Below are 139,238 nucleotides of genomic sequence, written 5' to 3'. Positions count from 1 at the left end.
GTGTCAGTGATGAGAAGTCAGGTCACAGAATCCTGCAGCCAGAGGCACCTGCCACCCTCAGCCTGGGCACCACCCTGCCCTATAAATGGCCAGTCCTCTGCACAACATCCAGGTAGTGCCAGTCCACTGTCACCCTCCGCTCCTCTGTGCCATCTGCCAGGACTGGCTCTCTGCCTCTCCCCGGCCATCGTCAGCCTGATATAGGCAGCAGGACCGAGCGACCCCCTGCCCCCTCCCCTGGGCACGCCTCTGTGCCCGCTCCCTCCTCGGCTCACATGTGCTGCAACAAGTGCTGAGAAGAAGGGAAGCAGTCAGGATGTGGATTTGTGGACTCATGTGACACAGGGACCTGCTCCTACCGCTGAGATCACCCTATAAAGACCCCAATTGTTCTCTGTTATCAGGGTGCAGACAATCTCTCATTAACCCCCCTGAAACTTTTTTTTTTTTTTTACTTTTTTTAAAACTTTTTTTTTTAAAGGTATTTAGTATTTTTTTCATCATCCAAACCGGAGGGTTATATCAGGGATCTTTTATCATGGCGAAATCAGCCCGGAGGACGCACCGCAAGACGCGGTAATTTACGCACCGGATCTGTACAACCCCATGTGGAATTAAACATGGTTTCAATCTGTAGGCAATTCCGCCTCAAAATCTGCAATGAGACTTGCAGATTTTGGCTAGGTCACACGGCCGTAAGCGTAAAATGCTGTTGGGGTCGCACTGCGTTTATACAGCTATGGAGCTAGCAGTGACCCTGCGTAAGTCTGCGTATGATGCCGAAATTGTACTGCGCCTGACAATGTACTCACGCACGCTGTAATGCGCAGTACGCCTGTTTTTTTCATTGCTGTTTATATGTCCTGTGCTGTTGCGAAGTGACAATACGTACGCACGCCGCCCATATGCCATGGGCTCTATCTCGCACATATCTGTAGCAAAATAGAACATGCTGCGTTCTTTTATGTGCCTGCGTATTACGCAATTCTGATACACTAATGTGATCGCAAATGCAGAAGACAATATAATTGATTGCCTGCGCGTTACCATGTATCGCGCGGGCGTACAGAGCCTGCGTAATATGTAGTAAACATACGCCCATGTGAGCCCGGCCTTTAGTATAGAATTCAAAGCGATGTATTATGGTACGGCTTTGGCTGCGTAATTCCAACCCGTGTAAAACCACCCTAAGGGCTTATTCAGACGACCATATTTACGCAGCTATTTCGTCGCATTAAAAAACGCCTATAAAACGCATTCATTCATTCAGATGACTGATTATTTGCTGCGTAAAATAATCACGGACAAATAACACCTGCGTGACCGTTTTCGGACGCCTTTTTTATATGCTGCATAAAAAGATAGGTCTTGCCCTATCTTTTAGCATGATACACAGCAAGCTCCCATAGACTTCTATGGTAGCAGAAAAAAAAGGGAGGGGGAGGGAGTTAATTATCATTCCGAGCATTTTCTTCGGATCGTTGATTTCCATCGCTTCTGCGTATTTTTTTAACATACACGCAGCAGCGCCCCGTGTGAATGGCCTGAAATACGTGAATAATGATTGGGACTTGATTGTGTCAAATCTTCACTCATGCGATTATATGGCGCGTACAGGCTACCGTAAATATAACGCGTATGGTCGTGTTCACAAGTCCGCGATCCTGACAGCCCTAGTGGATTATTGCAACTTCCCTGAAATGATGCGAGAGAAAAACGCCTCGCATCTGCAAGGAAAATGCATGTTGGCGCGGAGTTTGAAAAGCTGGGCAAGGGGAAGGGATTCCCCTCGTTCAGGCGCAACTATGCTCCGTACCGCTGAGTGTGGTTGCGCCTACGGCTGTCTGAATAGATTCACGTGAGTGGATGTATATTTGCACATGCATGAGTGTTGTGTTTATTGCGGAACAAACAATGCTTTTTTGCATGTGTATCGGCGTATTTTATTTGTCTGTAGGTTCATTTGCGTTGCCGCAAGCAAGACGCGCCACTTGAAATGGCTAATTAATGTGAGATGTGTTCTTTTTCCAGCGAATTGCGTAGTGTTTCGTAGGCTCATTTTGTGCTGTACGTCCTGTCGTTTCCGTTTGTACCATTCTTGAATACATGTGACTTTTTGATTGCTTTTTTTAAAATTTGTTCTTAGCTACAGGGTAACCAAAAAAGCACATTTCTGGCGTTCTTTTAATTTTTTTCCGGACGACGTTCACCACGCGCAATAAATAATGCATTACTTTGATAGATTGTATTTTTACGGATGCAGCGATACCAAATATGAATTTTTTTTTAATTTACATTTTTTTTTATTGTAAATATGGCAAAAGTTTTTTTTTTGGAACTTTTATAACTTTTTCTTTTCTTTAAATAATTAATAAAACTTTATTGTTCTTTTTTTTTTAAATTTCTTTTAGCCCCCCTAGGGGACCACAACATGCGATGCTTTGATCGCTCCTGCAGTATGATGTAATGCCTTAGTATTACATCATACTGCGATCTGACAGGCAGTTTATCAAATACGCTTACGCCCCGTGAAGCCAGCCTAAGGGCTTAGTCAGACGGGTGTTTTTTTGTCACTTTTTTTGCGTGAAGCGAACGCAACACGCATGTGTCAAAAATTTGCATGACTGAAGCGGGCGACCTGTTCCAAAAAAAATTGCACCATAAAATTCCAAATTCACACATAAAGTGCGGTGCCATCGCTATTCCCTGCTGCGGCTGTGACCATTGAAAGCATTGAGATAATGGCAAACCCCGCAGTGATTTTCAGGGAAGGGCTTAAAATACAAGCCCTTCCCTGAAAATAAGCTCTTGGTGAAAAAAAATTAACAATCCCCGCCAGAAGAAAACTCTGCCTCTGATTGGCTGAGCGCTGTGACCAATCAGAGGCAGCGCTCAGCCATTGAATGACAGCTGAGCGCTGCCTGTGATCGGTCCCTGTGCTCAGCCAATTTTTTTTTCTTTCACCTAGTGCTTTTTTTCAGGCTTGTATTTCAAGCCCTTCCCCGAAAATCACTACAGGGGTTGCCAGCATCTTACTGCTTGAAATGGAGCTGGCTGTAGTGCCAAGTCCATTGAATTAAATGGGATAGCATTGCGATCCTCTGCCACAGCTGGTGACAGCTAGGGAAGGGGAATTCTTCATCCCTGCGGGGAGTCTTCTTGTTACTGAACACTGTGACAATGCTGTCACAGTGTTCAGTGATGAGGGGACTCCCCGTGGAGATGAAGAAATCCTCTGCCACAGCTGCAGCAGAGGATAGCGATCTTCTCTGTATGTTTTCAGTGGGGTTGGTGCTGCTGCCACCGGTCCCATTGACCACAAGGTGAAACCCCTGGATTTGACAGCATCCAAGGGTTTCACATCCAAAGAATCCTTATGCCACTGTTAGTTGAGTTTTGCAATTCGCTGTCCTATTTTTTACTGGTGCAATTTTTTTGCGCAGGTAAAAATCGGACATGTGACCACTGCCATTGAAAAGCATTGGTTCTAATAGAAAACGCAAAAAACATGCGCAGCAAAAACGCCCATCTGACTGAGCCCTAAGGATGAATTTACACAAAGCTGATTTGCTGCAGATTTCACCCATTCCGCTTGAATTTAATTGAGGGCTTATTCACACAAACGCATTTGTGCAGCATATTGCGCTCAACATGCGCAGTGAATAGAATGTGTTGATTTCAGTGGGTTCATTCGCATGAGTTTATTTTGCGCGCATTTCGTTTCTGCAAAAAATACACAGCAAATCAATGGGAACATGCTTGCGTGTTCTTTTGTACACACAGACGCATGACATGCACATGCAAGAAATACAATAAAACACGCACAGGCACGAGCTAAAAGCAATGCCCAAAATTCTTACCTTTTTTACGTTTTTGTCGTAAAATAAAAGCCCTCTTTTGTTTGTTTGTTTTTTTACATCGTTGCATTCAAAGTCCCATAACCCTTTTATTTTTCCATGGACGAAGCTCTGTGGAGGCTTGTTTTTTGTGTTAAGAGTTGCCGTTTTTATAGGTATCATTTTGGGGTACATAAGGCTTTTTGGATCACTTTATTGCATTTTTTCTTTGGAGGCAAAATGAAAGCATTCTGTCTCCGTTTTTTAAAAATGTTTTTTGCCGTGCATGATAAATAGCAGGAAGGTAAGTATATGGGGGACTCTGATACTACTGGGGTCGATATAGGAGACACTATTAGTAATAGTGTCCCCAATATCAGCCCCAGTAGTAATAATATTAGTACTGAGGCCACTATGGGGGTCACTATTACTACTGGTGCCACTTTGGGGGGGGGGGGTCACTATTACTACGGAGGCCACTGTAGCAGTCACTATTACTAATGAGGGCCACTGTGGGGGTCCCTATTACTACTGAGGCCACTGTGGGGGACAGTATTACTACTGGGGCCACTGTGGGGATCACTATTACTACTGGGGCCCCCGTGGGGGTCAATATTACTACTGAGACCACTCTGGTGGTCATTATTACTACTTGGGCCACTGTGGGGGTCACTATTACTACTGATGCCACTGTGGCGGTCATTATTACTAATGAGGGCCACTGTTGGGGGTCACTATTACTACTGAGGCCACTGTGGGGGGGGTCACTATTACTAATGAAGCCACTGTGGGGGGTCACTATTACTAAGGAGGACCACTGTGGGGGGTCACTATTTCTACTGAGGCCACTGTGGGGGGTCTCTATTACTGCTGAGGCCACTTTGGGGTTTACTACTCCGTTTCCCTGAAAATAAGACCTAGCAAGCTTTTTCAGGATTTTTTGCACATAAAAATAAACATTTACACCCCAAAATGGATACTCCTGTTTGTGCCGTGTTCAGAAACATACCTATTGTGGCCCTAATCTTATGTCTGTATGCACAACAGGGCCAAAACCGAAAGGAGCAGCCGGTGGCTTTCAGAACAGACATTTTGCTTGAAGGTATTCCAGGCCCCATTGCCCACTTGTAGAGCCCTTGAGCGGTCAAAACGATAAAGAACCCCCACAAATGATCTAATTTGGAAAACTAGACCCCTTAACGAATTCATGCAGGGGTGTACTGCGTATTTTGACCCCACAGTTTTTGAATAAATCTAAACAAAGAAGGAAAAAATTACCTTTTTCATTTTTTGGTAATTGTGTCAATTTAAAAACAGTTTTTTTCATACAACACACATATGAATGAAGACTTTCCCCCCAAAATGGATACTCCTGTTTTCCCGTGTTCACCAACATACCCATTGTAGCCCCAATCTACTTATAGGACCCATGGCTAGGCCTATAATGGAGGGAACACCGGTTGGATTTCAGGGCACAACTGAATAAATTCCAGGCCCCATTGCTCACTTGTGCAGAAAAAAATTGACTCCCTAGAAATAATCCGCCCCCCTACCCTTTTTGGCATTCCCTAAATCTTAAATAAAAGTAATAATGTAAACTGTGTGTATATCCGAAGACAGGGGTAATTACAGGTGCCTGATTGGGATGGGCATATGGGGCAATAAAACCGGGTATCCCACCTCAGAGGCACTATTCTGGGGGGTATTTCTAGACCTCAGCAGCGGGGATGGGGTGTAGAAAGTGGCGCTCTGTGAGGCTCCGTAAGCTCTCTGCGGCATGGAGGTCTCACACAAAAGCCGCTCAACAAGCTGCTCCTAGAACTGCAGGAAGGCGAGCGTTCCCGGGGACTTTTCGTAAATTACGTATTACAGGTAGCGGTCTGAATAACGACGGGCTCATGCGGTCATATGTGGAATCCACTGCAGCGGATCCCAGTCAATATAGTCCCATTGACTATAATAGAATCTGTTTGGTTCCTGCACCTGTCCGGACACAAAAAAGTGCTACCCTGTTTCCCCGAAAATAAGACGCATCTTATATTAATTTTTGCTCCCAAATATGCGCTATGTCTTATTTTCAGGGGGTGTCTTATTTTGCCGCGGCAAATTCGTTTGTGGCCGCTAATCCCTCAATTGGCCAGCTTTGTGGACGAAATTTCTCAGAAATCTCGTCCACATGGGACAACGAATCTGTCACGGCAAAGCTGGGAGAAGCCGGTGTTGTGGTGCGGATTCACCGGCCACAGAAACGGAAAAGCATGCAGCCAGGTCGCTTCAAAACAAGCGGCTGAGTACCGTGGGTTTTGAAGCAGCGCTTTCCCGGCGGAAATCTCGCTGTTTATCTCTGTGGCCAAACTGCGAGATTTCCGCTGGAAATACGCTCTGTGAGAACCCAGCCTTAAGAATCACACAGGGTGCCTGACTCACACACAGAGCCATAAAAAAATAAGGGCTGTAAAGTAACGTACCTGTCTGCAGACAGAAGTTCCTCTACCACTTGTAAGCAGGGATGGTATTGCAGCTTCCGGCCACCAGGGGGAGCTCATCACAGCAGACGTGTACAGCAGGAACAGAACGTACAGTATGGACTTTTCCAGCCAGCAAGGGGAGCTCACAGCAGCACACTCGTACAGCACAGCAGGGACAGGATAACAGCAGACTGTCTGCAGATCTACCTATACATCTGGAGGTAGGAGACAACGGGGATGGCAGCAGGGGACGGGCCTCTTGACTTGCCTGCACACTTTACTATGCCTTACTATCGGGAGGTGCCTTATATTTGGGACTTCTGCAAATTTCAGGGGGTGCCTTATTTTCAGGGGATGCCTTATTTTCGGGGAAACACGGTACATGCACAACTTTTTTCACCAGGATATTATGCCGGATCTGGACCGGAGCCTCAGGTGCAGATGTGAATAGAGCTTTAGTTGACTGAAGGGCCATGGCACTCCGGCACAAGGGCATAGCTACCGGCTCATGGGCCTGAGTGCAAAAGTTCAGCTTGGGCCCCCTACATTAACTCCCCTCCCCCAGTAAGCAGCACAATGTCTCCCTCAGAGGCCATAGCATCACCGTCCCGAAGTCTTGCATCATAGCACCCAGGATGTGCGGCGTCTGATTGGCTGCAGCATCACCTGTTTTCCGCTGTAAACAAACTGGGAGCTGATGCCCTGCTTACCCGGTGAAGAAGACAGGTGAGTATTTTTTTTATAATAGGAAAACTTTTTTGCCGCTTACAGGAGGAAAGTACTTTATTTTAATTTAAAAAGATGCTAGATGGAAACAGGCGGTAACCCTTTCACTGCTGGAAAGGTGACCCGTGCTTCTCACCTGCAGTGAAGACAATTCAGAACTTAAAGTGACCCACCAGGCTTGGAGAAACAAAGATGGCCGCACTACTTCTCCGACTACCTGATGCACACAGTATAGTAGGCATGGGTAGTCTAAGACGTTACATGTGGCTCTGACTGGTCAGCACCGCTCATGTGGACAGCACTGGTTAATCCAAGCAGGTGCAGCGTCTTATACTAATGATACATGCTAATACAAAGTGTACATCAGGTAGTCAGGGAAGCTGGTGATTCAGGCCTGGAGGGTTGCTTTAAAGTCATTCTCCAGGCAGCAGCTGCTGGGATACACCAGGGTCGGAGCAGAAGCACTACTCCGACTCCTGTGTAACGGCTGGCGCTCATAATTGCAAGTGCAGCTCTCATTAAAATTAATGGGACCCCAGCCTGCCATTACAAGCCCAGCTCATGTTGATTTCAATGAGCGCTATTCTTGCAATTGCAAGCACTGGCCACTATACAGGGGTCGGAGCAGTGCTTCCCCTCTGACTCCAGTGTATTCCAGCGGCCGCTGCCTGGATAACCCCTTTAAGGCCGGTATCATATGGCTGAGAAACTCGCTCGAGATTTATGCATTGCGAGACGTGCGCATAGGAAGCAGATTCTTTTGAATGAACTCATACGCATGAGCGATGTTTTGTGGGAAAAAATAGCTGCATGTCCTATCTTTTCGTGTTCCTCGGAACGCATCGCCCATTGTTTTCAATGGGACAGTAAATCACATCACACAACGTGCGCTCAAGTACGATGCAAGATTTCCCGTTGTTCCTCGAACGCGCCTGAAAGCTGAATCGCTACTTCACAGAAGTGATGGGAGGCGTATTGGCAGATATCACGTTTCCCTGTGTATAGATAGCTCAAAGGTTATTTAGTGTAAATATTCAATGGCCACTGAGTGCCTTAGCAGGTATAGCACATACAGCAGGGCTGGGGGCACATTACACGCTGAGCCCACTGAGGGATCTTCATCAGATTGCAGCTCAGGGCCTTCAGCAGTGAAAGGAAGAAGGCAGCATGTTATCTGTCATTTTTAGGTTCATGTTAGTGGTGAGGCGGCCCTTTGGCTCCCAAAGCTTATGGACCCTGTCGCAATTGAGACCCCTGCAACCACTATTGCTATGCCACTGCTCCAGCACTCCCTTTATTGTTTACCAGACACTGCTCCCCATGTTTGGCAGGGGCTGCGCTTAGTATTACAGTTCACTGCAGCTCAGTACCATTCAAGTAGATGGGACTGTGTTGCAATACGAGGTGCAGCAGCTACTAAATGTAAGGCGTTGTGTCTGGTAAACAATGAAGGTGATGGCATGCTCGTTTGACTGCCACAGTCCCTTCAGTCAACTGATCAGATTCAGTCCCAGAAAGTCTTTTTAACCCCTCAGTGATGGCCAATAATAGACTTTTTACCTGCACATACATCTATTTTTGGTATGTATTCTCTATTTTTTCATTTAAAGTATGGGGGAGGGGACACAAAAGAAAAAAGGGATCATGGTAGGGAGATAACACATACATCTTTTTAAAGGCTTAGCTGACTACTGACAGCCAGGATCCTACTTTAATTGCCAGATGCAGAGAAACCTCAGGTCATAGAAGTTTAACCTCTTACATGCCACAATCAATAGCAACTACAACATTTAAGCAGATGTCAGGTAGAGGAGGGTTCCTTCTTACACCCATCAGCTTCCTGCAGTGTGATTGCAAGGTAACAATAGGTTCCCATGGCAGCCGAAAGCCCGACAAAGGCCTCCATGTCTGCCATGTAAAGGCCCATTTACATGCAATGATTATCGCTCAAAATTTGTTCAAATGACCGCAAATAAGCGATAATTGTTGCATTTTTCATTTGATTGATGATTTTAAAGTAAATTTAAAATCCATCGTGCAGCCGCAGATAGATAAGGTATCTCTCAACAAACCGCATGCTGTGTTCTCAGCGGAAGTCGGAAGATTACATTGTATTCTGCCTACGAGAACAATGCAGCTGTGTGCAGAGCACAACCCACATGCTGGGTTCTGTAAACAGCTCCCAGATGCCCTTTTGCATGCAAACAAAGATGATAAAGTGTTAATGGACATTAGTGTCCATTAACACTTTGCGCAAAATCATTGCTAAAATTTTCAATCTTTCAAATCCTTTGAAAGATTGCCGTTGTGTGTAAATGGGCCTTAACTCTGCCTATTATGCCACGCCTCCGGCAGAGTCTAATAGGCTGCTGTCATAGGCTTAGTAGAATGCACTACATAAGTAATGTACTGTGTACTATCCTAGCAATTGAACTATCGCAACTTTAGGTCTCTGAAGGATTAAAAAATGGCATTAAAAAAAATTCAATAAAGTTTGATAGAAGATAAAAAAATTAAATAAAAAAAAAACAGCCCATAATAGATATTACAGTGTTCATAATGGCCCAGGCAACAAAAATATTTTGTTACTTATCACACATGAACGCTGTAAAATTAATGTAAAAAACGAACGCCAGAGTTGCTATTTTTCTTTTGTTCGCCTCCCAAATCGCACAATTAAGCCTCAAAATGGTACCAATAAAAACCAGAACTTTTCATGCAAAGAACAAGACCTCACGGAGCTCCGTCGCCAGAAAAAATAACAATGCTACTAATCTTAGAATGCAGATTCACTTGTTTTTCTTTAAAAATATGTTTTTAGTGTGCAAAAGTAGTAAAAAATACAGAAATCTACATAAAACTTGGTATCGCAGTTATCGTGCCGATCAGATAAGAAAGTTATCATTAGAGATGAGCGAGTATACTGGCTAAGGCACATTACTCGAGTGAGTAGTGCCTTAGCCGAGTAGCTCCCCGCTTGTCTCTAAAGATTCGGGGGCCGGGGCGGGTGACAGGTGAGTTGCGGCGGGGAGCGGGGGGAAGAGAGGGAGAGAGAGATCTCCCCTCCGTTCCTCCCCGCTCTCCCCCACCGCCCCCGCCAGCCCCTGAATCTTTAGAGACGAGCAGGGAGATACTCGGCTAAGGCACTACTCGCTCATCTCTACTTATCATGTTATTTTTACCAAATGGTGAACAAAACCCAGAAACAATGCAGGATTTTCTGTTGGTTTTTTCATCTCCTTCCCAAAATTGTAATAAAAGTCATACAATATACGTACCCCAGAGTGGGGCGAATAAGAGATACAACTTTAATATGGCTTTGTCAACCAGTTATGGCTCTTCGAATGCAACAATGATAATCACTTGGTCCTTAAAGGGGTTGTCTCGCGAAATCAAGTGGGTCTATACACTTCTGTATGGCCATATTAATGCACTTTGTAATGTACATTGTGCATTAATTATGAGCCATACAGAAGTTATTCACTTACCTGCTCCGTTGCTGGCGCCCTCGTCTCCATGGTTCCGTCTAAATTCGCGGGCGGCTTGCTTTTTTAGACGCGCTTGCGCAGTCCGGTCTTCTGCCCTGAGCACGAGCCGCTTCAGCCTGCTAGCCGCTACAGCTCTTCTGCGCATGCGCAGACGAGCTGTCACTTCTCGGGAGCGCGCTGGAGCGGCCATTCTGTACCATCCTCTCTTAGAGGAAGGTGCAGAAACTTGAGCCGCCCAGCTGTCCCGAGAAGCCGCCCAGCTGTCCCGCCGTCCTGCCGCCCAGGTAAGTGATGGGCCGGGGGGGGGGGTCTGCCGCTGTGCCGGGGGGTCTGCCGCTCTGCCGGGGGGTCTGCCGCTCTGCCGGGGGGTCTGCCGCTGTGCCGGGGGGGGGGGCTGCCGCTCTGCCGCTGGGCCGGGGGGGGCTGCCGCTCTGCCGGGGGGTCTGCCGCTGGGCCGGGGGGGGCTTCGTCTGTTGTCAGGGGTCTAGCGCCGGTTACCTGCTGCCTGGCGGTGGGTGACTGTGTGCCGTGGTCGGCGGCTGCGGTGGGTCCGGTCAGCGGCTGCGGGGCGTCTGGTTGTCAGGGAGACACAGCTGGTAGCGTCTCGGGAGCGCGCACTTCGGGCTACAGCAAGCGACGGGAAAAAAGCCGGCGGCCATCTTGGGAAAGTTTTTATGAGTTGCTAAAACGCTGGAACTGTAAGTACAAACCAGCTAGAAAAGTCATTTACAGGGGGGCTTAGTAATGTATGCTTAATTAGGGGGACTGGGCAAAAAAAAAAATTCACTGCTTCCTCGAGACAACCCCTTTAAAGCAAAAATAGGCTCATCAGTAAGGGGTAAGGATGAGCGAGTATACTCGCTAAGGCACTACTCGTCCGAGGGGAGATCTCTCCCTCTCTCCCGCCCGCTCTCCCCCGCTCCCCGCCGCGACTCACCTGTCAGACACAGCGGTCCCCGAATCTTTATGGACGAGCAGGGAGATACTCGGCTAAGGCACATTACTCGGACGAGTAGTGCTTTAGCGAGTATACTCGCTCATCCTTAGTAAGGGGTTAAAGAAACACTCTGGATGAATGTATAGAATGTTATGCCCAATGCTGAGCCTGAGGACGAATCCTTGTGTCACGCACCGCCCCCTCGGTCCGGCACCAGACAGAACATAGTGAATGTCATTTGTACATTGTTTCTTTAAAGGGAAGCCAACCATAAACTAAGTTATAGCGCTGTGACAGGGAGCCGGGTGATGTAATGTCTATACTCACCTGCTCACTGATTCCAGCACTGTCACCCGGTGAACATCGTACGGCGTGGGAAAATCTAACTCTTTTCAGAGTCCCGTGCATGCGCTCTTCAATCACATATAGGGATGATTATTTCTCCATGTAAATGAAGCTAAATGAGCGCTGATTGGCTGGCTATATTGACGATTAGCGCTTGTTACTGTTACAGAAACTCATCCCTATACGCCGGTTGACAACAACAACTGTTACAGAAAAGGCCCATGTTGGTGTTGTTGTTAGCTGTTTAGTCGTTCACGACCCTCGGCGACCCTAAAGGCAAGTTCCCTCCATGTTTTTCGATTTTGCATGGCTTCTTTCAGTTGTGTGACACCCATGCCAGTATCAGCTCTGACAGTATCGGCCATCGTGTTCTTTGGCTCCGGGTCTTCTTTTGCCACTGATCTGTCCAAGCATTATAGATATTTCTAGCGACTCTGCTCACATTATATGGCCAAAATATGTGAGTCTAAGTCCGGTGATCTTGCCCTCCAGTGATATATCAGGTCTTATATGATTCAGGACTTCTCTTTTTAGTCTCGCCATCCAGGTCATACTCAGCAGTTTTCGCCAGCACCACAGCTCAAACGCATCAACCCTCCTTCTACCTGTATAGAACTACAATACGGGGATCTCTCCAATCATCTATTTATACCCAGGACTGCAACTGTAGCAAGGGGGCGTCCTCTATATCTAGAGGAAAGAAGGTTTCTACACAACATAGAAGGGGGTTCTTTACTGTAAGAGCAGTGAGACTATGGAACTCTCTACCTGAGGATATGGTGATGGCGAACTCACTAAAAGAGTACAAGAGGGGCCTGGACGCCTTTCTTGAGTGTTACACTATTACATGTTATAGTCACTGATTACTTCAGAAGGGTCATTGGTCCAGGGAGTATTCTGATTTCCAGATTGGATTCGCAAAGGAAGGTTTTTTCCTTAAATGGTGAAAATTGGCTTCTACCTCATTGGAGTTTTTTTGGTTTCTTCTGGATCAACATTGGGGGGTAATAAACTGAACTGGATGGACACGTCTTTTTTCGGCCAAACATACTGTGTTACTATGTTACTTTTTAATGCATTTCCACGGAGGATGAACTGGCTTCTACCTTATTGAGTTTTTTGGCCCTCCTTGGGATCAACTTTGCAGGGAAAGGGAGGGGGGGGGGGGGGGAGGGTAATAAACTGAACTAGATGGATATGTTTTTTTTTACCTAACATACTATGTTACTATGACCTTTAACATTAAGACCAACTGGATCATTTGGATTCAAACACTTTGCTGTTCGGCCATTAGTGGATATCTTTATGTTCTATCTTTTGCTCCAGAATGTAATATAGAATTGCTATGGACGTACAGCACTTAGTAGGAAAGAGGCAGAACCGTTCATGAGACAAGTGTTTAATGTGTTTTATTTTTATATATGTGACTTATGGCGCTCAGGCGTTTTATTCTATCTCTAGGCTTGTTATCAGCTCCCAGAGACAGATCCCAATACAAGTCAAAAAGACAAAGGTGATTTGGGTGCTTTAGAGGAGGACAGTTAATAGATTATGGGGGTCAGAGCTTAAAAGAATCCCAAGTTGGTAAACAAATGCCCATTGAATAAAGAGACAGAGACGAGGCGGAGAGATAAGGGACGGAATCAGGGGGTGTCGTAAAGTGAATTTTTCGTATCCTGTTCCATTCTACAGTCAGTAACACGTAATTGTCACATCGGTTGCCTTCTCTGTCTGAGGTTACTGGCAGAGCACTGAATTCCCGGGGTTGGCTTGTTTTCAGTAGCTCCAGTAACAGGAATGGCTCACAAAGTCTGTTATGTAACCTTCCCTGCTATACGTTGCCATAGAGTGTGGTCTGCAGGCTTCACATGCCTCCTTCATTCTCAGAGAACAATTGGAAAGCTGTTTGCATTCCTTCACTCTATCAGTGTAAGACCACGCCACACTACATGTCAACGCCGCCACTCAACGGACACGACTTTTCTTGCTCTGCTTCTTGTCTCTGTTTTTGAAAGCTGGAAGGGATTGATAGAAATTGCGCACTACAAAAATGACAACGTTGTATACATATACCGATATTGCAGAGCTTTAGGCCGGTCTCACACGGACGGATTTGAATTGCGTATTCCGTGATCACCGTCCGCGCGGATAATCCGTGGGCATTTAAAGGCATGTATTTTCACATTTTCCTTCACACTTACCGGTAAAAAATGCATATTTTGTGAGCAGAAAAAAAATCTCAGCATGCCCTATTTTAATGCGGATTCTACACGGATGGCCTCTATTGATGTCAATGGAGGTGAGCGACCCGCAGCCCATATGCAATTAACATGGGGTATGGCCCGCAAGAACCCGCGTCCTCACTAAGTACCCCACGGAATGGGAAAAACAAAGAAAAAAAACCCCTGTACTGCGCACGACCACTTGCGTGCTTCGTGGTCATACGCAATACAGTTACTTGCCTTATGCAGGGTCACCAGCCGGGCTCACAGCCAGAATTTGCTTCTGGCCTCTGGCATGCGGATTCTGACCCGGTCGTGTGAGCCCGGCCTTACACTCATCTTTCTCATTGCAATAACAAAAATGTACAGATTTTTACAAGGATCTGACCAGGAATCCTGGATCTTGGAGGCGATTGCTATCAGTAATCATTCATTATGTAACTAGCCTCTGGTATATATAAGTGAGCTAGTGTTACCTTGGTTAGTCATTTCTTTCTATCTCAAACACCTGGCCTCCTTTTTCCTCAGCTGGTCATGTGATCTCAGTTCTGACCAGCTCTGATTTACTTGGGGTTATGATGTCTGAAACTAGTCAATTTCACAGCCTGTGTGATGCTGTTACATGATCCCTGCCACAGAAACCATCTAGAGGGAGACACAGACACTCCTATCCACAGTTACTGATGATGCTCACACAGCTCCTGTCACACAGTTATAATAGAGGAGATCACAGCTAATCCTCCTGACTGAATAGTTACGGTCTGTAGCTTATTTAGGTGAATATAGAAGGTAAAGGTAATTAAACTATCCCCCAGCAGACAAAAATAGTATAGCCTCTAAAGGCCCATTTACATTGGACGAGTGTCGGGCAAACGATGCTCGACACTCGTCCCTGTATCCCCGCGCTCCCGTGTATCCCCACTTCATCGCTCATGTAGAAGCTCGAGAGCGCGGGGATACAGGGACGAGTGTCAGGCATCGTTTGCCCGACACTCGTCCAATGTAAATGGGCCTTAATTAATGCCTGAGGTGGTGCCTGATAAGCATCAGATAGGACCGTGGTGGTGAACCTATGTATTAGTAGTGTCCCCTATATTGGCCCCAGTAATAATATTACTACTAAGGCCACTGTGGGGTCACTATTACTACTGAGGCCACTGCGAGGGTCACTATTACTGGGGCCAATATAGGGGTCAGTATTACTACTGAGACCACTGTAGGGGACACTATTACTACTTAGGCCACTGCGGAGGACACTATTACTACTTAAGCCACTCTGGGGTACACTATCACTACTGAGACCACTGTGAAGGTTACTATTACTACTGAGGCCAATATAGGGGACACTATTACTACTGAGACCACTGTAGGAGACACTATTACTACTGAGGCCACTGTAGGAGACACTGTTACTACTTAAGCCACTGTGGGGGTCACTGTTACTACTTAAGCCACTGTGGGGATACTGTTACTACTTAAGTCACAGTGGGGGTCACTATTACTACTGGTGCCGATATAGGGGTCACTATTCCTACTGAGGCCACTGTAGGTGACACTATTACTACTGAGGCCACTCTGCACATGGTAACATACCTCAAACTGACTTAGGGTATGTTTATATGTGGTGGAAATACTGCAGAATATCCACAGCGGAAATTTCTGTGGCAAATTCTGCACTATTTCCGCATCTAAAAAATTAGACGCATATCCGCAGCTGATTTTATACTATGTAGCGCTCCCAGTCACCTACTCTGAGGGCTTCCTGATGTCAGCTCCCCGGCTTCCAGGTCCCAGCGACCTGGTCAGGTGCGGCGCCGCTGGTCAGCTGAAGCCACTACAGACCGCTGTGAACTGGAAGCTGGGGAGTGCTGACAGCAGGAAACCTTTGGAGAAGGTGAGGGGGAGCGCTGCATAGTATAATGTCAGCTGCGGGTATGGGGCTGATTTCCAGTCAAAATCTGCACCAATGGTTCTCCAGGTAGGAAAAAAAAGGGTGTTCCTCCCTGTTTGTTTCGAAGCAGCCCTGTCCTTTTTATAATGACGGAGATAAAAATCATACGTCGTGATAAGCCCCGGCCCCTGAGGTGTTGACACTATGTGATAAATAAGTGGGGTTTAGGTTGCAGTTTCCGGACTCGGTCCCCAAGAGGTTCGTCATTACTGAGATAGGAGGCTGCACTGCATGTGGTGACTGCAATACACAGAGGACACCACCAGAGTGTAACAGGACACGGATGTCCTGTTACGGATGTAAAAATGTGTTTTTGCTGGAGTGGCCCTTTAAGTTTTTACTGGCTGTAGGTTGTCAATATTTTTGCAGTTTGGCTAAAACCATGCAACCATTAAAATGAGCATCCAGTAAGCAGTAGCACCTAAAGGGCTTGTCCAGTTGTAAATGATGGTCTATGATCAGAATAGGTCGTCTATAATAGATCGATGGGGATCCATTACCAGGGATCCCCACGTTCAGCTGTTCTCTGATGCTGATGCGCTCGGGTACTGAGTAGCTTTCAGCTGGAAACGGACAGCTCTGTTCTCACTGCAGTGGCCAGGCTTAGTATTGCAGGCACTGAAATGAATGGGAACTTGGTCTGTAATATAAAGCCTGGCCACTGCAGTGGGAACAGAGCTGGCCACCTCCTGCAGTTATCAGCTCAGTGAACGAGCGCACCGGCCCATTGAACAGCTGATCAGTGGTATTCCTGGGCTATGGAACCCCACCGATCTAATACTGATGCCCTAACCTGAGGTTAAGCTATCAATAGTTTGCAACTGAACAAACCATTTAATTCATTAGGAAACCCCATGGACTTGCATAACAGTGGGGCGGGGCATTGCATTGCTGTAGTGACCTGACCGCATGGACTACAACACTACATTGGAATATAACCTTTAGCCACTTTCAAATTAGTTTATTTTGCCTCCGTATTTAGTCTGCGTCTTACTAATGTACATCTATGTATCTATTCATATGGCTTTATTTATATTGCTCAGGAACATTTTTTTTTAAGATGCAGCATGACCTATTTTTTTTATTTTTTGCCCCGGTATTGGTATTTTTTTTTCTATATTGGACAAATGTGAATCAGTATTTGTCCAGTAGAAAATAATACCAATGACAGTAAATACTGGCGACATACGGTTGTAATGGCATCTGTAACATGTCCATAATACATATCCTTATTATGGACATGTACAATATGCTTGTCTGAAACGGCCTTAGCATGTAAATTGTGATCAATCCTGGCTTCACCACCAGGGCAGAAGGTGTTTTCAGTTGACTCTCTAAGAAACAGTTGGCTTTACATGAATATATACCACTATAGTATTTATTAACAGGAGCTATATAGCTTTACTTGCAGAGAGCTCCCTCTAGTGGTGGTTGCAGGCAGGGCAAATTTTGTTATTGAACTGTGAAGGGAAACAGAGGATTTTATGCTTTATCAGAAAAAGGGAGCTCCAAGGCCTACAAAGACATACTGCTAGATTCTTCCTTGTGTTGGATAGGAGGGCTTGGCTTTCAAGTCATGCTTCATGGAATTCATTTCTGCAAGATTTTAGTTTAGTAAGATTGTAGCATTATTGTTCCAAATTTCTGTCACTTTCTGGACCCCTGTTTCCCAACTTTTTTAGCCTTTGGGCAACAATAGGAAAAAAAGTGTGGCTTATCACAATGTGCACTCGGCGACCTCTAGTGAAGACAGCGCTGGTGGCCACTTCACCATCAGCTGAGCAGCGGCGCAGCGCTCACTAGAGGCTGCCAGGTGCCTGGCGAAGGAGGCACCGAGAGCTCAAAGACTTTGGAGGTGAGAGGGAGCACAGTGTTTTTTGAAATCATCTGGGGAGGCCCAGCTGATTTTGAGTCAAAATCTGCACAGATGCTGCGTATTTTGGCTCTTTGTATGAACATTTTCAGCGTAAGTCTGACTGCACACCACTGGGTCGGATTCCGCATGCAGGAGCCCGCACAGAATCTGATCCTGTGCCCAGCTGGCATCCACACATACTTGTCTTTTCTTCTTTCCTGTACTGCGGATGGTCCGCACAGCGAGCCGTCGGACATGTGTAGTACAGCTTTTTTTTTTTAATCCCGTTTTTTCCCACGCCATCACTAGACCTAAAGGGGCTTTACAGTCAGGGATACCCCATGGTCGGAGCGGAAGCGCTGCTCCGACCCCTGTGTACTGTCTAACCCTCATAATTACAGGTGCAGCTCTCATTGAAATCAGTGGGACCCCAGCAGCTGTCATTAAGTTCAGTGACAGCTGCACCTGCAATTACAAGTGCCAGCCAGAACACAGGGGTCGGAGCAGCGCTTCCACTCCGACCATCAGGTATCTGGTAGGCGCTGCCTGGAAAACCCATTTAATGTTGGCTGAGTGATTCCCAGCCTGGAGACGCAGCACTTCAGTTGGGAATCACTGCTCTAGACACTGGAATTACAGTCTGGTTGCAAAAGTTGTTAGCAGCCTATCAATCCTGTAATAAGGCAGCGTCACTTCTATATAAATGGCACTGAAACAAATCTGTACCTATATAGTTGACCTGTTTCTGCTATCATGTGATTGAAAAGGATACTTTTGATTAGCTGTTTGGATCCACTGCTGTTGTTTGACCAGCAATTACCTTCTCACACAAGACAGTAGGATAAACTACTCAGGATACTGCTCTATAGATTTTAGGTACTAGTGTCTCTTGTCTCCACCAGAAATATGGGTGGAGACCTGCACAGTGACAGGTAGCATATTATTATATTCCACAAGACTTCTGCTCGATTCGCAACCTGATTGGTTGTTTGGGTTGGCTGATTCACAACTCCAGCAACCTGATTTGAGTTGGCTGATTCACAGTGATTGGTTGTTTGGGTTGGCTGATTCACCAAACAACCAATCAGGTTGCGAATCGAGCAGAAATCTTATGGAATATAAAAATATGCTGACAGGTAAGGCCTCGTTAACGCTCCCCGCAGCTTCCAGCTTTGTGTGCGCTCCGCTTCTGTGCTGCAGCTGACGAGGCGGTCACTGTCCTCCCCGCTGCGGTAACGCTCTAACAGCTCTGCTTTCCTACTGCTGTCGCTTTTGATTCCCACTGTGATCCTCCATGATGCTGGTGTGTATCTTTATGGTGCACACGCCGCTGCCGACACTTTCCTCTCCGCTGTAGCGGCGCTCGCCGCAACTTCTCCCCGCCGGCTAGGCAGCTTGTCCCTAGCAGATAAAAGAGAGAGGGCACATGGTGCACACCTCGCTCCCGAAACTCTCCCCTCCACTGTAGCCGCACTCGCCGCAGCTTCTCCCCACCGCCTCGTAGCTTGTCCGTGGCGGATGGAAGAGAGAGGGCACATGGTGCATTCCCCGCTGCCGACACTCCCCTCCCCGCTCTAGCGGCGTTTGCCGCAGCTTCTCCCTGCCGCCTCGGCAGCTTGTTCCTGGCGGATGGAAGAGAGAGGGCACATGGTGCACACCCTGCTCCCGACTCTCTCCTCCCTGCTGTAGTGGCGCTCACTAACTCCTCTAACTCCTGACTCCCAACTCATGTCTCCACCCATTCGTCCAGTGGAGACAAGATACACCAGTACCTAAGGGGTGCCTTTACATATTTAGCTCATCTTTTTACTTTAGCTATAGGATGCAGGAACTTTGCATAATCTCCAATAAGTGGATTTTCTCTGTCTAGGGCTAATTTCACACAGGCGAGTGCGATATTGGGCTGTGAAACCTGAGGATAGGTAATCAAAAGTGTTTGCCTGGAAAATCCTTAAACTTTATTAAAAATTATAATGCAAAAACAATTCCAATAAGGTCCGCTGCACACAATCTGGTCGCAGCCCGCAGCGGAATCCAAAGCTGTGCCCGGCCAACGACCATGCATACCTGTTATTTATCTTCTTTTACTGCATTGCAGATGTCTGTGGAGAGCTGCCATCGGACATGCACAGTACAGATTTTTTAAAAATGTTTCTTGCGAATGTCAATTGCGGACAGGCCGCGACGGTTTCTATTGACTTCAATGGAAACCATCTGTGCGAACATCGCACAAACATAGAGCATTCTGTGATTTTTTTTTTCTCTGTTCACGGAAATCACAATTCCTTGCCGTGAGTGCACAGGGAGAAGCGCTTTTCCATAGCATGCTATGAACAGTATTTGCTACGGAACCTGGAGGCGGATGCTGACTGCAAATTCCGCAATGCAAATCCGTTTGTGTACAGGCGGCTTAAATACATTTTAATACATTGTATTAACTACAGATCACAAACCGTAAAAAAAAGGGTGCATTCACACAAGCGTGTGGTGCGCATAAAACAGTGCACCTACGTACGTGCACAAACACGGGTGAATGCAGGTCCGTGCAGCATTGCTTTCAATGGAACGCAATAGGATGCCAGCAACCCCTGCAGGGATTTTTGGGGAAGGGCTTTAAATATAAGGCCTTCCCTGAAAATCCTTCCTAGAATGTGTTAAAAATAAAAAAATATATATACTCACTTCTCCTCATCTGCCGGGGCTCAGACGTGTCCAGCCAGTCTTCTCCCTGCACTGCTCTGAAGCTCTTTCAGCAGGCAGGGATTTAAAATCCCTGTCTGCTGAAAGAGCTGTACCTGATTGGCTGAGTGCTCAGCCATTAACCCTTTGCAATACAATTTTGGATTCAGGGTTTCCTAGGGGGCTTTCTCTTTCTGCCATTATACAATAGTGCCATCTGCTGGCTAGAGCCAGTACTGCGGTATGGGACATGCTAGAGAGGCCCCTGACAACAGAGCGGCCAGTAATATACAGTAAGAATACCCTGCCGGACGTCTTCCGACATCAGAGCTGTACAGCCTTCAATCAGAATGTCTTTAGACGTCAGACAGTGGATTGGAAAGGGTTAATTGAATGACAGCTTAGTGCAGCCTGTGATTGGTCACAGCACTCAGCCAATCCCAGGCAGCTGTTGGCCATTCATTGAATTCGATGGGGTTTAAAAAAATATTTTTAACTCACCCAGGGACAGTGCAGGAAATAGTGCAGGGGATAGTGCCGGGTGACGGAGCAGAAGGAGCTGCAGAGGTCTGAAATCCCGGAGCTCCGTGTCACAGTGGCGCTTGTTCGGCAGCAGGAAGGGAAGAAGCCGATTGGTAGAGGCAGGGGAAGCAGCAGCAGTTCCCGCTGGCAATCACCACCAGTCAGCGGCATGTATGGGTGGCAGTGAGGAGGAGAGAGAACTGGTAACTAGAGATGAGCGAACGTACTCGGATAGGCACTACTCGTCCGAGTAATGTGCTTTATCCGAGTACCGCTGTACTCGTGCTCAAAGATTCGGGGCGCTCCGCTGCTGACAGGTGAGTCGGAGCGGGGCAGAGCGGCCGGGAGAGAAGGAGAGAAAGATCTCCCCTCTGTTCCTCCCCGCTCTCCCCTGCAGCTCCCCGCTCCGCAGCGCGTCCCGAATCTTTGAGCACGAGCACAGCGGTACTCGGATAAGGCACATTACTCGGACGAGTAGTGCCTATCTGAGTACGTTCGCTCATCTCTACTGGTAACTGATTGCACATTTGTTCGTGAGATTGTGATTTTTTTTTTGCGCAAACAAATGGCGATACGGTGAATTTCGGCACATTCGCTTTATAACACGCAGCGATACAGTGGGGGGTGAAAGAAAAGTGCAGCTTATAAAGCAAAAAATACGGTAAATATCCCAAACAGTAAATAACAGACTTGGGGCTCATCCTCACGAGCGGATATTTGCTGCGGAATCCGTGGTTGACGTCCACATGAGCGGAGGAAAAAATGCAGCATACTCCATTTTTGTGTGACTTGAAGTCAATGGAAGTCGTCCGATCTGTGGCCAGTCTGTGATAAACATTGTGGACAGGTTGTGGATTCCGCATCATTGCCTAGCAATGGCGTGGGAAGCAAAAATGTGAAACAAAAAATCTGTGCGGCGGCGAGCCACCGGGTCCATCCGCAGTACAGATTCTCTGGCGACAGAGCGGATACGCGTGGACCCCGCTGTTGGCAGAGACAGATTCCACTGCAGGGGGCCACATGTGGTGCCTCCATACCCATAACAACCCATACGATACAGCAAACACATTGATGATAAATCTTCAACTAGCGTAAATAAAAATGATGGAACAGGTTTTTATTCTGCATTTAACTCGTAATTTTATATACAAAACGCAAACATTTATTTCGTATGCACATCCACAGTTCGGGTCCGATTTGAGTGAAATTTTGCATGATGGTTCTTCAGCACCCGGCGGCGAATACCGGCGTAATTAAAAATCGAAAACTATTAAAAATCGAAAACTCACCGGCTCCCCTGTCATTTTTGTTGCCAATAGCAACCAATCACAGCTCAGCTTTCATTTCTTATACTGCGGAGGTAAAATGAAACGACTGCCTGTTGACACGGAACGATGCGTTGTTCAGTTTTCTAAGTGCAGGGACAGCTATGTGGGGATGTCTGGAGAAGTTAAAACCTCCAGACACATTGAGATCCCTGGTGAAAGCCAGAGAGAGAGGCTGCTGAGGCAGCAACAGGAGCTGCGACGCCTGAGGTCCGGCGTGGACCAGACTGTGTCCATCATGAGTCTCACAGGGGAGGACGCCCCCTGCATGCCCTTGCTGGGTAAAGTGATGAGGACACTGCGGGTTGTGAACCCTTAAGTTGTTATATGTTTCAGTGCATATGCAGTGATAACTGTGATAAGTTTGCTGTGTGCAATAAAGCTGGCAGAAGCCATAGTGTCAAGCGGCTATCTGAAGAGTGGTGCCAACCATCTTGGGAGAGGAAGATGGCGATCCCTGAGTCAGAGTCTTCGTAATTTTACGTTGAGGAACATTTTTCTGAAATTCTTCTACAATTTTTTGACGCAGTTTTTACAGATTGGTTAACCTCTCCCCATCTTTGCTTCTGAGAGACTCTGCCTCTCTAACATGCTCTATTTATACACAATCATGTGACTTACAAAAAATAGCTAGAGGTTCAATTTTCTACTTAGTACCACTTGCATTTCCAGCCTTTTGTTACCCCTGTTCCAACGTTTGTGAGATGTGTTGCTGCCATCAATTTCAAAGGAGTTATTTTTTTTTTTAATGAAATGGAAAAATTTCTCAATTTCACCTTCTGAAATGTGTTCTATGTTCTACTGGGGATAAAATTTGGTTATATAAGATTTCCTAATCATAGCATAGAACAGAGCTATCCGTAGGGATCCTGAGCGGCATTGATGGCATATCCTGCAGACGGACAACTGGACCACCCCTTTAACTAAAGTCCCAAAAAGCTACATTGACAATTCTACTGGCAACTACTTGCAATATGAGAACACTATGATGATAATTTAGCTAAAAAACACATCAGCTGATAAATTCTACTATCACCTGTCGGGGGCGGAACTGTTGAAAAAAAATGCTCCTGCAGAAAAATGGCGCCGTATGGTACTATAAAGGTCATGTTCCCAAGTTTCAGAAATACTGAGGATTTTCCTCAGACCTCATCCACATGGTGCAAAAACATTCAGCATGAAATCCGCAACTTGTCAATTTGTGCTGCATATTTTCAGTACGGATTCCGCCTCTTCAAAGAGGAGGGGAACTTCTCACCAATTGGTGCAGATTTGGTGCAAATTCTCCACTGCAGATGGTGCACAGCCTCATGGGAAAATACCTTCAGGAAACAAATGAAGCTTAAGTGTTACAAGTTTTTTCTTCTTCAGTGAACTGAATCCGAATAATGAATAGAAACTTCCTAAACAAAGCCCTCGTCTGTAGATGCCTATGTCTGTATATCACTATGTCCGTGATGGTCCTGGGTACACAGGGACACATTTACAAACATGGTAGAAAGTTCCGCCTGTTTTCATTCTTCCTCTTCTCGCCACCTCCTATGTTTAGAGAAGGGCAACTGCAGGTCTGCTATTTCCTTACATATAATTTTGCTTCCTGCTTTTCATGATTACGGGAGGCGCACAGCGAAGCATGCTTGGGTGTAAGGAGATTTTATTCATTTAGTGGGGCGGGATGGAGCAGTCACAGTGAATGAATGAAGGATAAAATCCCAAGTCTCTTTAACTCCTTTTGGTTTGACCTAAGGAATATAGGATATATAACGAAGATCACCCCTTCATGTCAATTTAGTTGTTGATCCGGGGATTATTCAGTTTGTGAGAGTGGAGGCAGGAGGGATTTTTCCCCCATAAATGAGGAAAAATTGGCTTCTATCTCATTGTTTGTTTTTTTTTCCTCTGGATCAACATTGGAGGGTAATAGGTTGAACCAGCTGAACATGTGCCTTTTTTCGGCCTTCCATACTATGTTACCTGCTTTCTGCTATGTTTCTAACTGAAGACACGAGACTGTGACTGATCCATCGTCCAGTGGATCCAAATCATTTTCATTATTTTTGCCTCATGTTATAGTTGGCATAGTCTGGCAGAATGTGTTACACGAAAAAAAATACTTGCTTGCATCATGGAAGCCAAGGCCAAGGAGGTTGTTGAATTGGAGGCCAAGTTCAATCAACTCAGAAATGCCTTAATCCTGATTGACAGGCATAATGTTTTCAGAAATAAGAGTGCAGACGATAAATTGTAAATGTTTAAAAACATCCCAATTGCTTACTGTGAGCGGTTTATACCTTATAGGAACACAAGGGGTAGGGATGGGAAAACCAATATGGCTCAAATCAATATGCAAAAGGGACAATAACCAGTAAAATAAAGTATTTAAACTACTAAAACGAGAAGGCTATGAAGAAGCATTAAAAAACAAAAAAAAAAAATTACATTATGTACAAAGCAGATAAAAGCAGCAAAGATGGAGAAAGAGAGACTAATTGGCAAAGAGAGTAAACCTAAATGTAAACTGTTCTTCAACTATATAAATAGCAAAAAGATTAAACTGGAAAGTGTTGGCCCTTTAAAAAAAATAATGTAGGTAAAATTGAAGAGATTGATGTGGAGAAAGCAAGTCTATTAAATAGTTTTTTCTCCAGTGTATTCACTCAAGAAAATGAAATGTCAAATGAAATGCAAAGTGATAAAGTAAACTCTCTATTAAATATCACTAGTATAATCCAGAGAGAAGTACTGAGCTGCTTTAAAATGATTAAAATAGACAAACCGCCATGTTCCGATGGCATACACCCCCAGGTTCTAAGAGAATTAAGTAATGTAATAGACCGTTGTTTCTTACATTTAACCCTTTAGCGTTATATGACATAAGTTCATATCCTGGGCAGCTGATACTTGCCACAGGAAGACGTAAACGAATGTCCTGTGCATGGCACGGGATCAGAAATCTGTTCCACAGCATTAGCGCATAGCAAACGTGGTGCCAATATTCAAAATGGGTCAAAAAATAAGCCTGGAAACTATAGCTAGGTAAGTCTTACTTCTATTGTGGGTAAAATGTTTGAAAGGTTTCTAAGAGGTGCTGTCCTGGAGGACCTCAAGGAAAATGGCTGTATAACTCCGTACCAGCATGGGTTTATGAGGGGTCACTTCTATCAAACTAACCCGATCAGCTTCTATGAGGAGGTAAGTTCCAGAATGGACAGGGGAGAGTCACTAGATTTTGTATAGCTGTATTCTTCCAAAGTGTTTGATACTGTGCCGCATAAAAGGTTGGTATGTAAAATGAGAATGCTTGGTCTGGGCGAGAATGTGTGTAAGTGGGTAAGTAACTGGTCAGTGATAGAAAGCAGAGGGGGGTTATAAATGGTAATACTCTGATTGGGTTACTGTTACTACTGGGGTACCACAGAGGGCAGTATTGGAAGGGTCACTGTTACTAGTGGAGTACCACAGGGGTTAGTATTGGAATGGTCACTGTTAACAGTGAGGTACCACAGGGGGCAGTACTGGACCCTATTCTTTTTAATATATTTATTAATGACTGGTAGAAGGAATGTACAGTAAAATATCAATATTTGCAGATGATACAAAACTATGTAAAGAAATTACCACAAGAGGACAGAATGTGGTTGCAAATGGATCTGGATAAGTTGGGGGCAGAAAAGTTTCAAACGAGATTTAACACTGATAAATGTAAGGTTCTGCACATGGGCAGAGGAAATACATGTCACCAATACACACTGAATGGGAAACCACTGGGTAACACTGACGCGGAAAAAAAGGGGATTTTAGTTAACTGTAAAATTAGTTGGAGCAACCAGTGTCAGGCAGCTGCTATCAAGGCAAATAGGATGTATTGAAAAAGGTTCTGGAGTACATGATCAGAACCTTGTTCTTCCTCTTTACAAGTCACTGATCAGACCCCACATGGGATATTCTACACAGTTTTGGACACCTCAGTTAATTATGTGATCTTAGTTCTGACCAGCTCACATCTACAGCTGTTGGTTTCTGCACCAATATAGAAGAGGGTTCTTTACTGTAAGGGCAGTGAGACTGTGGAACTCTCTGCCTGAGGATGCGGTGATGGCGAACTCACTCAAAGAGTAGAAGAGGGGCCTAGATGACTTTCTCAAGTGATACAATATTACATGTTATAATTACTGATTACTTCAGAAGGGTCAGTGAGTCGAGGATTATTCTGATTGCCAGATTGAAGGCGGGAAGGAATTTTTTGTCCTCTGTAAAATTGGTTTCTACCTCCTTCATACACAATTTATTACATTATACACAATTTAGTGGGTTAGAGGCCCTACTGAATGAACCTGGAACATTTCAGTGATGCAGTGTATGTGGGGAGCCCAACTGCTCCTTCCATAAGGTAAGTCTTGATCAATTAGTGCACATGTGCTTACATCTTACATCTCCAGGCTGCTGGTATGAGTGCCAGTCAGACATTAGCAAATCGCTGCAGAGGTGTAATGCAGGTCTCAAGGTTTCTTGACTCGTGCCAAGGGCTGCCAGGCGGATGGACAAAGTTGTCAGTGCTGCACACCGCACCCTCCGTAGACAATGTAATCAGTGGCAGGAAATATATGGAGTACCCCCCCAAATCCCAGAGACTGTAGGACATAAAGGACTAGGAAACAATCACTTATGGATTTCCACTTCAGAGGAACTTCAGTGACCTAGAGACACATGTACAAATGGCAAACATGAAATAAGGAAACTTACAAAGTAAAAGTGCAACCAAATAATGTAATCAAGGGTATTGTTTTTGTAGAAGGTCGCAGGATAAAGTCACTTGACTCAGGACCTCACCTTCATATTTCCACAGTAGTATTTGATGAGGTGTTAGTGATGGAATTCTTTGGAGAAGACCTGCAGAATAGCAAGCAGCAATTTTTTTTTTGTAGATCCATATGGAAATCGGCATGGAAAATAATTTTATAAAAACACGGGTATCATATAGTAGAGACTAGAGATGAGCGAGTATACTCGCTAAAGCACATTACTCGAGCGAGTAGTGCCTTAGCCGAGTATCTCCCCGCTCGTCTCTAAAGATTTGGGGGCCAGCAGCGGCCGGGGAGAGCGGGGAGGAACGGAGGGGAGATCTCTCTCTCCCTTTCTCCCCCCCCCCCCCTGCTCCCCGCCGCAACTCACCTGTCACCCGCGCCAGCCCCAGAATCTTTAGAGACGAGCAGGGAGATAATCGGCTAAGGCACTACTCGCTCGAGTAATGTGCCTTATCGAGTATACTGGCTCATCTCTAGTAGAGACCCATAGCAAGCTTTGGTGGTCATATTACAACTTACAAAGACAATCCTTTTCCTATTAGGGTATATGGATGTCTATTGCAGAGGAAATGTTGCGGAATACATAATGAAATTACGCCCGTGTGAGCCTGTCCTAAGGAAGGTTTCATACCCGAGTTGGAACCTCCGGTCGGAGATTCGGGAGAAAATATGCCCTACTAGTGGAAACTGAATGGACCCCATTAAAGTCAATGGAGTCAGTTTGGCGCTCTTCGGTTCCATCATAAGACAAAGCCATTCGGCTGTAGGGATTCCCTTTAACTGCTACCTAAATGGAGCAGGAAACCGGAACTCCCGACTCAGGTGTGAAAACACCCTAAAATAGGTCAAATACTTCTTTCTAATGGCAGGCAGATCAAAATGTACTAAGCTCATTGGTTCAACTCACTATAGAGCTACCGGTAGAGATACAGTATCTTTCATCACACCTCCAATAATATAGCTTCCCGCAGACTAGCATAATGTAGAATAGAAGGTATATTCGAATATGCAAAAAGTCTCCTAGTAAAATGAAGCAGAAGCATACTGATTGTTTCCAGTTTCTGGTCTGGCTGTATTGCTGCAGCCTAAATTTATCCAAGTTGGAATCTCTGTTACAGGAAAAGTGAACAAACGCTGGTGCCAGTCAGTGAGGGGGATGCGGCTGGCATTTATAATTATTACAACTGGTGAACAAACGAGCGCACCCTGCCAGGAGATTTCCACCAGAGGGAGGAATAAGGCACAAGGTCTGAGAGCGAGGCAAGACATTTTTCCCATTACATAGAGTGCATGCAGCCAGGAAGGGGTGTAAGTGATGCCGAGTACAATACAGCATCACTACTGGGGATTAATCACATACTCCTTTTTCCTAAGCTGTGCCACATGACCAATTTTACTTATTTATTTTCTTCCACCCTCCAGGACACGGCAAGGTTTTTTTTTTTCATCCATACATTCCAAGCTATAGCATTTTATTGTTTTCGGCACCAAAGTTGTATGATGGATTGTTTTTAATGCCGGCCAAGTTGTAATTTTTATTGCCATCACTTTGTGGTACTTCTAAATGGACTGATTAACCTTTATTTCCATTCCTTTCCCCCCAAAAAATTAATAAACTGCAATTCTGCTACTGTTCTTTGTTTTTAGTTTTTTTCTTTACCCATGTGTGATATAAAAAAATATGCTACAAGCGCCAAGAAATGTGCCAACATGGAATGTGACTTTTGAATTGCATTACTACTAATTGGTTATGTATCTACTGTAAATGGGAGATTCTTTGCACACATTTTGATCAAATTATGGGGGCCCATCTGCTCCGGCAACTCAACATCTACAGATAGGACCCTACACTATGGATACACTAACAGTTAGGATAAAGGATACAGATCTTCAGCACAGAAATTCCGCAGCATTTACAGCACAAGCCGCATGAATGTGAGACTCACAATTCTCATCCACATGATGTGGGGGAATCAGCGTGGAATCCACAGCGGAATTGGAACATGGTGCGGATTCTAAATCCACAGCATGTCAATTTAGGCTTCAGCCTTTCAGTTTGTACTTCTCTTTAAATGACGAGGTTGAAATTCATGTGTAAGGCCGGCGGCATAGGGGCATATGTAAACGTGCAAAAATTACACGTGCAATATGCAGAGAATAGAACCCATTGATTAACATGAACGTGTTTTTAATGCATATTTCGATCGCACAAAAAAAAACCAAAAACGCAGCATGCTCTATTTTTCTGCGCATTTGTGCATCAAAGGTCCCCATAGAAGTCAATGGGGGTGCGCAAAACATAAGAAGATGCATAATATGCCGAGTTATTCCGCTGGAAAAAGAGCCCATCTGGAACTCAGACGAATTAGTCAGTCAATTAAGGAGTCTTTGTTTGCCGCACGCAAATGCATATGCCTTGCGGGGGCCAAAAGTATAGTTAAATACGCTGATGCAGGTGCAAAAATGCTGCGCTCATGTAAGAACGCGTACGCTCATGTGACGGGGCCCTTACATACAGATTTGGACTTAGAGCATAAACTAGGGTATGTTGGATCCACGCTTCTAATTAAAATCAGCCTTGGACAAACAGGTAGGAGTGCAGGTCCAGATTATAGCAAGCGACAACTCCAGATGTACAATGCAAAAAACAAGATTAGATAGGACATCCACAATGAAATCTATGCAGGTGCATACTGTGGCTGCAATACACTGAAAAGAACCAGGAATGGTGTAACTGCTACAAGCAGCAAGAAATAGTCCAGCACGGAATATGGCAATTGTGAATTGCAATACTGCCAATTTGCTATGTTTAGAAATTTGAGGTACTTAGCGCACTTCATCAAAATGGGCACCAAAGGTTTCTTATTTATACAAATACTAGCTGATATACCCGGCTTCGCCAGAGTTAATTTGGTACTGGTGTTTATCTGGTGTTCACACGGAAAATCTTATGAAGTCGTGGTTACTTTAGAGATACCGAGGAAAAACATATGTTCACTATTTTACATGGTTCTTTGCGTTACCCAGGAAACACAATGTGGAGGTAACCATGCAACGTTTCCTTTATATAAAATGACATCGGGAAGTGAGAGAATTGGATTACGTACGTAAAATTTGGACGCTAATTCTTTTTCGCTTAGAATTGAATAATCGAGTTGGGACCCATTAACTTCTGCAATTTATGACAATCAATGCTCGTGCCAAATTTCAAGTTTCTATGACACCGGGAAGTGAAAGAATTAGATTCCGTACATAAAATTTGGACACTAATCGTTTTGCGCTTAGAATTGAATAATCGAGTTGGGACCCATTAGCTTTTCCTATTTATGACATAATCAATGCCCGTGCCAAATTTCCAGTTTCTATGACATCGGGAAGTAAGAGAATTAGATTCCGTACGTAAAATTTGGACACTAATTCTTTTGCGCTTAGAATTGAACAATCGAGTTGGGACCCATTAGCTTTTCCTATTTATGATATAAATCAATGCTCGTGCCAAATTTCAAGTTTTTATGACATTGGGAAGTGAGAGAATTAGATTAAGTCCGTAAAATTTGGACGCTAATTCTTTTGAGCTTAGAATTGAATAATCGAGTTGGGACCCATTAACTTTTCCTATGTATGACATAATAATCAATGCTCATGCCAAATTTCAAGTGAGAGAATTAGATTACGTATGTAAAATTTGGACGCTAATTCTTTTACACATACAATTGAATAATCGAGTTGGGACCCAATAACTTTCCCTATTTATGACACAATCAATGCTTGTGCCAAATTTCACGTTTCTATGACACCGGAAAGTGAGAGAATTACATTCCGTACGTAAAATTTGGGCGCTAATTCTTTTGCGCTTAGAATTGAATAATCGAGTTGGGACCCTTTAACTTTTCCTATTTATGACAATCAATGCGCGTGCAAAATTTCAAATTTCTATGACATTGGGAAGTTGGAGAATTAGATTCCCTACGTAAAATTTTGACGCTAATTCTTTTGCGCTTAGAGTTGGGACCCATTAGCTTTTCCTATTTTGGACATAATCTATGCTCTTACCAAATTTCATGTTTCTACGACATCGGGAAGTTGGAAAATTAGTGGCGAGTCAGTCAGTGAGGGCTTTCGTCATATATATACACATATATATATTACACACACACACACACACACACACACACACACACACACAAATTAGGGAAAGGGACTTGTTATTTGTGTAGTGCCAACTTATTCTGCAGCACTTTCAGGCAATTTATTTATTAACCCCCAGCAAACTCTGTACTCATTTTACCGATCTCGGAAGGATGGAAGGCTGAGTTAACCTTGAGCCGGCTACCTGAAGCATGCAGGGATTAAACCTGCAATTCAAAATTCTTAAAAAATATAAATATAAAGGGGGGGGGGACTATTTCTTGGTGTACGTAGTGTGCCGTTACACAGTTTATATGTTTTGTGTAGTGCAGCCACAGTTTTCATACCTGAACCATGGATCTACCGTCTAACCTTGTTTTTTAGCTAGTTTGAACCGGTCTATTTATTACATGGATCGGTACTAGAGATGAGCGAGCACCCAAATGCTCGGGTCCGCGTTATTCGAGTCAAGCTTTTTGTAAAATTCGAGAGCTCAACTCGAGTAACGAAGCCAGCCAGCCAGCCATGTGTGGTGTCGCGGCGGGGAGGGGCCAAAAACTGGGGCGGGGTCGAACACGGTTTGATGCTCGTTCGAGTAACAAGCACCATCGAGTACGCTAATACTCGAACGACCATCAAGCTCGGCAGAGTATGTTTGCTCAACTCTAGTTGCTACAGTTACAGCAAAGCCGAATTTATATATTTTTTTCCCCTTAGATTTCAGCATTTATGTAGAATAAAAGTTGTATAGAAAAAAAACAATTTTGTGTTGCAATATTCCAAGACGTAGGGTCCCCCCCCACATTTTGGGGTGCATATAATTGTTTGACCTTGATACAATATAAAGAATAGGGCAAAAGAAAGCAATTTTATATATTTTTTTAAACATAATTTAAACCATAATGTGCCATTTTTGTTTATAGAGGTCACTACTAGAGATGAGCGAACGTGCTCGGCGCCGCCCCTTTTTCGCCCGAATACCGCGATTTTCGAGTACTTCCGTACTCGGGCGAAAAAATTCGGGGGTCGCTGTGGCGGCGCGGGGGGTTGCAGCGGGGAGTGGGGGGGAGAGGGAGAGAGAGAGAGAGAGAGAGGGCTCCCCCCTGTTCCCCGCTGCTACCCCCCACGCCGCCACGCCTCTCCCCGCCCCCCGGCGCACCCGAGTACTTTTCACCCGAGTAGTGAAGTACTCAAAAATTGCGTTATTCGGGCGAAAAAGGGGCGGGGCCGAGCACGTTCGCTCATCTCTAGTCACTACAGTTGCAGCGATACTATATTGCTTATTTTATTTTTTAAAGGGCCACTGTCCCCCTCCCGATTGGCTGTCACACTGTGAAGGTCTCTTCTATGTGCTGTAACCAATCCCTCAGGCCCCCTTCGGACGAGCGCCGCTTGAACGCACAATAGCTGCGAGAAAAGTTCACATGAATGGGCTACTTCCAGCTACTTCCACAAGCTGAGGTGCGTGCTTTCAAGGCTCGCCCGGCTGTTCACCTATACCTAACCTTTTTTTTTTTTCTACAGTGTGCCTTTTGTTTTAGGGCCCATTCACACTTGTTTTTTGGGTTTTCCAGCCCAATTTCATCTCCGTTTAGTCTTTGGAACAGAAAACCAGAAATAAACGTTTCCCATGTTCCCCAATGCTTCTGCTCCGTTGGGTTTCCATCTTTTTGCTGGAACAAACATAGCTGCGGGCTGTTCGGTTTCCGTCCCTTTATTGGAACAAATATCACAAACGGAAACAGTCAGCAATCAATTTTTTTAAAATGCTATTGAAATCAAATCGGGGAGGGGGGGGGGGGGAGGGGGGGAAGCAAAGCAAAAAAAAAAAAGTTTGTTCCATTCTTGGAGCAGAACTACTGAATTAGGGTTAATTCACATGAGCATCACGCACAAAACCTGCGCGGATGCGAAATCCATGCTTTTCAAGGGATTTATTCATACAAGCTATTGCTTTTCTTCTAGGAAAAAAAACTAAAACCAGCAGCATGTTCTATCTTTGATTGTTCCTTCAGAACGCATTGCCCATGGTTTTCAATGGGACCTGGAAAGACATCACATGAAACGCGCATGCTATGTGATGCTCCCATTGAAGTCAGTGGGAAACACTTGTGATACTTCACACGCATGAAGATCGCAAACATGATTTTTAATCAAAACTTCATCGCCGTGAAGATTGCACATAAGGAAGCTCCATATTGCGCCAAGTATCTCAGCTCATTATTGCTCTGCCCGTGTGAATGTAGTCGGAAAGCCCCAATGTGAGCGTGAATAGAGACAGAATCAGTTTTGTCTATAGCCAACATCCAACCAGACTCTGTGGCCTAACATAGCGGCCGGGTCATTACTAGGAAACGCCATGGAGGTCAGAGAGGACAATAAATCAGCAACACATCCAAGTACAAAACAAGAGGAGATTTTAATAGGTTGAAAATAGTGTTTTATGCAAAAACAAAAATATACATCAGCAATACACATCCATACTGTTCATAGTATCTCCTTCCTTATCTCCCTACATCATACCGGGCTCCTGGTGGCTACAAATCCCAGCAGGCCTTCCATATTACTTGCTTGTAGAACTGTATGGGTGTGAACCTTTAGGGCGCCCACCCACTGGCGTTTTTTTCCCTGCGAAATTCGCAGCATTTTTTTCTCTGCAGGGGTCTATGGGACTTGTAATGTTAAAATCGCGATCGCGCAAAATCGCGATTTCGCGGTAAATTGCGATTTTGCGCGATCGCGATTTTAACATTACAAGTCCCATAGACCCCTGCAGAGAAAAAAATGCTGCGAATTTCGCAGGGAAAAAAAACGCCAGTGGGTGGGCGTCCTTAGGGTGCAGCCAAAGAGCGAGAGCGACACAAATCTGCAGCAAACTGTAGGATGTGCCGATCTGGTAATTTGTCAGTGGCGTAGAAGTATGCCATATGTCTAAAACACACTTAAAAAGAGGGTTTCTAGGTAAAAGCTATTGATAACCTATTCGAAGAATAGGCCATCAATAGCAAATCACCAAGGATCTGCCACTTGGGATCCCTGGAGGGGTTGATGGCCCGGCCTGCTGTCAGTGAAGCGGGCTGGACTGAATCAAAGGAGACGGCAGCGGTCGTCAGTTGGAGCTGAACCTGGCTAATATACTTCCGCACGTGTTGGCTTCAACTCCCATTGATTTCAATGGGAGTGAAGACTGCACGGCACATCCGCTGCCGCTTCCTATGACGCACTTCTGGCTTACTGCACTGACAGCGGGCTGGGGATCCCGAGTGGCTGGTCCCCGGTGATTAGTTATGGATGACCTATCCTGGGGTTAGGTTAATAGTTTTTGTCTGGAAACACCTTTTATTCTATCTTCATAGTTTATTTCTATTCATTGCAACTTACTGCATCATCGATGGAATTCTCAGCATCTGCCTCTGGGATATCTGTAGCAGAGGTATGGCTATTAATGCATTCTAGAAAGCCCCAATCATAGGTCAGGGGGCAGCACTGAAAACCCATCCAAGGACATGGAAGGTCTGGTACTATGCAGTGCATACACAACACCTTCCAGGAGCCGTATAACAGTCCGCTGACAGAGCTGGGGGTAGATCTGCAGGACGGTTTACCATTTAAATGCTCTATAGGCAAAAACTTCTGCCCTGAAGTGCAAGTCTTGCTTTAAGAACTCATTTTTTTCCTAAATTTAGAGCATAAAAAGGATCCAAACCTGGATGTACCCCAAATCCGCAGCGGAGTCATGTCTTCTACTGCTAGCAATCATTCTTTACCTTTTCCATAGATGGGACATTTCACTGTATAGAAATCTACATTCCCATTCATTACTACCTTACATCATCAGATATAACAGACCTCCATCAAGCTCAGCACTACGGCCGGCGTCACACAAGCGTGTTTGTATTTAGACACGCACTTGCTGAATGGGAGTTGCGTATTCACGTGCAAGTGCAGTTTTTTTACTGTACTTTGCAAAAAACCGCAGTCTACTCTCAGCCATTGAGATGTCCAATTAGTTTGAGTTCAATAGGAGTTCTACCCCTGCGCAGGATAATAGAGCCCACTGTAATTTGTGTGCGACCGAAATGCACGCGCAAAAGACACGCATTTGAAGGACCCATTGAATTCAATGGGTTCTATTCTCTGCGTATCGCGTGCACAAATACACCCGTGTGACGCAGGCCTGAACGGAGAAACTCGCTGGGAGAGGCAACGCTGCATTCACTTGGCTGATAACAGAGATTTCTTCTTTCTAGTCAAAATAATACATTTATGTACAAATAAAAGCAAAAGGTAAAAAAATAAAAACAGTTAATAAGTCCAGAGACGTGTCAAACAATCATTTATCCAATCACAGAGATGAACACGCAGCGCAGCGGTATATGCCGGGCAGAAGTGGGGAAATACACGAAGCTCAGAGACTTCCAAATATTACATGGGCAGAAGTTATACCAACAAGGACGGCAGTGCGGCTGGAGATCACATGACTCGTCGCACAATCACAGTAATACTGGATGTATTCTAGAGCTCCGGCTGATTGTAAGGGGTCACCCCAGTAAAAAAAAAAAAACTAAAAAACTTTTTAAAAAAATAACATTTTAGCGCACACCGCCTGAGGGTACTGTTACACATAGTGAACTCTGCTGCACACTTTACCGCATGGAGACCTTGTGCTGCACCTGTCCTCGCATGTAGCTCCGCCGCCTTGGCCACAAATAACAGCAGCACCCTAAGGGCTTATTCAGACGACCGTATATTGGCTGCGTTTTCACGCCGAGCCGATATACGGTGTCCTTGTCTGCAGGAAGGGGGGGGGGGGGGGGGTGGAAACGATGGAAGAGCCAGGAGCAGAATCCTGCTGAAATCAATGGTTTTGTTTCGTCCCCTTTTGTGGCTGTGATTTTGGGACACAATTACGGTCGTCTGAAGAAGCCCTTATACAACGAGGATTTGGCAATTTATTGCACTTAATTGGGGATTGATCATACTAGTGACAGCACCTGACAGTGGTTAGTTTATGCTACTGCTTACAATAAGCTAAAACCACCACTAGGGGGCAGTAAGTAGTCTTCAATGCCAAAGTGCATTGCTGCTTGGATTCACGCAATATACTGCATGCATCCCAATGATTAAAGGGGTTTTCCAGAGCTTACAAATGGTTATCATAGTTGTGGAATAGGTCATCCATAGCTGATCAGGGGGCAACGCCACTGCCCGGGACCCCAGCTTAATCACTGGGATGCTGTAAAAGTGCATGGAGCAAAAAGCAATTAGCACATCACACCACTGCAATGTTAATTGCAGGCACAGCTTCTACTGGAGTAAAATATGGGAGCTGTGCCTGCAACAGACTGACCAGGGTCCTGAGCGGCAGCTTCCCATCATCAACTATTGATTGCCTATCCTTGGCCAAGTCATCAATTCTTAAGAGCAGAAAATGCCGCAACGGCCATCCATATGAATGGGCTTGTTGCTGCAGCATGTGCATGGATTTCCACAAGGCCCATGCAGATCAATGCGACAGAGGCAAAAACGTCTGCAGTGAATCTGCCGTGTGTGAACAGACTTAAGGGGAGTGTTTTCAATATAGATTTGCAGCAGAAGGCTCCAACTACAGTGTGAGCAGAGAATCAGATGTGCCATTTCTGCTTCCTACAATTATTTTTGGGGCACTTTTCCAGATCAGTGTACAGGGACCACATTTATTGGGATTTACCATTCTATTCCTATTTATATACTAAAACTACAACTTAAGTAAACCAGGGAAAAAAATTTAATTACACCAAAACAAAAAAAAAAAGTTATAATTTGCAAGAAATCATTGTTGTGTAAACAAGTGAAATACATGTATCTCATCCAGTTTGCTGCCACCTAGTGGTGACCTGTGCAATAGCCTTATAACGGAGTAATTTTAAATGTATGTATTTTTTACAGCTTAGGCCGTGTTCACACAGGACGGATACGCTGCAGAATGTCCGTGAAATGTCTGTTGATAAACAGTCCTGAAATCCGCAGGAGAAAGTTGCAGTTTGTTGCATTTTTCTCAGCTACTGATGCGTTTTTTTGGTGCTACTTTAATTTCCGTCTGTTTCTGCAGATTTGTTTCTAGATTACCTCCACGTTTAATTTTGGTGTAAAAATTTGCAGAAAAGTCCGCTAATATGTAGCTTCTTCGAAAATCCAAAAAATCCCTGAAACTTATGTAGTTGGGATTACAACACGCTGCAGACTGTACGCCGGATGTTGCGCAGCGTGTCTGTCCCCTGTGACCATAGCTTTAGTTGAACTATAAGCCTAATCCTATAGGTTATGCTTGCTGAAAAGTGGATCCATGAATAACATGAAATACTACATTGTTTTGGCTAATGAAGAGTTGCCTTGGGACATTCTCAAAGGTTTCAACTCCGAGTGGCTCACAATTAACTTTGTACATTAACTTTCATAACGCTTAGGTTTTATCCATAAGGCAACTTTTATTTAAGCTTTGTTTAGTTTTTTCCAGTAAACATTCATAAATCGTAAACTTAGAAATCTGACCTGAAAAGGCAGACTCAAGTCCTCTAAATAAACGGCTAATATCAGGTTTACGACACCCATAAAGCAATGTGTCCATATTGTGGCAATGCCCATACTAATAGAATATGCTACAATTTACTTTAGTTAAAATATATATATATTTTTTTATAGGTGAAATGTGATGGGTATACACTTCACAGGGTGAACTACAGTCACTGGGTGTAGGCAAAAAGACAGATCCGCGCTATATCTCAATATTGAGGTCCTATACTGTAGTAACAATAACGCATCTGAATAGGAAGGCATGATGTGCTACAAGATAGTATGCTGCACAGGCCTCAGAACATGGATTTCAATTTTGTGCTGTGGCCCCTTTAAGAGAGAGAGCAAAACCCAACTGTAAAGTTTAAGAGTAGCATGTGAGAAGCAGAAATCCAAGTACTGTAGGACGGCTGCTATGACTAAGGCAATGCAAGCTCCGGTAGTAGAGTATTTGAAAGAGTACTCAAAAGGAGGCCCAACACAGATCAGTACCTGAATCTGCTGCAGATGACAGTGGGTGACTTCCTGGATGATCGCCCCCTATCATAGCAGGAGGCGCACACTTTTGAGTACACTTTTTCCTTCAGTCATAGCAGTGGTCCCGCAGGACTTAGAGAGACGTGGAAAGCGTATTTTAGCTCCCCACATGCTACTCTTCAACTTTACAATTGGGTTTACCCTCTTTGTCACCGGAGCCACAACACATGATTGAAATCAATGTTCCGGAGCCCCCGTATGCCATACCATCATGTAGCGCATCCATGCCTCCCAATATTCAAGCACGTCATTGTTATGTCAATCAAGGACACCAGTTTAGAGACATAGAGCTGTAACAATCTTTTTAACGACACCCTGTATTAACACCCGTGTGTGCAGCTATAGAAAGTGAATCTCTGTTGGGACGGTGACCTATATCTCTATGATCATGGAACTAAATTGTGGCAAAAAAACAAAATAAATTAGATGAGGGTGAGAGGTGGAGGACAGTGATTTTAGGTCATGTTTGTGTGATCGTCACTGTGCATTAAGTACTTAGCAAGTTCCTCCTTAAACATAAGACACAAAATACTGTAAGTCTAGAACATCTTCTGAAAGGCATTGTGGAAGTAATAAAGACACAGCATGAGAAATCTTCACAGCTGCAGACTAATGCTGCTCTACTTATGAGAGGGGAGCGGATTACACACATTTAGGAACAGACGAGTCCCAGGTACAAACACATAAAAATCACATGAAATGAGTAGAAAAGACAGAAAGGAGCCAGACCCTCATCATAGGAGGGCCGGGAGAGGCTTTGTTCATGGGCTTTATAATAACTGGTGAACTCTTATTAGCGAATGGCACCAGCGGTTGATGAGATGATAAGACGACGCCTGTATGGGCTGGAGTGGAGTTCATGTAAACAAGCACAAGTAGAGCTAAGGAGACTAAAAAAAAAAGTCTTCCGACTTCCAGCAGTTTCATCCATTGAAGATGGTGTCATCGTGACAAAGACAATCCAGGATTATTAACCTCCTAGAATAAACCTTCCAAGTCTCTTGCTACAAACAACAAGGGTGGTCCATGGAGTAATGCCGGGGTTGCATGAATCCCCATCAATGAACAAACCCTTATAAAAAAACAATTAGATAACTACTAAAAAAAATAAAGAAAAACCACAACAAGTCTATCTCTACTCCTTCCCTACTCTTTAGCAGCAGAAATTATATTCAAGCAATGTAATAGGGGGAAAAAAATAATTCACCCCTGCAAGAACTGGCTCAGATTAATTCGGAACATTAGATCTTCATCCCGGTCAAGAGCTAGCAAAGACGATGCTAACCACTTCATCCTGATAAATCCACCACACAGCAGATAGCGTTTGATCTAATGCTCCTGTCCCATGAAGTCAGGTCACGGGACGTCATCACTCAGGTCTGTCGGGCTAGAACCACCATCTGAGCAGATCGTCTGATCCGTGGATTCAAGAACCTGGATACCAGGTGCCCATCAGATTGAAAGACAACTCCTTGCGGGTAAGTCAGGCCTTTCCTTGACTACGAATTCTGTTCACAGGCAGGGATAATCTGTCTAGTCCTAAAAAGGGGACAACAACCAAAAAAAAAAAAAAGTGATCAGACAACTTACAACTTTATGTATAAATAGGCAAGGATGAATAAAAAAAACAAAAAAAAAAGCAAAAAAAACCCCAAAACACACAAAAACACACACCCAGAAACTTAGTGGTATGTTAACAAGGGGCGGAAATGCTCCGGAATTGTCCGCAGTGGAAACTCCGCTGTAAATTCTGCAGCATTTCCATAGCAAAAACAGAGTCAAAATCAGCACCATTGGTGCAGTTTGACTGAAAATCAGCTGCGTATCCACAGAGGATTTCCAAAGATACAGTGCTCACCCCTGAAGTCTTGGGTGGTCAGGGCTTCCTTCACCCGGTAGCCTGTACTGAGCGCAGCACCGCAGGTCAGGTGATGCGGAAGTGCCATCACCTGACCAGCAGCACTGCGCTCTCTATAGGCAGGTTCTCTTAAAAATAAATTAAAAGGGATCATCTCACAACAGGGTTTGCCTATCCTACAGACATCCCAGCCGTGGCCCAGACCCAAAGTGTATGGCGGTGGGTAGCTGCACATGCGCACCAGCACTCCTCTCACTTCAGTCAGACTGTCCGTAAATAGCGGAGTGGTGGTGCCCATGTGCAGCGCCCTTTCTGCCATACGTGTCGTGAGAGAGCAGCTGATCAGATTACTGTCATAAGGAACTCTTCCTTTGACTCTGCAGAAAGAACCTGCAAGCCATTCCAGGTAATTTCACCCATAACTGCAATTATTTTGACTTTAGGGAATCGGTGTTTACTCAGTTCTCCATTAGTCTCTGTTCACATTCCGAATGTAGAGGCATAGACGTTGTATGTCAGGAATATTCCCTAATATATCCAACATGTCCATAACCCCCAGTGTATGCCTTCACACGTGGTGAAATCGCTGCGGGCAATCTCCGACAGAAATCTGCCGCCACGTTTTAATGTGCAGATCAGCTGAGAATTTAACCCTTGTATTTCCACGGTTAAATTCTGCAGCGTAATTACAGCGGAATGTTTCCATACCATGTGATTTTGGAAATCCCATCCACATGGCTTGTATTGTAAACACGGAATTTCCACTGCGATTCCGCCAGACTTCCCTAAAAGCAGTGAGATGTGAACAGAGTCTTAGGGAATATTTACACATGGCCGATTTGTTGCATACATTTCTGGTACTGACAACCAGTCCCGTTCCTCTGAACAGGGTAGTTTTAGTGCCAAGTATGTGGATTTCTGCAAGCCCCATAGAGACGAATGGGACAGTTGCAGAAATTGCTGCAACGAAGCAGCTGCATGTGACTATACCTGTACCTAGACATCGCTTCTCTGTAGGCGACACCACTAGAGAGGAGCGAGCGTACTCGGAAAAGCACTACTCGCTCGAGTAATTTGCTTTATCCGAGTATCGCTGTGCTCGGGTCTGAAGAATCGGGTGCCGGCACGGGGCGGGGAGCTGCAGGGGAGAGCGGGGAGGAACGGAGGGGAGATCTTTCTCTCCCTCTCTCCCGCTCCCCCCGCTCCCCGCTGCGACTCACCTGTCAGCCGCAGCGGCACCCGAATCTTCAGGGACGAGCACAGCGATACTCGGATAAAGCAAATTACTTGAGCGAGTAGTGCTTTTCCGAGTACGCTCGCTCATCTCTAGACACTACGCTTACACCTCTCAGTGACAAGTTAAAAGAATAATGGTGTTCGTCTACAAACTTTCTGCATAGAAGATGGGTGGATAACGCGCACAGGTAGTGCGGCACAAGCTAGGCGCCGCTGTCATCACCTTGACTCAGATCACTTCATAGTGTGCTGCATTGTAAGGCTGGAAGCCATAAATTATAAACTGAGTCGAAACACAGAACCAGCCTCCAGTGTAAGTAAATGTGACAGACTTCTGCTTCCCTGTGGCATGTACTTAATCGCTACCCAGCCCACGTACGCCCCATGTATGTGTCTGATCAAGTGACTGCCTAAGAATATTGGAGCAGTAAAGACCTTAAGCAGTCGCAGAGTGATTAGGCCGGAGCGGGCATTGCACAGAACGTGCTTTGTAAGAAATCATAATCTTTACATAATTCCAATACCAACAGGAGGTGAAAATAACATTTAATCTCTTACTCCCCTGCAGGAAAGAAAGACTACGGTATTGTACTCCACAGCCAGCCGACAGTATATGGATGCTGGGCATGTATATAAACCATCGCCTTTCCCGCTCCTAAGATATAGGCTATCAAAAAAGTTAACAAAAGCAGATCAGAACTTAAAAATGCTCACATTTAAGATCTCTTATTAGGTCGCCTTCACACAGCCTAAATGCTGCAGCAGAATTTCTGCTTGTGGAATCGCAACGCAATCGCAAGTCATATGGAGGGGGATTTAAAAAAAAAAAACAAAAAACCAAAAAGTCTTTAACATAATGGTAAATTTTCCGCACTAGGTCTGCAGTGTTTTTGAAAAAGTGCTATAGATTCTAAATCTACAGCAAGTCTATCTACGCTGCGGAATTCAACCCCTGCAATACAAGTGTTAAATGTCGCAGCAGATCCGCATTTTAAAAAAAAACGTCCAAATCCGCACAATTTAGGTGCAGATTTGGCCACCGTGGATTTCCAGCACAATTGCTGTGGGTATTCCGTTACGGAACGCCCGCAGCAAATTTTCCACGTATGATGCCGGCTGAGAAATGCTTGAGCAATGTAATCTGTAAATGTTAATAAGCAGCAATCTTGATATCACACGGGCGTATATGCTGCATTTTTGTGCATCAGGTGTTGCGTTTTTTTGCACACCCTTTTGCATTTTCTACTGTACTTTTTGCAAAAAAAACACACAGCCGCGGCCCGTCCTTTGACGCGCCCGATTAGTTCCATATGGTTAATTTCCCTGCGCAAACGTGCCAGAAAAAAAAAAAAAGAGCATGCTGCGTACTTTTTTTTTTTGTGCAACTGAATGGTGCACGCAAGATATGCACATGTGAACAAGCCCTATTCACTGTGTATTGCGCGCTCAAACTTTCTGCAATACACAGCGCAAATACGCCCGTGCGACACAGGCATAAGGGAAGCTCGGAAGAATTCTGGGCAGTTACCTGCCCCACGTACGACAGCCCTTTTGTGGTTGGCCATTGAAAAGCCTAGCGATTGGTCCGACTACAAGTGTCCCATATGATGGACTACGTTCAGAGCACAGTCTTACCGAATGCACGGATAAGCTCGGCTTGCATGGCCCAAGTAAACTTCTTCACTAGGCAGAGTGTGGTGAGCCCGGCAAACAAGATGTTGTACAGGAAGATCAAGTAAAAGTTTCCCAGCCAGTTGAAACGTCCAAAGTCACCCAGAAGGTCGAACCTGGTGATCCCTGAATATTCATTGTACATAGAAGGGGGGGGGGACAAAAAAAAAACCACATATATATTAATACTCCAGAACAGATATCTCAAACTGCGGTCTAGTACTTTTTCCAATTTTACGGAATCTCCGGCTAATTGTTTCTTTGAGTTTGTCACAACTTTACAAAAACAGCACAATCGTCCCCAATAGACTTGCCCTCATGCCCCATAAATAGGACACATACAAACGGGTAGTGATAGACCCGGTCCTGACGGCTGTGGCTTTCTCTAATGTTTTATTTGAGGAAAAGTTCCCCTATTTTGTCTGGATCCGATCCCGTTCTTGGCACAAGATGTACATCTTCCCCACAAAGCGGTATTACGGCCTTAACCCCTTCCCAGCATGGAAATGTACATCCTGGTTGGGAAGCAGTTCCTGCGAATGGACATACACTGATGTGCTATGAATGGCACGGACTCTGGCTGAGCCCACGCCATCCACAACGGGAGCTGGCTGGGTCTGACAACCGGTCTCCCACTGCAACAACGGGGATCGGTGAGAAAACCATTCCCTACTGTTAACCTCTTATATGCTGTGATCAATGTTGATCGTGGCATGTAAAGGTTTGACAGAGGGACATCAATCGGCATGTAATCACATTGCTATGGCCTGTGGACGCTATTATTAACGATAATGCATTGCAGTACAGGAGAACTGCAATGGTTTACCACTAGAGATGAGCGAGTATACTCGCTAAGGCACATTACTCGAGCGAGTAGTGCCTTAGCCGAGTATCTCCCCGCTCAGCTCTAAAGATTCGGGGGCCGGCGGGGGGCGGGGAAGAGCAGGGAGATCTCTCTCTCCCTCTCCCCCCCCCCCCCACAACTCATCTTCTGTCACCCGCGCCGGCCCCCGAATCTTTAGAGACGAGCGGGGAGATACTCGGCTAAGGCACTACTCGCTCGAGTAATGTGCCTTAGCGAGTATACTCGCTCATCTCTATTTACCACTTTGATCATAGCACCGTAGGTTCAAGTCCCCTACAGGAATATGAAAAAGTGATAAATAAATAAACCTACAAAAGAAAAAAAATAGTAAAAAAAAAAATAAAATAAAATAAAATAAAATAAAATAAAATACACAAAAAATTTTTGGGGCACTCTTTACCCACTTTGTCAATTTCTTTTTTAATTAACGCACATTCGATATCACCACCATTTCACGTTCTGTCCCCCGCAAAAAGCAATAACAGTGATCAAAAAAAGTCACATGTACCCTACAAAAAAAAAAAATGGTACCAATAAAAAAAAAAAAAAAAAAAAAAAAATCTCTCTCTCCCCCACCCCCTGCTCCCTCCTGCAACACACCGCTCACCCCCACCGGCGCCCGAATCTTTTCTCACGGGCGGGCAGGTACTCGCTAAGGACAATGCTCGCTCAAGTATTTGCCCTTAGAGAGTATGCTCAATCTCTAATACACATATAATTAGTTTTTTCCACCTGCACCTCAAAACAAAAATTAATAAGAATTACATTAAGAAATACATTAAATGCACCCAAAAATAAATATGGTAGCAACAATAACATCTACAAGTCACTACGCAAAAAAACAAGCCCTCACATTTGAAAAGTGGAGATGAGAATCCCCCAAATATGGTCAAGCCCTCAGACCCAAAATAGGCCATGTCACTAAGGAGTTAAAGGGGTTGTCCCGCGCCGAAACGGGTTTTTTTTTTTTTCAACCCCCCCCCCGTTCGGCGCGAGACAACCCCGATGCAGGGAGGTAAAGAAAGCTCACCGGAGCGCTTACCTGAATCCCCGCGCTCCGGTGACTTCTCTACTCACCGCTGAAGATGGCCTCTTCCTCCGTGGACCGCAGCTCTTCTGTGCGGTCCACTGCCGATTCCAGCCTCCTGATTGGCTGGAATCGGCACGTGACGGGGCGGAGCTACACGGAGCCCCATAGAAGACTGCAGAAGACCCGGACTGCGCAAGCGCGGCTAATTTGGCCATCGGAGGGCGAAAATTAGTCGGCACCATGGAGACGAGGACGCCAGCAACGGAACAGGTAAGTATAAAACTTTTTATAACTTCTGCATGGCTCATAATTAATGCACAATGTACATTACAAAGTGCATTATTATGGCCATGCAGAAGTGTATAGACCCACTTGCTGCCTCGGGACAACCCCTTTAAATAGAATTCCAAAATACAAATTGTGACGAGTATGAATTAAATTGCCTTAACAACATTGACTACCCACGGGAAGCTTCGGCAGCAGGAACCCCTTAGATTTGGAGCACAAGGACACTGAGGGTTTTGTAACACTGAGAAGTGAGGTCTATAACTTTTCCTTTTTGGAGAAGACTCTGTTGAAAGGTCAGACACTGGCTTACAATAAGTGGTGCTGCAGAGACACTGCACCATCTCCAATTTGCATACCAAATTTCCCAGAGGAGCACTGCACGGCTTATAAGTCCCTTCACGCCTACTTGGCAGTCTCCACAAGGAGAAACTGCACCCCTCCAGACCATATCACAGGCCTCTCACCCAACCAGAAACCACGGACGAGGGGCACAACCCCTGAAACAGCAGTCTGTACACGGTGGTCTCTTCTTCTGGAGAAGATGCTACCTGTCTTCTATTCCCAGTCATAAGGCCTGTTAAGTGGTCAGACATGGACTTCTAGGGAAGCTGCCTTCCAGTAGGAGACATGCAGAGGCATTGTAACCTCTCCCATTTACATAAGGATTCTTTACAGAAGATACATTTGTAACTTACCCAAAGTTCTGGAGAAGACTGGGAGCGCAGAGCTGAGCACAAGCAAGGACACGCAGTTTCCAATGATCTATAGGAGAAAGCAGAGGTTACACGTGCGGTCAGTTATGTATCCACCATTTACAAATCATCATATATGGGGTATAAAAGTAAGCGAGGGTTAGATTCCTATGCAGACCCATCCCAGGGGAAATGAAGCGTCACACCGTTCCCAATGCAAATAAAGCTCTTAGGAAGGAGGAAGAATGCTGGTTTTGTAGCGCCGCCTTTTAGATAGCAGCCAACGTTCAACGCTTCAAACAAACAGAAGCCTTACAACATGACCAAAGATACAAGCCGAACCAGAAGGTTTTTTGTATAAGATAATAATTAGGGATGAGCGAGTATACTCGCTAAGGCACTGCTCGCTCGAGTAATGTGCCTTAGCCGAGTATCTCCCCGCTCGTCTCTAAAGATTCGGGGGCCGCCGCGGGGCGGGGAGCTGCGGGGGAGAGCAGGGAGGAACGGAGGGGAGATCTCTCTCTCCCTCTCTCCCGCCCGCTCTCCCCTGCTCCCCGCCGCAACTCACCTGTGAGCTGCGGCGGCTCCCGAATCTTTCGGGATGAGCGGGGAGATACTCGTCTAAGGCAGATTACTCGAGCGAGTAGTGCCTTAGCGAGTATACTCGCTCATCCCTAATAATAACCCATCCTCAGGATCTTTGCCCTGTCGGCAGATGGGTTAGGGCCCTTTTACATGGGCAGAGAATCTCACAATTCTCATTTGCCCAATCGAACGAGCTGGTGACATCACGGGCTCGTTCACGCTCAGTTCACCTTTAAACTGAATGATAGTAGTTCCATCTGAACAGGCATTACTTTTCCTTATGGAATAGATTCTGGTTCCACTTACCGCCTTAGTCGTGTCGCAAGGCCTGTTTAAAGGGACTAGATCACCAAACTTGTTTTGCAATAAATAAATCCAGATAGTGAAACATTTTCTATTCAGTTTTTATCTTCTGATTATAACATTTTAAATTCTGCTGTCTATACATGACCATGAGGGTTGCAATCTTGCCTGAGCTGCATTTAACAGCATTTTGAGATGTGCTTTACAGCAGCTTCATGGGCCATTCACATAATGGACAGCAGGGGGCTTGTATGGAGCCTGTTCTAGACATGCTCTGTGCAAAGGTCACTGTGCAGGGAGGGGGGTTGATGGTCACAGCTAATCGCCTATTGTGAATAGTGTTATCTACATATAGGTGTCACCTTTCAGTGTAATCCTGTCATTGAGGTTAGTGAGATGATGGTTGCAAAGCTTTCTTTGTAGATCAGTAAGTATTTACCTATTATTAGTTTCTGTGGTCAGTGTGAAAAATGCAGGATGTAAAAATAAATAAATAAATAAATAAAAAAGTATATATATATATATATATATATATATATATATATATATATATATATATATATATTACACACGCACACACACACACACACACACACACCTCTTAAAAAATGTCATTTATATAATAGGTCATTTTCGGATGACACATTCCCTTTAAAATGTTCAAACATTGGCTTAGACCATTGTTATCCAATAGGTGGCACTAGAGAGCTAGCTTTCTTCCTCCTAGGTGAGAGCAGATTATCCCCAGGGAGCATTGCCTGTCCTATAAGACTCCCTATAACAACCTGGCAATCTCCAAAAGGAGGAACTTTATCCCCCTAGACCCAGTTCCTAATTAAATCAATAGGCTGTCCATCTCTAAGAGCCCCAAATCAAATATAATATTATCAGGTGACCCGTGAAGGACAACAAATAAGTGAGGGATAATCAAAGCGTATTGATAAAGTCACAAATACACCGACACAAAGAGCAGAATCTTTTATGTTGAAGAGGGTCACATGCTGGACAATGGTCTTTGCCAAACTCAGTAAAGATTAGGGGGGGGATTTTTCTCTTAGAAGCAAGAACTCTTTAGACAATCCCTTTAAGTATTAGTGGAATACAGCACTATAGTCAAGATGTTTAGCACGGATTTATGAAACCTCCAAAACTTCTTGGTGTTTCTATCAAATTAACAAATAATTGTGCCGGGGAAACCCATCATGTGCCGTCTGATGGAAACGGCTGAGCACACTTTGATGTGGTTACTTGAATTATGATTACCGGTCAAGATTTGACTTCAGCGAGAGGTTTACACGGAAGTGAAGAACCGTCCCCTCCCCTCCACACTCAGGTGTTAGGGCTCGTTCACATGGGAGTATGTGAAGTCATATAATATGCAGTGTATTTATGAGACCAAAATAAATAAATAAATCACATATTCGCTACAAATTTCAGCCCTTCTGTAATTTTTGGTTGGTGCCTCTTCAATGAATATGACTCCGTAGGTAGCACGGTTGCCTTGCAGTGCTGGGGACTTCGGTTCAACTCTGAAAAACTCCATACAAGTGTTGCCCTTGGTCAAAGTCCATGCAGACGGTGTCCTTGATAAGGTTTGAACTTATAGGCCCATTTACATGGGACGACTGTCAGGCAAAAAACGCCCGGCACTCATTCCACACTGCTGCACAAGAGCAAGTATCCTTGGTTCACAGCGGGGAGGCTACAGGAGATTTCTCTTCCCCACTCCTCTCCATTGACTTAAACGGGTTGTCTCGCGGCAGCAAGTGGGGTTAAGCACTTCTGTATGGCCATATTAATGCACTTTGTAATATACATCGTGAATTAAATATGAGCCATACAGAAGTTATACACTTACCTGCTCCGTTGCTGCCGTCCTCGTCTCCATGGTGCCGTCTAACGCGGTCTTCTCCTTCCATTTAGACGCGCTTGCGCTGTGCGGTCTTCTGCTGTGTTCAATGGAGCCGCTCTGGCGTGCTCGCGCCGCTGAGGTCTTCTGCGCATGCGCAGACCAGCTCTCCGGCGCGAGCACGCCGGAGCGGCTCCATTGAACACAGCAGAAGACCGCACAGCGCAAGCGCGTCTAAATGGAAGAAGACAGCGTTAGACGGCACCATGGAGACGAGGACGCCAGCAACGGAGCAGGTAAGTGTATAACTTCTGTATGGCCAATATTTAATTCACGATGTATATTACAAAGTGCATTAATATGGCCATACAGAAGTGTATAACCCCACTCGCTGCCGCGTAAGTCAATACTGAACGGCTGCTATTTACACTGAATGATCAGCTCATCGTCCATCGCTTATACAGCATAAACAAACAATGAGCTGATCGTTCAGTGTAAATAGCAGCCGTTCAGTACTGAACGGCTGCTATTTTAAGTCAACGGAGTGGGAAGGGGGTGGGGGAGCGAGGAGAGAAATCTCCTGCAGCCGCCCCGCTGTGAGCCAGCGATACTTGCTCTTATGCAGCAGTATGGGAGCGGATATGTGCAGGGACGAGTGTAAATGGGCATTAAGACCCCTTCCACCCACCAGCACTACAGGGCAACAGTACTAACCACTGAGCCATGTTCACTGAAGAGGCACCAAGTGTGGCTGTATTCCCTTGCAATTTGGCTGCATTAGGGACCTTCCGGAGGCCATATTAGTGAACGTGATTTTTAGGCTTGTTGACAATTGAGAAAATCCGGGTCGTCACAAAAATTATTTGAGAGGAAAAAAAAAAAATTAATAATATTGATCCGATCCCTCCTGACTCAATCCCTCATTAATGTAGTGAAAACTGTCTAGCAACTGGCTGAATTGCAAACCTCATTACTTGTTTTAGAAGTAGGTCATGTAATGCACTGAAACAGCAATGTACTGCAGTCCTATAAATGGGATAGAATTCTCTATTTTCGCTATACGCAGCGCTGACCTTGGATCCAGTCATTCATTTTTTGGCCAAACCATTTTTCCCTTTTAAAAACACACAGCAGTTATTAAATAGTTTTGGCCACTTCATAGTCTCTTCAGTTTTCAAATGTCAAAGCAAATAAAGAAAAGTACAAAAAAGTTCTTACTTTGGTCATGGTTGTGTTCTGTTTCTGGGGCAGGAGCCGTATAAAGAAAGGAGAGCTGTAAAACCCAACGACAGACGCGGCCATCAAGTAGCTGGTGTGAGGTTAAGGATCCAAGTCCCTTAAAACTGATTCTATACAAACAAGAGGTGGAGAGCACGATATATAATTCTATGAGCAGAACTTCTGCGGTACCAGTTGGCCTTTAACCCTTTCCAATCCACTGTGACGTCTAAAGACATTACGATTTAAGGCTGTACAGCTCCGATGTTGGAAGACGTCCGTCGGGGTTCTCTTACTGTAGATTGCCAGCCTCTCTGCTGTCGGAGCCTATCCAACGTGTCACCTCATGCAGTACTGGCTTTAGCCAGCATATAGCGCTGTTGTATAACAGCAGAAAAGGAATAAGCCCCCTAGGAAAACCAGAATACAAATTGGATTGGAAAGGGTTAACACTGGCACCGATACATGCCACTATGTATACAGACACGCATTTTCACACATTCGACTTTCGAAAAAGGATACAATATGAGGACGACTTGTACAGCTGCTCCGAAAGGCCCGAAGACGGAAAAAGATACTTTTCCGAGCCGCGAGTCCTGTGAAACACAATATCAATTACTTCAATTATTTAGTTTCAGGGCAATGCCAGAACACTGCAAACAAACCGCATTGAATACAGCTAATATTTATAGCTTAGTACCTGCATCCCTTTAGGCATGGCTGCATCGTCGATGAGAAGTTCCAAGACGTGGAAACAAACAATCAGCACAGAGATGCCCTGAAAGAAGGAGCAGTCAACATTAAAAGCATACTTTTACGACATTTATAGTATGGCAGAGCAATTTCTAGAATGTGTAGGCAGATCTATCTATATACACACATACATATATCTTATGATAGGAGCACACATACAGTGTCTTTGCACTTGTTGCACTTCTGCGGCATACAAGCACCTGCGGCATAATACAGAATAGACTGCATCAATGCTTGGCTAGGAATTCACCTGGTATTGATCAGACTAAGTGGCCAAATCAGCCGCTTGTGTAATGACCGAGGACATCTCAATTGCCTTTTTAACTGCATCTTCTGCATTTTGATTAGCTCAGAAGCTTGAGCAAAGTGCAAATTAGACCAGTGCAAGATAAAGGCCATCAAAAATGGGGAAGTATGTGGTTTCTACTCCAGAACCACCAGCAGTTTAACTTTGTCACTGCCGGGACCATTTTTAGACTTTTCACATCTCAATAAAAGCCCAAAATTATAAAAAGTAACAAGTTATAAGACAGAGAATATATCCTCCCCCATAACATGTTTTCTGAAAGCCCGACTGACACATTGTGAAAACACCACTTAGTACTAAATATCTATTACATCTGTGAGTATAAAGTTAGACCGAAACTCTAGCCCTTCTATTGCAGTTGCAGCAAGTCCTGATGTGCTCCATCCATCCGAGGCAGTAAAAGGCGATTGCACAATACAAGCACATGCATTGTGCAAGCAACTCATAAGCTAAAATCAGGTCAGAGTTATTTTGCCATATGTTACAATGTAGCAGGTTTAGCCCAATGCTGATAACGTGTTGCAACAATTTATCCTGACACTAAAAAAAGTATGAAGAAATGGGAAACGCACACACAAAAAACAAAAAAAAAATTCTGTGCCACAGCATTACATGTCAGGGCTGCTGTCTACGGACGATGGTGCATTGCGTTATTTGCGGTGCTAATCCGGTCGCGAGCAACGCAGTACATTGCTATGGAAAGCGTAGCCCCCTGTCCACGAGCGGAGAAACATAGCCATTCTCCGCTCCGCTACTCAAATCGCGGCATGCTGCGATTCTCCGCGGTGTGCCCATCTGTCACATGAGTTCTCTGTCAGTTCTCTCCCCTGCTCCCAGGTGGCAGAATATCGCTAGTGATAGTCCGCCTCGCCCGTGGACAGGGGGCCTTAAGCATCAAATTAAACGTGTAAACCAGAGGGTACAGCAAGTTACCTACCGTGAGTGCGAGGAGCAGTAACATGGCTAAGGGGTAGACCAGATTACGTTGCCACGGAGAGGCTTTTCTTCTCATCTCTAAAAGAATAGAAAAGAATTTCAGACAATTTAATTTTGGTTTGCAAAAAGTAGATTGGGACATATCAACACGGTAGAGAAGCCTTTTCCTTTGCTACATTTGCCCATTTGAGGCATATCAAAGTCGACCACTAGGTGGCGTATGCCCCTTTTACACAAGCCGATTCTCGTTTGAATGAGCGAGTGACGTCACCGCTAACTCATTCGCGCTCGTGCAGCCCGACTAGACAGGCAGATCGTTGAGAATCGTTCGCTTCTCGCTCAGCGCATGTGAAATGCGGAGTGGGAGAAGGGTGAGGGGGTGAGGGGGTGTTTAAATGTAGTGAGAAACCGCTGATTTTTATGCAGGCTGAAACCGAGCGACAAATGAAAAGTGCATAATGGTTCGTGTTCAGATGTAACAATTATTGTGCACTTTTGTTCGTTTAACCAAATTTTGAGCAGAAAAAAAAAAAAAATCGTTAAAAGGGCCTTTAGCGTCATTTTTTTTTGTTGTTTGGACTACTTCGCTTTATATTGCATACACTTTGTATTTAGCTTAGAGGTGAACATGTTGGGAATAAACATTTTCTTCAAGTAAACTTCACCCTAGATTACACAAATGCAATCCTCCTTGGTTTTGTAACATTTACCATACAAGGAGACGGGACTGATTAATGCCGTGTTGTGTATAGATGGCCTTTAATGTGCACACAACCCCTCTAGCAATATAACAGTAATGATTAGAAGAATCCCCATCAGACAGTCCAAGCAAACCCGCAGCGGTCTCACCTAATGTGATTCTGTGGCTCTTTATAGCCAATAGCCTTTTCTGTAGGGCCTCCATATTCAGGTTCAACCAGCAAGATGCCTTCGCTGTAAAATAAAAGCCCGAGAGCTGATGAGAAAGAGAACCCAAAGGGCCGTCAACCAGCAATAGGGGTGTCCCATATGAGATACGTACTTGTGATCTTACGGGATATTGCGGCTTCTTCAAACGCCGTACAGCTCAGGTGTTCCTCCAAGTTCTCCAAGAGCTGTGAAGGCGAAAGACAAGGGGGAAAGTTACTTAGATGGCGGCACTAGGCCATGTTCACACGTAGATGGAGGAACTACTTAAGGCAAACTTTTTTTTTTTTAATGCATCACCGATCTTTTCCCGTTATTCTGTAATCTTCTTATTTATGACAGAACTTATTTTGTAATTGGAAAGATAACAAATCACTATGAAAGCAAAGCAAAAACACAGCAGAATTGATAAAAAGACAAAAAAAAGGATTTCATCATACTGTATACCCACCCGAGGTTTCACTAGCAGCTTTCCAGTAACTGAGAACATCCGGGAGAGTCCTAATGGGGTACAAACTGCAAGAAAAAAAAAAAAATCAGCAGCAGCAAATACAGTACCTCGAGTCAATGACTAACTGGGAGGAACTCCATACATACAGCAGGTGATACTGAAAAACAATGGGGCAAAAGTAAAGCTGAGTTAGGCCTCCTGCACACGGGCGGACTTTTACTGCAGAATCCATGGCAGGCTTCCACACCGCGGATGTGCAGCAAATACTGTCCATAGCACATGGATTCTTCCTGCACACAAGCGGAAATCAAATGCGATTTGCGCTTGTGGAGGAAAAAAATAAATCGCAGCATGCTCAATTTTGCAAGGATTCCGCACAATTGGCTTCCATTGACGTCAATGGAAGCCGCCCGATCCACGGTTCGTCCACAATTAACATTGCAGACAGGTCGAAGATTCCGCGCCATCACCTAGCGACAGTGCGGGACAAAAACATTTTTGGAAAAAAAAAAATCTGTACTGCACATGTCAGACGGCGGCTCGCCACAACCATCTGCAGTACAGGAAAAGAATATTGGACAACATGAAGCACCACATCTCTTCTGCAGTGGAATCAATAAGAGCGGATATGCCAGGACGAGTCCAGCCAGAAGTGGACAACCGACTTGACATCTGCTGTGTCAGCAAAGCTGTCACATCAACCTTTTGTCATCGGAGTCATACAGTAGTTTGCCTCTAAGCTGAGCTTAGAGTCACCGCCCGGGCAGTGACTGCCTCACCCGCCCATGGCATGCAGACTGACAGCTCCTTTCCCTGCTTCTGTATAGGGAGAGTGTCGTCAGTCTGCATTCAGCGGGTGAGGAGAGGTTGGCGGAGCTCGCCACCGTGACTCAATTATCAGCTCAGCGTCAAAGTTTAGAAAGTGTATTTATTTAAACGCCCACCGAGGCATCAGACATCGGTGTCCCGGGTTCCTGCAGGAAGTAGTTTTTTGTACCGGAGTCATAACTATTTTATTTCTTCATCTATGGAGCTTTATGGGGGCTTAATTTTTGCGGAATGAGTTGGCATTTTTCATTAATAGCATTGAGGTGTATACGACTTTTTGATCTTTTACTTCGTTTTTTTGGGTTGAATAATGATGAAAAACAGCTTTTGGCGTTTTTTACCCCTCTTAAAACAGTTCACAGTATTGGGATAAAGGACATAAAAATTTTATAGCGCCGGCCGTGATGAATGTGCAGATTCTGAGTTTATGGGCTAGCATTTTTCCAGTAATAGAGTTTTGTTGAAAAAATTGTGCTTTATCAATTTATTTTTGGGGGAGGGGTTTGGACGTAATCATTTAATAGTTATTTTTTTAACTACATTTGTTTGTCATGGAATGTTAGAATTAGAAGAGACCTCCAGGGTCATCGGGTCCAACCCCCTGCTCAGTGCAGGATCACTAAATCATCCCAGACAGATGTCTGTCCAGCCTTTGTTTGAACACTTCCATTGAAGAAGGAGAACTCACCACCTCCCGTGGTAACCTGTTCCACTCATTGATCACCCTCACTGTCAGAAAGCTTTTTCTAATATCTAATCTGTGTTTGCTCCCTTTCAGGGAACTTGAAGATGTGATCGTTTGAGCACTTAAAGACTATGCACTGTGCTACATAGGTAGTGCTGTGTTATCTGTCACGTTCGTCACTGACAGTAAGGTCTATAACGGTCAGTGATGATAGTGACCTTAAACAGGCCACCGTACATGGCAGACCTGGAAGTCATGATTTGACCTCCAGATTTTTATGGTAACCATTGGCACCCAGCAATCAGATCGCAGAAATTCTGATGGGGTGAAGTAAGGAGCCCACTCCCTCTACAAACCTTCTAGAGGACACGGTCTACATAGACAGCGGCATCTAAAGGGCTAAATCACCACGTTTGGAGCCCATCTCCATCCCGGTGGTTGGAGCTAGACCGTAGCTGTATGTTGCAGCCGCGATCCCGCTCCGATTATTTAAATAAAAAGGAAAGCTTTAAAAAGAGCTGAAACGTGTGCATGCATTTCTATGGTCAATGTTAAAGAACGCCATTTCTGTGTTTGGGCTCCTTTACCCGATAGGAAGATGTGCCCTGACAGTATACTTACATAGAAGAAGCAGTACGCCGAAGAGAGAGATGCCGGAGTACAGGTATGGGAGGTAGTATTCCCAGAGATCTGAGAGAACAAAAGAAAACCTTTACAAGCTGAATGTAATGGAGAGCTGACAACTATGGAGATAGATGAGGATTTTCACCCAAAATGCAACAAAGTCCCATACATTAGTTCGTCAGAAGTTACAACGATACCAGTTTGGTAATAATTAGAGATGAGCGAGTATACTCGCTAAGGCACATTACTCGCTCGAGTATCTCCCCGCTCGTCCCTAAAGATTCGGGGGCGGAGAGATCTCTCTCTCCCTCTCTCCCGCCCGCTCTCCCCTGCTTCCTGCCGCAACTCACCTGTCAGCCGCGGCGGCCCCCGAATTTTTAGGGACGAGCGGGGAGATACTTGGCTAAGGCACATTACTCGAGCGAGTAGTGCCTTAGCGAGTATACTCGCTCATCTCTAGTAATAATGCTTCTTCTGCTGACAGAGATAGCAGCATGTTCAGGTGACAATTTTTGCAAAACTATCAGCAGAAAGAGCATCCAATAACCTGATGGTAAACGGATTCTGCCGGCATATTCCCTCAATAACAGCACAACAAGTTTCTGAGAAGTGAATTTAAAGTCCAAGAATGAATGCACTTCCTGTTGACACTTGCAAAAGTGTGCGACACAAAAAAAAAAAATTAAAATCACAATTCCCAGGCTTTGACTATTGTGCTGGCGTCTATGTTTTCAATCGTAGTAATGCATAGTTAGTAATTGGAAAAACTTCCTATATATGTGGCATGTATGGCTGTGTGGCTTTTTGGCAGCATACTGGTGCTCATGGATGGGAATCTCACTTGGGAACAAAGAGAAGTGTCCACTAGAGATGAGCGAGCGTACTCAGAAAAGCACTACTCGCTCGAGTAATTTGCTTTATCCGAGTATCGCTGTGCTCGGGTCTGAAGATTCGGGTGCCGCTGCTGACAGGTGAGTCGCAGCGGGGAGCAGGGGAGAGCGGGCGGGAGATAGGGAGAGAAAGATCTCCCCTCCGTTCCTCCCCGCTCTCCCCTGCAGCTCCCCGCTCCGTGCCGGCACCCGAATCTTCAGGGACGAGCACAGCGATACTCGGATAAAGCAAATTACTCGAGCGAGTAGTGCTTTTTAGAGTACGCTCGCTCATCTCTAGTGTCCACCAATTGCCATCAGTCTTGATACACAGTTGAGATTAGAACACCAAGCCCTCACACATCAGCATCCAAGAGCCCTTGTACACGGGACCATCTGTCGGGTGCCCAAGCGATAATCATTCCTGTATGTTTTAACATAGGAACAAGCATCACTAGTGAACAGGGGTGGAGCGGGCCGGGGATCGTTCCGACCCACCTCCTCCATTCACAGTGATCAGGCAGTCATTCATAAGTGATCAACTACCTATTTACACGAGACGATACGTCGTTCAGGGTTCGGCATACAAAAACTGAATGGCGAACAAATTCTCGTTCATCATTCAGTCGGGGCATGCATTTACACAACAATTTTTCGGCCCGTGTGAATGGGCCCTAACTAGGTAACTAAAAGACATACCATAGAGAGATTCTCTTCCAGCAGAGTCGTCGTCCACGATTGCAGATGCCACCCATAGAATGCCGAAGACCAGGAGGGTGAGAAGCAGAAGAACTACAGAGGTCTCATACACTCTGGACATGACTCCCTGCAAGGGGAACACACACTGTAATTACACATCATCTGGCAGGCTCGATATGAATATCCACAGCACATTCCAATTAGGCAAGTTCACTATAGGATGGACTAGATGACTGATCAATGGTTCACAATCACTATAAAAAAAAGAAACGTAACTATATGGAAACACTCACAAGATCGCGGTTTTACCTTTTTTGATCCTGCAAATCCTTCAGCTTCAGTGAAGAAATAAGCGAACGGCATCAGAAATACTAATGACAGATTTGAGAAGAGAAAGACCAAGTTCCAGAGGCCTAGAAAGACAAAAGAAAAGAAGGGGTTAAACTGGGGATGGTCAGAGCGTTAAAGGGAACCCGTCACCTCCAAGCAGCACTATAAACTAAGTAATGGTGCCATGAGAGGACGTGACAGAGCCGGGTACATTTTTTTCTTATATTACCGTTCACTGGTTTTAGCGCCATAGCGCAGCGTACGAAAATCTGACTTATTTCAGATTGCTCTGGCAGGCGGTTCGGTAGACTTGCATGAGACAGCAAATACACAGCAATCTGAAAAGTCAGCTTTCTGTGCGCCGCACGATTCTAATCAGATGACCGTGCTGGAACCCGCGACCCAATGTAGCCATCGCCACACGGCTGGGTTGTGGCAGGGATATAGCCAACAATCCTGCTGGTGATGAAGTTCTGCGCAAATTGGTAATGAATTAAGTGATCACCAGCTGTAAGTGCTTCATGTCCCCACGATTTTAGGCAAATTGCGCCACCATTAGTTTATAGCTAGTAAACACTTAAGGCCTCGTTTAAATGAACGCCGTTTGTGTGCTGCTAATTAGTGAGAAACCAGCGTTGCTGCATTCCTGAAAAGATCACGTGAACGGGCAACCTCCGGGAAGTCGCCCGTTCACAAGATCCGAGCTGCGTGCTTTCAAGACTCCCATAAGAGCCTATGGAAAGCACGCAGCTAAGATGGGTCAGGTCCTATCTTTCTGTGCACCTCGGAGCCGACATGTGAGCTTGCACTCGCATGTCCTGTAGTTGTTAGGCGCACTGATTCAGCGCGTCTAACAAATCGTCCGTGTGAACGCTTTTATAGGAATCCATTGGGTCCAATAGAAGTGCATTCTAAGTGCTAAAAACCTGCTCGTCCGAACGAGAGCGAATTAATTACCAAGCTGCATGAACATGCATCACCGCTAAGCGAGCCCGCAGTTTCAAACAATGGAATTCACTGCAAATATTTTTTTTTGCCAATCTAGAGATCGGGGGTTGGAAGTGACCCATCCTTCTAAGTGTGGGGTTACTGCACCCCTCCACAGACCACTGAATAAAGCTTTGATTGCACAAATGCACCAGCGTTCTATTCACTTTCAACGTGGCAGCGGAGACCCGTGAGTGGCACCCGCTAGGGCATTGCCGCCAGGCCCATTGAAATGAATAGAACGCTTCCTGCGCATGCTTGGCTAGTGCTCCCTTCATGATGTGGTCGCTGCGCAGCGAGAAGTGAACCCCGCAGTGACAGGCATAATAGGGTATGGGAGTCCCTCTAATCTATGCGGATAAACTGCAATCTTGGTACAACCCCTTTAACAGAGAACAGACGCCCATAAACCAGGTCATACGTCGTCCTCAGTCAGCCTGTACTGCTGAATATTTCATTTCACATGCTGGCATGCAGATTATTTCTGGTATGAGAATGGAGATGCAGATTGCACATAACTCACTGAACATTCACTTCCAGTAATACGTATTCAGCATTTATATTCCTCCCGCCTTTCTTATACCAGCGTGTGGCTATCTTATCCTTCTTGACATTAAAAGGGGCACTAACTTTTCAGACAATTTCTGTTCAGCTACTAGCTTGTATTAGTCTTATTATTTCTGTAATATACTTGCATTAGAACGTTTGTTGTTTTAACGACTGTTAAAAAACAAAAAAAAATCATTTCACATGGCTTCCAATTTCTTTGCAATCCACCATCTGTTGTTGGGTACAGAGCTTCTGTAGTAACAAGGACATTTGCTTGGCAATAGGGGTGAGGAGAATTCTTCACAGGGGCACTGGCGTGCACTCAGAAGCTGCAGGCCGACATATGTGCAGACACTGTGATAATCTGCACAACCTCTGACACACACACACACACTTCGGTTTATTTACCATTTCACCAGAGTGCCCAAATCGTCCTGGGAGAGGGGCAGCCATTCAGATACTCCCACTCCTGCTGATTGGGCCACAGACTGTGCAATTCAGCATGGGAAGGCAGGGCAAGGAAGTGTAGGACAGTGAACTACTGGCAGAATGCTAGGCTTGCCACATGATACAAACAGGAAATGAGCGGGAAAGGAGAACCTGGTGTGTTCAAAACTCGGGTACTCTTTAAAAGCGACAAATAGCTTTCCCTTGAACTCACCATGGATGAGGGATCCATTGAGCCACTGGATGTAGTAGTTGTGTGGCACAGAGAGCAGCACTTCATTGCTGATGATGGAGAAGGGCAGCAGGAGTACGGCCCCCACGGACACAGCGAGTGTAAATGTGCACATCCAGAGCCTGCATAGACAAACAAAGCGCCAACTATTACTAAAGTGCACAGGTATATTTACAGTAGTAAATAATTGTACGCTGTTCAGTGCATGTCATCATATATACAAGATTTAATTATCGTTTTATATTAATTATTGTTTTTACACTTACTTGCATGGGTGGCGTCACAAAGGTGTTGTCCAAAATGTAAGAACTCTAGATAACCCCTTCCGCATGCATTAAAATAACAAATGGGGATATAGTGACCTCTCCCCGGTTCCATCGTGTCCCGCAATAACGCTCAGTCCGCCGCTTCAGTCTCTCCGCCCGGTTTACAGGAGGTCACAGGGGCCGCAGCCAATAACAAAACTCAATTGCTGAGCTCGGTTATTGGCTGCAGCCCCCGTAACGTCACATAAGGCGGCGTGGGTCTGCAGCTGTCAACAGAGACCAGAGCGGAGGACTGACAGGCGTCGCAGGACACAGGGGAAGTGGGGGAGGAGGATATATCCCCATTTATTATTTTAATGCATGGGAAGGGGTTATCAAGAGTTCTTACAATCCCTTTAAATTAAAGGGAATCTGTCCCCAACTATAATCACCATAAACCGAGTTACGGTACTTATAATTTAGGCGATGTGGAGTCTAGAGAGCCTCTCTTCATTCTCCCCCAGATCTCCATTCCTTCAATGTTTTCTGGAGAGGTCATTGTGCGCACATCCAACTTTTCGGAAGGCTGTGAGCCTACATTCCCATTTATCTTTAGGGGTGCACACAGCCTTCTGAAAAGGGGTCACGCTGGCCGGGTGTGCGGACTTGGCCCGGGGAACACCACCAGAACGAGGGACCAGGCGAGTATGTAAAGAAGCTTCCTGCACTCTGCGCCACCTAAACTATAAGCAACAAGACTTAGTTTATGGCGCTTCCAGTTGGCAACAGGTTCCTTTAATATTCTCCTGGACTGAGAGAGGAATTCAGAAAGTAATCTGGATCACTCCCATAAAAAGTTGGCAGGAAACTATATTGATCACTTTCCCTGTATACACAGAAGGATCTTTTGCCCAGACTTGTATTAGGGAACTGCAGGTCTGCATGTGCAGAAGGCTTCAAGAATCCCCATGTACACAAATGTGGAGTTCATTCTTTTCCAGCAAAACAAGAAATTGGATTACATGAGCGTGTGACTCACCCCTAATCCTTCATCTGTGGGTGTAGCCATGTTAGATCACTCAGGTCATTACAATTACTTTTATAGCCTACGCACTATTGTATAGACAGAATTAGACATGGGATATGCAGCCAATGTACCTCCTTACAGTTCATATGGACTTTATAATAGGAACAGCCTATAGTCCTGACAATACTACAGAGCAAGAATACAGTAACCGCATGATGCTGAACCGCTTTAAGCTGCCTGTCCACGGGCGTTGCGACCGTGGGAGCAGACAACGGGGAGCAGCAGCCAGCTGACGGATCTCTGCGGCAATTCGCAGCAGAGGGGCTGCGTTTTCCAGAGCAATGTTATGGAAAGTCTGCACTGCATTACTCGCGGCCGCATTATTGCCGCGAGTAACGCAATGCACTATTGTCCGTGGACAGGAGCTCTAAAGCATGTACCATCTCTGCCTGCTGGGAGGACAGTGTGGTTATCATCACTCTCTATATCCTCCAAAATAAGCTACAGACCACAAGTATACAGTCAGGGAGATGAACTGTGATCTCCACTATTACAACTATGTGACAGGAGCCTCTAATCATCAGCATTAACTGTGATAGGAGTTTGTGTTTCCCTCTGAAGAGCTTGTGTGGTAGGGTCCACGTAATATCACATGGAAATTAGGCTAACTAAAAACTAAAGAATTACTAACTTGAGAAAACACAAGTAAATCTCAGGTGGTCAGAAATCAGATCCCATGACCCACCTGAGGATAACTCCAGGAGTTTCAGAAAGAAAAGGTAAGCTAAACAAGGTAATACTGGCAGACTTGTATATTCTGGGGGAGCTAGTTACATAATAAAATGGAGAGAATTTTTTTTTTTTTTTTACCATAGTGGCCCTTTAAATTCCTGCCCTTTCTGGTTCAAAATGCAGACTTATCAAAGATTGACAGCTATCTCCATATACACACTCCTACAGGAATAGGACCACCCACTAGACTCCTAAAACACAGAAGGAGCAGAGATTTAACCCTTTCCAATCAACTGTGACATCTTCCTACATTCTGATTGAAGCTTGTACAGCTCCAATGTCAGAAGACGTCCGACAGGGTATTCTTACCATCTATTGCCAGCCACTCTGCTGTCAGAGCCTCTCTGGCGCGCGCACACACACTGGCTTTAGCCAGCAGATGGCACCGTTGTAGAACAGCAAAAAGAGAAAGCCTTTTAGGAAACCCTGAATCCAAAATTGGATTGGAAAGGGTTAAATCAATAAGTTACAAGTTATAATGGAACTCTCTCTACAAACCTATATAACAACCTGCCCAGCTCCTCCTGGCGTATACCACGTCGCCCGCAGATTGAACTGGATATCTAACATGACGGCTTCAGTTTAAAAGGTAGTCCATGAATTGTAGGCTTGAGAAGACGCGACCGTATAATTATTTATGTATACATTTCAACCGGATTATCCATTATCCCAATCCCCAGCCTTGTGGCCCTCACACGGGTAAACATAAAGCCAATATGCTGATCACCCGTAGTGCATGTGAAGAGAATTCTAAATATTAGCGACTCCGGCTCATGGCATGCAGGTGACAGCTAGGAGAGAGTGATGACGAGAGGCCAACGTACGCGTGCGGCACCGAAGACATAACAAGTAATGGAGCTGCTGCACGTTCACGCACTGGGTGTGATCTGTGGCCCCAGGGCACCTGGTAAGATGCCAACTTCAGTGTGGCATTGGCAATGCACAGCAGAAGTTCAAGTCAGGCCAGTAAAAGCAGCTTGAGGGATATGTATGCAATTGTCTCCACAGGAGAAACACGGCTACATTACTAACAAAGTTTGTTTTAAAGGGGCACCAAGCCTCAAATCTAGTGATTAGTCCCGACTAAATGTGGTGAAACTTCCTGGAAGCGGTAACGAAAACTTCAGAACATGTAAGCAGACGCAGGCAGGTCTGGCTGTAGATCACACTCCTTCCACACCGGACTTTAATCCTGCTTGGTTTTTTAATGTTGGAAACCTCATTGACCTATATGATGTAACCCCCAGCAGTCACATGACAACTGGAAAAACCAACGTCACTTTATTGTAGGTTTTGAATTTAAAGGTCTCATGTTAATAGATTGATGCAGAACTCTGCTGCATTAGGAGCATTTTAGTGAGTGACATAACTAATTTTAGCCAGTAAATAGTTTCTTTGTGTTCCAGTGGTCATACAAAAAAAGAAAAAAAAAAAGAAAAAAAAAAAAAAAAAGAAGAAGAGTTGTCAATGCAGCTGTATGACACTGTATTTTGTGGGACGAGTTTTACTTTTTGTAGGAACCAATTTTGGGTAATTAAAATTACTTTTCTTTGGCTGCGGGCAATGGGGGAAAAAAAAAAAAAAGATTTTTATGGTATTCCCAGTGTGGTATAAATATGGAGTTATCTTTAGGTCGTCATGATTTTGACAGCAAATTTATAGGTTTTTTTTCTTTTTATTGTGCAAAAGTGGTAAAAAAAAAAAAGTGAGCCCAGCATCTGTTAAATGGTGTAGAGGAGTGATTAGATGAGCTAGCTATCATTTCAGTCATTTTCTGGGGAAAAAAAACCCCATATGTAGCAATCAGAGAGCAAATATGCTTTGATTAAGGTTACCCTTCCCCCATATATAGAGGAGAATCACAGATTTTCTCTGCTGCCCGCTGGCTTCCCCTTCCTCTCTCCTGCACACACACGAATAAAGGACAGCTGTACCTTCATTATTCCCGACTCCACTTTAAACAGCTGTAACTCCAGTTCTGTAAGCGCTACAAACATCCTTTTGGTGTCATTTTAAAGCCAAACGAAAAGCATGTTAGTAGCCCTGATAAAAGCTACAGCTGTTTGCAGTTTTGGATGAACAGCTCTCTTACTACTTTAATGTCCTTTTCCTGCAGAAAGAACACGTCAAAAACTGCCAGGGAAGTAAAAGAAAGTAGACCCAGCAATAGCATAAAGCCCGATCCCGCAAGCCAAAATACAACCATTAATCATGATGTAGTCTGCATACACCTGTATATGCTCCTTGAAAGAAAAAAAAACAAAAAACCACAACTACCTATACAGAGAGAGGAATAGGTTAATCAGTGCAAAGCAAATACAGCATTCCACAGTAAGAGCATCATAGGAAGAGTCACGTGTCATTTTGGCATAGCAAAGCCGATTCAACAAGCCGTGGACAAAATCCAACCATTAAAGAGGACCCGAACCGCTTCTCCAACTCCCCGATGGACACTTGTGTATTCGTGTGCTCAACTACACAGAACTTTATTTGGATGGCGTGGGGGAGGGTGCGGTGCACAACACAGATCACCCACTTCATACACTCCAAGTTTGATGCCGTTCAAGTCATCATTTTTAATTGGGGTACTACTCATTTGAGTCATCAACAAACAAGTCGATGCAGAACGATTTGTGACATATGGGTGACAACAAGCCCACACGCCAGCCGTATGGCTCATAAACAACAGAAGACTGACATAACTGTGTCACAGAATGGTGTGATAAAAGCCTCGGCGCTGCTGAATATTCACCGACGCTCCGACAAATCTGTACGCCGCCTCCGCAAAACCATATGAGCCTCCCCCGCATAGCTCTTATAGTGGAGGGGGTAGGGCTCATATGTCGCCACAGTCTTGCGCATATTAGAGAAATATTAATAAACACACAATTGCACCACTTTTCTGCTGTAATTACATTGAAAGGAGTTCTAAAAATATGATACTAAAAAGCACTTTACAACAAAACGCCACTAATTTCTTCCATTCACCCGAGGACTATGTCAAAATTGAAAAAGATACTATTTGCGCGAATTCCTCAATGCCGCCATACAAGTTGCCGCAGCAGAGCACTCCGGTAAACATAAAATACCTTTTTCTAAAAGGTGTGTATGAAATCACAAGATAATACCAGTTTCGAATCGAGACTTGTACCCAAAAGGTTGTTTTACACCGAACGTTTCCATTTTAATTCTCCCTCGTTCAAACAAGAAGTCGTTCACATTCGCTTAGCGGCGGTTTAGACCGAATGATAAGTAAACCCGCCAACGATGGTTTTTATGCCTGCCTAAAACGAATGCCGAAAGAAAAGGGAACAATTATCGCTAGTCGTTGGCCGAGTTCAGACTCAACGGTTATCGTTCCCTCTAAACCTTTAGTCAGGTAAGGGGTCAGTTTTTTCTCCCAAGTGCCGTCGCCCATCATGTTGGTTTCTGAGTGCGATGACATCAGCAATGTGTACAACATATGTCACTTGTGTAACACGACTCTAGTCCAGCGCATCGGATGCACATTCAGGTTTTCCATTACTGGACTCCAAGATTTTGTTCCTTGCAGCAAGAAGATTAGAAGACACAGGAAGAGATCAGATTTCAAAGACATCTTAAAAAGCCAAGAACTATGAAGTAAAGTGCGAAGGAGTCATACTCTGAGAATCAAGACAATGACAGAGCTAGAGAAGGCGTCACGGATCAGAAAGCCAACTGTGAAGAAGCCACACAAAGAAGGGATGTCCTTTATCCCTAAATAAATAGTCTCAGTTTGACGCTATGAGATATGTTGGTGATGGAGGAGACTAGAGGAATGAAATGAAGGTGCATCGACTTCAAGGGGCCATGTATAAAGATGTACAGAGGGATGCTGGATCATGGAGGCATTGTCCCCACGAGAACTGCTTGTAGGGTAGACCATGGTGGTCCTCATGCTGTGTCCACGGACCTAACGGCCATTTCAGACAGTATCTACGTTGTTTTTTTCCTGTGCAGATGCTGCGTCAAAATCCATGGCCGAGCACGATGGCGCTGATCAAGGCAATACTGTACTGGAGAAGAACGATCGTATTAACATGACAGCTGCTTGTTTAACCCCTTAATCCCAGCCGATAGTAAAAAAAAATACGTTGCCGGATTAACGTGTCTGCTCCTGCAATCAAAAAGGAGCAGGTAGGGTCCTCGGCTGCAGACACAGCCGAGGACCCAGAGGAGAAGGTATAAGTGCTTTGTAACCACTTTTGCTTCCTCCTTTCTAAAAAGTGAAAGCGTTAGTTCCATTATGCGACCCGGCGATCGCGTGACAGCAGGTTCCCAGCAGCTCTGCCAGTAATTACGGTCACACTAGGGGGAGGTTTTCATGGATGCCCCAGTTACAGCGGGAAAGTGTGAAATAGAAAAAAAAAAATGTGTAACAAAAAAAAAAAAAAACACAACATTTCCATTGCTCAACCACTATCACACTGTGCTTAAGAACAAGCTAAATGCTCGCAGGCTGCACGTCTCCCCACGTAAACTAATGACAGCTCTATAGGGATGAGCCATCGTATTAGCAGGTTTGGTAGAAGCGGTCCTCGTAAAGAACCAAGGAGTGCCAGTCGTGGTGTAAAAGGATCCTTTGCAGTGCAAGAACTGGCAGCGCAGGGACACACAGGGTTAATGTAACAGCAGCCGCGGAGGAGTCAGAGGGAAGCCGAGCACAGCAGCAAGTTGAAAGTCTAAACCCAGAGAGGGACGACGTGGCAGAGCAAAGGCCGGTCACATAGGAGAAGATCAACGTATCCATGTCCTATCAGGACAAGTCACACAGCACACAATAGACCTGTGAGACTGCGAGAGGTCGGAGGTTAACCCTATAGGTACAGAGATAAGGCTGCGTGTATCCACATTAACCAAGATAGGATAATCTTCCTTTTACTCTCGGCCCGATGTAATTAGCGCATTCAAGACGCCATTCGAAGATCGGTTTATGGAGATGAACTATTGCCAATACCATCATTGGTCTCCGTACGCCTGCTGCCTGCTCACATGGATGGACACCACTGATCAGTGAGCGTTTGTTACGTTTCTGCGGAACGCTCGGTCCCGGTAATCGGCCCGTGTAAAAGGAACAGATGCTGCAAACAATATGTAAGATTTCACCCCTTCAAATCAACAGGTCAATCTGCTGCAGATACGCATCAAAATCCAAATGGCGTGGATCTCTTCACTGCAGCAAAACCGCCAAGTGTAAACAACCCATGTGTAAATCATAGATTGCCTCATAGATGGATCCCGCAGCAAATACTGCCCGCAACGCTTTTCCATGCCCACCAGCGGAAATACACTGATTTTCCAGTCGTGAAAGAAAAAAATAAATAAATAAATTGCAGCAAGTCCTATTGCAGCCGACACTTTCGCAGCACAGAGAAGAAGACAACTGACAGGGACTGGGGGGACATGGTCTGATTCTGCTGTGAGATCTCAGTCGGAATCCGACCCGACCGTGTGCATTCGGCCTTAGCCAGTGGGCTTAGGCACTCATCTCTGTTCTCACTGCAGTGGCCAGGCTTGGTATCGCAAGCACAGCTCCCAATGAAATTAATAGGAGCATTGCATGCAATAGCAAGCCTGACCACTGTGGTGGGTAAGGAGCAGTTTTCGGTATTATTGTATATTGACGCCCCCCCCCCTCCCCGTAGCGGATTGGCTGCAGAGGGTGTCCACCTGCAGGTCCTGCAAGTGCACTAAAGAGTAATAGAAAAGGCACAGAGCGGGCCCGCCGCTGCAGCTGCGGCCCCCCACAAGCAAGTGCCTTCCCCTGTGGCCCAAAAGGCCGAACACCCCTGACTGTAGAACTGCTTTGCGGCATTGGCTGCAGAGAGGGCAAACCGAAGTGACAATGCTTTCCCGGGAGCGGCTGTGACGGAGCACTGATGTGGCCGGCGCTACGGAGGTGACAGCCGGTGGTCGGGACACAGGAGTGAGGCAGTGGCGGGGATGCTGCCATCAGGCGGTAGGTGGGACGAGAGGTGAGCGGCCGCCCGTGTACCATGCTTGGTTGAAATGCCGGGCGAAACAGAGCAGACAGGCTGCAGCGTCAGCATAGATTTTTCCCAATGCTGCAGCCTTAGCCTGAGGGTTACTATATAGTTTTTAGGCTTACATTATGACATGTTACAGCGGTACCATGGCAGCATTTACAGGTCCTAATGTACGGCCAAGAACTATAGTAACTGTCAGGCTAGGGCTGCAGCGCTGGGACACATCTATGCACACTGTGCTGCTAGGACCTTGCAGCCTGCACCCCATCGGGAGCTGGGGGTGTGAGAGGGGCGTTCCTCCTGTCAAACCCCTAGCTTCCGGTGGCGTCAAGGTACAATACTACTGCAGTTTTCTTTCTGCAAAATAAATAAATAAAATAAATAAATCAGCGCCCCCCCCCGATGTACTATTGATGACCAATCCTGAGGATAGGCCATCAATGTTGGAAAACCCTCTTAACTGCCCGACTCCGATTCTAGATTAATCCTTTTTTCAGCTTCTGTACCTTTAATTGCAATTATTTTTTTTAAACAAAATGCATGCAAGAAAATGCCTTTGTCTTTTGTAAATGTGTATTCCGGCTGCTCAGCGGTGACACGAGGCGGTACAAAGTCTAGCCCCGCTGTCCTCCTTCCGAAGGTCCCTTTCCCACCCGCAGTTATGTGCATTTTCACACCAATTGCTACATCCCATAACATTGCCTACAGCCATTGTCCTTGTGTGCCACAATCCCAACAGCACCTGGCACACAAAGGGTCTTTGTGCATCGTCACACTTCTTGTGAAACCCAGTAAGCTGTAGGTGACAAAAGGGACAATGGCCAACGTTTATGGCAGCTCTACTATATGCCGATCAGTCAGTCCTCCCGTCTGTGTATTGCTATACCGGAGACAAGGAGCAGCAGATAGAGCCCGAGCGCACAGACTACAGGCGGAACGTTAGTTGTGGCGCCATTCCAGATTATTGGTCTAAGACCGTGTGCCATGAGAACTGCCCCCGCCACAGCTCCCACATGATGGTCTGGCAGGGTCCACGATTCTCCTATGTCACCAGCAAGGTTGCCCTCCACCACCCACTATAACCGTACTACTCCGAGGATGTGCCATGAGGAACACAAAAACATTATACTTTTTTGTTTGTTTTCTAACCTTTGGGTTTGTCCTATAGTCTAAGGGTGCAGTAAATATTATATTGCGTGCCACTGTGAGTTGTGCCAAGACACATAAGAGACATTCATTAAAACTACAGGCAACACTTTGGTAAATATTGAACATGAGGCGGCATCCATATTAAAAATGACCAATTCTTCATTAGCTACACAAAAAAAAAAAAGGCTGAAAAAAAAAAAACCACTTACGCAATTCTGTTGACGGCAGCATCTTCAACATCAACTGTAAGAGAGCAGAGAGCAATGATTAACGGTAATGAAGAACGGACTGTCATGGACGCAGCCGAGTCCCACTTCCCAAAAGCTCAGCGACCACCGTGAGGCCGGATGCCTCCCAATGACCTGGTGAAGCCTGATGGGAAATAGGACGCCAGTAATTTGATGGGATTTCAACATTTTGGTTCATTTTAGGCCACTTTTCTCCAATGAGAGGGAATACCGCAATAACAATGTGTTTATAGAAGTAATAGACACTTCAGCGGCTTTCTTCATTCTGATTATCGCTGACCGTAACACACATGATGATGGCGTATTGCCGTTTGTGTATCCAGAATTATCAGGCATTTTACCGCAGCAAATAGCGCAGCGAACGGAGGAAGGAAACAGTATTGTGTCTGTGTGTGATCCAACGCGCCGTGCTTAGAAGTTATATGACACTCACAAGCTGTCCGACTGTTCTGGCCCCACGGTTCGGCTATAATAAGAAGTGCTGAGCAAAACAATAACCCGTTCCAAGAAGAGCGCAGAACTGTGACCAACTAAGACGAGGACAACCTGAAGGCCTCTTTCACACGGGCGATAGTGATACTGCCGCAGTGTTCTGTGCGATATCACTGAGTGATCACGATTTTGTAGCCCTCTTTTGCCCGGATTTTTTTGGAGGGGGCTTGAAACATAAGCCCTATGCCAAAAATAAGGCCTAGCTGCATTAACAAAAACAATACATTACCTAACAGGCGCTGTCTCATCCGCCGTACTTTTCCTCCCAAAGCTCCGGCACTGGCTCTGATTGGTTCATCGAGCGCCGCAGTGATTGGCTGAGCTGTGACACTGGAGAACCAATCACAGCCATTGCGAAGGCTTTAATTGGTTCATAAAGCATTGCAGTGATTGGTTCTTATGCACCGCGGCTCAGCCAATCAGAGCCATCGCTTCCTGGAGGCTGGATTTTTAAACCCTCTGCCCAGGAAGCGCTGGCTGAAAACTACAGACACGTGCCACACTTCCAACTGCTGGAGGAGAAGTGCGGTGGAGCGAACAGCGCCTGTTAGGTAATGTATTGTTTTTTTTAATGCAGTAAGGCCTCATAGGGAAACATGGGCTACAAAACATCACAAATCGCCGCTGTATAGAGCATGCCGTGATTTTTCTCTTGCAATGTAGCAGCCTACAAAACATCGCTGATGTGAAGGAACCCATCGAAAAGCATGGGTCTCACATGCGATTTGCAGTGCTGTCGCATTGCGAAAACAATTACGTGATTTTGTCGCCCGTGTGAAAGCAGCCTGACTCAGATGCAACAACATGAGAAAGGTATTGGGCTGAAGCTATTGAGCGTTTGGTATAAGATATTTACCTAGAGTCTATAATTAAACGGGAAGTTCCGCCTCTCACATTTATGGCCGTTGTAATAGAAAGCACTGCACACCTGTGTGGCCACATGTCCATTCATTCTTGGACTGGGTGCAGCTGGATGGGGTAGGGAGTCCCCCCAATTCTGGAGATAGGATCTGCATCATGTGGATATGCCATAAACATGTGAGGTGGGAATACCGCTTTAAAACTCACACAGTTACTTGGATTTGACACACATGCGATCTTAGCAGGGGTCTTAACCCTTTCCAATCCACTGTCTGACGTCTAAAGACATTCTGATTGAAGGCTGTACAGCTTCTGATGTCGGAAGACGTCCGGCAGGGTATTCTTACTGTATATTACTGGCCACTCTGTTGTCAGAGGCCTCTCCAGCTTGTTCCATACCGCAGTACTGTCTCTCCATTGTATAATGGCAGAAAGAGAAAATTCCCTAGGAAACCCTGAACCCAAAATTGGATTGCAAAGGGTTAAAGCCTCATGCCCACGGCTGGGTCGGATTCAGACTGCGAAATATCGCAGCGTAATCAGACCCGGTGCCCGTCAGAGATCCTATACTCGCCTGTCCGAGTCCGCCGCAAGTGTCTCGGCCAGCGAGCTAGCGCAGTGCAGCATGTCCATAAAGAATCCTGCGTGTTTATAAATAATGTTTAACGCCATCATGAGTGAAGAAGTACATGTACACAGTGTGCGTGGAGCTAGCACCGATTACGGCCATTTAACTGCTTAGATGCCGGGGTCAATGTAGACTGCAGTATCCCAAGCCATTATACAGAGAGGGTAAGCTGCACTGCCCCCTCTCGCAGATGTGAGTGCATGGCAGTTTGGGGCCTAGTGACGGCATGGCATGGATTCCAGCCTTTTAAAAAGGTAACCTGTCAGCTTGAACTTGCTGTCCAAAGTGCAGGCAGGATGTTATACAGTTTGGTGGGGGAAAATTCTGTATAACTTGTATTTTACTCATTTCTATCTGCTCCTTATGAGCTGAACAGTCCAATGGGCGGAGCTATCAGTGATTGACAGCCATCTCAGCATATACAGTCATACACAGCTGTAAATCGCTGATAGCTCCGCCCACTGGACTGCTCAGCTCAGAAGGAGCAGAGGTATAAATGTATAAAATTATACTGAATCTTTCCTCATAAAAACTAAAAATGGAAATAAAATTAGGCCATTACCACACACTGCATGCCAGAAAAACTACATCTAAGAGAGCTGGAGTGCAGTTGTACTCTACGTCAGCCCATTTAAAAACACTTTATAGAAAGTTTTTCTTTTTCAGAAGAGGGGGAGGGGAGAAGCCTCTTACACAGCTATATCGCAGGAAAATAAAGTTATAGAAGGGACAGAGAAAGGACGGGGGGGAAAAACAAAAAAAAACAAAAAAAAACAAAAAAAAAAAGCTTGTTTGGCCGTACCCCAAGACGCTAGACTAGAAGCGGTTTCCCCCGTTCTGGTGATGGCGGGACTCACCTGTGGTGAAATCAGCATGTTTCTTGAACTTCGTGATGACCACGTAGGAGAGGAGGTAGAGGGAGGAGAAGAGTAACGTGCAGATCTGCCAAGAGAACACAGACAGGTCTTATTACTGGACTTAACCCCATTACATGATGCAGATGAATATATGAAGATAACGCGCTGAAGGCAGATATCCATTATCAGCAGGATGACGGTTTCCTTCTAGTATTTGTTTTACAGAAAAGCTCACATAAAAACCCATCATGAAAAGACATGCAACTTGTAGCAGCATTAATCTAAGGTTACGGTATATGCTGTACACAAGCATCACGACATACAGTGGATACAACTGCACTGCAATCACACACAACCAGGAGTGCGGTGTATTACAGGAGGCAGACGTTCTTCGCTATTTTTAGGACGCCAAAAGGAAAACACAGAATCATATGTTCCTAGAGCAGCCGGAGAAGCCTGTGGTGTAATAAACAATGGCGGACACGAGAGTATGCGCAAGACTGTTTTCACACTGGCGACAAAAATCGTGCAGTTTTCTCGCCATGTGACAGCGCTACAAATCGCATGTGAAGCCCGTGCTTTCCATTGAGTTCCATCACATTAGCCATGTTTTGTAGGCTGCTACATTGTGCGGGAAAAAAAAAAAAAAAAAGATATATATCACAGGTTGCTCAATATTGTCGCATTTGCAAGGTTTTGTAACCGACGATTCCCGTTGAAGCCTTCCTTTCTGTTGCATCAGATGAAAACGCAGTTTTCGTGTGTGCAACTTTTACAATGGGAAGTCCTGCTCTTTCCCCTAAAATAAACCTGAGCTGCATGAACACCCCCCTTCCCCCTAAAAAAAACCCTAACAACATGAGCTAAGAGGTGATGTCCGGCTCCGCTGCATCTCCTACAATTGTTTGGAGTCCTCCGGCAGAGCTTCCTGGTCAGGGCTTTTAAAAAACCCCACCTCCAGGAAGTGCTGGCTCTGATTGGCTCTCGAGCGCCACGGCTCAGCCAATCAGAGCCAGCGCTTGATGAACCAATCACAGTCATTTTACAAGCATCACACAAAATCCTCAGAAAACTGTGTGGAAGAATAAGCGCGAACGTGAGGTTATCCAGGTGGTATAACTAACCGTACATAATCAGACGTTGTCTGTGGGATCGATAAGGCACCTGAAGTAATCTCTCCATACCCACATGACGGACTAAAATCCAGAACCAAGCTGCCCGACACGCGTTTCGTAGTACTTCCTCAGGGGTTGTGAGCCAAATCGTCCTGTCCTCCCTTATACAGCTACCATTAGTGACACCCACCTGCTGTATATTAAGTGGCTCAGGCACTCTGGAGAAGTGAAGCACAAGATCCCGATCCCGGCAATCATGACAAGCGTGTCAGAGGCCGGTGACGTCACCACACACTTGTGGAGCGCCATAAACGGATGTCGCTTTCAGAGCCTTCGGTGTGCAGAAAGCAGCAGAACGAGATATTATATATTATAATATATTAAATACTGCACTTTTTACACTGCCTAATAGTTCAACTCTTGCCGTTCTGTAGGGGAAACTATTCAACAATCATCCCATCGTCACAGGCAGGATTACACTGAGGGGGGGGAAAAAAAAAAAAAAGGCAAAATATGTGATCCGAGGCAGAAAGTATGGAGGACTGGAGGGTAGTAAAAAAATACATAAGAGAATTGGATAGACAAGCCGGTGGAAGGGGAGAGGGGTGCAGCAGGACGAGAAGACTTACCTTTGCCAAAGATGAAAATACAATGGATCATTGATCGCAATCCCCCCAAATATACACAAACTAATAAAAACTGCACCGCAATGATAAAGGAGGGCCAACGTTCACAAAGTACAATGTAACACTGAGGGGCCCGCAGAGCAGAGTACTGGACAACTTCCAGAGGCAGCGCCCGTTTCCTGATGCAGGTGTGGAAACAGGTTTTCCTACGGAAAAACATGGAACAAAAGGCTTGCTTTTTTTTTTTTCTAAATTCCTGTCTACAACACCAAGTTTTGTCTGGAACTGCATCAAAAAGAAAAGGCAGAATATGAAAGAAAACATAAATCAGGTTTCAGTTTTCGCAGCAGTAAAGCAACTTCCTGCATATACACTTAAAAAATAATAATAATAACAACCCTAGAAGTTGTCGTTTTGCTGCAAAACTCGGCATGCGGTTACATCTCACGAGCGCGCTGAATAAGCTGTACCATTTTTGGCTGGCATACATGCCAAGATAGTACATGGTGATGGGCAGCCTGTACGCAGCGTCACTGCGTACTGGCTGCCCCGCCAGATGAACGGTCTTGCCATCAGAGGCCCTAAAGTGGTTCCCCCCCTTGACCTATAAAAGCCCCTCGGAGGCTCCTTGTGTGTAGTGACCTCTTCTTCCGCTTGTGTGGACCTTGTTGACCACTAGACGCCTCTACGACGCAGAGAAGAGATTTCACCCCGTTACCAGAGGGGGGCGCATCATTGGGATGTGAGAAGCTGGATGGTCGTATCGACAAATTGTCCCCACCTGGGTGTTCTGACCAGACTGGTAGGGGGTGTTAGGACCAGTGGATGAGTGAGGGCACACAAGGTGACTGGGCTCAGGACCCCTGACAGACCACCAGTAGAGCGGAGCGTCTGTCCATCTGACAAGCATGAGCAGCTCCAACTGTTTATGGTTCAGTCAGGTGGCGCCATCGTTACACCCCTGTGTCGGTCTGCACCATTTCCAGGTGCTTGGCCAAAGGACATTTACCCTCACTGCGCCCATTACATGTACTGCCTTTGACACCCACCGTTGTCTCCGAGAACAACGAAACTGCACGCTACGGAGTGGTTTTCAGCGATGACTCCAGGTTTAGTTTGGGCACGGACGATGGCCATGTTCATGTATGAAGACCTCGGGGTGAGCTCCTCAATCCTGCCTTTGCTGCTCAGCGGCACACTGCCCCCTGCTGGTGTGATGGTCTGGGGGGGGTGGCATCACATGAGACAGTCGGTCACCCCTAGTAGAGGTACGAGGGACAATGACAGCTCAGCGATGTGTTCAGGACATCAGCGTTACAGTTACACATAGAATGTGGCAATACCTGGATGAGCGCCCCCAACCAGTGGCCTGGTTATATATACACATATGCCATAGCAGCAGGAAAGGTCAGCAGCGCCATTAAACTGTAGCGCCGCACTTTTATACGTTCTCTGCTATTTGGCCAAGAAACAAAACTCTGAACTCAGGAGGATTATGGAAACAATCCCTGATCTGATAAACTGGAATTCTTGCTGGTTCACGCTAATGCCGGGATTAGAACACAAAGAAGATGACGTACATCAGCTCATCGCATATAGACGAGCGAGACACGAAAACAAGTGTACGGAAAAAGCCAAACGGCAACAGTTAGAAGCACTACTACACCCAGCTGAGCTCCAAGTATACAGTAAAAGGCCTGATCTCCAGAGGGGACTTATACCGGCAGCAGTAATCCAGGCACTGTGTGATCCACTGCTTGATAAATGCATTGAGATTCAGGTCCATCACAGGTTGTCTGGGACACGGAGGATTATAGCCAAGGCAGAACGTAGCGGAGATGCGATGACCTCCAGCCGTCTGACAGGACGCAGCACTGCAGCAAGACAAAGACCAATCGGAGAATGCTCCCCGCTCCCGACTGTATCCACGCAGCTCCTTCCCTCTCCTGCTCACACATCCTTCACACGCTGCTAATAGCATCGAAGACTCGGGGGTTCCCACTTTAACTATATATTCATTTTGCTATATAAAAAAAAAAAATTATACACACACACACACACACACACACACACACACACACACACACACACACTAAAAAAAAATGAAGTGTGATGAACAGCTCCACAGATCATACATGCAGAATAATAACACTATTTCTGGCCATCCTTTGACTTGTATTCTGCATTTATCACCAGCTTTTTCATTTGCACATGTTATTTTCATTTCTCGAGACGGTGGGAGAAGACCGCTGCCTTGATGTCTCCTATATACTGCACAAGGAGCCAACAGCACATTCTCCTATCTGTAGCACACACAGAGATAACATCAGCATGGAGGACACTAGAAAAGTACTGAGCAGTGTAGATGTGATTCCAGTAGCTGTAAATCATTCACCATTCGTTCTAGCAGCACATCTGTGAGAGTCTCATCTTCTCAAAGTGCAATGACCATTTAAAGGGATTTCCCATGTTACTGATCGATATATATCTTTGGGCACTGGGAGACCAAAACCAAGATCAATATACTCACTGAGGTGCCAGACCGGCGCTTAGGCGGTTCGCCACCATGGCATCTGACAAGCATTGTCACCCATAAACCTGTCACATGAGCTTCCATTGTAGAAACCCTGGGGCAGGTTTACAGGACGTCCCTCCGGGGGTCTCCTAGACAAACAACCTACGTGACTGCTGCAGCCCGAAATAAGAAAGACCACAGTAATGGCCAGCAGTAGGGCCCAACGTCTTTCCAAAATTTGCCAGTTAGCTAAAATGCTAAATTTCACTTAAACAATCACTTTGGTTGAAACTATCCATTTTCATCAACTTTAGTGAAATGTGCCTGGGTACTTTAAGAAAAAGGATTCAGGATTGAAACAGTGCAAATGTGCAACGCAGAGAGGATGTGTAGCGAGTAACATGAAAGGTATGTAGAGAATGTGACTATTCAGCATGCATGACACCACAGCAATGTAATATTCATGCCTGAACCAAAGTCCATTACATCACCAGTGAAAGAAAGAACCTAAAGCAGTGCGAACGAGAGAGGAAACGACACTGCTGGTAAGTGTGTGAGGTTTGGGTCTTGTAGGCAGTGTGGCAATAGCTACACATACAACAGTGATCGGTAATACGGCCATGTACATGCGCTTTTCACCTGTCAGGGCAGGAAGACGCTGCAGAAGGATCCAGCGCAGCCTCATAAAAAGGAGCCAACATGCAATAAACGAGGTGTAAACACTCAGGTCCCCAGTGGAGATGGGGGGGGGGGGGGGGTCACTCATAAGGAGCAGCCAGAGTTTGTATGAGATCATTATATACACTACCGTTCAAAAGTTTGGGGTCACATTGAAATGTCCTTATTTTTGAAGGAAAAGCACTGTACTTTTCAATGAAGATAACTTTAAACTAGTCCTAACTTTAAACAAATGCACTCTATACATGGCTAATGTGGTAAATGACTATTCTAGCTGCAAATGTCTGGTTTTTTGTGCAATATCTACAAAGGTGTATAGAGGCCCATTTCCAGCAACTATCACTCCAGGTGTTCTAATGGTACAATGTGTTTGCTTATTGGCTCAGAAGGCTAATTGATGATTAGAAAACCCTTGTGCAATCATGTTCACACATCTGAAAACAGTCTAGCTCGTTACAGAAGCTACAAAACTGACCTTCCTGTGAGCAGATTGAGTTTCTGGAGCATCACATTTGTGGGGTCAATTAAACGCTCAAAATGGCCAGAAAAAGAGAACTTTGATCTGAAACTCGACAGTCTATTCTTGTTCTTAGAAATGAAGGCTATTCCATGCGAGAAATTGCTAAGAAATTGAAGATTTCCTACAACGGTGTGTACTACTCCCTTCAGAGGACAGCACAAACAGGCTCTAACCAGAGTAGAAAAAGAAGTGGGAGGCCGCGTTGCACAACTAAGCAAGAAGATAAGCACATTAGAGTCTCTAGTTTGAGAAACAGACGCCTCACAGGTACCCAACTGGCATCTTCATTAAATAGTACCCGCAAAACACCAGTGTCAACATCTACAGTGAAGAGGCGGCTGCGGGATTTTGGGCTTCAGGGCAGAGTGGCAAAGAAAAAGCCATATCTGAGACTGGCCAATAAAAGAAAAAGATTAAGATGGGCAAAAGAACACAGACATTGGACAGAGGAAGACTGGAAAAAAGTGTTGTGGACGGATGAATCCAAGTTTGAGGTGTTTGCATCACAAAGAAGAACGTTTGTGAGACGCAGAACAAATGAAAAGATGCTGGAAGAATGCCTGACGCCATCTGTTAAGCATGGTGGAGGTAATGTGATGGTCTGGGGTTGCTTTGGTGCTGGTAAGGTGGGAGATTTGTACAGGGTAAAAGGGATTCTGAATAAGGAAGGCTATCACTCCATTTTGCAACGCCATGCCATACCCAGTGGACAGCGCTTGATTGGAACCAATTTCATCCTACAACAGGACAATGACCCTAAACACACCTCCAAATTGTGCAAGAACTATTTACAGCAGAAGCAGGCAGCTGGTATTCTATCGGTAATGGAGTGGCCAGCGCAGTCACCAGATCTGAACCCCATTGAGCTGTTGTGGGAGCAGCTTGACCGTATGGTACGCCAGAAGTGCCCATCCAACCAATCCAACTTGTGGGAGATGCTTCTAGAAGCGTGGGGTGCAATTTCACAAGCTTACCTCAACAAATTAACAGCTAGAATGTCAAAGGTGTGCAATGCTGTAATTGCTGCAAAAGGAGGATTCTTTGACGAAAGCAAAGTTTGATGTAAAAACAATGTTATTTCAAATACAAATCATTATTTCTAACCTTGTCAATGTCTTGACTCTATTTTCTATTCATTTCACAACGCATGGTGGTGAATAAGTGTGACTTTTCATGGAAAACACAAAATTGTTTGGGTGACCCCAAACTTTTGAACGGTAGTGTATATATTATAGTTTAACTCAAGCGCATAAAGTTATAAAATATTCTGACTTCATCACACTGGATAAGAGCCAATATCAGAACAGTCTGTATAGACAAAACCTCGACTCCTCCGCATCTGCCGAGTGCCGGTACGAAACACTACTGAAAATATAGTATCTGTATCCCGCTGCCGGATCGGAGATTGTCATGCGTAGCAATCATTAGGTTGGGTACCCGCAGCAAAGAGAACAGTTCTATACGGCTTAACAAAAAAAAAAAAATGCTGACAGATTTATCACTGCATGCAATACCCAAGTACTGCAGTACTTGGGTATGACCTACTGGTTACTCTGACACGTCACAGAGCGCTTATCACCTTAAGCAAGCTCAAGACTGTCAATGAATTTCGTATGTAGGAAGTTGCAGCAAGAACAGCTTACAAATCTGAAGAAGCTACACAATGTCATTATATCAACATGGACGGAAATCTCAGGGCCGTTTCCAGTATCCTGGCTGAGCTTCGGCTGCATAGATTTACTACTACCCTGTTTCCCTGAAAATAAGACATAGCATGATTTTCCAGAATTTTTGAGGATGCAAAATGATTTTTCAGGCTTTTTGAGGATGCTCGAAATATAAGCCCTACTCCAAAATTAAGCCCTGCTAACTGTTAATTTAAAAAAAAGTCAATTTAAATAGTGTCCAGGCAGCTATACATGTAAAAAAGTTAAACCTTTTTGAACAAAAATTAATATAAGACACGGTCTTATTTTCGGGGACACACGGTATATTGCTTATTGCTGTAGTATTAAGTGACCTACCAGCAGCGTCACAGTCCAATTGTACGCAGAATGGAAGTTTCTCCCATCTGCATACCGTATCTTTGGAGCTCAGCCAGAGTGACCACTGGGTTCTTGGTCACGTTTCTTACCAAGACCCTCGTCCCCCAATTATTTTGTTTGGTGGGTCGGCAGCTCCAGGAAGAGTTCCGGTTGTTCCAAACTTCTTCCGTTTAATAATTATGGAGGCCGCTGGGTTCTTGGGAACTTTCAGCTGAATGTTTTTGTTGCCTTCACCAGATCTGCGCCTCCACACAATCCAGTCTCTGAGCTCTACAGGCAGTTCTATCCTCCTCATGGCTTGGTTTTGGCTCCGATAAGCATTGTGAGCAGTGAGACCTTATATAGACAGGGGGGTGTCTTAAAATGATGTCCAATGAACCCAATTTTCCACAGGTGACTCCAATTAAGGCGCAGACACATCTCAAAAGATGATCAAGAGAAATAAGAGGCCCCCGGGGATAAATTTCCAGCGTCGTATGAAAGATTTGAATACTTATGACGATGTAAAATGTTAAGTTTTTAAATTTTTAAAAAAAATGTATTAAGATTTTTGACATTCTGTTCTCACTTTGTCATTATGGGGTATGGAGTGCAGAATGGTGGGGAAAGCTGGAAAATTTTTATTTTTACATTTTCACAAGACCACAAAAAAATAAATTAATAAATGTAAAAAAAAAAAAATTCATGAAAGTGTCTGCAGACTTTCGGGACCCACTGTAGGTACCTAGATACAAATTAGTAACAAAGTAATTAAAGCCACATTTAGGCAGAATGCAGATGTAGCCATCATTGCTACCAGGCCACAGAGGCCCGAGATAGAGAATCTTGATGTCCTTATCACACAGCATCCACGTTTCAAAGGTTGAGGGGACAGATCACCACGACCGGCATGCAGGATTTCTTTGAAAATCATTAGACAGAGTTCACCAATAGATAATAATAAGCTGATGCTCGTGGGTAAAAGTTCAACCCCATTAACAATACTGCACCCACCCAGATAAACAGGCCAATGTACATTCAGCACTTAGGAGACAAGACTTATTACCTACTCCTATATAATTGAGCTTATAATTACTGACAGCTATTGTGTTTCCCCCAAAATAAGACCTACCCTGAAAATAAGCCCTAGTTACATTACATTACAAAATTAAATAAATAGGAACATACTTCCTAGCAGACTCTGTCCATGTCCCTCCCGCTTCTCTCCGGCACAGTTCCCGTAGTCTTGGCTAATGTCTGTGATTGGCTAAGCAGTGTTTGATGAACCAATGCGAGGGCTGTGATTGGCAGTGAAGAGCACTCGAAGAACCAATCACAGCTATGGCTTCGTGCAGGCTCGGCCAATTCATAAATTCCACCTCCATGACATGATGGCTGTGTTTGGTTCGTCAAGCACTGCTTAGCCAATCACTGCCATCACATTCGTTCATTGAGCGCTGCTCAACCAATCATAGCCATTGCATCGTGGAGGCAGGATTTATGAATTGGCTGAGTCGTGGCTCAGCCAATTCATAGATCCCGCCTTCACAACACGATGGCTGTGATTGGTTCTTCGAGCGCCATGGATCAGCCAATCAATGCAGCGCTTGAAGAACCAATCACACCCATAGTTTCATGGAGGCAGGATTTATGAATCCCATAACCAGAAAGTGATCTTGTGTGAATGGCCAAGGACTGCGCTGAAGCTCTGCAGAGCAGCGGGAGGGACCTTCTGGGGCACAAGTTTATATAAGAGACAGTGTGTTATTTTCAGGGAAACATGGTATACTCAACTTAGTACTGCAGTACTTGGGTATTGCATGCAGTGATAAATTTGTCAGCAATTTAGTATCTAAAACACAAAGTAACGCATGTACAGTACACAAAAGGCTGGTTTGTGAGCGATTAGAAGAAACCATGTATGACCTGAATTGTATTGCGGCGAGGGATGAATGTGGTTCATTCAACAAGCAGTCAGGCAAAAAAGAATTTACGTTTTTAGCTCACGCCAATTATTGAGGCTGTAAGGGCGCGGTCACACGCCGTAGGGTTGTTGCAGAATGTCACCAGCAGAATTCACATCAAAATTCTATAACAATGTGGAGCGGGGTACTAACTAACCCCATCCTCTCACGGCGAACACATTCTGTAGGGTTAAATCCGCAGGGTGCTCCGTCTGACACATTTTCAGCATGGGCGATATTCACGCACGATATCACACATTGCTTTCCAAGTGCTTATTCCCAGAAGTAGTCTTGAATCGCTGCATCAGATCCCAATACGGCTTCAGAATCACCCATGACAACTATATCCTATGGCAGCACAAACATAATCCCATTGCATGTGTAGATGTGATTTTCACGCAGATGCAATGCGATTCTTTGACTTTTCCTATTAAATCTTGCGATGTGATTGGTTCATCGAGTGTCGGCTGTAATTGGCTGGCGCTAGATCCAATCACAGCGTTCACTTGTTGAAGGGGAATCACGGTAGGCGATTGGATAAATAGATAAACTCAGGTGGGGCGTGAGACCCGTGCGTCACGGTGTGGATGTAGGTTTTTAGACCTCCCCTATACCGTAATGGAGAGGATACTAAAAAGACAAAATTTGAAATATACCTAAGGATCATTTTGGTGTCAGACAGGTTAATTGTTATTGGTTAGCAGAGGCCTCGTTAAAAGCCTTTGTTGTAACCCCATTACTCCCCTTTTTATAGGTCAATGGTGGAACCAATTTAGGGCCTCAGGTGACAAGACAGTTCATCTAATAATCCGACAACTCTAATCATTTGCCTATCTGCCTGAGATGGAACTGCATGCCGGGTTTTGCAGCAAAATGACTCCTCCTAGGGGCGGGATTTTTTTGACAGTGTATTTACATTGAAGAGAGGGTACATGGGTCTACCCAAAAACTGGTCACCAAGATGAGTAGAGAAGCAGACGAAACTCCTATTATGTTATATTCTAGCACTACGAATAGACAAAGTGAAGACTAGACGCTGCGAGCAGACGCCGTCCCAGAGGTATGAGGCTGCGTGACATCTGTGGAACATTCCCAGCTGCCGGCGCTCCGTGACATCGTCCGTCCGTGTGCAGTATAACCAAGTATACCGGCAGCGAGCCCTCACAGAGAAGACGTTGTGCCCTGCTACTATGCTATAACCAATCCCATAGAGTTCTATTATACCGGAGATGTCAAAGTACTCCTTGGTGACAGATCACAGCTGGGTTGGCGATTGGTGCAAGATGGCACACTGCTAGTAGACAAGCCCAAAGGAAGAATAGATCGGAGTTTTAATAAGTTTTTAACTTATTAAAACCAGGTAGTGAAAGATTTTTTTTTTGTTTTCGCAGTCTGTTTTTTATGACTATGGGCGGAAGGACTTCACATTTGGAGATGCTCTACAGCAGCCTCATGGGCCATAGAGATAATGGACAGGAAGAGACCTACTGAGTTCTAGGGGAGTGTCCTGTGACCTCTGTAGAGGTCATTGTGCAGGGAGGGGATAAACTACGATCACCACCTATAGTGAATGGTGGATCCTGTGTTTAATCCTTATAAGCTGGCATCAGATGCTGGGAGCCATGATGCCAGGAGAACGGCACCGGAGTGCAGCGGTCAGGTGGTAGCCGAACAAAGACTGGAAGGACCACGGCGCTGGATTGCAGGGGCCGAGGACAGGTAAGGAGCATTATTTTTGTTTTCACAGATTTGGATCTAGCTTAAAAAAAAAAAAAAAAAATTAATTAATTTTTTGCATATCATCCGGATTACTCCTTTAATTAACTAGCATCAATTTACATAGTCTTTAGTTTGTAGTTTTACTCCCAAAAGGACAAAAAAAAAATTAAAAATCTGCAAACGCTGCGTCAGGTGACAAAGGCCTTAGAAATGAGTAAAAAAAAAAAGCTAAAATAAAAGACTATGTACTTCAGGCCCATCTGTTCCAGTTCCATGACCCACTTAACAATAAAAAAAAAAAAAATAAAATAAAATCCTTCTCGCCCCTGCATATGGGCCAATGTAATCAGCAGGGAAGACTCCATATGTGGCGCCTATCCTGGGACAAAGGGGGTTATTCTAGTGAGTAATCATCGCTCCCCGGAATATCTCTGCATACCATTAATTATACTACAGGGAAGCTTCACTCTGTAACAAGAAGTTCCCGGTCTCTTCTTTACTTCCCCTACATTCCCCAATGCGGCCCGCAGCCTGACCCATCTGTAGTCAGCGGCACTGACATAAACAGGAGAGCCGACCCGTCACACGTCATAACCGGCAGCACAAGGAATGCTGGCGAACGTGCCAACGGGTAAACAGCTGGCGGAGTCATCGGGGTGACAGGAGAAGCATGTGGACACAGGGTGAACGGGCGACACTTGTACATGTAATGGGAGTCAGCAGAAAAATCGGAAATCTGCGCGACCTGTATGCAAAGTCTCGAGTCAAAGAGGTGGTGCAGCATCCCTGCCAAAGAGCGCGTCACTGAACCACAGGTCTCTCCTTCTGCTCACCGCCTCCCTGTCCTAGTGTCCGCACTGATATCTCACCAGGCGGCCCTCTGGCCACGTCTTCCGGCGCATACGCAGTGCACCGGTATTCACTGAAAGATTCGGCGCAGTTTAAGACTGTCTGGTCTCAAAGTTTGCACTGTCTAACTTTTAGACAGTAGTAGTAAGTAAGCACCAACGCCCCCCCCCCCCCCCTCAATGTTTGGGCTCCACGGAAAACCCCTTTAAGTTGCATACAGCTTGCTTCACTTTGCGCATGCTGTGAGATGTGGCCAGCGGCGAGGAGTACTAGAAGGCGGATTTCTTTGATGACCCGCGAGGGATAGTGGCACCGCCCCTCTGTGACTTGAGACGGCGCATTCGCATTCAGGGTACGCACAACATTACGGATGGCTTCACACGGGTGTAGGCGAAGTGGCACAAGCCATGCTGCACAGCACTATAGGGGATTTAGGGTGGTTTCACATTTGCGCTGGGGATTCCGCTTTCCTGCTCCGTTCGGGGAATCCCAGTAGCCAAATGGTTCTTCCAGGGATATGCGGACAGCTGAAAGGAAACTGAACCAACCCCATTAGAGTCACCGGGTGGCGTTCGGCGCCATCATTAGTCGGATCCGTCTGGCCAGAGGATTCCCCTTCCCTCCTCCTACACCGGATCCCGGACCGCGGTCCTACAGGGACGCCTGCTGATGGGTTCCCTTTAAATGTTTTCATATCATCAGTTTTATAGTAAATATCACATTTCCCGCTCCCGCCAGTATGATCGCCCGCGCCGGAGGTCGTCTGTGTGATCCGGCTCGCTGTACGGCCGCCTTCCCGGATGAGAGACCCTAATAGGGATAACATCCTCCCATCAGCCTTCTTATATGTCTGTCTGTCTGTCTGTCTGTTCCTGCCGCGCGGATGGAGACGTCCAGAGCCGCTCACGGCTTCAGGTACCGGTGCGCCATAATACCATCCGCGGACAGCGAACAGTAACCCATCGTTGGGAGCGGTCGCCGTCATCTGAGTATTTAGCAACGTGCGAGAGATAATTCCCCGTAAGACCGGGCTATCAGCGGAAAATCCATTACTGCAGAAGATCGTGCGATTCACGGCTCCTTCACACGGGCGGATTGGTGTACGCAAAATTTACAAAAGCAATACGCCGAGGATCGAGGGGTCAATTCACATTTACGTGTTTTTCCTGCAAATTTCAGCTGTGCAAAAAAAAAAAAACACCACGAAGCGCAGCGTGATCCGGTTTATTGCGTATTAAAGGTCGCCAGCGAAGTCAATGGGGGGCGCCAATGCCAGCGCAAAACACGAAGAGACCCGTAAAACACGGCGTAGTTCTGCTGGAGGAAAAAAAAAAAAAAACATCTGGGGTTAATTAGCTAATTAATTCATTTCAATCGCTGCACTTGATTGACGCGTGAAAGAGAACATGCCTCGTTCATAGCGCAAAAAAAAAGTTGTGCTAAAGGGTGTGCAATCGCGCTAATGCTCATGTGGAGGCGGTCTTAGGGTGCATTCCCATGCGGCGAGCGCAATATTGGGCCGAGAAACTCAGGCTTATATCATGCGTGTAAAAATTGCGATTCTGGACGCGGGCGCCATGCGTTCCTGCTTTTAAAAACACCCAACACATCGCCTCACACCTACGCAATTTTCCAAAAAAACGGCGCAAGTGCTTCCAATAGTAAAAACCGCATTGCACTCGCATGCAAAACGCACGGCGAACGAGTACGATTTTTTTTTTTTTTTTTCTTAAAGATCCTATAGGAAATAACGGGCGAATACTTTCGAGGAATCGCCCAATAATAGAACACGAAGCGCTTTTTCAATCTCGTGTAGAGCAAAAAAAAAAACGCTCATGTCAACAATGCATTGAATTCAACGCGCTATTAACTTGTGCAACGGCGCAATCCAATGGGACGCGACCGTGAAAGCCGCGAATAGAGGCACATCAGCCGATGCATCTCTAGAGGGGGATCTGGACCTATTCACCCTCCACCCCTCAATTCTGCACCCCCCTTCCTGGCACAGGACCCTCAGCAGGCGCTGCCAACAACTACACATCAGGGGCAAAACTCCAGGAATCAGCTTAATAAGTGGAGAACTACAAGTCCCAGCATGCACCGCCACAAGTTGTTGCACCCCCCCCTTTCCTGACTCTCACGCCCCAGGAACTAAAGGGTTAACGCAATCCCCTCCCCGCCGCCGTTTAACACTTCGCAGCCCGCACTTACGATGCATTCTCGGACCCACTCGTGAAACAGCTGCTCTCTGAGCGACACATCTTGATCAGCTTCCATACTCCGGCAGCATGGCGGCCCCCAAGCTGGTTCCACACCCCAAGGAGAAAGACTAGAGCCGCCCGGGACTTCAGCCCAACGTCTGTGCCGAGCAGTGACTGCAACCTCCGGGCCAGCGACTGCTTACATCGGATCTCCGCGAGCCTCCACAAGCCCCGCCCATCCCTCCGCCAATGGGAGAGCTTGGAGACTGGGAGCTGCGATGTGATTGGTGGAGGCGAGCGGTGACGCAGTTAGTAACGGCTGGAAGACGAGCAGCAGAGGCGCCTCAGTAACCTGACGGGATTATCTAGTTGTTGGGGGGGGGGGGTGACAATAGTGGGACTCCAGGGACTGCTGAGGACGGACCCCCGCAGGAGGCAGAGGCCTGATGGCCCCACGGCCCCAGCTAGTTGTAATATTTCTGAAGGTGCTTTTTAGGCAGAACGATTATAAATCAAACGAGCGAAATTGAAGCCAATCGTTCAGTCTGAACGCCGGCCGACGGGAATCGCTCGCTGTTCATATTGTGCAGGCATAAAAATCATCGGCTCGTTCACATCGTTCAGTTTAAACACTTCTCGTTCAGTCCCTCTCAGTCACTGAGGCTAATTACACACAGGCGATGGCCATATCGTGATCGCCAGCGGGTACATGATGAGACACAGGCGGGCATGGAGGCTCTAGTACCCTGTTGTACCGCCTCTAGCTTGGATACAAGATGTGATACCGGTGGGCATGGAAGCTCTAGTACCCTGTTGTACCGCCTCTAGCTTGGATACTAGATGTGATACGGGTGGCATGGAGGCTCTAGTACCCTGTTGTACCGCCTCTAGCTTGGATACAAGATGTGATACCGGTGGGCATGGAGGCTCTAGTACCCTGTTGTACTGCCTCTAGCTTGGATACAAGATGTGATACGGGGGACATGGAGGCTCTAGTACCCTGTTGTACTGCCTCTAGCTTGGATACAAGATGTGATACGGGCAGACATGGAGGCTCTAGTATCCTGTTGTACTGCCTCTAGCTTGGATACAAGATGTGATACAGGCGGGCATGAAGGCTCTAGTACCCTGTTGTATCGCCTCTAGCTTGGATACAAGATGTGATACGGGCATGGAGGCTCTAGTACTCTGTACCACCTCTAGCTTGGATACAAGATGTGATACAGGCGGGCATGGAGGCTCTAGTACCCTGTTGTACCGCCTCTAGCTTGGATACAAGATGTGATACAGGTGGGCATGGAGGCTGTAGTAAAGACTGGTGAAGTTGGCGTCCCAGATGGTTCCATACATGTTCTATTGGCAATAAATCTGGTGACCAGGCAGCCACAGAAGTGTGACAATGTTGTGGGGACATCCCTGTGACCCCCTTGTGTCTGCGGCCGAGCATTATCCTGCTGCCTCTTGGAAGCCGCCATGAGGGGAACACATGTGGCTGCAGGATGTCCTGAACATATCGCTGAGCTGTCATTGTCCCTCATACCACTACTAGGGGTGACCGACTGTTTTATGCGATGGCCCCCAGACCATCACACCAGCAGGGGGCAGTGTACATCTCCACAGCAAAGGCAGGATTGAGGCGCTCACCCCGAGGTCTCCATCATGTAACACAACTGTTGTATGCTTCTAAACAGAATCTGGAATCGTTGCTAAAAACAATACGGTTCCTTCCCGTAGCAGTCCAGGTTTCTCAATAACGACATCACTGCAAACGAGGGCAACGGGTGTTGGGGTGTTAATGGCAGAACACATAATGGGTGCCATGGCACCAAATTTCCTTCTGCTAAGTGCCTGGTAATGGCCTGGGCAGAGATAGGGTTTTGTGTCTGGATGGTGGACAACGAAACTCTTGGATCTGCTCGCTCTTGTCAGTGGGTCAAGCGGTCCTCTTTACTGGTGGTCCATCTGGGCCGTCCAGAGCCTGTTCACCGTGTGTGCATGCCCTTACGTAACCACTGCTCCCAGCACCTCCTAACAGCTTGGTCAGAAGGCCTAGATGGAGCGCAAAGCGACCATCCTGCTTCTCTCGTTCCAATGATGCGCCCCTCTCAAAGTCTGTTAACTGGGCAAAATGTCTATGGTCAACGATCTCTCAAGAAGAGGTTCACTACTCAAAAGTAGCCTCTGAGGGCCTTTTTATAGGGCAACGGGGGAAGCACTTTTTACTGCCTCTAGGGGCAAGACCCAGAGTCTACTCATCCATATATCTGCCCGAGACATAATTGCAGGCCAAGTTTGGCAGCAATCTGACATTTCTATCGGTCCATTATTTTTATTTGTCAATGAGTGAAGTTGCTCTTTCTCGTTACAACTATCATGCGGATAGTTGCTCGATAGAGCGAATGTAAGTCACCATTAAGTAGCAGACAGTATACAGCTGCCGTTATTTACAATGATTCTGATTTCCCCCATATAAAGTTCAGCTCTTCTAGTAGCATTTTCCTGACATTTATTTAGTTGCCTTTTTTCAGCAAAAACCATGGTCCATAAAGAGTTCATAACACACCAAAGGGGTCTGATTGTTGGAAGGTATCAGTCAGGAGAAGGGGAACAAGGCATTTTCAAGACATTACATTTACCATGGGACACAGTGAAGACGTCATCAAGAAGTGGATTAAATCTGACAGAACAGTGACATTACCAAGAACTGGACGTCCCTCAGAAATTGATAAAAAGACCAGAAGAAAATTGGTTCGGGGGGCTGCCAAGAGGCCGACAGCAACATTAAAGACGCTGCAGGAGTTTCTGCAAGTACTGGTTGTGTAGTGAATGTGACAACCAGCTCCCGTATTCTTCATATGTCTGGGGGGGTAAGACAATCTTAAGAGTCTTTTCTAACAAAAAAAACATCTAAGCCCAGCTATGTTTTCCTAAAACCACCAAGTTTGCCAGAAGTAAGTGGGAGAACCTGTTAGGGTCTGAGGAGACCAAGGTTGAACTTTTTGACCATAATTCCAAGATATGTTTGGCCAAAGCAAACACTGCGCATCACCAAAAGACCACCATGCTCACAGTTAAGATGGTGAAGGCAGCATTATGCTTTGGGCTGTTTTTCAGCTGCTGGAACTGGAGCTTTAGTCAACATCGAGGGAATTATAAACAGTTCCAAAAATCAGATCGTTTTGGCACCAAATCGTCAGGCCTCTGCTAAAAAGACGAAGAGGAATTTCACCTTTCAGCACAACAACAACCCAAAGCAGACCTCCAAATCAACAACAGAATGGCTTCACCGGAAGAAGATCAAAATTCTGGAATGGCCCAGCCAGAACCCAGATCTGAATCCAATTAAAACTCTGTGGGTTGACCTGAAGAGGACGCCACACATGAAATGCCCTTGCATTCTTGTAAATTTGGAGCGTTTCTGCAAGGAAGAGTGGGCAAAGATTGCCAAGTCAAGATGTGCCATGCTGATAGACACCTACCCCAAAGGACTGAATGCTATCATAAAGTCAATGGATACATCCACAAAGAATTAGTTTTAGGATGTACATATTTATGCAACCACATTATTTTAGGTGTTTTTCCACGCTAAAAGCTATCAGTTTGTTTTTTAATAGATTTGTACATTTAACGGGTCACCTTGAAGGTGGAAATAAATCTCAAATGATTCATTTTTGTCATATTTTTTTTTACATGACAAAAACATTGCATTTTAACAGGGGTGTGTAGACTTTTTATATCCACTGTACATTTACAGTATATAATGTAAAATAATACTTTATTACATGCAGAGATGTGGTCTTACAGATAAAACCATTTAATATGTGTAAAGCATGCAACTTGTAGGGGGTTGGTATGTGGAGTACAGCTGGACCTGCTAAAGGAATGCCATTATACCGTGTTTCCCTGGAAATAAGCCCTACCTCTATTTTTGGGAGGGGTGCTTGAAATATAAGCCCTCCCCTGAAAATAAGCCCTAGCAAATTGAAGAAAAAATAAAAAACATCAATACTCAACTAACTGGCAGCGTCTGAATCTCTTGCGCGGGTCCCCGGGACTACGACAGGCTGCCGTGTCCTCTGAAATGACACATAACTCTCCTTCTGGTGATGGGGCTTTGATTAACCCACCTCCAGCAAGTAAGTCCTGTGATTGGATCGAGTGCCGGCCAATCAGAGCCGGCGCTCGATCATTCACAGCCTTTTAGTGAATGACATGACTGAATGGTTGTGATTGGCTCATTGAGCTCATTGCCCCAAAATAAGACCCTGTGCCTTGGGGCAAAAATTAATATAAGACAGTGTCTTATTTGGGGGGAAATATGGTAGCAGGGGGCATGTAGGGGCATAGATGCCAGGTCACACTGCCTATGTGCTCCAAGGTGACAATCTATACAGTGTGCTGTGCCTCTTGTGGTGCAGGTAAGAGCGTAATAAGTAGGGTAACTGTAAGTAGTACAAAGTGACACAACATCACTGTGAGGTAACTGGAGATATGGCGGCATACACCACTGATTAGCATTAGTTGGTGAACAGAGAGCAGTGTCCATCTTGCCATAGATACCACCTAGAGTGTAGTAGAGGCCAGTACACCAAGTAGAAAGGAACTTGAGGAAAGAGAGTTTCAAGTCTACGCCTAAGTGAACCCAGTCCGAAAGTATCACCGCTACAGATGAATACATCTGTAGTGGCTCAGCGGGTTCTATAGAACACTCATACTGACACTTGTCCTGTTTCACCTGCCTATATGCCGTCCATGGATATAGAAGGTGCCATCTGGAGGAGAGATCTGTTTCTCCCCTTCTCTACACTAAGCCTAGAGCTTAACTCTGATGTGAGCTGCAGTCGCATTGGATGATAGTCAGATTCAATTTCACTGGTGCCGAGTCCAAGGGCAGGAAAGCCACAACACAAGTCCCTATGCAAGAGTAAGATGAGTCCAGAAAGTGCGGGAAAGAAACAGAGGAGATAAAAGGGAGTGACAGTAAGCATTTAGGCAGACTCAGGTGTGAGTGAGGAGGGGTTGCAGTCAGTCGTGTCGGAGAGGAGGAGGGACGTGTAAGAGAGCAAGCCAGCAGTGCATTACGTCTTCTTCCAAGATAGAGCGTGGTGTAAACCCGTTCCCTTGGCACCTCACAGGAGGAGGAGAGAAGAACCTTTCTGAGGTTGGCCTTCTACAAACAGTGAGTCATAGCTACCCGGTGAATTCAAAGCCAGGATTAGCCTTCCAGCCACTTGTCCTTCTGCTTCATATATACTTCACTAAAAACTAAATCAATCCTTCATTTAAAGCAGCTAGTGGGGAAATTGTCTTAAGAATAAATCCACAGAAAAAGGAAAGGAGAGAGCGTTGAAGTCAGGTTTTAATCAAATGAATATCACTGTATTTCGCATTGTGCTCAATTGCCTGCTTAGTGCTGCATTTTCGTGTACCTGTTGCAAATACTTTTACGGAGAACTGTGAATTCAATTTGTATTTCAAATATCAAAGTTAGTAAATCTGTACACTCCCAGATTTCTAAACTATTGCTGGACCCGACTCGGCTCGACTGTTATTTCTTCAGCATACCATCCCAAGGGTCCAGTTGGAGTGTTGGCGTCACCGTGACAAAACTAGGCCATACCTGCTACAGTAAGTTCTTTGGGGCCGTTACACATCCAGCTCAACTGATTACAGAGACTGATGTAAGGCTGAGTGATGTGGCCAAATTTTTAAATCTCGATTTATTTTTCAATCTCAGTTTTCTTTATTGTTTGTTAAAAAAGCTAAAATACTGAGACACATGTTCTTACATAAAGCATGTACAGCAATTCCTTAATATACTGTATACTGATTAAGAGAATTGAATGGGACAATTCTGATAATCAGTACTTAGCAAGGATTGGCTGTTCATGCAGTTGCATTAGAGGGGAGGGTGGAAACAGGCTGAACTAGATGGACATTGTCTTTATTTAGCCTAACATACTATGTTATGTTACTATGTTACAACCCGATATCCTCCCCACAGTCAACACAGCCCTATTCCCCCCCCCCCCCCCCAGTCATCACAGTCCCATATTCTCCCCTCAGTCATCACAGTCCCATTTTCTTCCCCCAGTCATCACAGTCCCATTTTCTTCCCCCAGTCATCACAGCCCCATATTCTTTTGCCAGTCATCACAGCCCCATATTCTTCTGCCAGTCATCACAGCTCCATATTCTTCCCCCAGTCATCACAGCCCCATATTCTTCCCCCAGTCATCACAGCCCCATATTCTTCCCCCAGTCATCACAGCCCCATATTCTTCCCCCAGTCATCACAGCCCCATATTCTTCCCCCAGTCATCACAGCCCCACATCGTTCCCCCAGTCATCACAGCCCCATATTCTTCTGCCAGTCATCACAGCCCCATATTCTTCTGCCAGTCATCACAGCCCCATATTCTTCCCCCAGTCATCACAGCCCCATATTCTTCTCCCCAGTCATCACAGCCCCATATTCTTCTCCCCAGTCATCGCAGCCCCATATTATTCCCCCAGTCATCACAGCCCCATATTCCCCCCCCCCCCCGCCAGTCATCATTGCAGCCCCATATCCTCCCCTAGTCATGACAGCCCCATATACTCCCCCCAGGCATTACAACCTCCATATACTGTCCACCTATCATAACATCCTCTATAGACTACTCCCATCATTCATAGCACGTGACTGATGCAGAACGGCGAGGACCAGGACTCCTGAATAAGAGGGCATCTACCCTGCAAGCACTTTTTTTTTTTTACTTTAGCCCATTAAATGGCTGTACAAATTTTCTCTTTTTTTTCTCTCTAAAAACTCCTTTAAGTGCATCTGTGTGACAATTTACAATATTCATTCTTGTGGACTTTCATTCAAATTCCATCCTTCACACTTTGTGTAATTTTTCAGTAAATTTCTCTACGAGGCTACATGCACATATTTGAATGGGTGTATTCACATGGGCTTTTTTTTACTCGAACGAATACCCCGAGTTAAAAAGGAACGCCGCATATCCTATTCTTAGCCGATTTTCGGGTGAGAACAGCACGTGTCAATGTGCGATGTTCAACACATCGGACAGCACATACACGGCATGGCGGTGTGCTCTCCAACCTGAGTTACACTTGAAAATCATATGTTGCAAAGATGTGATGACTCGGTAGTCAAGAAAAAGGCAGCTGAAATCGCAGGATTGTTAGCGCCATACCGGTTTGAGTTTCTCGGACCGATATCGCACTCGGGGCGTAACTATAGAGGGTGCAGGGGATGCGGTCGCACCCGGGCCCAAGAGCCTTAGGGGGCCCATAAGGCCTCTCTTCTCCATATAGGGAGCCCAGTACTATGAATAAAGCATTATAGTTGGGGGCCCTGTTACAGGTTTCGCTTTGGGGCCCAGGAGCTTCAAGTTACGCCTCTGCACTCGCCCGTATGAATGCACCCCTAAACTACTCTAGGAAAATGAAAGTCGCACCGATTTTGGTTTGCTGTAGGCAACAAGGGAAGTTTTCCTGTCTACAAATGTCCCAGTGATGGCTCCGGCCAGATGTCAACGAACCCCGAACTAGGAGCATCAGTATACCAAATGTTGGCTGCCGGGGTGATTACATCAGCAGATCGTTTTCTTGTTATTTGTTTCATTACTTTGGAATGAAAATCAATAATAGGAAATTGGACAATGTAGAGTGACAGCGTGAAGAGCAATCTCCACCTGCTAATATAGGCTTGGAAAGGTAGGTAGCCGGCGTGACTAACCTCTCTTGGATCACACATATATGCAGGTATTAGTACCGTGGAATGTTATAATTATCTTCCAGATCTGCTGACTTGGTTCACATTCATCAGAGTGACATTCATATTCATATTACATGCTTGCAGTAGTGGAGCGGCGTCTTTGGCTTCCGGTCTAGAGGTCAAATCTGCCCCCAGTGGTTGTACCGAAGAAGGCAGCTGGGATAAACATGAGTAGTACCGTAGACATTGGCCAGTGAACTGGAAGCTCAGCAGTCTATGTAAAGTGTAGTATTTTCTATGCTGCCTGTCAAGTGGGTCATATCGGTGCTGCTGAGTTTTCATGGCTAGCAAAGCTCCAGCCGTGGCCCAGTAGAGGAGAGTGAATTATCATTCCAACGAGCGAAAGTGAATGAATCGTTCAGTGTAAACACGCGCCAACCACTGAGCAACAAAGATAATCATTCACTTTTCATTCGCCGTTCAGTTTATGCTAGCATTATAAATCATGGTTGGCTCGTTCACTTATCATTCAGTTGAAATAGCCATCATTCAGTCCTTCTCATTCACTTATACAGCAAATTTGAATGACCGAGTGCTTTCTGGTTTGAATGAGCAACGATGTGTCTGCCTGTATAAAAAGACTGCACGAGCAAAGACGTGAACTCTGACGCCATTCGCTCATTCATACAATAATCGTTTGATGTAAACGGGCCCTAAGTAAGGTCATTTCTGAAATAACCCCAAGGGAAGAAAACTTTGGGGAGATGCAGGGCTACTGGATTGGTCAAAAGCTGCGCTGGGTGGTTATGAGGGGTGCATATTTGGAGAGTGTGCAAATCTGTTCTCCAGATGTATCCAGCGGTATGCCCAGATACGTAGTTGCATATCTGCAATTATCTTGTATGGTGCTCATTAGAGATGAGCGAACGCGTTCGTCCGAGCTTGATATTCGTGCGAATATTAGGGTGTTCGGGATGTTCGTTATTCGTAACGAACACCATGCGGTGTTCGGGTTACTTTCACTTCCTTCCCTGAGACGTTAGCGCGCTTTTCTGGCCAATTGAAAGACAGGGAAGGCATTACAACTTCCCCCTGCAACGTTTAAGCCCTATACCACCCCCCTGCTGTGAGTGGCTGGCGAGATCAGGTGTTCGCCTAATATAAAAGTCGGCCCCTCCCGCGGCTCGCCTCAGATGCCGTGTGAGTTAGATGAGGGACAGTGCTGTTTATACCGGAGCTGCTGTAGGGAAAGAATTGGTAGTTAGTGTAGGCTTCAAGACCCCCCAAAGGTCCTTATTAGGGCCACTGATAGCTGTGTGTTGGCTGCTGTTAGCAGTGGGATTTTTTTTTTCTCAAAATCGCCTCTGCAGACCGTTGCACCTGGCATTAGGGACAGAAGTGCTGCATAGGCAGGGAGAGTGTTAGGAGTGAGTGTAGCCTTCAAGAACCTCAACGGTCCTTTCTAGGGCCATATTTATCAGTGTGCAGTACTGTCCAGGCTGCTGTTAGCTGTGCTGCATTTTTTGTGGGCTTCTCAAAATCGCCTCTGCAGAGCATTCCACCCTCCATTGATACTGCAGGGAAAGAATTGTATAGGCAGGGCCACAACACAGTTATTATTCATAGAATATACGCAGTGCTGCCTTTTGGTGGGAAAAAACTGAAAACAAATCTATTTGTCCAGCCTCTGTCCGTCCTTACGGGCGGTGGAGACGTGTGAGCTGCGTGAAAAACATTGCTAAATCATACGCACCCAGCTACGCTTTACTGCTGGCTTCGCCATTTGCTTTCCTTAATTGGGAAAAAAAATACCTGCTCTGCCAGAGTTATAATAACTCTGCTACCCTCACGTTCTGTGACACATAAGCAGGGACACAGCACAGTTATTAAACTTCTCATGTTCATAGAATATACGCAGTGCTGCCTTTTGGTGGGAAAAAACTGAAAACAAATCTATTTGTCCAGCCTCTGTCCGTCCTTACGGGCGGTGGAGACGTGTGAGCTGCGTGAAGAACAGTGCTAAATCATACGCACCCAGCTACGCTTTACTGCTGGCTTCGCCATTTGCTTTCCTTAATTGGGAAAAAAAATACCTGCTCTGCCACAGTTATAATAACTCTGCTACCCTCACGTTCTGTGACACATAAGCAGGGACACAGCACAGTTATTAAACTTCTCATGTTCATAGAATATACGCAGTGCTGCCTTTTGGTGGGAAAAAACTGAAAACAAATCTATTTGTCCAGCCTCTGTCCGTCCTTACGGGCGGTGGAGACGTGTGAGCTGCGTGAAGAACAGTGCTAAATCATACGCACCCAGCTACGCTTTACTGCTGGCTTCGCCATTTGCTTTCCTTAATTGGGAAAAAAAATACCTGCTCTGCCAGAGTTATAATAACTCTGCTACCCTCACGTTCTGTGACACATAAGCAGGGACACAGCACAGTTATTAAACTTCTCATGTTCATAGAATATACGCAGTGCTGCCTTTTGGTGGGAAAAAACTGAAAACAAATCTATTTGTCCAGCCTCTGTCCGTCCTTACGGGCGGTGGAGACGTGTGAGCTGCGTGAAGAACAGTGCTAAATCATACGCACCCAGCTACGCTTTACTGCTGGCTTCGCCATTTGCTTTCCTTAATTGGGAAAAAAAATACCTGCTCTGCCAGAGTTATAATAACTCTGCTACCCTCACGTTCTGTGACACATAAGCAGGGACACAGCACAGTTATTAAACTTCTCATGTTCATAGAATATACGCAGTGCTGCCTTTTGGTGGGAAAAAACTGAAAACAAATCTATTTGTCCAGCCTCTGTCCGTCCTTACGGGCGGTGGAGACGTGTGAGCTGCGTGAAGAACAGTGCTAAATCATACGCACCCAGCTACGCTTTACTGCTGGCTTCGCCATTTGCTTTCCTTAATTGGGAAAAAAAATACCTGCTCTGCCAGAGTTATAATAACTCTGCTACCCTCACGTTCTGTGACACATAAGCAGGGACACAGCACAGTTATTAAACTTCTCATGTTCATAGAATATACGCAGTGCTGCCTTTTGGTGGGAAAAAACTGAAAACAAATCTATTTGTCCAGCCTCTGTCCGTCCTTACGGGCGGTGGAGACGTGTGAGCTGCGTGAAGAACAGTGCTAAATCATACGCACCCAGCTACGCTTTACTGCTGGCTTCGCCATTTGCTTTCCTTAATTGGGAAAAAAAATACCTGCTCTGCCAGAGTTATAATAACTCTGCTACCCTCACGTTCTGTGACACATAAGCAGGGACACAGCACAGTTATTAAACTTCTCATGTTCATAGAATATACGCAGTGCTGCCTTTTGGTGGGAAAAAACTGAAAACAAATCTATTTGTCCAGCCTCTGTCCGTCCTTACGGGCGGTGGAGACGTGTGAGCTGCGTGAAGAACAGTGCTAAATCATACGCACCCAGCTACGCTTTACTGCTGGCTTCGCCATTTGCTTTCCTTAATTGGGAAAAAAAATACCTGCTCTGCCAGAGTTATAATAACTCTGCTACCCTCACGTTCTGTGACACATAAGCAGGGACACAGCACAGTTATTAAACTTAGATAATTCATTCACTAGAGGCAGTGGGGCCTTTCGTTTTCCAAAAAGGGCAAAAATTATATTTGGCCTGCAGTCTTGCGCCAATTTATTTCCTGCCTGTGAAATCAAATCACTGGTAATACAGCATGCTGAGGGGTAGGGGTAGGCCTAGAGGACGTGGACGCGGCCGAGGACGCGGAGGGCCAAGTCAGGGTGTGGGCACAGGCCAAGCTCCTGATCCAAGTGTGTCGCAGCCGACTGCTGCGCGATTAAGAGAGAGGCACGTTTCTGGCGTCCCCACATTCATCGCCCAATTAATGGGTCCACGCGGGAGACGGTTATTAGAAAATGAGCAGTGTGAGCAGGTCCTGTCCTGGATGGCAGAAAGTGCTTCGAGCAACCTATCGTCTACCCGCAGGTCTGCGCCGTCCACTGCTGCCAATCCGAATCCTCTGTCTGCTGCTCCTCCTTCCTCCCAGCCTCCTCACTCCACTACAATAACACCTGCTCAGGAGCGGGAGCACTCCCAGGAACTGTTCTCGGGCCCCTGCTTAGATTGGGCAGCAGCGGTTCCTCTCCCACCAGAGGAGTTTATCGTCACTGATGCCCAACCATTCGAAAGTTCCCGGGGTCCGGGGGAAGAGGCTGGGGACTTCCGCCAACTGTCTCAACAACTTTCTGTGGGTGAGGAGGACGATGACGATCAGACACAGTTGTCTTGCAGTGAGGTAGTAGTAAGGGCAGTAAGTCCCAGGGAGCAGCGCACAGAGGATTCGGAGGAAGAGCAGCAGGACGATGAGGTGACTGACCCCACCTGGTGTGCAACGCTTACTCAGGAGGACAGGTCTTCAGAGGGGGAGTCAAGGGCATCAGCAGGGCAGGTTGCAAGAGGCAGTGCAGTGGCCAGGGGTAGAGGCAGGGCCAGACCGAATAATCCACCAAGTGTTTCCCAAAGCGCCCCCTCGCGCCATGCCACCCTGCGGAGGCCGAGGTGCTCTAAGGTCTGGCAGTTTTTCACAGAGACGCCTGACGACCGACGAACAGTGGTGTGCAACCTTTGTCGCGCAAAGCTCAGCCGGGGAGCCAACACCAACAGCCTCACCACCACCACCATGCGCAGACATATGATGGCCAAGCACCCCGCAAGGTGGGACAAAGGCCGTTCACCGCCTCCGGTTTGCACCCCTGCCTCTCCCCCTGTGCCCCAACCTGCCACTGAGATGCAACCCCCCTCTCAGGACACAGGCACTACCGCCTCATGGCCTGCACCCACACCCTCATCTCCGCTGTCCTCGGCCCCATCCAGCAGTGTAGTTCAGCGCACCGTTCAGCCGTCGCTTGCGCAAGTGTTCGAGCGCAAGCGCAAGTACGCCGCCATGCACCCGCACGCTCAAACGTTAACCGTCCGCATCGCAAAATTCATCAGCCTTGAGATGCTGCCGTATAGGGTTGTGGAAACGGAGTCCTTCAAAAGTATCATGGAGGCGGCGGCCCCGCGCTACTCAGTTCCCAGTCGCCACTACTTTTCCCGATGTGCCGTCCCAGCCCTGCACGACCACGTCTCCCGCAACATTGTGCGCGCCCTCACCAACGCGGTTACTGCCACGGTCCACTTAACTACGGACACGTGGACAAGCACAGGCGGGCAGGGCCACTACATCTCCCTGACGGCACATTGGGTGAATTTAGTGGAGGCTGGGACAGAGTCAGAGCCTGGGACCGCTCACGTCCTACCCACCCCCAGAATTGCGGGCCCCAGCTCGGTGCTGGTATCTGCGGAGGTGTATGCTTCCTCCACTAAAGCACCCTCCTCCTCCTCCTCCTCCTCTGTCTCACAATCAAGATGTGTTAGCAGCAGCATGTCGCCAGCAGTCGGTGTCGCGCGGTGTGGCAGCACAGCGGTGGGCAAGCGTCAGCAGGCCGTGCTGAAACTACTCAGCTTAGGCGATAAGAGGCACACGGCCCACGAACTGCTGCAGGGTCTGACACAGCAGACCGACCGCTGGCTTGCGCCGCTGAGCCTCCAACCGGGCATGGTCGTGTGTGACAACGGCCGTAACCTGGTGGCGGCTCTGCAGCTCGGCAGCCTCACGCACGTGCCATGCCTGGCCCACGTCTTTAATTTGGTGGTTCAGCGCTTTCTGAAAAGCTACCCACGCTTGTCAGACCTGCTCGTAAAGGCGCGCCGGCTCTGCGCACATTTCCGCAAGTCCCACACGGACGCTGCCACCCTGCGCACCCTGCAACATCACTTTAAGCTGCCAGTGCACCGACTGCTGTGCGACGTGCCCACACGGTGGAACTCTACGCTCCACATGTTGGCCAGGCTCTATGAACAGCGTAGAGCTATAGTCGAATACCAACTCCAACATGGGCGGCGCAGTGGGAGTCAGCCTCCTCAATTCCTTTCAGAAGAGTGGGCCTGGTTGGCAGACATCTGCCATGTCCTTGGTAATTTTGAGGAGTCTACCCAGGTGGTGAGCGGCGATGCTACAATCATTAGCGTCACCATTCCTCTGCTATGCATCTTGAGAAATTCCCTGCAAACCATAAAGGCAGCTGCTTTGCGCTCGGAAACGGGGGCGGGGGAAGACAGTATGCCGCTGGATAGTCAGGGCACCCTCCTGTCTATTTCTCAGCGCGTACAGGAGGAGGAGGAGGAGCATGAGGAGGATGAGGAGGAGGGGGAAGAGACAGCTTGGGCCGCTGCTGACGGTACACCGGCTGATTGCCTGTCATCCTTTCAGCGTGTATGGCCTGAGGAGGAGGAGGAGGAGGAGGAGGAGGAGGAGGATCCTGAAAGTGATCTTCCTAGTGAAGACAGCCATGTGTTGCGTACAGGTACCCTGGCACACATGGCTGACTTCATGTTAGGATGCCTTTCTCGTGACCCTCGCGTTGCACGCATTCTGGCCACTACGGATTACTGGGTGTACACACTGCTCGATCCACGGTATAAGGAGAACCTGCCCACTCTGATTCCCGAAGAGGAAAGGGGTTCGAGAGTGTTGCTATACCACAGGACCCTTGCGGACAAGCTGATGGTAAAATTCCCAGCCGACAGCGCTAGTGGCAGAAGGCGCAGTTCCGAGGGCCATGTTGCAGGGGATGTGCGTAGATCGAGCAGCATGTACATCCCAGGCAGTGCAACAGTCTTTAAGGGCCTGGCCAGCTTTATGGCTCCCCACCAAGACTGTGTCACCGCTCCCCAGTCACGGCTGAGTCGGCGGGAGCACTGCAAAAGGATGGTGAGGGAGTACGTAGCGGATCGCACGACCATCCTTGGTGACGCCTCTGCCCCCTACAACTACTGGGTGTCGAAGCTGGACACGTGGCCTGAACTAGCCCTGTATGCCCTTGAGGTGCTTGCTTGTCCTGCGGCTAGCGTGTTGTCGGAGAGGGTGTTTAGTGCGGCTGGGGGAATCATCACAGATAAGCGTAGCCGCTTGTCAACCGACAGTGCCGACAGGCTAACACTCATCAAGATGAACAAAGGCTGGATTTCCCCAGACTTCTGTTCTCCACCAGCGGACAGCAGCGATACGTAAGCAATACGTAGGCTGCACCCGCGGATGGAAGCTACGTTCTCTCTCACCATCCAAAACGGGGACATTTCTGCTTCATCAATCTGTGTCTAATATTCCTCCTCCTCCTCCTCCTGCTCCTCCTCCTGAAACCTCACGTAATCACGCTGAACGGGCAATTTTTCTTAGGGCCACAAGGCTCACTCAAATAATTTTTCAGAACAATTTTTATAAGTTTCAATGCGCTTAAAAGCATTGGAACTTTAACTTGAACCAATTTTTCGTTACACTGGGCTGCCTCCAGGCCTAGTTACCACTTAAGCCACATTAACCAAAGCGATTAATGGGTTTCACCTGCCCTCTTGGCTGGCCATGGCCAATTTTTGGGATGTACATTAGTACTGTTGATACAGCAATTTTTGTGGGCCCTCGCCTACAGTGTAATCAAATTAATTTTTAGCCCACCTGCATTACAGCTGACGTTACCTCAGCTGTGTTGGGCAATGCAATGGGATATTTTTATGTACCGCCGGTGGGTTCCAGGGAGCCACCCATGCTGTAGGTGCACACTGAGTTTTTAATACATCTGTACACTTCTAAAGAACCCGTCTGACTGGGGCATGCAGTGTGGGCCGAAGCCCACCTGTATTACGCACGACATTACTACCTCAGCTGTGTTGGGCAATGCAATGGGATATTTCTATGTACCGCCGGTGGCTTCCTGGCACCCACCCAGGCAGTGGGTCCACAGGGAGTTTAACCTACATGTGTCCACTTGTAAAGAACCCCAGTCTGACTGGGGCATGCAGTGTGGGCCGAAACCCACCTGCATTAACCCTTTCCAGTCCACTGTGTGACCTTTGAAGACATTAGGGTTTAAGGCTGTACAGCTCCGTTGTTGGTAGACGTCCGTCGGGGTTCTCTTACTGTATATTGCCAGCCTCTCTGCTGTCGGAGCCTATCCTACGTGTCAGCTCATGCAGTACTGGCTTTAGCCAGCATATAGCGCCGTTGTATAACAGCAGAAAAAGAGTAAGCCCCCTAGGAAAACCATATACAAATTGGATTGGAAAGGGTTAAGCACAACATTACTACCTCAGCTGTGTTGGGCAATGCAATGGGATATTTCTATGTACCGCCGGTGGCTTCCTGGCACCCACCCATGCTGTAGGTGCACACGGACTTTTTACTACATCTGTACACTTATAAAGAACCCCAGTCAGACTGGGGCATGCAGTGTGGGCCGAAGCCCACCTGCATTAAGCACGACATTACTACCTCAGCTGTGTTGGGCAATGCAATGGGATATTTCTGTGTACCGCCGGTGGGTTCCAGGGAGCCACCCATGCTGTGGGTCGACAGGGACTTCACAATAGGGAGTTGTACCTGCCTGTGTCTATGAATTAAAAAGCCCGGTCTGACTGGGGCATGCAGACACCTTGACAGAATGAATAGTGTGTGGCACATAGGTTCCCCATTGCTATGCCCACGTGTGCAGCTCCTGATGGCGGTGGCACAGGATTCTATTTCTCATTGCTTCTGTACAGCATTGTGGGCTATCGCTCCGCCACTTTTAAAGAGGGTCGCTGCCTAGCCGTGCCAACCTCTGCAGTGTGTGCCTGCGGTTCCTCCTCATGGCAGACGCAATTCTAAATAGACATGAGCGTGGTGTGGCATGAGGGCAGCTGAAGGCTGCCCAGGGACACTTTGGTGTGCGCTGTGGGGGGGGAGGGGGGGCGGTTGGGCAGCATGTAACCCAGGAGAAGTGGCAGCGGAGTGTCATGCAGGCAGTGATTGTGCTTTGTTGGGGGTAGTGTGGTGCTTAGCAAAGGTATGCCATGCTAATGAGCGCTTTTCAGAAGTAAAAGTTGTTGGGAGGGGGGGGGGCCCACTCTTGCCGCTATTGTGGCTTAATAGTGGGACCTGTGAACTTAGGATGCAGCCCAACATGTAGCCCCTCGCCTGCCCTATCCGTCACTGTGTCATTCCCATCACTTTCCTGAATTGCCCAGATTTTCACACATGAAAACCTTAGCGAGCATCGGCGAAATACAAAAATGTTCTGGTCGCCCATTGACTTCAATGGGGTTCGTTGTTCGAAACGAACCCTCGAGCATCACGGGAAGTTCGTTACGAATAACGAACACCCGAACATTTTGGTGTTCGCTCATCTCTAGTGCTCATCTATCGGGCCTTTACACAGGCCAATTCACACTATTCGGGGACGAATGATCATTCATTTCATAGAGCTGCCATTGGTTGGCCACACCTCCATATTTTTATGCTCCTACATCGGCTGATTGCACCTTTATCAGTCTGATGAATGTTCGAGCAAACATGTAAAAGGACTTTTAACCCCTTCAGGACACGGCCTATTTTGGGCATTAAGGACGCAACGATTTTTGGCGGAATTTCATCTTCATTTTTCAAAAGCCATAACCTTTTTATTTTTCCGTCGACGCGGCCGTATAAGAGTTCGTTTTTTGTGTGGCGAGCTTTAGTTTTGTATTGGTGTCATTTTTGGGTACATAAGACTATATTATAAAACTTTTATCAATTTTTTTATGATAGCAGGGAGAGAAAATGCATCAATTCTGCCACAGAATTTTCAAAAATGTTTTACAGCGTTAATCATGCAGCATAAATGAAACAATACTTTTTTCTGCGGGTCGATACGATTACGATGATACCAAAATTCTTATTTGTTTAGGTTTTTCCACTTTTCCGCAATAAAACCCATTTTTTTTGGAAGTTATTTTTTTTTTCTAAATCGCTGCGTTCATTGTCCTATAACTTTTTTATTTTTCCATGTACGGAGCTCTGTGAGGGCTTATTTTTTGCAAGACAAGCTGTAGCTTTTATCGGTACCATTTTGGGGTAAATGTGTTTTTTTAAATTACTTTTAGCCTACTTCTACCCACTAGCAATGTTTTCTTTTTTTTTTTACACTTTTTACGGCCCTCTAGGGACTCGTACAATAGCACCTATGATCGCTATGATAAGGCATTGCAGGACTTCTGTCCTGCAATGCCTTATCGCTTGTATTAGCGATTATAGGCACTGGCAATGCAGGATGCCTGTATCTGGCGTTCTGTTGCAATGGCAACCCGTCAGGCTCTCCGTGATTACATCGCGAGGGTCCGATGATGTCACAGAGGGAGCACGCTCCCTCTGTAAACCCTTTACATGCCGTGTTCTACATAGATCGCAGCAGGGAAGGGGTTAGCGGTGGGGGTTGCTGTCCCGATGCATCCCTGCTGTTGCAGCAAGAGGCCGGCTATCGGTGACAGTCGGCTCCCGCTGCTGGATAGCGCAGGATCCCTTCTGATCTCGCACTATCCCCAGGGTGTAAGTGTACGTCCTGTTGCCTTAAGTACCCCGCAGCCAGGATGTACCTTTACGTCCTGTGGCGTTAAGAGGTTATAGAGAATTTGTCTAGATTTCACAATACAAATTGCATACATTATTACAGAGCCCCAGTGTATATAAGTTGGGTAATATTACCTTGGTTAGTTATTTCTTTCTGTTTGCAGCCTCCTGGAGTTCTTCTCCCGGGGTCGGTCATGTGATTTCATTCTAACCACCTGAGATCTATTTGGGTTCATGTTCCTCTCAAAAGTCAGTTTTCCAGTCAGCATAATTCCTGTGAAGTGTCCCTACCACACAAGCTCTTTAGAGGGAGACACGGAAACTCTGATCACATTTATTGCTGATGATTAGAGGCTTTTGTCACTCCGTTACAGCGAAGATGACCGTTCAGCTTCCTGACTGTATACTTACGGTCCGTAGCTTATTTAGGTGAATACAGAAGGTAATGATAATTAGAGTCCTCTGTGCAGGCTGAGATGGTACTGGCTCTAGCTGGTCATGTGATGTTGACGGATCAGGGGATTGATAGCACAGAATAATGAAAGAGAAAGCAGGGAGAGATCCTAACATCAAAATGGTGCTGGATAAGCATCAGACAAGTGACTGCAACATACAGAGAAGAGGTCCAGACAGGAAATCATGTAAAAAGGTGGTGGTCAGGGATGGAAAAATGTGTTATTGCTAGAGTGGCCCTTTAAATAGATCTCTTAGATCTGATGGGGCTGGTGTACTTGCCTTGAAAACCCATATCCGAATGGATTTATAATGCTTTTTTTATTTTAAAATGAGCACTTCATGAGTCTAACTGATCTCAGAAAATGCTTATCTTGGGCCTCCTGCACACGGGCGTATTTGCATTGCGGAGTCCACAGTGGGCGTCCGCCTCCACAGCAAATACAGCCCATAGTACACAATAGCAAAACGCCATTTCATCTCCATCAGCGGAAATTGATTGCGATTTTCCGCTCGCAGAGAATAAATCGCAGCATGCTGCAATTTTGTGCGGGTTGTGCACAGCTGGCAATGGAAGTCGTCCGTCCCGCGGCACTTCCGCAGTGATCACTCCGGAAGTATTGCGGGATATGTGTCACCTCCAGCGCCGTGTGCAGAAGTTGCCGGACAGGTAAGCTAAGGTCACCAGCTGGGCACTGGGTCAAACTCTGCTGCAGGAATCCCGCAAGGTGGGGTCCGACCCGCCCGTGTGCAGGAGGCCTTAGTGTGCATGCTTTTGTTGGAGACTGGAGAAATAGTGGTTGGTTGAGTGAGCATTCATTTGATAGCTGTCTAAAGTGTATGGACAGCCTGCAAAGCATCATGGGGAAATATTGCTCAGGATGCTCTTTGAAACGAAGTGTTAAAAAAGACAAAAACAATATATAAAACTTTGAGTACAGTTTTTGTCCAAAATAGAGTTCTTTGTGAAAAAAGATATTCCCTCAGCATTAACTATATCTGCTATATGGTTTTTCTGCCCATCTCATAGTGCCATCTACTGGTCATATAACGTTATGTACCTCCAGGTCCCTCTAGTGTATGCATAAATTATTTTAGTGTTTTCTAACTAACCGATTCCCTACTGCCAATTGACTAGTCATGCCTTAGTCCACACATGTTGCGTGCCAATAAGACGTGTTCAGTGTGAAAAAGCTCAAATTCATATATATATAGTAAATAGCAGTAATGGAATTCAAAAGTATCCTTCTATTCAATCATTACTAGAGATGGGCGAGTATAGTCGTTAAGGCAAACTACTCGAGCGAGTATTGCCTTTTGCGAGTACCTGCCCGCTCGTCTCTAAAGAGTCGGGTGCCGGCGGGAGAGAGCGGTGAGTTGCGGCAGTGAGCAGAGGGGAGCGGGGGGGTAGAGAGTGAGAGAGAGATCCCCCCCCATTCCTCCCCGCTCTCCCCCGCCGCTCCCCGCCTCCCGCCGGCACCCGAATCTTTAGAGACGAGCGGGCAGATACTCGGCTAAGGCACTACTCGCTCGAGTAGTTTGCCTTAGCGAGTACGCTCGCTCATCTCTAATCATTACGTATATCTTAGCATTTGAAGCATTACTAAAGGTAGCAATGACATCATAATCTGTTTGTTAGGAGGATGAGATCTGTGTACACCATCCTACCAAAAGTTATTGGACAACTGAGCAATAATCACAACTAGTATTTATTTCCATATGTTAATACTTAGTGTGGCTCCTTTGGCCCTAATGACATTGGATACTCTTCATGGTATACTTTCTACTAAGGCCTGATACAATTCAGCTGGCATTTCCCTCCATTCATCCTGAAAATTTCTGGTGAGGTTTCTCAAAGAAAATAGACGCTGTTCATATTTCAGGACTCTACATTCCCGTTCATCCCAAAGACAGTCAGTCAAGTTCAGGTCGGGACTCAGGTCGTAAAACAGCGTTGGATTTGTGACAAGACACGTTGTCTTGTTGGAAGTATGGCCGACCATTCCCAGAGTATTACCATATTGCTGGCAGCACATTATTGTCTAGGATGTCAGGATACACCTTCGTGTTCATGGTGACTGCCACTACAACCAGCAAACCAGAGCCTTGCCATGTAAAATATCCCCAGACCATAACGGAACCTCTGTCGTACGTAACTGTTGGCACAACACACTCAAGCAAAAGGCGTTCCTCAAGCGTCCTCCCCACCCAGGTACGTCCACCTGATTTAAATATGAAGTAGCGTGATTCGCCAGTGCATTGAGTATTCTTTCATTGCTCATATGTCCAATGACGATGCTTCTTACACCATTGTAGATGGGTCAATGCATCTTCTTTCAGAGAACTTGCCAGACATTTGCAGGATGAATGGAGGGAAATACCAACTGAAGTCTATCAGACGTTAGTTAGTATGTCATGGAGATTATCCAATGTCATTAGCATATGGAAATAAATGCTACTTTTGATTCTTGCTCAGGTGCCCAATTACTTCTGGTAGGATAGCGATAACTGCATCCTGCTGTATGAGATCACTGCTAATATCATCAAATAGCATATATAAGGCATACCACAGCTTACCGCCATTGATTGGAGTGGCCCGTTTCTTAGAATGTTGTGTCAGATTTCCAGTAACAGAAATCTCTGAGAATTGCTAAAGCAGTTTAAGCACCCTTCCTACAAAATGATATAAATTGAATGAAAAAGTACCAGTGACAGATTGGTCTGCAGTTTTATTAATGTAACTGGGAAGATAGATGGTGCAGCTTTTGAAATTTCACTTTGGCAATTTGTCTAAAATACAATATCAATTATGTCCAAACAATTTGCAGAAAAAGAAAAAAACACATGACAAGCCTGCCACCTTGTGGCCATATTCAGTATTACATTTGCATTGATAACTCGCTGGAAAAAGAGTTAAATATCCTTAAATTAGGGAATCCAATAGGACTAATCTAATGGTTGTAGCAGTAATCACTGAATGGCCCTATGAAATTCATATTGGGGGAAAGATAGCCCCTACGAAGCTGAGGAGGTGGAGGGTGAGTAAACATGTACTGTATGTCCAAAAAGGGACTGCTTGACACAACTACTTTGTAAGCATCCATTTAACTTTTCCAATCCACTGTCTGACATCTTCAAACATTCTGATTGAAGGCTGTACAGCTCTGATGTCGGAAGACGTCCGGCAGGGTATTCTTACTGTATATTACTGGCCGCTCTGTTGTCGGGGGCCTCTCCCGCATGTCACATACTGTAATACTGGCTTCAGCCAGCAGATAGTGCCATTGTAAAATGGCAGAAAGAGAAAACCCACTAGGAAACCCTGAATCCAAAATTGGATTGCAAAGGGTTAAGGCTGCTTTCACATCTACGCTGGGGATTCCGCATTCCTGCTCTGTTTAGGAAGCAGGAAAGGAGAATCCCCATGGCCGAACGGCTCTGTCTTTAGACGGAACTCAACAGTGCCAGACAAACCCCATTGACTATAATGGGGCCTGCCCGCTTTCCGCCTGTTTGCCCGGCTTTTGGATGGAAGAAAACATACTGCATGCAGTGTTTTTTCTTCTGGTATTTTCAGCCGCATCTGTGACAGAACCTTCTTCCGGAGGTTCCGATGCAGAAGTGAGACCGGTCTTGTATGGGCATATTCTCAGCCCAATGTGGCAAGCGCCGATTGTCAAGAATGTCGATCAGCATTTATTAACTTTTCTTTGACGCAGCCCAAGAATTGCTGCTTAGTGGACGTCCACGGGGGCCGGACTATGAGCATTTTTATTCTTGCTGAAGATCAATGATCAGCTGACGAACAAGTATTTGTTCATTTATTGGCTGATTGTTGTCCCTTTTATACTCCCCGATCATTGGGCGAACCTAATCATAGGGTGATGTAGGAGGACCTTAAGAAAGGTGCCATCAGGTAAGATCCCAACCAGGAGGTTTGTGCTGATGTGTGTACCATTCTTATGCCCCTCAGATTAGGGCCGTCGGAGCACAAGGGTTAGATATTATTTTGGAAAGCAACAAGTTTAATATTAGTTAGATCATCCCATATACAAAATATCACTGGATGTTTGTAGAACTGATCTATGGCCATAAACATAACCCATAAGTCATTCTGCCACTTAAAGAGTTTATGTAATTCACAATCTTACACATATAGCATAGTAAACCTACAAGCACACCGCCAAAGATTAAACAGTTCTGCCACATCAAAACCTTCAACAAGCAACTATCCCAACATAACAGAAGCAAAAAATGGCCATGGAATATATAACCCCATGTAAGGGGAGAATAAGACAGACAACAATGAGAAGCCTGTAAGAACCTAGCACTCAATAATAGACAAATACATCACTAATGCAAATAAAATATTAACCATAATAGTCACATGACATAATATATGCAAATAATAAAGTCACCACTGTGGGGGGTCAAACTCAGACCGTTGAGCTGATGTTGTCTGCTTCCAAATTGGTCTTTAGGGGTGAGTACTCAGACGACACAAATGGACAGCCACATGCAAGATGGGATTGCCATGAGTGAAGTGAAAGTTTATTCAAAGTTACAGATGATATAGGAAAGGTTTGCTGACGTATTGATTTGATTACTGCGCATGCCCCAGGCATGCCCAAGGCTATATAACATCTGCAGATTTTAATTGACAATACACATCTTTCAAAGAAGTCTCCTACATGAGCAATACATCAATGTCCGGTGACAACTGTATCAAAACAAAATGTTCCTGGACGCTTCTTACTAGAAGGGAGTGAGCTTTCTCAAGGGAAAGGAGACATGGGAGAGAGAGAAAGCTGATAAGACATATGTGAACATATTCAAGGTCATTATAATTGGGATCTAACATCTTTCTAGGTAAAAGTTGAAATTAATACAGATACATGTATTAAAGCAAAACAAGCAAAGAGATACAAAATGGAGTCGCTGTAGTCTATTATTAAAGCGTCGGCCCTTACACGTATAAGCTTAAACCTTTAGCAAAAGAAGACGCAAATTATAAACACATAAGTATTCTGTGAAATACACTTATCAATTTAAAAAGGCATAAACGTGAATTAACCCCTCACACCACATACTCTATGAAAAGCCATCAAAGGGGGTGTACAGGAATAAATATAAATGTGTCAATAAACACAAGAATACGGCCTCGTTCACATGGGCAACAAAGTCGCACGATTTTGTAGCGTTGCTACAATGCTACAAATCACATGAATGAAAAGCCCATGCTTTCCTATGGGTTCCTTCACACATGTTGATGTTTTGTAGCATGCGACATCCCGAGACAAAAACCTCGAGGGTCCGGCGACATGCCCGCGACTTGCTGGGTTTGGTAGCCCATGTTTCCCTATGGAACCTTCCTGTCTGTTGCATCGCACGAAAACGCGGTAACCGTAGCAAATTCTACTGTCAAAGCAAAATCTAAGCCCTAGCTGCAGAAAAAAAAATACTCATACATCATCTTAGAAGCGCTCTCTGACCCCGCCACAGTTTCTCCCCAGGTCCCAGCACTGTTTCTCTTCATCATCTTCTGGCAAGGGGATGAAAAATCCCCGCCCTCTGGAAGCGCTGGCTGTGGTTGGCTAAGCGTCAGCCAATCACAGCCAGCGCTTGATGAGTGGCTGTGATTAAACCAATCACAGCCATTCATCTAGTGCTGACTGTGATTGGCCAAGTATCAGCCAATCACAATCAGTGCTTCCAGGAGGCAGGGAATTTTCAATCCCCGTCCAGAAGAGAAGAAGAAGACCCGGGGAGAAGATGCAGTGGAGTCCCGGACAGCGCAAGAGAGGTGATGTATACTTTTTAAAAATGTTTTTCTTCAGCTATGTCTGATTTTCAAGGTAGGGCTTATATTTCAAGCCCCACACGAATATCCTCGCATATGTTGCTACTAAGTCGCCTTAGTCTCCTCTCAGCCTTCTTTTTTGCAAGCTAACCATTCCTCATAGGACAGACCGCTCACCATCTTGGTAACTCTTTTCTGAACTTGCTCCAGTTTGTTGATGTCTTTTTAAAGTGGGGTGCCCAGAACTGCACACAGTATTCCAGATAACCTGTTCCACTCATTGATCACCCTTACTGTCAGAAAATGTTTTTTTAATATCTAATCTTTTTTCCTCCCTTTCAGTTTCATCCCATTGCTTCTAGTCTTTCCTTGTACAAATGAGAATAGGGCTGATCCCTCTGCAATGTGACAGCCCTTCAGATATTTGTAGACCGCTATTAAGTCTCCTCTCACACTTCTTTTTTGCAAGTTAAACATTCCCAGATCCTTTAACCGTTCCTCATGGGATATGATTTGCAGACCGCTCACCATCTTTGTAACTATTCTCTGAACTTGCTCCAGTTTGTCTGTGTCTTTTTTAAAGTGGGGTGCCCAGAACTGGACACAGTATTCCAGATGAGGTCTGACTAATGAAGAGTAGAGGAGGATAATTACCTCACGTGATCTAGACTCTATGCTTCTTTTAATACAGCCCAGAATTGTGTTTGCCTTTTTGGCTACTGCATCACATTGTTGACTCATGTTCAGTCTATGATCTATTAGTATACCCAGGTCTTTTTCACATGTGCTGCTTAGCCCAATTCCTCCCATTCTGTGTGTGCTTTTTTCATTTTTCTTGCCCAGATGTAGGACTTTGCATTTCTCCTTGTTAAATACCATTCTGTTAGTTGCCACCCACTGTTCAAGCTTGTCTAGATCTTTTTGAATGCTCTCTCTTTTCTAGTGTTAGCTATCCTTCCTCCCGCGTTTCCCTAAAAATAAGACCTAACCATAAAATAAGCCCTACCCTGATTTTCAGGGGAAGGAGGGCTTGAAATATAAGCCCTACCCTGAAAAATAAGCCATAGCTGTACTACATGAAAAAAGCAATACATTGCCTAGCAGGCGCCGTCCAGGTCCCTCCCGCTGGTTTCCGCAGTTCCAGCAGGCTTCCTTGCAGTTTCCAGCCGCTGACAGAAGATCACTTGCTGGTAATGGGATTTGTGAACCCCACCTCCAGCAATGGATTGCTCTGATTCTCGAGCCAATCACTGCAGCGCTCAATGAACCAATCACAGCCATCGCATTGAATGGCTGTGATTGGTTCATCAAGCGCTGCATTGACTGACTGAGCCGCAGTGCTATGAGAACCACTCAGAGCAATCGCTTGCTGTAGTTGGGGTTCACAAACCCTGTGACCAGCAAGAAGGACCGACTGCAACTCTTTTGCTTCCCTAAAGTCTACCTAATAGAGATGAGCGAGCATACTCGCTAAGGACAATTGTTCGATTGAGCATTGTCCTTAGCGAGTACCAGCCCGCTCGGGAGAAATGGTTCGGCTGCCGGCGCCTGTGACAGGTGAGCTGCGGCAGTCAGCAGGGGGGAGCGAGGGGGAGAGAGGGAAAGAGAGATCTCCCCTCCGTTCCTCCCCGCTCTTCCCCGCAGATCTCCGCCCGCCGCGGTCAGCCGAATCTTTGCTCCCGAGCGGGCAATTGCCCTTAGCGAGTATACTCACTCATTTCTAGTACCTAACTTTCAGATGACTATTCAAAATAAGCTGCCACATGTGAACATGAGAAATAGCACTATATCTGACCACTGTATGGCTTGTATCCTCCAGTTGTCCCTAGTTTTCCCCTCTGAAGGCTTTATATCTGGTTTTCAGTTCTGTCTGAGCTGTTGGGTGGAGACTGCTATTATGATTATTTCTATACACTGCACAAGGAGGAAACATGGAGATTCTGGTCTCTCTAAAGCCCCATTTACACACAAAGATAATCGCTCAAAATTTGTTCAAAAAGATAGGGAGAATGACAGTTTGAGCGATCATTTTGCATAAGCTGCTAATAGACACTAATGCCCATTAGCAGTTTATTACCTTCATTTGCATGTAAATGAGCCTCCCTTCCCTCTATGCAGAGAACAGCAGATGGTCTGTTATCTGCATACAGCCCCTTTGTTTTGCCGCTGGACTGCAGCTGAATACAATGTTATCAGCACTCCCGTGGAGAATCACAGCGTGCGGTCCCTGCTATCAGCTCTTCCTTCGAACAATGGATTTTAAACTCATCTAAAAATCATCATTTGGTTGAAAAGCAAACAATGGTAGCGTTTACAAGCAACAATTATCACTCAAAAGACATCGTTTGAGCGAATTTTGAGCGATAATTATTGTGTGTAAATGGGGCTTCACACACACAGAAATAAGTGTATCAGCGAAGACACAGCTGTAGTGTAGATAGAGCAGTATAGACTGTGATTCCAGTAGCTTGACCACAATAAATAACTCACCATCAGATTCAATATTTATGTCCGAGTGAGTCTCTGCTTTCCTCCACCTCCATAGATTTCTATGGGCAGCATTAGTCATTGCCCTCTTCCACTTCCTGTTATCAGTCTTGTTATCTCTCATACTACAAATGGATTTTCCTTGACAATAAACAGTGGACAGGAAATTAATAGAAAGATTGACCCCTAGTGGCCAGCACTTTACAGCACAACATGTTATTAGAAAAGTTAGTAACCATCATGTCAGTGTGCTTAGGTTAATGAGAAGATGGAACAATAGCTATGCAGCGCCACCTGTTGGAAGGCAGCATTCCTGCAAGTCAATCTCAGACTTTTTGAACAAGTCTTATAACAGTGACTGGGAACTGTAAGCCAACATCAGAATCCATACACAGACAGCTGTTTCGGGGTTATTGCCCATCATCAGAGTGAAGTAGGTTTTTGGCTTGGCTAGTGAAAAGCGAGCACCTAGAAGGTGTGTGAGGAGACTTATAAGGCCATTCATGAGAAATATGCAAATGAGATGATGGAACAATACCTCTGCAGCGCCACCTATTGGAAGGCAGCATTCCTGCAAGTCAATGTTAGACTTTTGGAATATTTCCAAGGGATGGCCTTATAAGTCTCCTCACACACCTAGAAGGTGCTCTCCTTAAGGAGAACCGATACCCTTCCTAACTGTATTTAGGTAGCACAGCAATCCTGAAATAATAGGCTGCAGCCCACTGCACATCCATTCATGCGACTCCCTAATCCTCTAGGCCACATCTCTGAGTGCATCCCTCTGTATGACAGAGATGTAACTTTTTCCACTTGTTATTATTTTCATTACATTGATAGATGAGATGTTTTTGCTGCATGAGACAATCTAGGACTAGTAGGAACGTATCCGGGATAGAGTAATGGTTTCCACCCTCTGATGTAAGCTTACTGAAGAGTTTCCAGATATAGGCCGCCTGCACACGAGCGGGTCGGATCCGGCAGCGAGAATTCTCGCCGCGGGACCCGACCCGAGAGCCTGCAGGGAGCAGCGCGTACTCACCCGCGCCTGGCGGCCCCAGCTCTTTCATGTGCCGGCTGCCGCGCAGCCGGCGCATGCGCAGACCGGAGCCGGCGGCCGGGTGAGTGCGTGCCCCGCACAAAAATAGGACATGCCGCGGTTTGTTTGCCGCGCGAGATGTCGCGCGGCCAAACCGCGTCCGTCTGCATAGGAGTGCGTATTGTAATGCACTCCTATGCAAACTTTCAGTGGCGAAAATCCCGCCGCGGGATTTCCGCCCGTGTGCAGGCGGCCATAGGTTTATAAAACCACCAATAAAGATTTATGCCATGTTATTGTACGCAACAGGTTGGCGTTCTGTACGGCCAATCTCATACATGCCGTCGGCAAACTGCCGCGATTTTGATAGCAGATTCTGGTCTCTTTAAAGCTCCATTTACACACAAAGATGACCACTCAAAATTAGTTCAAAAGATAGGGAGAATGACTGAGTCCCCTCCCTCTGTCAGCGTTTACATGCCATGGTCATGCTGACCATGAGATGTAAAGGGTTAAACAGCAGGAAGCATAGGCTTCTGGTCCCCGCTACGCTGTTATCTACAGCTGAGCACCCATGCCAGGCTTCTGATGCAGCTGTCGTAAAAAGACGGCGCATTGGAATAAAGCCCCTTAACAGCCGCAGTCCAAAAGTATGTTTGGAAGGGGGAGGGGGGTCGTTAAAGTCCTTCTGTCAAAAAACTCTTCAAACTGAACCAACACCTATGATATGAATCTAATTTTTACGTATGAGGTTTCTTCTACAGTAATTCCTTTTTTGGACCCGTTACTGATGACGGTGATACTGGTTGGCTTTCTACCAAGTTATTTTGTAATCTTATAGCGGGGATTTTTTTTTTTTTCCTGTGTGCCACTAGCAGTCATCTGTAGCATCTAGAGAAGAATTTGCCCGGTGGGGAGTTTATCCGTGCACGTTGAATTTGTAACCAAGGTAAGGACTATGTAAAAGAATGACAGCGTATAAGGAATTGCCTACTACGCAGAAGGCATAGGCGCCAGTTGATATCAATAGGGCTTGATATTGCCAATTACAGCCATCATCATTAGGTATGGTGCCAAATTATTTGGCACTTCAAATGTTTTTCCTGTGCAATGGATAGAATATATCCAATGTCTTCATTTATTAATGGCCTTACTATACAGGTTGTGTACCTCATTATGTGCACTATATGCAGGCGTCAATGTGTGGAATCTATTAGACCCTTACACAAACGAATGAGCATAGATGTATTTTACGCCATTCATATGTGACATCGTAAGTGGTCAGCAGCATCCTAGCATAAATAAGGGTGATCCAACATCACTACATGTGACTGGCATGGAAAAAAGGTTCGTAAATACCCTCGAGGTGGCAATTGTAAAAATACATTAAGGAACAGAGGCATATTGGATTTTAGCTTTAGATAGTCAACAGCCCTGGGGTTTATTCCCACGAGCGTATATTGGCACGGATGTAACTATAGGGGATGCGGTTGCCCCCGGGCCCAGGAGCCTTAGGGGGCCCATAAGGACTCTCTTCTCCATATAGGGAGCCCAGTATTATCAATAAAGCATTATAGTTGGGGGCCCTGTTACAGGTTTTGCATTAGAGCCCAGGAGCTTCACATTAGACCTCTGTGTTAAGGGGTTAAGAGACGCTGGGGGGTCCCGAGATAAACTTTTGCACCCGGGCCCATGAGCCTTTAGCTACACCCCTGTATATCGGCCAGCGTTTTTATGGCCGGATGCTATACGCTACCGTCTGGGGTGTAGATGCTCGTGAAAGGGCGTACAAATCTACCGTTTGTGCACCCGTTCACATGGCACGGGCCCCAGCGCATATACATCGAGGTCACCATGCCATCGCCCCTTTCCCCTCCCTGCTTGTAGGCTCACCTCTGCTCTCCTCCCTTCTCTGCAATGGGAGGGGGCGAGACAGGGGCCGAGCTAGCCTAGCTCTGCCCCCATCCCGCCCCTTGTCAACAGCCAGCAACGGGAGGAGGCGGGATAGTGCTTAGCTCCACCCCTTCCCATTGCAAAGAACAAGAAGGGACGAGAGCAGAGGTGAGCCTGCATGGAGAGCAGAGGAAGGGGAATTTAGCAGCCACACTGTTAAACTCCCTCCCACCTCCGGACACTGTAATTGACTCCCATAGGATCTCATGCAGCGGGCGACGTATTCCGGCCCAAAAGATAGTTCCAGGACCATCTTTTGGGCACGACGTAGAAACGCCCAGCGCTATATTGGCCGGCCAGGCACTTACATCTCAGAAATACAGCCATGTGATCTGATGCATTGGAATCCAATGCATCAGATTACAGCGTATATCAGCTGGCCGTGAAAAAAGGCGGCTGATATACGCCTGTGTGGATAAAGCCTACGCAGCGCAAAACCGCTAGTGTGAAGGCCCCATTGAAATACATGGATTTTTAGTGCTCAGATGAGAGAGTGGCCTAAGGGTATGAATTTTCATTCTGATACGTATATTTATTTATGTTCCGAGCACATTTGTATGAATTGGCAAACTGTGCTATAGATGGAATGGGTTAATATTGTATATCAGTTAAAGGGGTTGTCCCGCGAAACAAAGTTGGGGTATACACTTCTGTATGGCCATATTAATGCACTTTGTAATGTACATTGTGCATTAATTATGAGCCATACAGAAGTTATTCACTTACCTGTTCCATTGCTAGCGTCCTCGTCTCCATGGTGCCGTCTAATTTTCAGCGACTAATCGCCGGATTAGACGCGCTTGCGCAGTCCGGTCTTCTTCTTTTCTGAATGGGGCCGCTCGTGCCGGAGAGCGGCTCCTCGTAGCTCCGCCCCGTCACGTGCCGATTCCAGCCAATCAGGACGCTGTAATCGGCAATGGACCGCACAGAAGACCTGCGGTCCACCGAGGGTGAAGATCCCGGCGGCCATCTTCACAAGGTAAGTAAGAAGTCACCGGAGCGCGGGGATACAGGTAAGCACTATCCGTTTTTCTTTTTTAACCCCTGCATCGGGTTTGTCTCGCGCCGAACGGGGGGGCTATTGAAAAAAAAACAAACCCGTTTCGGCGCGGGACAACCCCTTTAACATGCACACGGATGTAGGAGTCTGTGATAAAAGGAGCATTTCCAAGGAACTGTGCTATAAATAAGAGCTACTCTTGTTATGGCTCGAAACGTGTAAGAGGCAGAAAGGGCTTGTCTCATGTACGTATGACCTGGCCCTGCACATACAGAAAGTACAGTAATATGCGCCGTCACGTGCAAATCTACCTCACAGCCTTGTTCATGCGCAAAAACGCATGCTATTGCGCAGGGACAAGCGTTGTTGGTCATAGACTCGTGTAGTCATCCACAATGTATAAACAATTAGTTGCAGAAAACCACAATTCAAGCCGCCCATAGGAAGACATGGGCGTCTGCAGCTTAAAGCATGCAGATTTTTTTGCGGAACTTGCAGTATCCTAGGCTGTGGATCCAATGCGGAATCCGATCCGCCCACAGACATGAGGCCTTATAGTCTGCAACATTGTGTCACACCAGCATTCTGGTAACCTATATAATAAGATCTTGCGTCCTCCTGTGGCAGATGCCCCTCACAACACTCTTATGTGTCTTTATTTGCATTCATTGTTCTCTTAGGTTTCATCTGAAGATAGGAATAGATGCTCTTTGGAAAATCGGTCCTGGATATCCTAATGGAAGCTAGATCTGAAAGAGTGTCCAGCAGTACTCAGCTTTAGCTATGCAAAAAAAAAAAAGAAGAAAATGGAAAGACATACAAGGGTCTTTTTTTGTATTTTAATCCAGATCCGATACAGTTACACAGATGGAACGACAACATGACAGCAAATTGTATCAATAACTAAAAAACAGATCATACCTGTATCTGTCAACTATTAGAAAGGTTGACCAATACAGATTAAGAAGCTTCGGTGTTCAGCTGCATTCTGATGGGTAAAACACATGCCTGTAAAGTAGCAAGATCTGGTTTAATACTCTTCTCCTTCCTCCTCGCCCTCCCCTTCCACAGAGTCTACACCGACTTCCTCATAATCCTTCTCCAGGGCAGCCATGTCCTCCCGGGCCTCAGAGAACTCTCCCTCCTCCATACCCTCACCTACATACCAGTGCACAAAGGCACGCTTGGCATACATAAGGTCAAACTTATGGTCCAGCCTAGCCCAGGCCTCTGCAATAGCAGTGGTGTTGCTCAGCATACACACCGCACGCTGTACCTTGGCCAAATCCCCACCAGGAACCACAGTTGGTGGCTGATAGTTAATACCAACCTTAAAACCAGTTGGACACCAGTCTACAAACTGGATGCTACGTTTGGTCTTGATGGTGGCAATAGCTGCATTAACATCTTTGGGCACCACATCTCCACGGTACAACAGGCAGCAAGCCATGTATTTACCGTGACGTGGGTCACATTTCACCATCTGGTTGGCTGGCTCAAAGCAAGCATTGGTGATCTCCGCCACAGAAAGCTGCTCATGGTAAGCTTTCTCTGCCGAGATGACTGGGGCATAGGTAGCAAGAGGGAAGTGGATACGAGGATAGGGCACCAAGTTAGTCTGGAACTCTGTCAGATCTACATTCAAGGCTCCATCAAATCTGAGAGAAGCAGTGATGGAGGACACTATCTGACTAATAAGGCGATTCAAGTTGGTGTAAGTCGGGCGCTCAATATCTAGATTTCTACGGCAGATGTCATAGATGGCCTCATTGTCTACCATGAAAGCACAGTCGGAGTGCTCAAGGGTGGTGTGAGTGGTAAGGATGGAGTTGTAGGGCTCAACAACAGCAGTGGACACTTGGGGAGCTGGGTAGATGGAGAATTCCAGCTTGGACTTCTTTCCATAGTCAACAGAGAGACGTTCCATCAGCAGAGAGGTAAAGCCAGATCCAGTGCCACCGCCGAAGCTGTGGAAGACCAGGAAACCTTGAAGACCTGTGCACTGGTCAGCCTGAGTAGTGGGAGAAGGAAAAAAAAAACATGTTAGAGAACAAACTTTCCAGGGGTGACATACTAGTCAATATCAGAGATTTCAATCAATGCAAGCTCAACCCATTAACAATCTAATGTAGCAGATGTCACTTACACAAATATTTGTTCCTCTAGGAGAAAAGCCACAGCCAGAAGCCTATTCATCTGTCCCCATTGAAATAAACATGCATGCTCAAGAGATAGCCGAAGCCTAAGAGACCTCTCAGGCGGGTTTCACATCTGTATCAAAACCTCTGGCTGGAGGTTCAGTCGCAGGTCCGGCTAAAAATACCATACAAAAAGTAGGCAGACCCCATTCTAGTCAATTGAGCCCACCCGGCACGGTTTGGTTCTATCCAGACAGAGGGCTTCCCCTTTTCTTGATCTCCGAACACGGGAAAGCGGAATTCCTGCCGCAGATGTGAAACCATCCTTAGACCTCGTATCCATGGGCAGATCTGATTCCGCATGCGGGAGCCCGCAGCAAAATCCGACACTGCCCGTTGCCGAGGACACTATGGGTCTTCTATTTTCTTCCTTGCGGATGTGTGGAATCCAATTGAATTGTGGACAGGCTGCAGATCAGACGGCTTCCACTGACTTCAGTGGAAGTTTTGCCTAACTTGGCAATGCTTATTACTCACATTAGACCACTATATACAAATGGGAAGAATCTTGAAAATTAACGGGAACTTGTGACATCCCCAATAGTAGCATAAAGTAAGATGCGGCGTGTTAGGGGATGTGACAGGTAGCCGGGTAATGCATTTTATTTATTTTTTTATACTCAGCTGTTCTTGAAATAGAAAGGCGTCCCCTTCTGAAGTTGGCACAGCACGAAAATCCCATGTCTCACACCGACTAGATTGTGCAAGTACAGAACAAACCCTGCCCCATCCCTTAGCTGCACCATAGCTTAGTAAGGACATAAACAGGTTCCCTTAAAAAAAAGTTAATAATATGCAAGATGGAATTTATCGTTTTTCATGCATGCATTTATTTTTTTTCAAAGGTTTCGATGTCATTTCATTAAGCCGCTTCAGGCTTGTCGGGGCTTCTGGTCTTGGATTATTGAGCAGTGGTTCAAATATTGATATGAAGTGACAAGATTGAGCAAGGTTAACCCAATATTCATACCACCATTTATAGTAGTTTTATACATTTCCATGTACATATAGCAATGTTTAACTATACCATAAGACTGTCTAGTCCCAGCTATGGGATGCTGGTCTCTTACCTTAAGGCTTCTTTCACATGAGCGCATATTGGCCGGTTCACGGTCAGGCGATATGCACTGTCATCTGATACATTGGATTCCAATGCATCAGATCACATGGGCGTATTTTTGAGAGGTAAAAATGCCCGGCCAAGCCAATATAGCGCCGAGCGTTTCTACAGCGGCCCAAAAGATAGTCCTGAACTATCTTTTGGGCCGGGAATACGTCGGCCGCTGTATGGCAGCAGCCTTAGGTGGGAGGGAGTTTAGCAGCGTGGCTGCTGTACTCCCTTCCTGTTCTCCTTCCGCCCCGTGCAGGCTTACCTCTCGTTCCTCCCCGCTCATTATGTGCAATTAGAGGGGGCGGAACTAAGCACTTGTCTGCCTCCACCTCCTCCCACTGATGGCTATGGAGAAGGGGCATAGGCGGAGCCAAGCACCCGCCCTCTCCCATAGCCATCAATGGAAGGAAGCGGAGCAGACCGGCGCTCCGCCCCCATCCAACTGCACAGAACGAATGGGGAGGAACAAGAGGTAAGCCTGCGATGGGGAAGGAAGGGAAATGGGCGGTGGCCTGGTGAGCCCAGCCTCACCAGGCTATATGAACGGGTGCACAAACGTTTGATTTGTGTGCTCGCTCATCAGATTTTCCTCACCCAATGTATCGCATATCGGCCAGCATCTGCTCGTGTGAAAAAAGCCTAACATATATATTGTGGAGATGATGCACACATCCAACATCTACCCAATTACTATTCTTACCGAGATCATTCTATTTATGTTCACAATTGTTATCATTGCCATCACGCCTCTCGTCGGCCTTTTTTCCTATCCTCTCCTTTATACAAAAATCTCTAAGTTCTAAAATGAAATGAATACACTAAGCCTGAGGTTACTAAATCACTAGTAAATTTATTAATTACTATAAAAGAGCAGTAGAATTAGGAGTTTGTGTGCAAAAGCAGAGGCGCTTGAGATGACTTGGGGTTTACCAATGCCACGGCCCATGGGCAGTATCTGCAGTGTTTTGGTTTTTTCTTCTTTATTTCCCTTTTCGCAACTCCTTAACTAGATTAGGTAAATATTAGAGATGAGCGAACCTACTCGGCCACGCCCCTTTTTCGCCCGAGTACCGCGATTTTCGAGTACGTCCGTACTCCGGCGAAAAGATTCGGGGGGCGCCATGGGTGAGTGGGGGGTTGCAGTGGGGAGAAGAGGGAGAGAGAGGGGGCTCTCCCCTGTTCCCCGCTGCTACCCTCCGTGCCGCCACGCCTCCCCCCGCATCTTTTCACCCGAGTACTGAAGTACTCGAAAATTGTGGTGCTCGATCGAGAAATTACTCGAAACGAGTACGTTCGCTCATCTCTAGTAAATATACATCTAAGAAGTCCGTAGCAGTACAAGGATGCTAACACTTTTAGTCCTTATAAGCTTTGGAGCCCTTAACATAGATCGTACGCCCAATGAGGACACAGCCCATCAAGTGATGTAAAGTGCTGCGTAATATGGATGCTCGTTAGACAGTTCTCATCTAATGGCCCTTTAACACGAGACGATCCTCGTTCATTCTCTTGGGAATCTGAACAACAATCGTCCACATAAACGCATGCAGCGACTAAACAAGAACTGCACAAAACTGAACAATGCGCCATTCAGTGTAAACCGCACTTGTTCACTTTTGAACGACTGTCTGCTTACTGCGAATGGAAGCGGGCGGAGAACACTCCCCATGCCTCTCAGCCTCCATTCCGTCAGCGCTGTGAGCGATGCAAACGATCCTGCGCTAATATGAATGACTGCTTACAGAGGCGGGCGGAGAACGCTCCATGGGCCAGTCCACCTCGATTCTGTCAGCACTGTGAGCGATGCCAACGATACTGCGCTAATATGAATGAGTGCTTACGGAGGCGGGCAGAGAACGCTCCCTGGGCCAGTCCACCTCTATTCCGTCAGCGTTGTGAGCGATGCCAACGATACTGCGCTAATATGAATGACTGCTTACAGAGGCGGGTGGAGAACGCTCATGGGCCAGCCCACCTCCATTCCGTCAGCGTTGTGAGCGATGCCAACGATACTGCGCTAATATGAATGACTGCTTACAGAGGCGGGTGGAGAACGCTCATGGGCCAGACCGCCTCCATTCAGTCAGCGCTGTGAGCGATGCCAACGATACTGCGCTAATATGAATGAGTGCTTACGGAGGCGGGCAGAGAACGCTCCCTGGGCCAGTCCACCTCTATTCCGTCAGCGTTGTGAGCGATGCCAACGATACTGCGCTAATATGAATGACTGCTTACAGAGGCGGGTGGAGAACGCTCATGGGCCAGCCCACCTCCATTCCGTCAGCGTTGTGAGCGATGCCAACGATACTGCGCTAATATGAATGACTGCTTACAGAGGCGGGCAGAGAACACTCCATGGGCCAGCCCACCTCCATTCAGTCAGCACTGTGAGCGATGCCAACGATCCTGCGCTATTATACAGGAGTGAGCATCACTGGGATGACTGTCGGGCACCATTTACCCCGACAGCTTGTCCCATGTAATACCATAGAACCTTAAGGGTCTTTATACACGGAGTGAAAAATCATGTGATCAATGAGTCATTTGCTTTAAAGGGGTTGTCCCGAGGCAGCAAGTGGGGTTATACACTTCTGTATGGCCATAATAATGCACTTTGTAATATACATTGTGCATTAATTATGAGCCATACAGAAGTTATAAAAAGTTTTATACTTACCTGCTCCGTTGCTGGCGTCCTCGTCTCCATGGTGCCGACTAATTTTCGGCCTCCGATGGCCAAATTAGCCGCGCTTGCGCAGTCCGGGTCTTCTGTAGTCTTCTATGGAGCCGCTCGTGCCAGAGAGCGGCTCCGTGTAGCTCCGCCCCGTCACGTGCCGATTCCAGCCAATCAGGAGGCTGGAATCGGCAGTGGACCGCACAGAAGAGCTGCGGTCCACGAAGGCAGAGGATCCCGGCGGCCATCTTCAGCAGGTGAGTATGAAGACGCCGGACCGCCGGGATTCAGGTAAGCGCTGTGCGGGTGGGTTTTTTAACCCCTGCATCGGGGTTGTCTCGCGCCGAACGGGGGGGGGGTTTAAAAAAAAAAAAAACCCGTTTCGGCGCGGGACATCTCCTTTAAAATACTGTCAGTTTACACATAGAGAATAGTTGATATTTTTCCCATCATTTGATAGTTTGTCTTTCAAGGCATTGAACCAGTGAATATGACCGACTGATGCATGATGGACTAATTACCATTAATCAGTCAATTGTTGCCGGGGTTTACACTAAACAATTATTGGTCAAATTCACACAATCCCAACATATATATATATTTAAGGATAATTCCATGTTAAAGGGCCCCAGGCCACCTGACATTTGGGTTAACCGTTCGATTTACAGTTAACAATCATACAAATCCTCACCAGTTTACGAATCCTGTCCAGCACCAGATCAATAATTTCCTTGCCAATCGTGTAGTGCCCACGGGCATAATTATTGGCGGCATCCTCCTTCCCTGTAATTAACTGTTCTGGATGGAATAGCTGGCGGTATGTTCCCGAGCGTACTTCATCTGCGGAGAGAGCAACATGGACGTTGACCAATAAGCAAACAACTAACGACGATGCTAAAAACTGATTACACCAAAACCCAATGACCCCCCCTCACCGATGACTGTAGGCTCCAGGTCTACAAACACCGCTCTGGGGACATGTTTGCCAGCTCCGGTCTCGCTGAAGAAAGTGTTGAAGGAATCATCTCCTCCTCCGATGGTCTTGTCACTGGGCATCTGCCCATCAGGCTGGATGCCATGTTCCAGGCAGTAGAGTTCCCAGCAGGCATTACCAATCTGCACACCGGCCTGACCAACGTGGATGGAGATGCACTCACGCTGGAACGAAAAGAAGAAAAAAATTATATATATTACTATATACGGGCATTTTCTTTAGTATCTGGCATTATAACCACCTTGTGTCTATCCTATCAGCCAAGGCAGATATCATGTATATATTCCTTCTCCATTCACTTCCTTGTATTTGATGAGCCACAAGAAAGGGTTAAGGACAATAGACTTCCTACTAAAAAGCGCCTACGGATCCCTCCTCCTGCGGTCAGCTGACTCCACTTCCACGTTAGCACGAAGAAGCTACCATCCGCTTCCCACCCCCCACATTTCATCCTCTATGAAACAGGAAGATAAGCCGCCAAGTGAATCAGGATTATCCGGCAGCTTTCTTTAGACCTACACAGCTGCTCTGTCTCAGCACCATCTAGTCTCATCTCCCTCCGACCCGCCACGGCGTGCACACCGCTACACCCACCATAGTGTAAGGATCATGCAGCATCTAATCCACATTATTGGGCTACCTACCTACCTACCTACCATCTCTCATCCACCCCCGCCTGCCTGCTGTTACCACCCTCTACCATAGGGATCACTACTAGAGATTCTAGAACATTCCTCCCCACTTAAAGGGCTACTCTTTCTATAGGATTGGTGGTCTCATCACTACTAAATCCACTGTGAGGGACATGACTGCACCGGAAGCAGCCCCCTCCAGGCGGGAACCATCCAAGAAATCCCCCCTTTCCGTAAAATGTATCTATTTTCCCGCCAAAAAGGTGTTAAAACTGTTACATTCCAATCTCTGCACAACATTCCAACCCCTGTAACCTAGCAACAGCCACCCCATAGGGAAGAATAAGGCTTAGATAATCGCCCTGCTTAATTACTCACCATGTTGAGAGATGAAGAGTCAGAGAAGAATAAGACGAATTTAAAAAAAACCTAAAATAACGTTACTTTATCCAACAGCTACGAGCGGATGTAAGTAACAGAATGGGAGAACGGGAGCGGAGCCCCCTGCTTTTATATGCCTCGGGGGCGGTGACGTCACCGGCGCTATGCTAATGAGATGCTGCAATTCCCTGATTGGCTAAGACGCAGCAGCGAGATGTACGAATCTGGGAGGCGGGAGGTGATGCGCAAGCCGCAGCCTCATGCACTCAGTATGGCCTCCCCCCATCCGCACCCGGCGGGATACAGAGGGCGGCTTGTAGTGTAGCTATAACGTATCCGCTCGAGTGGCGGGTTATCCCTGTGAGCGTTATGTCGTGACATAGAATAGAGAGAGTGCTGTGGGAACAGTCGGCTTCCCGGCAGCTGCAATGCAGACAAAAGAGCGAAGAATGGACACCTCGTGACTGAAATCACAGCGCAGGATGTGACTCAGCGGCCGGCCGAGCAGCACAGAGCTGGGCGGCTCCAGCAGCCGCTCCACGGGGCTCAGGGTGACCGGGAGGCTGCGGAGGTACTGCGGCATCCCTCTGGCACCCGGCCAGGCAGAGCCGCCCAGCTCTCCACAGCCGGCTGATGGAATCCTCCGCAGATCCCTGCTGTCCCTGGCGGTGCATGCAGTCCCAGCACTGCGGCTCTGCCAGCGGTTCACACTTGGCTGTTTTTTAATGAATGCATCAAAGTGAGAATGCAGCGTCACACTGGGCCTAAACCAAGGGGGGTGTCACACTAATGGCCACCGAGAGGGGGTGGGGGGTCACACTAATGGTCACCGAGAGGGGGTGGGGGGTCACACTAATGGCCACCGAGAGGGGGTGGGAGGTCACACTAATGGTCTCCGGGCTGGGGGTGTGACACTAATGGTCACCGAGAGGGGGTGGGGGGTCACACTAATGGCCTCCGGGCTGGGGGTGTCACACTAATGGTCACCGAGAGGGGGTGGGGGGTCACACTAATGGCCACCGAGAGGGGGTGGGAGGTCACACTAATGGTCTCCGGGCTGGGGGTGTGACACTAATGGTCACCGAGAGGGGGTGGGGGGTCACACTAATGGCCTCCGGGCTGGGGGTGTCACACTAATGGTCACCGAGAGGGGGTGGGAGGTCACACTAATGGCCACCGAGAGGGGGTGGGGGGTCACACTAATGGCCTCCGGGCTGGGGGTGTCACACTAATGGCCACCGAGAGGGGGTGGGAGGTCACACTAATGGTCACCGAGAGGGGGTGGGGGGTCACACTAATGGTCACCGAGAGGGGGTGGGGTGTCACACTAATGGCCACCGAGAGGGGGTGGGGTGTCACACTAATGGCCTCCGGGCTAGGGGTGTCACACTAATGGTCACCGAGAGGGGGTGGGGGGTCACACCAATCGCCTCCGGGCTGGGGGTGTCACACTAATGGCCACCGAGAGGGGGTGGGAGGTCACAATACTGGCCTCCGGGCTAGGGGTGTCACACTAATGGCCACCGAGAGGGGGTGGGAGGTCACACTAATCGCCTCCGGGCTGGGGGTGTCACACTAATGGCCACCGAGGGGGAAGGGAGGTCACACTAATCGCCTCCGGGCTGGGGGTGTCACACTAATGGCCACCGAGAGGGGGGTGGGAGGTTACACCAATGGCCACCGAGAGGGGGTGGGAGGTCACAATAATGGCCTCCGGGCTAGGGGTGTCACACTAATGGTCACCGAGAGGGGGTGGGGTGTCACACTAATGGCCACTGAGAGGGGGTGGGAGGTCACACTAATGGCCTCCGGGCTGGGGGTGTCACACTAATGGCCGGCTGCTGGAATCCTCCGCAGATCCCTGCTGTCCCCGGCGGTGCATGCAGTCCCAACACTGCGGCTCTGCCAGCGGTTCACACTTGGCTGTTTTTTAATGAATGCATCAAAGTGAGAATGCAGCGTCACACTGGGCCTACACCAAGGGGGGTGTCACACTAATGGTCACCGAGAGGGGGTGGGGGGTCACACTAATGGTCACCGAGAGGGGGTGTGGTGTCACACTAATGGCCACCGAGAGGGGGTGGGGGGGTCACACTAATGGCCTCCGGGCTAGGGGTGTCACACTAATGGTCACCGAGAGGGGGTGGGGGGTCACACCAATCGCCTCCGGGCTGGGGGTGTCACACTAATGGCCACCGAGAGGGGGTGGGAGGTCACAATACTGGCCTCCGGGCTAGGGGTGTCACACTAATGGCCACCGAGAGGGGGGTGGGAGGTCACACTAAAGGCCACTGAGAGGGGGTGGGAGGTCACAATAATGGCCTCCGGGCTAGGGGTGTCACACTAATGGCCACCGAGAGGGGGTGGGAGGTCACACTAATGGCCTCCGGGCTGGGGGTGTCACGCTAATGGCCACCGAGGGGGAAGGGAGGTCACACTAATGGCCACCGAGAGGGGGGGGGGGGAGGTCACACTAATGGCCTCTGGGCTGGGGGTGTCACACTAATGGCCACTGAGAGGGGGTGGGAGGTCACACTAATGGCCTCCGGGCTGGGGGTGTCACACTAATGGCCACCGAGAGGGGGTGGGAGGTCACACTAATGGCCTCCGGGCTGGGGGTGTCACACTAATGGCCACCGAGGGGGAAGGGAGGTCACACTAATGGCCACCGAGGGGGGGGGGGAGGTCACACTAATGGCCTCCGGGCTGGGGGTGTCACACTAATGGCCACTGAGAGGGGGTGGGAGGTCACACTAATGGCCTCCGGGCTGGGGGTGTCACACTAATGGCCACCGAGAGGGGGTGGGAGGTCACACTAATGGCCTCCGGGCTGGGGGTGTCACACTAATGGCCACCGAGGGGGGAGGGAGGTCACACTAATGGCCACCGAGAGGGGGGTGGGAGGTCACACTAATGGCCACCGAGAGGGGGTGGGAGGTCACACTAATGGCCTCCGGGCTGGGGGTATCACACTAATGGCCACCGAGGGGGGAGGGAGGTCACACTAATGGCCACCGAGAGGGGGTGGGAGGTCACACTAATGGCCACCGAGAGGGGGGTGGGAGGTCACACTAATGGCCACCGGGGTGGGGGTGTCACACTAATGGCCTCCGGGCTGGGGGTGTTACACTAATGGCCACCGAGAGGGGGTTGGGAGGTCACACTAATGGCCACTGAGAGGGGGCTAGGAGGTCACATTAATGGTCTCCAGGGGGGGGGGGGCTTCACGCAGGCGCACACCTCAGCGCAGTGTATTTGAGTTGTGAATGAGTTTTGGTTTTTTTGCGCACACGTCTGCATGTATCACTGCACTTTTTCCGTGCACAAGGCTTGGCTTTTTGCTCATGGGACAGCCACGCCCTCAATTTAAATGTTGATTTTGTCTAATAATTTGAAGAGGTGTTCTTATTCCAGCAGAATTAGGAAGTGTATTGTGCATCGCCTTGCTTTTCGAATGCGTAATTGGGCACACCAAATTCTATGGGGACCCTTGGTGTGCAAACGCAATCTCAAAATTATGGAAATGGGAACAAATCCATTGAAATCAATGGGTTCTATTCTCTGCGTACTGCGCATGCAAATATGCATGAAAATACCCCCGTATGACGGAGGCCGTATGGTTGCTTTCAAAAGGGCTAATTGTAATGGTAACACTGTATAGGAATAGTGACCCCCATAGAGGCCCCAGTAGTAATAGTGACCCCAGTAATAATAGTAACCCCCATGGTGGCTCCAGTAATAATAGTGACCCCAGTAATAATAGTAACCCCCATAGTGGCCCCAGTAGTAATAGTTACCTTTATAATGGCCCCAGTAGTAATAGTTACCTCCATAGTGGCCCCAGTAGTAATAGTGACCTCCATATTGGCCCCAGTGGTAATAGTGAACTCCATAGTGGCCCAGGTAGTAATAGTGACCTCCATAGTGGCCCCAGTAGTAATAGTGACCCCAGTAATAATAGTGACCCCCATGGTGGCTCCAGTAATAATAGTGACCCTAGTAACAGTGCCCCCATAGTTGCCCCAGTGGTAATAGTGACCTTCATAATGGTCCCAGTAGTAATAGTGACCTCCATAGTGGCCCCAGTGGTAATAGTGACCTTCATAATGGCCCCAGTAGTAATAGTGACCTCCATAGTGGCCCCAGTGGTAATAGTGACCTTCATAATGGCCCCAGTAGTAATAGTGACCTCCATATTGGCCCCAGTGGTAATAGTGAACTCCATAGTGGCCCAGGTAGTAATAGTGACCTCTATAGAGGCTCCAGTAGTAATAGTGACCTTCACAGTGGCCTCAGTAGTAATAGTGACTCCCCACAGTGGCCCTCATTAGTAATAGTGACCTCCATAGTGGCCCCAGTAGTAATAGTGACTTCCATAGTGGCACCAGTAGTAATAGTGACTTCCATAGTGGCCCCAGTAGTAATAATAACCTCCATAGTGGCCCCATTAGTAATAGTGACTTCCATAGTAGCCCCAGTAGTAATAGTGACCTCCGTAGTAGCCTCAGTAGTAAGAGTAATCCTAGTAATAGTGTCCCTCATAGTTGCCACAGTAGTAATAGGGGCCCCATAGTGGCTCCAGTAGTAGTAATTAAACTCCATAGTAGTCCCAGTAGTAATAGCGATGCCCCTATTGGCCTCCGGCCGGGCATATTCCCAGTATTATTGTATCTTGCACCACCAGCAGAATAGGTGGAGACCTAGTAATGGGCTGTATCCGCCCAGTGTACGCCCACACGCTGCTGATTGGCTGTGTGCAGCATGGTCCTCAAAGGTCCTAGGAGTGTGGGGATTGACGGAATGCGTATTACTAAATTCCACACCACCTCCACACCATTCGCAACCTGATTGGTTGTTTGGGTAACTGATTCACGGTGATTGGTTATTTGGGTTGGCTGATTCACAGCGATTGGTTGTTTGGTTTGACTCAAGTAGAGGTGGTGTGGAATAGGAATATATGCTGACTGAATTCTGTGATGGAGGGTTAGGTTTAGGGGTTGCTTCACTGTTAGGCTAATAATGTAACCCTAACAGTGAAACAAACCCTCACCCTTACCCTCCATGGCAGCCATAAGTCGTTCATGGAGGCCAGTTGATGCTGCTAACCTCAACTCCGGTCCAGCCTTCCCCCGCCGCCCCTTTACCTCCCTCACTGTCACGCAGCGCTGTCCCCAGAGTGTTCTTGCACTTTCCCCTCTCCCCTGCAGTCCGCCTCTCTCACTCACTGTCACCGAGTGCTTTCTAGTCCAAGATGCCATGCCGCCACTCCCACACTGTCTGCCGCCGCTTTTTGGTCCAACGTGCTGACTGGGAAGCTGCTGTGTTGCCGGGGAACCTGCTGTTACTGAGTGGCAGCAAGATCTGAGAGGCCGAGCAGGGGGAGGCAGCCCTACAGGCAATGAAATACCGGGGGCGTGCCCAGGCAGTCAAGCAGCCTGTGTCTTGTCACCACCCACACTTCCGGTGGTGACAAGATACAATAATACTATGTTCCCCACAGGCATTCCACTCACCCAGCCTGCAGCTCCGATCCAGTGGCAGCAGTGCGCAGTCTGTGACTGCTGACCTCTCACCTCAGCGTCTGCACCGAGTACAGGATGGTGCACACAGACACGGGGGTGGGGTGGTAGGAAGGGGGACGAAAGTGGGGGAGTGGAAGGTCAGCAGTCACAGACTGCACTGCTGCTGCTGGACTGGAGCTGCTGACTGGGTGTGGTCCAAAAGAAAAGCTGCCTGTTGCCCATAATAACCAATAACAGCGCAGCGTTCATTTAAGACAGCAGTTTGAAGAATGAAAGCTGCGCTGTGATTGGTTACTATGGGCAACAAAGACAGTTTTTCTTTTAAACAGTGTTGATAAACAAGGCCCATTCTGTTATCTGAAAGAAAATCCGTCTTTGTTGCCCATAGTAACCAATCACAGTGCAGCTTTTATTTCATCACAGTAGTATAAGAAATGAAAGCTGTGTTGTGATTGGTTGCTATGGGCAGCAAAGAGCTTTTCTTTTAGACAGCTTTCCTAAGAGTTTGATACTGGACTACTTCTCCGTGTCCCACCCTGTACTACTCCATTTAGTAATTACAAAATATAAACTTGCCCATCGACGTGCCTACATTTGGACCAGATCAGAGCTTGTTAGTGGCCTTAGACGTGGCTATACTTTGACCAGACCTGGTCTAGAAGTATATATAATCCTATACACCTTCTTTTAAAGGGGTTGTACCAAGATACACTTTTAACACCTATCCACAAGATAGGAGATAAAAGTGTGATTGGTGATGGTCTCACAGCTGAGACACTCACAGATCCCAAGAATGAGGGTCCCATTTCCTTCGTCTTCCTCACTGCGGACTTGCTGCGCCTCCAGTAGTGATGCAGAGATTGAATAGAGCTTTGGCCATGCTTTTCTCACCCATGGGTAGGTAATAAAAGTGTATTTTGGTACAGCCCCCTTAATTATGTCACATTGGCTCAGTGGGTGGCCATAAATAGGTTTATACATTGGCCATACCAGAATCATAGGTGGCCATAGATGTGCCAATGATTTGGCTAGAGTGTGAATGGCGTTGTGGCTCCAGGTAGGCACTGTTCCCACGCAGAACTTTGGTCCTGGCTTGGTCTGACCAAGAAATACATCAGGCCTCTTTCCCACAAGCATATATCAGCCGGACATTTTCACGGCTGGCCGAAATACGCTGTGATCTGATGTATTGGATTCCAATGCATCAGATCACATGGCCGTATTCCCATGACGTAAAAGCGCCCAGCCAGGCCAATATAGTGCCAGACGTTTTTAGGTCAGGCCCAAAAGATAGTCCTATAACTATCTTTTGGGCCGGAATACATCGGCCGCTGCATGGGCTCCTATGGGAGCCCATGACTGTGGCCGGAGGTGGAAGGAAGTTTAGCAGCGTGGCTGCTAAACTCCCTCCCTCTGCTCTCCTCCCCGCTGGCTCTTTGTAATGGGAGTGGGCGGAGATAGGCTTCGCCACTTGTCAGCAGCCAGCAATGTGAGGGGGCGGAGCTTAGCCCCATCCCCATCAAGCCCCCTCCCATTGCAAATACGCTTGTGGGAAAGAAGCCTAACTTTGATTGTGTGACTTTCTTCTGGATTCTCTGGTTAACTCCCAGGGTCCAAAAATAAACTGATAGATTAATTGTCTTCCCATGAAATTGGCCCATGTGTCTGAGATATGGCAATAAGTGAATGATGACAATCTCTCTACAGCGCTCTGGAATGTGTTCCGGTTATATAAACAGTAATTCATCCATATAGCCGTCCATAAAGCTTCTGGTCAGTCCAAGTCAATATCTGGCCATACTTGTGCCTATGATTTTATTTGTGTGGACCTATAGGTGGCTTTAGAGGTACCTGTGATTTGGCCTGACAGGGCCAGTAGGTGACTATAGGCATGCCTGTAAGTCATGTAGAAACAGTTTATCATAGACATACTGATTATTAGGCCAGACTGGGCTTTCTGGTGGCCATAAATGTGCCTATAATTCTGGCAGTCTATACATATAGGTGGCCATTTCACATGCCTGTAATTCAACCAATACAGGTTTATAGTTAGGCTTAATATGCCTGTCATTTAGCCAATCCAGTTAAAGGGGTTGTCCATTTGTAAACTATTGATGGCCTATCAACTATATAAGTTTGGTGTCATAGTTATCGTACTGACCCATGACATAAAGCTATCATGTCATTTTTGTTGCAGTTTGTGCGCCATAGAAACAAGACGCATCGAAAGATGGCGGAATTTCATTTTGTTTCCATTTCCCTCCACGTAGAATTTTTAAAAAAGTTTTCAGTGCATTATATGGGACATTAAATAGAACCATTGAAAAATACAATTCGTCCCGCAAAAAACAAGCCCTCATACAGCGACGTCGATGGATAAATAAAGGAGTTATGATTTATTTAAAGGGGGGAGGAAAAAACGAAAATGGAAAAAAGCTTGGTCATAGAATTATAGACTGGTAGAGTTGGAAGGGACCTCCAGGGTCATCGGGTCCAACCCCCTGCTCAGTGCAGGATCACTAAATCATCCCAGACAGATATTTGTCCAGCCTTTGTTTGAACACTTCCATTGAAGGAGAACTCACCACCGCCCATGGTCACTAAGGAGTTAACAGTGCAACCACAGAGTGTTGACCGGTTATCATTGCAGTTGGGGGCCTGATGAAGGCAGCAGGTTTGCTGTCTTATGTGCCTGTACTAGTCCATCATTGCAATGAGTGGAGTGATACAATTCAAGCCCCTCTCCACTAGGGAGAGGGGTGCAGTGAGGGGGACATGGGAACCCCGTTTCTCGGAAACCACCCAGAAAGCTCTGACGTGTGAACATATCCTTAGCTGGTAAGAACTGATTCTAACCATATGCCTCAATGACATTGTAAACAGTGGCTGTAAATCTGGGTCACTCGGAGCTCCCAAGTGCATCAGACTGTGACCTCTTTCTTTCACAGCTTCTGGATTTCAGTAGAGCTGACTTGTTCCTTTGTGCTGAACACTTTTCAGTTTCACAACTCTCACACCTCATAGAAGAGCGGAAGGTAAATAGGAAACAGTCAGCAAGATGTTAAAGAAAATGGGGCTCTGGACAAAAAAAAGCAAAGCGAGACCCCCACCTACCACAGGCCACACTGTACTCACATAATATCGGGGGTTTTGGGGGAAAAAAAAAATCTATGATCAACTAACATATTTTAAGAGTTACGGGTCACATTTTTGGTCATTTACCGTGAGGTTAACCCTTTCCAATCCACTGTCTGACGTCTAAATACATTCTGATTTGAAGGCTGTACAGCTTTTGATGTCGGAATATGTCCAGCAGGGTATTCTTACTGTATATTACTGGCCGCTCTGTTGTTGGGGGCCTCTCCAGCATGTCCAATACCGCAGTACTGGCTCCACCAGCGGGGGTCGCCATTGTATAATGGCAGAAAGAGAAAAGCCCCTAGGAAACCCTGAATCCAAAATTGGATTGCAAAGGGTTAATATCCAAAGTCCCTGGCTAGCTAGGGTAGCATGGGGGTTAAATTGTAATATTTCTGGTGACCTAAGTAAGGAGGGGGCATCCAGGATTTTTTTTTTAATTGTCTAAGACCAGGGAATGTAATAAATAAAAATTGCGGGGTCATTATTGAGGGGTGTCTTCCGAGTATACGGCACTGCTCTATAGGCAAACCTTTAACAGTACTGGTGAACGGTCACCCTGATGGGGTTCTCTGATGGACTTGCGTCTGTTGAGTAACAACGGTCGGGATTATAACCGTAGTCCAGTCTCAGTTTATGGGGTTGCTCCACACCCACCCATTACCCATCTAGTGGGGGTGTTGTGCATCTGATATAGGCACACATGTACGGCCAAACATATAGGCATCAATCAACACCTGGCTTATTTTAGCAGGGAGCTTCTAAATCACTTATTCCTACCCCTGGTTTATCATCTATTACTGACCCTTATAAAGGGGTCCTTGTGTGACGCTTTGGTACACACCGAATTGTCTTCACCTCTTGTGATCGTATGCAGTAAGTGAAGGAGCATTAGACAGCCCTTCATGCTATATAAGAAGTGTGACGGTGTGGAGATTCCGGTTATCCTCCCCAAGATCCATTATTGGACAAGTGGGGACCCGGCTCTGTTCGTTGTCTGTTGGGTGTTTGTCTGTTGGCCTAGTTTCTATATTTTAATAAAACCAGTAAAAGTTATTTTTTTAGACTCTTTCTCTGTGACATACCCAAAGGAGTTCCTTTGCCCATCTCATTTCTGCTAGCTCTATGTAAAGAGCCCCAGCCCGTTAGTCTCTTCAGATGTGGATGACGCCTAATCCGTTGGGGCATCTCTCCTAAATCCTGTGCCTCCGTCCTGATATGAGACACTGGTGCATGCACAGATAACCTCCGCGATTCTGCCCACAGAAGGAAGAGTTTATCTATGCATGCGCTGATATCTGAACTCGAGGCACAGGAGCCGAATTTTGGAGAGATGCGTGGGTGACGTATTAGACGTCATCCACGTCTGAGGAGGCTAGCTGGGTGGGATTTCAGCTTTACGTGGCGTTAGCATAGATGTTCCCGCACGCTCATGCCGCGCAGAAGATTTTCAATGTTCTAGAATCCAGGTATAGTTTTGGCCGTGGTGATAACACATATATTGTTGGAAAGTGGGGTGCTTCATACTTATAAGGGCTTATGTCCATGACCGTGTTTTCGCTGCGTATCACATGTGCGTTGCACGGACTCGTAATCAGTGGTGAATGGAGTCAATGGACTTTCACTGATCCATGCACATCGGCGCGTGCACACTGCGTATCCATGCGCAAAAGAAATAAATTGCAGCAGGCTCTATTTCTCTAGTTCCATACACTTGTATGGGCTGTGTATGCTACGCTGTGCATGCAAGATACATTGTGAATGGACAGCATGTCATACGCATCCCCGCTCTGAACACAGCAGAGATGAAAAAAAGGACAAAATACACTGTGCATGCCCCTGAGGGCTTATTCAGACGGGCGTATATCGGTCGGGTTTTCACGCCCGGCCGATATACGCTGCCCCTCTCTGCAAAGGGGGAGGCGGGATAGGCCGGGAGCTAGTGCACTGAGCTCCACCCCCTCCCATTGCAAACAGCCGAAGGATCCCATAGGAGCCATCGGAGCCCATGCAGCGGGCGACATATTTTGGCCGGAAAGATAGTTCCAGGACTATCTTTTCGGGCCGGTGTAAAAGCGCCATATTGGCCAGGCTGGGCGCTTTCATGACATTGGAATACAGCCATGTGATCTGCTGCATTGGAATCCAATGCATCAGATCGTATCGTATATCGGCCGGCCGTGAAAACGGCAGCCGATATACGCTCGTGTGAAAGAGCCCTTAGGGTTCTTTCACATGAGTGTAGCTATTTTTGGTCGGCTGTGTCACGGCCACAGCACGACCGAAAATCTCGTGAACAGGCACACAAATCTTTAAATGGCCCTTTAAGTATTCTGCAGCCCTGCATGTGTATCAGAACACTCTGGTATATGAGGCGCATGTTCCAATGGTGATTAAAAGTAGCATAATCCAGATTGCATCTGCTACATAATCTGCAGCAGAAGTCAGAGGTCGAACCTTGAAATTTTCCTGTGGATTTAGCCACAATCGGAAACCTCAATGAGAATTCTGCAGCACTTCATACAGCGCAGATCACAGTTTAGGTTGATGGGATAGTAAAAGAAGGTGGATTTCGCTGTAGAATCTGAAAAACTGTGTGAACAGGGCCAAAATAGACTTTTAAGTGGCTTTAAACTCTTACCCCTCTTTCAGTCATTCATGGCTCAGATGGAATACCCATCAGTATGCCACAGCAAGAGGTGGCCAGGACCGTGGAAACAGATGAGTCTTTTATGCCGTTTTGGTAACTCGCATACAAGTGAATGGAAGTTAAAGGGGTTTTCCGGGGAAAAATACTATTGATGACCTCAAGATAGGTCATTAATAGTTGATTGTCTGGGGTCTGACCACGACCGATCATCTGATTGGGCGCCTGCTGACAGCGCCGCAATTACACAGGGGTCGGAGCAGAAGTCTATGGTCCAACTTTTGTGAAGTGGCCAGCGCTTGTAACTGCAAGTGTCGCTCTCATTGAAATCAACACGAGCCGTGCCTGCAGTGACTTCCGCTCCGACTGCTGTGTAATTGCGGCGCTGTCAGTAGGTGCACAATCAGTTGATTGGTCGGGGTCCAAAGCGACGGACCACAGCCAATCAACTATTATTGACCTATCCTGAGGATAGGTCATCAATAGTATTTTCACCAGAAAACCCCTTTAAGGAAACTGTGCAGAAAAGTTAGCTCAGCTGTTGCCATAACTCAAACCACCTCTGGCCTTAGTAAACAGATGGATATTACCATCTCAGACAGATGGCATACCCTTTTAAAGATGTACCCATCAGTATTACTTATAATGGGCTACATTAGGTCAATTACCTTTTGTGCCATTTATAATTTTTTACTATATACCGTATATACTCGAGTATAAGCGGACTTTTTTTAGCACATATTTTTATGCTGAAAAAGCCCCCTCGGCTTATACTCGAGTGAGGGACTAGTTAACAAAAAAAACCCCGCAATACTCACCTCCCAGCCGTCGTCTGTGTCCCCGGCGCGATGGTCTCCCGGGCGGTGCAGCAAGCTACTATGTAATACTCCCCACTGTCATCTTCTGCTCAGCTTTGAATTCCCCCGCCGTCAGCAAGTAAGCGCTGTGATTGGATCAAGCGCCAGCCAATCACAGCCAGCACTTGTTAATTCACAGCCATTCAGTGAATGACATCACTGAATGGCTGTGATTGGTCCATGAAGCGCCGGCTGTGATTGGCTGGCGCTCGATCCAATCACAGCGCTTACTTGCTGACAGCGGGGGTATTCAAAGCTGAGCAGAGAGATGACAGCGGGGAGAATTACATAGCAGCTTGTCGCACCACCGGGGAGACCATCGTGCTGGGGACACAGACGCTGTTTCGGAGAGGAGTATTGCTTTTTTTTTACCTAGTCTATCTAAGCTTATACTCGAGGCACCTAGTTTTCCCAGTTTTTTGTGGCAAAATTAGGTGCCTTGGCTTATACCCGAGTATATACGGTATTTTTGTTTAGTAGAACTTGAGTATAAGTAAAGTAAATCAAAACATTTGGGATTTATTATTAAAATAGAATGGAATATGAATGAAGAAATACACCACAAAAAATATATGTTTAAGACAGGGAATGTTTTATTGACAAATCCAACATAATGGAGATGTCAGAAAGTGTTTCAAGTGTTTAGGACCAGAACAGTTAAATGTAGCAAAAATACATCAAAAAATAAAGTTGCCACACAGAATCGAACTGGCTGAACAAATACATTTGCGTGTTTCTCAGATGTTATATTGTTCCCTGTGAAAGCAGCACCGTTTTGACATTTAGTATTCTTCTCCTTCCTCCTCGCCCTCCCCTTCCACAGAGTCTACACCAACTTCCTCATAATCCTTCTCCAGGGCAGCCATGTCCTCCCGGGCCTCAGAGAACTCTCCCTCCTCCATACCCTCACCTACATACCAGTGCACAAAGGCACGCTTGGCATACATAAGGTCAAACTTATGGTCCAGCCTAGCCCATGCCTCTGCAATAGCAGTGGTGTTGCTCAGCATACACACCGCACGCTGTACCTTGGCCAAATCCCCACCAGGAACCACAGTTGGTGGCTGATAGTTAATACCAACCTTAAAACCAGTTGGACACCAGTCTACAAACTGGATGGTACGCTTGGTCTTGATGGTGGCAATAGCTGCATTAACATCTTTGGGCACCACATCTCCACGGTACAACAGGCAGCAAGCCATGTATTTACCGTGACGTGGGTCACATTTCACCATCTGGTTGGCTGGCTCAAAGCAAGCATTGGTGATCTCCGCCACAGAAAGCTGCTCATGGTAAGCTTTCTCTGCTGAGATGACTGGGGCATAGGTGGCAAGAGGGAAGTGGATACGAGGATAGGGCACCAAGTTAGTCTGGAACTCTGTCAGATCTACATTCAAGGCTCCATCAAATCTGAGAGAAGCAGTGATGGAGGACACTATCTGACCTATCAGCCTGTTAAGATTAGTGTAAGTTGGGCGCTCAATATCTAGATTTCTACGACAGATGTCATAGATGGCCTCATTGTCTACCATGAAAGCACAGTCGGAGTGCTCAAGGGTGGTGTGAGTGGTAAGGATGGAGTTGTAGGGCTCAACAACAGCAGTGGACACTTGGGGAGCTGGGTAGATGGAGAATTCCAGCTTGGACTTCTTTCCATAGTCAACGGAGAGACGTTCCATCAGCAGAGAGGTAAAGCCAGATCCAGTACCACCACCGAAGCTGTGGAAGACCAGGAAACCCTGAAGACCTGTGCACTGGTCAGCCTGAGTAGGGAAAGAAAATGATAAACCATATATTAGTCATAGGTTTTTGAAATATGACATCTATTATATACCTTCAAAACAGAAAAACAGTCACTCACTAGTTTGCGGATTCTATCAAGCACCAAATCAATGATTTCCTTGCCAATAGTATAGTGACCACGGGCATAGTTGTTGGCAGCATCTTCCTTTCCAGTGATGAGTTGTTCTGGGTGGAACAGTTGGCGATATGTACCAGTGCGGACCTCATCTGTAAATAATTGACAATATAGTAGGAGATCAATGGAAGCTTTGAGGAAACCAACTGATGTCAACAATGTGG

The 139,238-nt window shown here is 46.4% G+C and overlaps 3 protein-coding genes across 3 annotated transcripts in view; all 3 read right to left on the bottom strand.

Annotated features, from left to right (window-relative positions):
* Positions 1-34,070: 34,070 nt before the first annotated feature.
* On the bottom strand, positions 34,071-86,303 carry LMBR1L (limb development membrane protein 1 like). Its single transcript, XM_066585651.1, has 17 exons — positions 86,103-86,303; positions 71,882-71,966; positions 69,005-69,038; positions 59,557-59,696; positions 57,339-57,442; positions 57,030-57,156; positions 55,459-55,527; positions 53,325-53,389; positions 52,989-53,061; positions 52,817-52,900; positions 51,969-52,045; positions 50,672-50,749; positions 50,494-50,567; positions 49,972-50,062; positions 46,020-46,086; positions 43,106-43,267; positions 34,071-39,915 (listed from the first exon to the last, which is right to left on the bottom strand). The coding sequence occupies exons 1-17, from the start codon at positions 86,166-86,168 to the stop codon at positions 39,860-39,862; spliced, it is 1,452 nt and encodes a 483-aa protein (XP_066441748.1). The 5' UTR covers positions 86,169-86,303; the 3' UTR covers positions 34,071-39,859.
* Positions 86,304-117,826: 31,523 nt separating this feature from the next.
* On the bottom strand, positions 117,827-125,138 carry LOC136587132 (tubulin alpha-1B chain). Its single transcript, XM_066585640.1, has 4 exons — positions 124,990-125,138; positions 123,921-124,143; positions 123,677-123,825; positions 117,827-119,013 (listed from the first exon to the last, which is right to left on the bottom strand). Exons 1-4 carry the CDS (start codon positions 124,990-124,992, stop codon positions 118,033-118,035), a joined length of 1,356 nt encoding a protein of 451 aa, XP_066441737.1. The 5' UTR covers positions 124,993-125,138; the 3' UTR covers positions 117,827-118,032.
* Positions 125,139-137,727: 12,589 nt separating this feature from the next.
* The window catches only part of LOC136587126 (tubulin alpha-1A chain), a 9,185-nt gene continuing 7,674 nt past the window's right edge, over positions 137,728-139,238 (bottom strand). Inside the window, exons 3-4 of the mRNA XM_066585628.1 lie at positions 139,018-139,166; positions 137,728-138,919 (exon numbers count right to left, since the gene is read on the bottom strand). Coding sequence (XP_066441725.1) covers positions 137,939-138,919; positions 139,018-139,166 — 1,130 coding nt within the window. The 3' untranslated portion in view covers positions 137,728-137,938. The remainder of the gene's footprint in view (positions 138,920-139,017; positions 139,167-139,238) is intronic.

This window comes from Eleutherodactylus coqui, chromosome 1 (assembly GCF_035609145.1).
Source record: "Eleutherodactylus coqui strain aEleCoq1 chromosome 1, aEleCoq1.hap1, whole genome shotgun sequence".
Classification (NCBI taxonomy): domain Eukaryota; kingdom Metazoa; phylum Chordata; class Amphibia; order Anura; family Eleutherodactylidae; genus Eleutherodactylus; species Eleutherodactylus coqui.
The sequence above is the reverse complement of the archived record's forward strand: the minus strand, read 5'-3'. Positions and strand labels throughout refer to the sequence as shown.

Excerpts from the sequence above, each read along its gene's own strand:
- LMBR1L (XM_066585651.1), bottom strand. The coding sequence starts at position 86,168 with ATGGAAGCTGATCAAGATGTGTCGCTCAGAGAGCAGCTGTTTCACGAG. Across the intron at positions 57,443-59,556 it reads CAATGGATCCCTCATCCATG|GCCTCTGGAACTTGGTCTTT; the intron begins GTGAGTTCAAGG and ends TTGTCTTTCTAG. Across the intron at positions 50,568-50,671 it reads CCATGCCTAAAGGGATGCAG|GACTCGCGGCTCGGAAAAGT; the intron begins GTACTAAGCTAT and ends TGTGTTTCACAG.
- LOC136587132 (XM_066585640.1), bottom strand. Across the intron at positions 123,826-123,920 it reads CCTGGAGCCTACAGTCATCG|ATGAAGTACGCTCGGGAACA; the intron begins GTGAGGGGGGGT and ends CTCTCTCCGCAG. Across the intron at positions 119,014-123,676 it reads TGGACAGGATTCGTAAACTG|GCTGACCAGTGCACAGGTCT; the intron begins GTGAGGATTTGT and ends CCCACTACTCAG.